Source organism: Nesoenas mayeri, assembly GCF_963082525.1.
Source record: "Nesoenas mayeri genome assembly, chromosome: 2".
Taxonomy (NCBI): domain Eukaryota; kingdom Metazoa; phylum Chordata; class Aves; order Columbiformes; family Columbidae; genus Nesoenas; species Nesoenas mayeri.
This window is the reverse complement of record NC_137543.1, coordinates 94,770,983-94,915,161: the sequence shown is the minus strand read 5'-3', so window position 1 is coordinate 94,915,161 and position 144,179 is coordinate 94,770,983. Positions and strand designations below refer to the sequence as shown.

Here is a 144,179-nt window from a genome sequence, read left to right as displayed (position 1 = left end):
CCCGCAACTTCATTAGTAGCTTGGAGGAGAGTGTATGCACATAATTTCTTCCCAAAATCTCTTGAGAATCTTCAGCTGTAAATCTTGGCCATCAGCATTTACTCTTCTTCTCAGAAGATAACTGAAGTTAAAATTAGACTACAGTATCAGACTTATTTTTTTGGCAAGACACGTCGATACATGTCAGATATGAACTGTGTTTTAGTAGAGTTCCCTTGGTTAATTATGACCAAATCATCTGAAGGTCTCTCCATCACAAATCAGGTCTAAGTAGTTAGGACCTACCTAACAGAACTCCATCTCTAGCCAGTTTTATTTTGAATGGCATAAATGACCTTGGACCACCTTATTGCCATGTTGGCTCATGCTCTGCTCCACCCAGCAGGAAGACAACTCAGGGACCCACTTGTCCCGGACCCACTTGTCCCAAACCAACTCATCATCTTTTTTAGATTCTTTCCTATTTCAAGTCTACCATAGCTGACCTATAGGCATGAAATCTACCCCAGGATACGACAAGCAACCATTTCTACAGTTTGTATTGTCATTACTATTTACATTAGCATTATGAACATTGTTAACAGCAGCAAAATATTTTAATTTACACTGCTAGCAAATTCAGTTTTCACATCTACAATCAACAGAATTATGCATACAAATAGACATTTACTCTCAAATGCTGAACTTGGAGACACAAAAAGAGGAAGTGTATTTTGTAGTTGGACCTATGGCATCTATACCTAGTACTGCAACCACAAAGTTAAGCAGAAGTCTGGGGTAACCCAGCCTATTTTTGGTTATCCAGTACTTTCCTAGTTCATAACTAGTTAAATTAAAAAAAAAAAAAAAAAAAAAAAAAGCTTGTGATACAAAATTTATATCTAGATTTCAAAGACCTGTGTTGCAAGGTACACATTAGTTTGTAAGTTGGAGTGTTTCATGCATAAGGATCAATAAAGACTTCTGGGTGCCTCCACCCAGGACTGTTTAACTTTTCGCATGGAGGGCTATCTCTAACAGCAAAAAAAAAAAAAGACTCCCTGCAACTAACATGTAAAAATGGAAGCTGATTGTTTGGGTTGAGAAGTGCAGTGATTTTGCACAGGAATTGCACACACCCCATCTACTGGCTTTTCTGAAGACTGAGAACTGTAACAGCAGCAAGGCAAGTTTACCTTTTCATTTTCATTGAAGTTTTTTACTGATCAATGCCCATGAGCTTAGTGCTTGATGAAAAGGGGGGGACAACCATCTATCTCAGGTGAGCCACAATGCAACCCAGAAGTGACAAACCAGTTCAGAGACTACAATGGTAAAAACACAGGTCACAGGCTTAAAAAAAAAGTGTCACCAGATCATCAGAGCATCTTGCATGTTACAACAGAAAGATAAGAGAGGAGTCAGAGGAAAAGAATATCCCAGCTGACAAAGGCCTTGGTTGTGCAGAATGCGTGCTGTGCGGCTTGCCTTGCTGCCCTTCCAGCAGATGTAGAGGTAATGTCCAGCACACAGACTCACAGAATGTTAGGGATTGGAAGGGACCTCGATAGATCATCTAGTCCAATCCCCCGAACAGATAAAGGCAGCAGAGATGCACCCACAGGAGAGACTTCGGTCAGTGTTGCTGCTGTGCCACCACTGCAGCGCTCAGGGAGCAGAGCCGCTGTAATTTTTAATTCAAGAAGGTTGCATGCCATTCCACTAGAAGAATTCATAAGAAACTTCAGTGACCAAGTCAAAAAGGGAACTCGAGCTAGGCTGTGGCAATCAGGATATTTGATCACAGCAAATCAAAGAATCCACTCAGCTCTTCTGAAAGTGACCCAAAGCCAGTGCCATCTCCCACTCCTCTAGTGTGCAATGCTTAATTAGCAGATGGCAAAAGTAACAAAACTAAATGCAGTGCTAACAGCAGCTGGGAACACTGATAGTTTTGCCACTGGAGTGCCTAATTGTGACACTTTTTGCCTGACAAATGAGTAAAGTTAATATATCCACATTGCAATGCCAAGGGTATCAGCCAGAGTTTGCCTGTTCTAAATACATTGAAATCTGTCAATACACTCTATCTTAATGTGAAAATTTTATAGCAGGTAGGCTGTTACTGACAGTTGTACTGAAATACATGGTGGACCATGATGTGGATTAGAGAGAGCCTCAACCCCTTTTCACTTGTGACCTACCCTAGATTTCAAATGAGTTTCTTTAGGAAGCACTTGGTATTAATATGCCAGAGCTTTGTCACACAGATGAACAAGACTTCCAGCAAAAGCTGAAATCACAGAAGTTTTATTTGCATTTAGGGTCGGAACTGTTTTGAAAACAGACTTTTCAGTCATCTCTTATGTTTGGAGGAACTCACTGTTGTAGAAAGAAAATAACGTTTTTCCTCCACTTGCTACTGTCCTCATCATGGACCAAAGTCTGTTCTTGTATTCAGTGCAACTTCAGTAGAGTGGCCTGGGGTAAGAGTGATGTAATGCATTAAATGTCCAATTTTCAAATAAAGGATCAAATTTCTTTTTTAGAATACTCAAAGCATTTTAAACCAACCATTTGATAGGAAGCTACTGTTGCTGTTGACCCCTTGTTTCCATTTTCTGTGCTAAAATTCTGGAGGTATAGTGCAGTTTTAAGCTGTACATCAGCCAAGGAGAGCACAGTGATGTGAAACTGGTATTTGAGTTTTGTCAGTACTGGCAAAGGTGTGTCTGCACAAAGCTGTGACAACTGTCAGCACCTCAAAGCAATTTAGATCTTCGCTCATCTATGTGCCAGGCAATCTCAAGAGTTGCAGATCTCTCGCTTCAAAGCGCTAATATCTCCATAACTTCAGCTATATAAGCTTCCCAAATTAAAACAGCATATTCATCAATTTCTAGGAATACACCACAGTCTGGATGGCACCCGATTCCAGTGCTCAATTCCTTCTGGACACAAAGGCATCCTAGAGGTCCTAAAACTCAGCCCTTCCTCAGCTCCAACTGGAGCTGGACCAAGTGTCCAGCCCTGGCACCAGACCCACTGCAGTGCCAGAGCATTTCAGAAACTAATCCAATAGCTGGGGAGGTGTTTTAGGAACCCTTTGCAGAAGACATCTCTGCCAAGAAAGTTCAATGAGGCTTCTGCTGGTGACTTGAGAAGACATATTAACTGTCAACTGTTATGTCTATCTTCTTTAAACACTGAACTTCCTTTCAAACACCACCTAATAGGGCAGATGACTGGTTTAATACTAATGGAAACTGATCAAAAGACCCTAGATTATTTGGCTGGCTCACCTTAAAACCTTTTCCTGCCTTAGTTTACATGCAGAATATACCAAAAGAGTATTCTTATCAATGGGCAGCCTATAAATTAAGCATTTAAGGAGATGGGGGAAACTACACTTAAAACTCGATTGTGCATTAAAATGCCACTAACACCCCAGACCAACTTAAAGACCACCTCCACAGATTTTCACAAGAGCTACTTTGGAAAATAAAATTAGGGAACCATGTTATATAAGGACATTTGGAAATGCTATTCCTTATCTACAAAGGGCAGTTTTTTCTCACTTAGCACTACGGTTCATTTGGCTAGGTACAAAGGCGGCTGGCAAACGCATGTAAAAAAGGAACAAGTAAATACTGGCACTTTAAGTAATGTCTCTAACTGAAGATAAACAACAACGGTCAAATGACAACCCGCCAGCTCTCTCTCTGTGCCTATTCGAAGGGACAATGGCTGGGAACCACCTGGACCAAAGCCGTCAATCTATTTAAGTGCAGAAATGCTTTCACGATTTCAATGCAGAACAAATATTTCTTTTTGTCTGCACACTTTTTGGAAAACATGAACAGTAACTACAGAACAGAACATAGATGCCTATTAACAAAGCCAACAACAATTACTGCTATGTCTAAGAATCGACAAAAAAACCCACATACCAGTGTATTCCAAAGGCATTCGCTCACAAAGCAAACTCACTCCATGCAAGCCCTAGCACAGAAACCTGATAGTATCTCATGATTTATGTTCTCTCAGCAGGTTGTACTGGGTCCTCCAGATTCCGAGCTTGCCTTTGAAAGCAATTAAGTTTCCAGCACTTCTGGGAGCGACAAAAGCTCTCACTATGAAAACCTGCATGCTGCGCCCTCGCTGAGTCTGCAGCCTGGCAGACTGAAACAACGGCACCGCGAGAGGTGTGAACTCCCCCCACTTAACTCATCTGGGAGCACTAGTACGTGAAGGGCCAACTTTGGAGCTATTTCCAAATTATGTCTTTGTCCAGCACCCGAACAGCCAGCTGCCGCTGTGACTTGCAGAACATTTGCAAAGCCCCCTCTCAGCCTGGAAAGAAAACTCCCTTTCCTCACCAGCCCACAGCCAGGAAACTCTGCAAGTTCAGCTAGTGTGAACTATTCTAATTACTCAGCAAGACGGAGTACCCTTCTTACATTACAGCGTGTCCAGAAACGGCAACAAAACCTGAGTCCTGCTGTGCTATGCACTATACAAACACACATTAGGAGACGGTGCCTGCTCCATGGAATTTACAACTTGCACAGGGTCAGCTGTACCTAATGGAAGGCAAGGGCAAGAGGCACAAGTACAGAAGTGAGCAACAGGCATTTTGCACAACTAGTGTGTGAATACTGCTTCTGAATTATTATAGTACAGGAATGCTATCTGATCAAAAAATAGATCTGTGATAAGCTCCTGGCTGAATAAAACAAATGGAACAGTAGCACAGCCAAACTACAGAACACCCCGGCCCCAGCAACAAACACCCCAACACTGTTCAAACATCAGACTGCCTGGACAAGGCACAGCATCTTTACCTCCTCGAGATAAAAAACAAAGCCAAAGCCGTTTCCCATCGCTGTGCTTATTCTAGCCATAATACAGACAGAAATGACCCAATGAGGCCAGAGCAAGAGCAGTGAGAGGGGCTGACAAACACGGCAGTGGGTGCACACCAGGGCATACCCTGGCAGGGCTCTGCAAGAGCTGCCCCAACACAGGATCTCAGCCCTGAGAAAAGGCAGAGATGGGGGCAACTCCTTCCAGGCCAGGGGGGCTGCTGCTCCACCTCTTGTTTACCACAATGCACCCCGGTGTAAGGGCTCGCACAAGGGCAGCTACCGAGGGGTCGCTCCTATGCAGGGAGCTCACACACAGTTTGCTCTGTGGCAAACACACTTGTTAAAACCAACGTTTTCTCACATGCCAAGTTGTTTCCGCGCCTTAGACTCTGCATGATTGCCTTTCAGAGTTGCTGAACACTCATAACTCTAAATGAAATCAGCTGGAGTGATGCACACTAAACACCGCGGAAAGTCACCGACAGGTATTCTGGTAATTTTATTTTTTTACTTACTGGTGTGTCTGCTTTCTCTGTTACACAGCAAGACACCCAACTCCTTGAACACAGTGCAAGTAAGAGACACAGATATTTTAAATAGTGTCATTTTCAAAATTATTTAAACCTAGTTAAGAGTGTTAACCCAGCTCTATTTCCTCACTGACAACATCTGTGGTTTCATAGCTGTATTTTTTGTGTACCTCTCACTCACCTGTTGCTATGCAAGGACTTACAAATACAGAGAAATAAATTGATTTATCAGAGAGACATGCAAAAAATGACCTGACATGATTTCTATCAGATTTAGAAGACATTAAGTTAGAAAAAACATTTATCTTCTTATCTCATTAAATTAAAGTTGCAATCATTTTCAACAACAAGAGATAAGCACTTTGGAGACAGACATGTGCTTAAAGAAGCATACTGGCAGAAGTGTAAGATGCTTTAATGGCCTTTAAGTTCTCTTTAAACTGCTTAACATCTTTGGACAGAAAGTACTGAGCAACTGCAAACTTGGTCACAAACAGTTCATTACACATACAAACATGTCAAAAAAGTGAAGTGAAGAAGTATGAGACAAGGAAATAGCAGAAATACAGCCAATTGTGCAACATTTCATCTTCTTTCTTAATTTTATAATCACATGGGGTTTTTTTCTACAGGAAATGATGCCATTCATGATATAGTAGAGCTGGTGTTACTGAATAAGCAACACTCAGTAGTTTGCTTCATTCTCACTATTAAAAATGGTCATAAACCTCATGCTTTCAAGACAGAAAAAGCTATTTCCTTATAGGTTATTTTCTGGCTGTCACCATATTACCTGATCTGCCTGATATACTAAAATTAGTGCATGTTTGCAACACCCCAGTGAGAAGGTTTTTTTTCCCCATCACACAGGCAGAACTGAGACCCAGAGACACTGAGGTTGTGGACAAAGGTCTCTTCCAAACCCAACTAGTCCACTTGACGAGTTTTCACTCCCACACACCTGCTTGGCACCAGCTGCCTCTCCTGTGATGACTGTCTCCCTTCAGAAGTGCTAGCAGTCTGGTGTCAAAGCGTTTTGTAATCCATTACGGTGAAAATAAACTGGAGTGGCTACAAACTACTCTTTACGCTCTTTTATGCTAACCCAGTTTTGCCTCCGACCAGCTGGGGAGTGCTCACTCCTCCCCAGAGCAGGCCGAAGAGGGTCATTTCCAAGGGGAGGTGCAGCAAGCAGATGAAAGCTTGTGCTGACACAGGCAGACCCAAAAGAGGACATCTGCACATAGCTACAGGTCAAAATCATTCCCGGGACTCAAACTTTTAAACGCAAACAAACCAACCTCTTCCATCGGAGCCACTGAGATAATTGCAAGCGGGAACGAATAACTGAACTTCAAGTGAACCAGAACTGCAAGTTTAAGACACAAAATTTGAACTCACAGATACATACCAACAGCACAGGGACAGCAAGACTAATGTATAGGAACAGGTGAAAATAAATGCGTCCACATGAGGTACTACCACCAGCAAGATACTTGTTGCATCCTCTTGTTAGAGATTGTTCCACCACCACAGAGCTGCTTGAACAAACTGCATGAATGCTCCTCACCCACTTCAGTGCAAACTTAAGACATTTCGTACAGACTTGGCAGCATTTTAAGCTAAAGTGTTTGGTTTCACACCAGGGTTTTTGCACTGAAGCAGAGGTACAGCACCTGCATAATTCAGTCTGCTGTCTCAGTTTGGCTCCAGGGCTGTATCGAGCACTTGGAGTATAACAAATAACTGGAGGTGGAACAGTCTTGTTATCTTCTCACCAGACAGGACAAGCAGCATCCAACTGCAGCCTCAGGAATCACAAACTCCATCCCAATGTACAGACTAGAGATTTCCCCCTGACCTTCTCTTCTGTGGTTTTCTTCCTGCTGCTTCCCTCCTCAGACTCTACCCCAGTTTGCTCCTGAGTCCTCATCTTAATCTCAGTCCCATTACACAATCTACCCCTGACAGTCACACCTGTTCCAAAGTGGTGTCCTCACACTTGGTGCTTGCAGCCATAACCACCCTCATCTCCTTGTTCAGACAGCCCCATGTTCTCCCATCACTTGTGTTCTCTCTTGATCCTGTTCTTCTGTTCCACCCTGTCTGGGAAACCAACAGTTTTGCTGAAAACATGGGAGGACAATCACCTTCCTTTTGCTTCCTGTGCCTAGGACCACATCACTTCTGGGGAGAGAGATGTAGCAATACCAAAAGAAATCCTTCAGCTTTAAAATACAGTATGCTCAGTGCAGTGCTACCTAACAAGCTCCTGCTGCGTAGATATAAAATGAGACATTTCAGAGTTTATAAACTGATTACAGACATTTTTTCCTGCAAATGAGAAGGGAGATCCTTAATACCAGGGCAACTCTACAGAAAAATTTCAAATATCCACCCCCAAAAGTGAAGGTGCTACACAGCTACTCAGTGAAACAGCTGGCTTATTTTTTAAAAAGGTATAAAAATGTGGAGGTTTGTAACTTGTTTTCAAGACAACCTGAATCATTCATGCCAAAATGTGAAAAGGAAGAAAAAAAAAAACAACAAACAAACCACAACATGAAACTGCCACTGAGTTTGGAAAAATGTCACTTTAAAAGGTTATCCTGGAAAAATACTAAATGTTGTGCAATGCTGATTGTAGGCAGTTCAACCAGCTTTTCTTACATTACTTGCTATTTCCTACGGTCATTACTGAGAAAGTCTCTTAAACAAATCCACGATGTGGAATAAAAATGAAAGAAGATTATAGGCTTCAGTGATGTCTGGACATATCTCAACAGGAGAAATACAGACTGCAATAAAGATGATGCCTATTAACGAGGCAATAGACAGTGAATGCAAAAGACAAGACATCTTTGTGTACAGAGATTTTTTGATTCAGATATGCAAGAGACAGGAAATCTAAGTGTCGCAGTCACAGCCTATTACAAAAATTAGGAGGAAGTGTTGATTGGTTTCTATAGACACAAACATTGATATTCACACTAGAATCAAACAATTGTTCTCATGACTGGAAGAAAGGTCAAATTCTGATCGTTGCAGTTCAGCAGACTCAGAAAGATAGCAAGAAAATCCTGTTGATACATAACCTTCAACATCTAAGAGTCAGATGATTCAGCTTCAAGTAAGCAAATAAAATTACTTTAAAACAAACATTTAGCTCTTTCTTCATAAAAATATGTAGCTTTTTAGCAGATGACTCAAATGTGAAAGTTTGTGGTCTTTGCTCTGGCAGGCGGGCATGCTGGGTTCTGATGTGCTATGCAAATGACTCGTGTTTTTCATTTTCTAGGGTGCCAGTTGCACTCCTGATCCCCCTGCAGAGGGGACCACTGCTGCTGCCAAGCCTCAGAAGAAGAGAGCAATGGGGCATGAAGCATTCTTCCCCCAAAGGTGACTACCATCTACTTTTATGGCCTAACGGAGAGGACTTGTAAAGTCACTTTCTCCTCACATACTGAAATAGAGGCAAAACGCCTAACTTTACAATTTTATTGAAAGAGATGTACACAGGTAGATCCATGTACACATGGATCATTCCAAATTTGTGCTTTGCAGATCATCCTTTCAAGACTGATTATAGACGTCTTAGATTACAAGAAATAAGTACAAGCAGAAGAAGGAAGAAAAACCTAAACCAAGTCCCACTTACATGGAATCTTTCCCTTTGCTGGATGGGACCTTCCTATCAGGACAAACTTCACTTACAAGCCTTAGTGCTTACTACATATTCTTTTCCCTGCAACAGGATGCAAAGCATGTTTAGTTGGAGTGATTTAAGAAGCAGAAGGAAAAGCCACGAAAACCAGCAGGCAAGCAACCTCCAAACACAGTGGTGGAGCTGAGCTACACATGGGCTGATCTCTCAGGCCCTCCAGGGGAAACTAGGGCGCTGGGAACAGGTCTTCAAAGGGACTTAAAATACTGCTGAGACTTTCCAAAAGCCTCTTAAGACAAAAGTCAGGGATCTAAGCCCCATTATACAATATGACACACATTTCTATGCTGTTCACATATTTTCAAACATCACAAAACCCACCTATTTCTAGTGGTAAGTGTAGAAATACCTGATTCTTACTGCCCTTAATAAGTGACATCTACACTGAGCAAGTATGAAGCATTACTGCCGTACCTGTGGAATCATGATGAGAAATCATCAGCCTATGTATTTTTTATCCCATCTAGACATGACACAGCTTTAAGTTGCTGACTACTGTATTGAGTTGGACTTCCTGGCTCTCACCTATCTGAATCAAACAAGCAAGTTCTGCAAACAATAATGTCTTCTATATTCACCCATTATATGGGTCTACTATGTGGACTAACCTGAACTTTTTCCTCCACTAGACAGGTAAATATACAGGGGAAGAACTAAAATGCATGTAGTGCATGTTACCAAGCTATCCTGGTAACTCTATAGAGTAAGACAAGACCAAAGACGGAGCAAGGAAAAAGGAAACCTTCCTCCAACTGGATATCAAACGAAACTAAGCCAAACCAGAGTGTTCTACCCTATAATTTCACAGTGAGGTCTCTAGCTGGAGAGCTGTATTACTCCACTTAGTGAACTTACACTGATTAGAAAAGAGTAATGAAGTACAAGGGAATATAGATGCAACTTGGCACCAGTGCCAGGCTGACTAACGGGCTCAACCCAAATCCTTTTGCTTCCAAGCCGAACTGCTGCAAGGAAGAGCAAACCAAGTAGAGAGATAAGCTTATTTCCTGAAAAAGAGTTAGTGTTCAGATCACAAGGCAAGACATAGACGTGTATGGCCTGACTTTCATTTCACGGGGCATACTTTCATTAGTTCTGACTCACATAAGTTTTGGATACCCTGCCTACATCCTCAGTGTCAGGCACTTACGACAACAGTTAAGGCAGGTAAGTAATAACAACTCACCCCTCCATGTCCTTAAAATCATCCTGATTTTCCTTTGAGTCTTCCAGGAAAATCAGATATACAGCTCCCTCATCCTGACAATTCATCAGTCTCTAGACTACGCAGCAAGTCCCTGCAATGTTCCACTTTGGCTAGCAGAGCAGCGAACAGATGTGGAAAAAACCTCACTGACTAGTGAAGAAATTCAGGGCAAGAAAATAATCCAGAACTGCCTGGACTGTGTCCAGGCCTCTTTACAGCTTTGTGAAGAAGGTTAGGAAGCAGAGGATACATGTTTCAATTTGAGAGACCCACCTTCCTAAGCTCAGTATGAAAGAAACAGAGACTATAAAGGGGTGCGAGGAAGATTTCCATCACCATAATTCACCAGACAGTGCTTTGGTACAAGCTCACATGAGTTTTCCTAAGTTGAGGAGCTATAGTAACTTACACTTCCCTGCATCTTACAAAACACAATGATTTAAGGTTCAGATGCCTACAGACTTGCCACAACAGATACCCTAAAACATTCGTAAATTTGGAATGCAAAGTCTCAAGGGACAGCCTACCCAGCATGCCTGAGACATATGCAGGGCAGGAGAGCAAAGGTCTCTGAAGAAAAGGGAGGTTTCTGAGAGTAGGAGTGAGCATTTGGGAAAAAGCATCCAAAAAAGCAAGCAAAGAGAGAGAAATGGTTAATGTAAAGGGTCATCTGAAGGTCTTGAGTCTCCTGACAAATGCTAACTAAAGTTGGAAGGTGAGGCAGTAGCTGACAGAGGAAGAAGGAGAAAATAAAAAGGAATTTGCCTAAGTGGAAGCTTCATGGACAAGTACTGTCATTCCATTTTGTTTTGAAACAACAAAGCAAATCAACCAAGTGCAGAAGTGAAATCCAGAGGGTGTGCTGCAAGTTAGCAGATTGGACTTCAAGAATTCATACACAGCCCTGGAGCAAATTTCACTCTCTAAAGCAGTACTCTAGAGGCAGAAAATGTTCAGTGACTTGCCACTGTCTCTGAATGCGTAAACCCTCCTAGTCATGGATGCCAGTTAGCTGAGGTAGCTGAGCTGTGACCAGGCTGGAAAAACAGGAGCAGAGCGAGCAACACTGGCACCAAACAGAAAAACACTAGGGAAGGATTCAAGCAAGAGTAACCTACAAGATAGAAAAGTTGCCCAGGATCTGGGAAACTAAAGAAGTCAAACCTCAACACCACAGAGGTTTTATGAGCATGTCCTTCAGTCTTTTTGTACCTCATCTGCAAAAGGGGTAAGAGCAGTAGCCTACCTCATACGAAGCTGTGCGAAGGAAATCAAGAAGGAGAGCAGAGCACTCAGGCGTCAGGCTCACAGCTCAGCGAAGAACAATTCCCCACACAACCAGAGTCTCCGCCTGCCAAAGAAACTTAATTTTTGAAGTGGTTGCACCCTGCTACAGAAGTTTGCTTAAAAATGAAGACACATGCTTAATCCCTGAGGCAGAGTGTGTGTGTGAGAGATTTTATGTTTCCTTCGGCATGACAGGATTAATTTCCTTGTTTTCATGATTTTCTCACAATTTCAATTATCTACATCTAGATTTATTGCACACTTAGAAAAGAAATACTGTAGAAGGACCACATCCATCAAAGTTCTTATTTCTTCCCCCTGAAACCTGAAATTCTCACTAAGGCACGGCATGAAGGATTTCCAAGCATAAGGCCCTTTGCACATAAAGAACTGAACAGACTTTAACATCTTAACTGCTTTTAACAGACTATAATATCTTACATGTTAGGAGTCCCTAGACATTAAGTAACATTACCCATAAGCAAATACTGTAGGAAAACAAGACCTGAAAAGTCCACAAAACAGGGAAATGTATTTCAACAATGCAAAGCACATGTTCATTGAACTCAGAAAAAATAAATACTTGCTCATAATATTAATTACTGTCAAACAAGCTCCTGGAGAAACTTCTGTGCCAAAGAAAACTGGAAAATACAGAATCCGACTGATCTATGTCTCTATGATTTCCCAAGATCAATTAATTTCAGTAATTAATTAGTCAAACTCTTAGTCATTCTTTTGTAGTCTTCTTCATTAGGTAACAAATTCGTGCAAATTATTAACTTCTTCCACTACTTTCTGTAAGGATCTTCTTGAAGAAAAGTCTCTTCCAGGTTCCTCAGTTTAATACCTATATTGCAAATGCACCAGTTTACCAAGTGAGAGAAACAAAAAATTCCAAAGAACTCTGACCTGAAACAGCAAATTCTAGGCCAGAAATGCATCAGTAGTTAAGAAAATACCAACACTAGAACCAAAAATAGATCTTCAACCATTTGTCTTTCCAAACCTCTCCGTTTCTTTTCAGGATCCATACTTCTCATAACTGAATGCTTCTTATGCTTTCACTAGGGTCTCTCAGAGCCTCTTTCCACTGAGATAAAAATATGTCTTTTTCTCAACCATTTTACTAACAATCACAGCAAGTAGGTTTATTTCTTTTTTTCTCCATGACCTTTCTTGAGTTCTGCCAACTGTTTACGTAAAAACAAAAGCTGGTCAATGCTTACCACTTTTTTCTTTTATTAGGTATTCAAATGAAATGTGATGATACCTGTTATTCAAATGTATATTCAAGCCATCTCACTGGCAAAACTGTGCCATATATTTTCCTCCCATCTACCAGAATTTCTCAGATCACATTCATCTCTACTTTACTTTTTTTTTTTTTTTTAAAAATGTGTGACTTATTACCAGAAACAAATGTTTTCCTTGGGCTCACAGAAGTCAGCTTTTATGCTACCCGAATATAAAATGAAATGATGGCCAAAGCAACAGAGCAGCAAACCCATCAAAATTCACCTGTCAAAACAAGAGTATGTAACTGCTGGTAAAAGTCAGTAAATGCTCTATCTTTTGCGACATGCTGGCATTTTGTTATAGTTATTCCTCCCCAATAATTAACAGATGACAGTTTAGTCTTAAAACAAGGGCACTTTCTAATAAGTGACCCATCTATGCTGCTCAACCATCTGACCTGTCTCAAGGTCACGGTCTTCAGTCATTGGGTAAGAATTACATCATCTGTCCTACTACAGGATGACAATTACATCATCGATCAATACCTGAGATCTGAGTGTTATCAACAAATTCACGTTAGGGATGAGTTACAACTGGGCACATACCACAAAATGAAACTCCTCTTTGCTTCAAGCCACATCCTCATTAAGACTACATTATAAAACTACCAACTCTATTACTATTATTTGTATCACAGTGCAAATGGAGAGCAAAGCAAAGACGGGGTGGAGAAGGTGCCACAGCAGCACGCCCTTTGCAAAGACAGAGAAGACGGTCTTTAGTTTGAAGAGCTCAGAGCAGCCTGAAGTGACAAAAGCACCGAAAGGTGGAGGAAAGAGGTGTAAGCAGATGGCAGCAGACCACATGTTATTTCTGTAAGCTTTTGGTGGCAGTGTAGTTTAAGGCAGTCACATGTTCACCTTCAACAGCAAGAAGTATTTTAAGCTATTTTAGTTTCCTCTGCCTTGAAACAGACCTGGAGCATGCAGGCAGCAAGCTACTGTGTCTCAGTGGAAGCTGCACAAATGGACAGCCTTTGGGTCTTCTGCTCCCCTGCAGCTGTTTGGGATGTGAAATGTGAGGCTCTGCACTCAGTGAGGAAAACATCAGCTGAATGGAAGGACAGTGAGTGAAGGTCTGACCAAAAGAGGATAAAGATGAGACAGTTAAAAGTGAAGTTGACCAAAAGAGGCTCAGAGAAGAGCAGAAAACTGGACCAAATAACAAATCAGGTTAAAGCAGAGTAGATCTATATGCAGTTTGGGTCCAGAGTATGTCTTCTGGCTGCTTTTGCCATTGTGCCCCTTCTGGTTCAAATCTTCAAGAGGGGGCAACTTCCTTGCCCCTGATGGGAAAGGCTCCCAGGCTCCCTTATAGGAACCTGTTAAACAGATGGAGCTTGCTCTACCACCTTTGCTCATCCAGGGCCCAAGCAGCCCTCTCAGGGCTAGCATAACCCAAGCAGAGCCCCAGCAAAATGTTTCAGCAAAAACACCTACATTAAAATTCAACAGAGGGTGATAACTCAGCCATGGGTGAATATATCATGTACGGTAGTACCTAAAGGCACCGACCTACTTGGCTTCTGTACTGGAATTCACTGAATGACAGCTTCTGTCTCAAACACAGAGAATACACAGAATGAGAGTTCCAGGGAGAGATAACACTAAGCCAACATTTTCAGCCCTGGACACACTACATTAGGTACCAATCCATACTCCAGTACTTACACAGCTGGCCTCCTGCATGGCAGTGCTGTGTGCACCCAGAGGCCCATTAAAATGAAGCGGAAGGTTGCAGGTGACCAGCCTGCTCTGGAAATCAGGCCAGGACTAACCAGATTTGATAGCTCTGACCTTAACAGATACGGTTGTGAAACGCAGACAAGACTTCAGCACCAGCGTGGGAATCACATGAGGTTTCTAAAGCATAAATTAGATGTTGAATCTTACAAATATGTACACTGCAGCTGCATGTCCTGAAATGCCTCTAAGGGCAAGAACTGATTTGGCCATTTAAAATGCTGGATTTTAAAGCACTTGATAATGCAGGCTGTAACTCCATAACCTGAATGACAAGCAACCTTCCCGTCTTAAGCAGACCTCTACTGTCAGACACAAATAGTGAACACTTACTGCACATCGCTCCTTCTCCCTTTTTACATACAGACAAAGAGTGGTCAGTAAAAGCATGGCATCAGAGAAGAGACCGCAATGAACTCATCTCAGACAATATGTTTTTTATTGCAGGTTAGGACAGGCTAGTTAATAATAACTGCGTTTTTCTGGTAGGGCCCACTCCTGTATACCTCTCACCAAGAGGCAGGCAAACTCACTGCCTTCTGATTAAACAGGAATGCAAGATTTGCCTCCGTGGGGCTCATTACAGGGTAAGGGCATTAGTTCCTTTTTCTTGTTACAAATTCTTGGTGTATTTGCAATAAGAAAAAATTGCTTTCAAAGTTTTAAGTAGTACTTGGAGTTCAAAGTGTTCAATGCCTCAGATCACATTTGCAGCAGATTTAATAGAGCAGAGCTGCTGGCCTCCAGAAGGTGCTTTTTACCCTTGCAGACTAGAGAATAATTACACACAGAGAGGCTAACTCTGCCATCCCCTGTGCCAGGTTTATGCTGAAATAACTCCACTGATTGATGAAATTAAGATGGAATGAGGCTGCAGTAATCTAATACTGAATCAGGCCATAAAAAATAAAATCTGCTTTGTCAAAAATGTAGTCCACTTGAGAGATTTCCTTCCTCATTCCCTACGCAGGAAAGCTCTCCTATTTTTTCACATGAGGAATTTTGAAAGAGCACGGCCTGTAGGATTCTGGGCTCTTTTTTTATTTGGACTGTAATGTTATGTTCCCTGGGGAAGCTCATCACAAATTTAAGTGCAAATTCCTCACAGGTAGCAGGAAATTAAAATACAATTGGAAAATAAGCTGTCCATACGGCTTACTATGTAGCTTAACAAGCAGATAAATATTAGGTTAAATAAAAAGTTAGATGCTGCTTCAGTTTCATGACTGCAAGCTCTTTATCCCTGTCGCTGAAACCAACTGTGTTCTGTGGAGGAGGAAACATGTCAGTGCAGCAAATTCCACCTGCAATGAAAAGCAATTTATTGTGCCTAACTGTGAAAAGCAAATTGATATCATCATCTACGAGTTTGTATCTCACAAGGGTTGTTTCTGTAATTTGCCTTTCTTTTGGAAAGAACTAAGAATAATAATGCAAAAGCTTGCAACTAAAATTAAATTAAGCTGGATTTCATTAAAAGTTGCTAGATGAGAAAGGTTGGAAGGACATGTATATATGGCACAAAAAACCCTACAATATCGCTATGAAATATAAACCTATTTAATTGCTAGTGAGATAACTTAGTCTCAGATATCACGAGAATTCCAAGAAAAATAACCTTTTCCTATCAAAATATGTTTCTAGCAAGATCGTTTGTTAATTTAAGAAAAAATAAGGAAAGGGCAAAAGAACTGGACATTAGTTCTTCTGCGTTGTCTGAAAAAGACAACCTGCACAAGCACAGCTGAGGAAGAGGGCGAGGAATAAACTGGAAATCTAAATAGCCAAACTAAAACTTAAATCTTTACCCTGAAGTGCCTTACCATTGGATTGCTTTAAAACACACTTCAAAATACCATCACTTTTCCCAGCAGCAAGGATGACAGTATTTGCATTTTGCCGCTGGAGCATTAGCTGGCTATGGTTAAGAAAACTCAAAAGCATGGGGTGGGACAAGGGTTAGGGCAGGAGCCTGTACATCTCTGAACATTCCGTTGCTTTACAACTCCTGTGACCGCGTAGGAGGGTCAGAAGACAAGACCTTTCCAACAACTGGCTTATGTGTGACCTTTCCAACAACTGGCTTATGTGTGCTGTGGCAGAATTCTCCACTCTGCAGCTGCTCTGCTCCCAGAGAGGTAAGATATAAAAGCCTGAGCTCTTATTAGCCCATGAAGAAGAATAAACTTCAGTCTTTTACACTGCTAAAGTATTATACACAACTAAGGACCCTCTTGGTCCTCAGCCCACTGCTAGCACCTTCTGATACGCTGGCTTTCCCCTCTCACTCCTTCCCATTTTCAGCTATCCCATACACACTTTACTGATGTTCTAGCTCCTACCTCCTGTATCTTCCTAACCCAACCATCAACCTGTAGCTTTTTCCCATGTTACTTGGCTTTTCCATTTCTTTTCCAGATGCTGGTTATCATCTTGCTGCTCCTTCTCCCAGATGATAATCTGTTAATAACAGATTATAACAGGCCCTGATTTTTTTTACCAACACCAAAAACTGAAAAAAAAAACCAAAACACCAGGAATCAATGGAGCTGATAACAGATTAAAGCATCGCCTTTGCCTTTACTTCCTTCAGAAGACAGGACATGAAAAACACCATCAAAGTCACAGATCAAAATTTATAGAAGTTAACTGGAATTGGTTTTCAGGACAGATGGCTTGACACCCCTGATAAGCAGTGGGTTCACAGCACCTGGCTGTTACTGATTTCAGGAAGAAGGCACCTTCTTCAGCATAAAACTAGCAGATCTTTAAGCTTCATTGCTCAGAATGGAGCATGAAAAGTGCCGCCCAGCTGACTCCCGCAAGAAGCCTTCCCCCATATAATGGGAGCGGATTTGAACCTCACAGCTTAAGAAAAAGAGGAAAAAAAGGCACAGAGCGATTAAATGTAAAGCCCCCAAATAAGACTGCAAGTTGGCAGCAACACCACAGCTACAGAGAATTCAGGGCTTCTTGGATCTTGGCAACATCAAGTTGCTAAGGTGAGAGCTTTTCTCTTTCCTTAGTTGTGAAGCATGACAAAGCTGCATAAGGCAGCTGTCCTTTGCGACTTAACTACACACCTTGGTTAAAGCCAAAGCCAGAAAACTGTCCTCTGGAGGCATTTTCTTCTACTGAGGCTGAGGAGCTGGGCTCTTCTGCTGCCACTTTTTGATGAGGGTTTCACGCTAGCACATCTCAACAAATTGCAATCTCCTCTCCCAAGTTAACCTTCATCACCGAATGCTGAACACGTTGATGAAGATGACAAACTGTAAAGTGGTGCAATAACTTAACTGATGGCTGATAAAGCAAGCGTGTTACATTCCATCAGTGACAGCAGCTTGCAGGGTGGAAATTACTCTTTTCACCCTTTGCTCCCTCCCTCCCTCCCTCAAAATGAGCACCTTCCACTTGCCAATATGGCAAGAGTAACTTTGGGAGGGAAGGACCCGGGAGAAGGCAGAACTGCACACTGGTAGCCACGAGCAAGAAAGCATTTGCCTTGTAAAATGTCCAGGTCCCCAAAGGCCCAAATGTGATGGGACACAGACAGAAATACTACTAATGTGTCCAAGGGCACAGAAAGGCATATTGTGCAGGCTGCCCTGAGGGCAATGGAAAACTCAAACATGGCCAAATAACACTGTGATAGCCTCTGGCATAACGGGTAGGGGACTGGAAAAGGCTTGTTTTTAAAGAGAACGCAGGGCAAAGAGCACTCCGCAGGGAAACGAAGGTGAACAAGGCAGAATCCTCCTTCAGAAAACAGACTTGTATGCTCTGCATTGCTGGGGAAGAAGAGCTGTACCTCTGTACCTGCGTTGTACACACAAGATGTCCAGTTTCAGAGTTTGGTCTGGTCTCCTCGAGAGCTCCTTCTCGCTGCCAGCAGCAGACTGCAGCACAACTACTGCTTGTGCTTTCTAGCAGGGAAAGCAGGACCAGGTGTAAATTCAAATACGTATTGATGCTACACGTACTCTCAGTTTTACTCTCCAACAGCAGAAAGCGGTGGCAGTCTGTAAAGACTTGTTAAGCATATTCAAATGAAGTCAGAGCATTTCTACATGCAATTAATCGTGATTTATTTGAAGGCACTCTCTTAGCACTCCCTTTTTCTGCTTCCTGAAACTCCAATTAATGAGGGCCAAGCCTCCATCTGAAACTGTTCTATGTCACGTGTTGAACAAAAATGATGGAGAAAAGGGGTTATTATCTAAACCAATGTGTTCTAGGGAAGAAAAAAAAGAGTCCTTTGCATCCTTGAAGAGAACAAATGTCTTAAAAAGAAAGGTTGGGCAAAATAGATTAAATAACTATAGCAACTTCGGAATTTGGAAGCAAACCAGTTTTTATTTAATAAGAAACTAAGTGGTGCTTCTGCCATCACTGCTATTAGTCCTCTACTTTCCACTGTTCTTTGTTTAGTGTCTACGTGTGTTATGGTCTCAGAAAACAAACTCGTTAACAGTGTCTCTGAAGCAAAGGAATGAGGAAATAAACATACCTTGTTTGTGACAGATTAGCTATACATGTTTTCAAATCTGTACTTTGCCTGCTTAAAAATTATTTCCAGTGGCTTTTTTACATTTAGGAGGGAGAAAACCCACTTTTGTTTTCCCTAATATTTCAAGTCAAGTGCTTAGGTATGAGAAAACCCAGGTTATTTCTTAAACATTTTCATCTGATTTAGCAGGAGATGAAGTTGGTGGCTGCATGGGTTTCACCTATCGCATCTCACATCTACTGAAACCCTTCACCTGTCTTCCCTGAAGAACTTCACCCCATTACTAAGGGTAGACCCTCTGCACCCAATCCATGGGAACAGACCTTACCCATGGACTGTCTTGTACTCCAACAACTACACAGAGCGAAAGCAACTGATCATACTGGCCTTCAGGTCACAGGTATCCCCTAAAACAGAACAGGGAGCTACTTTTATGGGTATATTCTCTCATGGTGAGATTTCTAAATGCTGTGTTTTGACACGGAGTAAAAATCTGTGAATTTTTTAAATACTTTCTGAATACCTCTTACTTATATCAGTCAAACAAAATAGCTAGCTATACATAACTTTTGCTGCATAAGCAAGTTCCTTTCAAAATATACTAAGTGCTTTGATATGATGCTGGTTGCCACTTCAGACCCTAAGCCAGGTTTGTTAAAATCTGTCCAAATACCACATACAAAAGACGAAGGAGCTGTGCTACAAATAGAGCAACTGCAGAGGCTACAGCCCTGCCCACGTTCACTCTCGTGTATTTTTACACAAAGCCTCGCACTGTGTGATGTGGGTGCCAGCTATAGCTTGTACCATGCTGCCAACAAAACAGGATCCAAAAACAGACAACAAGGAAAATTCTAGGGCAGCTTCTGTGTACTATGAGGAATAGAATTTGTTAGGGTTTTTTAAGAATCACTATTGTAAGATGTTTCACAGACACTGAAAATATGGATGCAAATAGCACAACGACCATCAGTCATAAATTATTTCAAACTCATCATCTCCTGCCCTAGACAGGAGATTTTTTGAATAAGGTTCTGCTTCAGCTTCTGCCCCCAGTACAGACAGTAACATATCATAATTCAACGATGTCATGACAGATTTATAAAGCAAATCAGACTTGACTATACGAACAAGGTCACTTTACAATCATGGACAGGCACTCTGTTCCAGCTCTGCTGGAATGCACAGTCCCAGCACACCCACCCTTAGCACAGTAAATTCAGCAGCACCAAAAAGCTCTTCAGGTTCATGGGCACTGGGGAAATGCTTTATGAGGTAATTTTCCAGCAACATTCTGCAGCAGCAAGTTTGACTTACTTCTTTCCTCCCTCCAGACTTTCTGAACCCAGAGAAACACCACCTGGTTGTTCTCCTCACAACAGGAACAAACCATGTTCTCTGTCACTCAGACTTACCACAGTAAATTTTAGATACTGACACTAAAAGACAGAAAACAAAACAAAAAATGCCACACAATCTTGTGGAAGAAAAACATCCAAACTGTTTGCAATTTAAAGCCTTGACTTTCTATTTCATTAAACAATAATCAGATTTTATGTTAGAACAGAAGTTTATAGCTTGAGCTGCACATCCCAACTGCAGACTTGTTCAATCATTTACTTCTGTAGGAGTTTGAAAGAACCTACAGTTTTGTGACCCTGTAAACATTTTTGCCTTTTATTTCTCTTTATTCTCACAGAATGACACTGCGCTCTAGCAACCTTCTGCTTGGCAGAGATATAGAAGCCCTACCAGTCTACTTGTGCTGCTCCACACATATGCAGAGGAAGCATCTCGAGAGCATTGCGACATCCCCCTCCCAGCTCCCCTGGGGTGAAGGTGCTGCCCCTGCAGCAGCCAGTGTCCCACTGAGCTCCTGCTGACCCAGGCCTCCTCCGCCTCCATCCTGCGGTGCCATGGCACCGGTTGGCACCTGACGGAACGTAGGAATGTGCAAAACCAACATGAGGGGTTGAGAGGAATATGCGACACTCATCAGCCTCTGAGCAAACTAAGGATCAGAGCACGGGGTCACAGAATCACAGAATGTCAGGGATTGGAAGGGACCTCGAAAAATCATCTAGTCCAATCCCCCCACTGGAGCAGGAACACCTAGATGAGGTTACACAGGAAGGCGTCCAGGCAGGTTTTGAATGTCTCCAGACAAGGAGACTCCACAGCCTCCCTGGGCAGCCTGTTCCAGTGCTCTGTCACCCTCACTGAGAAGAAATTTCTTCTCATATTTAAGTGGAACCTCCTGTGTTTCAGTTTGTACCCATTGCCCCTTGTCCTATCATTGGTTGTCACCGAGAAGAGCCTGGCTCCATCCTCGTGACACTCAACAGGGTCATGCTAGAGAAGGCCATCTCAGCAGCAAGAAGGGCGTCAGATGCAAAACTGTGTTATAAAGAACGCAGCAGGCCTCCGGAAAAAAGGATGCCCAAGCAAACTGCAGATTTTTACTATGTTATTTCTTTGCAGAGTCTTACCACATTATTTATGTGCGTGTTCATTAATATAAAGCAAATTACGACATGTCCAGGAGATTATTAATCCCCTCAATAACGTAGTGTAATGCTATAACCCTTCGAACCCTAAGTCCCACACTGCAGTACTACTTTTTGGGTTTCCACGTTGCAGTACAAAATGCAATATGGTGAACAGAAAGGAACATGCAGTACTTTCATAGCAGATTTTAATATTCTGGGTTACAGGCCAAAGAAACAGTTGGCAATACCTCTCCTCTCCCCGGCGTGCATCCAGAGCCATCACCAAGGAAACTTGTCGCCACTCTTCCCCGATGCCACTTCGATGGCACATAGGGCACGGATGGACACCTTCTTCACTATGGCCCAGCAAACAGCATCAGCTTTCAGGCCAAACAAAAGTAATGACCCCTCAGATGAGTCATATAACATATCACCATTTATTACCTAAGACAGTTGCTTTAATAGTACTACACTGGGAATTCATCTAACGCATCCCACAGACTGGCTTTCAATGATGTTTAAGTCTTTAAGTTGATGGCTTTTCCACCAAAGGTTTGAAAGACTTGGTAGTTTGTGGGGGTTTTGTTGTGTTGTTTGTTTGTTTTTCTTTTCTTTTTAATAGCCACATAAGAAATGTCACTATACAAAATTTATGGCTGGCCCAATGGCAAGTCTGGGGTTGGCTTCTAAGATTCCTGACCAGTCTGACTTCTTTAAAAATATAAATTTAAAGAAAAATTAAGACAACACAGAGTAAAAACATTCCTAGTAGAACAGAGAAATATCTTTCCTCTATCCAGAGATCAGGCTTACCATACTTCAAGGTGTACTGAGTTTTCTTAAATTGGAAAGATTTCAAACAAACCTCCTTGGTCCTTTGTTTTTTTTTTCTACTTTTGACAGATTTATTTTCTTTGTTCGGTTGGTTGGTTTTTTTTTTCATTTTTCTGCTTTCCACTGATTTTTAAAGACTGTGGCTGATAAATACTATCAATTTCAGTTAGTAGCTTAGTCCTAATCAGGTCATATCACAGTCCACCGCCTGGGGTTCTGCCCAGCAAGCAACACTGGCCCAGCAGAGCCATCCTCCATCCCTTGGTTGCCATAGATACTCCTCCGCGACCTCCTGACACGTTTACTTGGCTGGCAAACAGAAACTGTCATCGCGTCAAGTGCTGGTCCCTCTTCTTGCTGCTACTAATACCCCTCTTTTTTTTCCTAGTGGCACTGAGGAAATGGTTTGCCTTCACATTCACTCAGTGAAATCGCTGTACAGCCTCACGGCGAAGCGTGAGCCGCTTCAAGCACGACCCCTGCAACTCCGCTTCAGCAACTGAAACCGCTCACACCAACCCCAGAACACACACCGAACCCTTGTACAAGACATCGTGCCACTGGAAGGCTCCAAACTAGAAATTCAATGTCAAGATCAAACCACAATTACAAAGAGTTTTATTGCATTTGAGATTTATTAAGGAAGTCCCTCAAATTTCTGTTTTAAATTATTCCTCCCAGCAGGCTAGCTTTCTTTTTTAGACTGTCTTCATTTCCTTCTAAGGCATTTTAAGATCTTTATTTTTACTATAATCTGGAGAATAAAAGAGGTCACTAATACCTTTTACTTGGTTTGCAGAGTTGGAGAACATCTGGATCACAAATTGACAACAAAATAAGAGAAATTAAAAGAAGAAAAAAACCCAAACATCACAGTACCTGTACCCAGAAATCAAGGGTTTACTTTTCCTAAGAATATCCAAGTCACAAGAAAGGAAAACTACAGAATATCAGTCTTCCACAGAATAAGTGATTCAATTTTCAGTCATAGAAAATGAACTATATTTAGAAGGGCATAATACGCTTTTTCTTCTGGTAAATTCAGCGGAATTAAGAGAACCAGATGGTCAAATATCTATAGAGTATTCAGATCTATTACACTGATGCAGAAACATTAGAGAGGAAGAAATCCTACACGTCTTGAGAGTAGCCTGTGCAGACCACATAATAACAAATGAGATCATTATGCACAGCCTCGAAGCAAATGGTCTTTTGACTTTCAACAATTTATGTGCGCCATGGAATGTCAAGTTATTACCATTTTTTTCTAATAAAAAAAAAAAATTCCTGAAGCACTGTTCCTTCTGATTTGGCACAGAGATTACACAATGGAAATCCTCTACTCCCAATAAATAATCATTTGGTAACTTCAGTGATCACCGGATTTGAAAACACTGGTGTTACAAAACATTGGTTTACTATTTAAGTGCAAGTGAAAAATGAAAAGCACGGTTCTGAATCCCAGATTGAAAAAAACCAACACACCCACCACAGCATCACTGATGCACACAGCAAAAAAACCACATCCCAGCAAAGGGGAAACATTATCACCGCTTTAACACTCTCCAGCAAAGAAAGCTTCCCAGACAAGTTGTGTCAGCTGCTCATGGTGGAATGAGTTTTACTTGCGCAAGTCAAGAGCATTGAAGAAGCAGGTCTACGATCATTTGCACTCGGTATTGAACCCATCCCAGGTCTTTTAACTGCTGAGAGCCCTTGGGTGGACATGGGAGATGCAGATCCAGCTCCTGCCATCCCATCCTTCGGGCCATGGCACCAGCCCACCTCCAGGCTTGATTTGGACACCCAAGCAGTGAGTACATTTATATAGTCCTAAAATTACATTTGGCACTTTGAATGCAACCGCAAGGCTGATGTTGCCCCCAGTGAAAATGAGTTTGACATCCCTGCCCTAGATCGTTCCTGGAAAGTGAATCCTGCATTGCTGTTTTGTGCTCTTCACCAAACGGATAACTAAAACTGGAGGGGATGGAAGAAAGAAGTGAGTAACGTTGAATTCAACATATACAATGAAATTCTGCCAGCATTTCCACTTGAAAAAAAAAAAAATCACTGGTTTAGATACACTCCAAAAATAACAATAGTTCTAACTTTATGGCTATAGTTATGGTAACATTTTCAGTACCACTATGTCTCTGAAATACTATCAATGATTACTAGAAGTTTTTTATAAAAGAGTTTTGAGGTGAATTCTGATGTTCTGTTTTCTTAGGCTGCAAATAAATGTGACCAGTTGTGACATGAAAAGCATCTGGACTGTGCAACCACTATTTTCTTCTATACACACTAAAAAGAAAGCATCTACCAATGCAGCCATGACTCGGTCTAGCTGATTACAAACTATTTCAAGCCCTGTCTCTATACATTGTGTTAAAAATAATTCAATGTTCTGTTTTACAACAGGGAACTGAAAAACATGATGACAACTGAAGTACCATATGAAACACAGGCTCTGTTTTTAAGAGACATTCATGGCGTGAAGGATCACAAGCAGATTTTCTAATAGTAATTTCCTTTTCTCCCCCTAGAAATTTCAGTGTGAGAATGTCCTACAGTGACACATCCCTTGAAGGATTTCCCTCCTGCTTACCCACAAACTGTCCAGCCCCCACAAAACGGAACGGATTGCACATGTCAGCCTAACTAATTAATTCAAGCTTACAAATAGCTACCCATTCATTGAAGGATATGTACCTACACAGTGTTTTCCCACACACATTTTACTTGTGCATTTTATGTTTAGACAGCCTAATATATTAATCAGTGTGAAAAGGGCAAGAAGCCTAAATTTAATTAGACGATTTATACCTGGCTCAAGATCTCTTTACTTGCCTCAAGAGCGTGAAGTAGCCTTTATGCGTATAAAGATCAAGACCTGGGATTCGTACATTTTACATTACTGGTGGGAAAATCCCGTGCTATACTGGTGGGCTTGACTTCAGTGGTTACAGGCCTCAAGAAGGAACATATCTATCTTTACAGATGTATAGTCCCAAAGCCCACAAGGTTCTTCAGTCACTAGATATTTTATTCTAGAAGACACTGAATCTGCATTGAACCCTTTAAGTCCTGAATAATTCTCCCAAGAACACTACTCAACTGGAGCTTAAATGTGGAAACAGTCTGAGGATTAATTCAAACATGGTCTTTCTGTCCTGCCGCATGCCGCACCCCCCCATTTTTTTTTTTTTCTTTCTTTTCACAGTTCGCATATCTTTTCTCAATTCACTGAATTGAGGTTTGCAGCAAGAAAACAGAGTCATGAAATTCAATTGTGATTAACTGGTAGTAACATCACGATTATAGCCAGAAAAAAAAAAAAAAAATCAAACACTACTTAAAACTCACTATATTTTTATCTACACATATGTGATTACAAGCGACTTCTTTGACACCAGATTTGTCATGCATTCTGTGTACACCATGACAGCTTCAATCATGAACTTATCGTCACTCAACCCTTTCAAACAGAAGCAAACTGCTATACTAACAAATAAAACAAAACCAAAACCCAGAAATCAACCTCCTTGTGGTTTCCTTAACTAAACAACAGCATCTTGCCCCATGCAGGGGAAACCTCAGTGTTCACGTACCGTGAGTTACTTTTTACGCTTCTGCAGCTAATTCAAACACTTTCCTCATCCACATCAGCCAAGCTGCCAGGGATCAGCCGTGCCAATGGCTCACCCAGGGACAGCAGAGCGAGCATCTTGCCTACAACCCTACACACACCATGTGCAGCTGGGTTAACTAAGAGAGGCCTTTGGTACACATCTGCAGAAACCTCTGAATTCCTGTCTCCGTGATGCAGTAATGTGAAGTGCTTTATCACACACACTCTGTACACTTGGACACCAAAGCTGGCTGGAAAACAGCTGCCAGCACCACCCTTAGCTCCACGTTCCCATGGTCAGCAACCTCTTGTAGCCAAAGCCACATGTTCCTTCTCAGCAGCATGTGACACGTCACCCAAAATATCAGCCTGTAAGGGGAGGATCAGCATCAGCAAGACAGGTGGGTTTGGTTTTTTGGACTCTTTTTTTTTTTTTTTTGAGCCAGTTTTGACATGTAACGATGCTAAAGCAACACCATTGATGTTCGTGAGTCCACTGCAAGCCAGTGTGTCAGCTTTGGTGTTCTCCTTCTAGGAGAAAAATCCCTTAACTGAATATCCAACACACTAAACCTACTTTAAGTAATGTATTAGAAAATTATAGTTAACCAGAAGGCCCAGGAAACATCTCTGTATCTCAATCATAGGCACAGCAGAAGCAGCTGCAGCACATGGTGTCTGCAGCCTGTACCACCAGCAACTTGCAGGCCTGGAGAGGAGAGCTGAGGTGTCATTCCCACCCTCTCCCCTAGCAAATGTTAAGCTTGTCAACAGAAATATTCAGCTAGGAAATGAAGAGACAAACAACTCAATTCCATCAAATCCCTGGGCTATAATAAAAAGAGGTCCAATGCAGGAGGTCAGGATTCAGAGCTTACTTAAAAAAATCAGAAATTAGAGTAACACACATAATGTCAGAGGTGTTACAGACAGGGGAAATTTGTTGTTTAGCTATAATCAATGAAGATCAAACACAAACTTGCAGTTTGCCATGGAAAAGCCTCAGCCACTGGGGAAGGGATCACCAGTCAATTAGGCTGAGAAGGTGTCCATGTTTTGAATTGTCTTGTATGAAGGATAAATTTAACAGGTAGAGCAGACAGACAGCTATTAAAGTTCCATAAATAACCCTCTGGCAGTATCACCCACATAAAACACAGATATTGGAAAAGCTTCATAGTCCTGGAGCTCAGATACCATAATGCAGTTAAGATCCAAAGAATATGTTTTTAAAGTGGCACAGATGACTGTCCATTTATTTCACAAGAGAAGGCGAGCCACATCTGACAACACATTTCACGAACCATTAATGCAGTGGAATTCATTTATTGCTTCTTATTCTCAGTATACACAAAGAGAAGGAAATCATAAATATCATCAACTGGAGCAATACTAGCTTGCTAAATGGTGATCCATTTAATTTCAAAATGCTGCTCCTGCTAAAATTTACCAAAAACACTGTCCTTCCTGATCACTTCTCAAAACAGTCCCCATAACAGCACAAAGCAGGCTGAGGCAGCTGAACTGACCCAAGCTGTGATCTGCAGCATTATATGGTTTTTAGCAAGGCGTTTTGAACTCAGAACCAGAAAGAAACAATTCTGAAGCACAATTTCACTGAGCAGTTCGCACAAAAAAAGGTTGCAATCCCAGACTTTATTTATAGACATTTAAACCTTTACTCTATTGTTCTAAATGCTGAATAGACACCCTTCGCTCCACACGGACTTGCAGGCACGCACACGTGCACACTCACATGCACTCAGTGTCACACCGTGTACTTCACTTCTAATAGTAAACCCAGCAGAAAGGAATTTTATTTTTATGCTTTCACACCACCCACTCCTAATTAATGTCAATCAGTGTCTTCTGCATAGTACACACTGCAAATATACATGGCCTTATTTGCGCTGGGGTGGCTGGCAAAACTTTCCACTGTTTCTAAAAACCAACTGGGCTCTGCGTGATGGATTCACGCTGGAAGAACCTGGAGATGCACGACCCTCCTGAGGGGTCATCAAAATGCTCTGACTTTTGGGGAGAGGTTTCTGTTGGTTGGTTTGTGCTTTTTCCCTCCCCTTCCCAGATACAAATAAAAAGTAATTCTCTAGTTAAGAAGAGCTGCTGCAGCCTTCCTGAGGTGCAAGAGGGAGCAGGGACTTGCCAGTACATCTTGACAGCTGCCAGGAACAATGGCAGCAGTGGGCGGGACAGCAAGGGAATTTTGCTGGTAACTTCAGCGGAACCTGCATTTCAGTCCACGCTGTTTAGACAACCACGGATCAGAGCCAGACAACTAAAAACACTGTCAGCTACCGGGTATGTGCCTATACTTGCACTCTCCAGCTGTCCCAATAACCACCACAGCAGCAGAAGGGAGGGTGGGAAAATCTTGTCCCCCAAACCCAAAGCAGACAAACTTGGTTTCCCAGCACACACACCACTCCTTTTTATAGACTGCTCTTCTCTTGGATGCAAAAGTAAATCCAGCTCAGATGATTTCCCTGCTATAACTTTTGTATGAGAGGAAGACAGAAAGCTAAAAAAAGAAAATTAGACACTTCATGAAATCCATGATTAAGACACAGAAACTAACAAGACAGATGGGCTGAAACATTCAGGGAGCTTCAGTTCATCAGCCCATGTTTTTCCAAGATCTACTGTAAGCTATTGTCTTCCCCATTTAGAGTTTTTAAATCCCATTTTTCACTGCAATAATTTAACACCATTTCTAAACTTGGAGTCACCTTGTTGAGTAGCCCAAAATAAACCTCAATATTTACTCAACCAGCACATGGACCTAGAACATAGCTATGGGGTTTTTCCCCCCTTCCTTTGCCTTTTTTTTGGCTGCAGGTAAGAGCCACTGCTGCTGGCTCAGAGAAGGTGAGCTTGCTGGGGAGGCAGAGCAGGGCAGAGGTGGATGGGGGGACAAGGCAAGAGGCTGCACCTCACTCTGTTCTGCCGCACGCTTTGCTCTCTTGTGTGCGCCCGCGGGAGGAGCTGCTATCACTGGCATTAGTCGGGTTATTGCCGTGCAGACAGAAATACGAGGCCAGCTATGCAGCTAACTCCCTCCTACAAACGTTCATCTCCCGGGGGTAAGAAGCAGCAGTCAGTATTACGCACTCTGAAATGAAGAACAGTCTGCTCTGCTGCAAGCTCCTTGCTCACAACAAGGGCTCAGGCTGGTCTGCTCTCCCCCCGCCCCACCTCAATCTCTTCTTCCATGAGAAATTAAGTCCTCTTTTCTGCAGGGGTGCACAAAGCAGCCACTCACCCAGGGGAAAAAAAGGAGGGGGGCAGGGAGAAGAACAAGGAAAGAGGAGGAGGAAAAAATAAAATGAAATAAAATAAAATCTGTGACTCCGTGCTTGGCAAAAGCCAGCGATCAGCAGCAACTGCTGAATGCTGAGTCACTTCTTTCCCTTCCACCTGGCAGGCGGCTGCCCAGATCCATTCAGCAGAAAGCCTCTTTTCATCGAAACTGGCATAAATCTGGAGTAATTCCCTCCGTTTCAATGGAGCTGCTCAGGATTTACGGCAGCATGACACGACAAGCAGAATCCCAGCTGCTAAGAGCTCCAAGCCCGGGTTTTCCTGCAGAAGAGCGAGCCGCTCTGCTCCCGCGGGCTGCGATGCTAACCATGCGATGGCACGGATGCCGCGGCCGCTTCTGTTCTTCCTGATGCTGTCATCTCCAGCAGATGCTCTGCAAGCAGGACCTTTGGAGAAATCACCCTCTTTCACACATTTAAAGAGAATTTTGACAAACTACAAGCAGAAGAATGTTTAATAGTTTGAATTAATTATATTTTTTTCAGATTTAGCTCCTCCCCACCCTCCTCCGATTTCATTTAATGTTCTAATTTGGTTTTGCAAAGATTTATAAAATTATTATTTCTTTACATCTCACTGGACTGTGTGAAACAGAGTTCAGAAGACAGCAGAAAAATCTTCTGTGCAGCTGACGTGTTGAGCAAGGAATGAAATAAAGATTTAAGGAATATCAATCAGCTTTACCAGACAATTATCTACTCTATTTCTGTTCTCAGCTTAAGAAAAAGCATTGCTAGAGGATTTATTGCGTGCATTAGAAGGTTTCTATAAGCAGAGAAAGACCCTGAAAAACTACATATACTTCCTCCCAGCATGCAAAGCAGCAGCAACCAGAATAATAAATGGCAAACTAACACAAAACCAGCCCTTTGAAACGGGACTCTTTCAATAGAAGAGAGTTTCTGCTTTACTATAAACACTTATATATTAAAAAAATGCATTCGCACATATATTGAGGGACTGACAGGGTTTTCTTTTAAAAAGGCAATGATCCTTATCTGTCCTGGTTAAGTACATGTACAACATGCCAAGAAACAGCAGCTTTCATGTAGTCCTTCCAAGATGGGGAACACAGTGTGCTCTACAAATATTAATTTAGCCTGAACAACCAGTGAGGTATGCAAATACTACTCCCAGCCAGGGAAAGCTGGAATCTTGAAAATCTGCAAGTGCTTTCGATAGTCCCGCCCTGACCAACTTCCTAGACAAGCTGTAAGTCCAAGCCTGAAAATGAAGCCCTGCTGTTTCTCTTCAGGAGACCCAGATGAGCAAATGTTTTCTGTGTGCTGACTGGTTACACTGCCAACATCAACCAGGCGGTGTGTGCAGGCCTGGGTGCATCCCATGGCACCTCCCAGGTCCTGGCTGTCCCAACCAAGAGGCCTGGCTGGGACATATTGCCGTTCCTTTGCCATCCCCGTGCTGGAGCTCCCTCCCCATGGAAGCCCAGCGGTGGCAGCCAAGCATGCCAGTTTTGCCCAGAAGGGGAGGCCTGCAGACAACCAGAGATGGGACCTTGACTCATAACCTGGAAAGCAGAGGGAGGCCCACTACTTTTGACATGGTTCAAGAAAAGCCACCGCAGCCTTTTAGCCAGGCAAGAGGAACTGCAAACAGACCCCTGTTGGGTATCGCTGCTTCCACAATTGTCCAAAAAGCACTGATGGGTTAAAAGCAGAGCAAAGCAGCAGGGACTTCAGCAGCTGCCAGTGCCTTCTTGTTATTTTTTTGAGGAAGGACGATGCTGAAGAACTCCTGGAGTTCAAGTGATGAGGACAGGGCCAGGGCATGACAAAGCCCAATGGGCCCTGCTGTGTATTTTGCCTTTTCAAGTTCCACCTCTAATCCAAAGAGAGGATGTAAACATTTGTGAAGTCAAAGAAGCAGACAAGGGAAAGAGAGCTGAAACAATGCAGATCTAAGTGACCTGAAAAGAATGATCTCCTGAAACCATTTTTTCTACCACTCCACAGAACAGCAGCAAAGTGAAAGGCAGAAAAATACATATCTCGAGGATAGGGTATATAGTGCTGCAGCTGGTTCCACCTGAAGACACCACCTTTAGACCAGCAGCCCAAAGAAGGTAATTCTCAGAGCAACCATGGCACTTAAGACTATTCAACCCCCTCTGTGAAAAGCCTTGGGTTTAGCTTTTTACAACTCTGGCAAATATTTTAATTAACACCTTCCATGCTAACATCTACCTCAGACTGAGCTTTTGTGGGAAAGTTTGAGCAAAAAAACTTCAGACATTTTGGAGAGAGTATGAAAATGCATATGTAGCTCTGACTGCATTAATTTTACTTCTGCTGCTGCTGTTGTTGCAAATTTATTGCAATGTAAAAATGGTTTCAGGCTCTGCATTAAGCCAGAAAAAATGGCGAAATGGTTATGCTGATCAGATATATGTTTTTAGCTATTCCTGTTAAAAAATCACCTATATTTGGTTAAATTTTAAATCCCTGGGTGGGGGCAGGGGGACAGAAATCAGCAGCTAAAGTCTGCAGACCTCTCATCAGTGTAAGCCTCACACCCCAGGCTTCAACTCAGCACCATTCAGGCCACAGTATCTGTGAAAGGGTCTGTCCTCTTGGGCTTTGCTGCAGAACAGAAGACTGAGCTCTCAGCAGCTTTGGGACTTTGAAGTCAAGAAACCAGTCTTAGTAAAGAAAGACACAATTATTTCAATATACTATTCTTTACCTGAGTATATACAGAAACAAAGAAGAGATACGGAAAAGCAAAGAAACACTTGCAGCTTGTTAGTTTTGGTTTTTTGTTGGTAGTAGTTGTTTGTTTTGTTTGTTTGTCTTTTTAAAGCTAGTAAATCCATACAAGCAGTAAAGTGCAATCACTTAAAATTTCCCCAACACAGAACTCACCAGGGTAAACACTTTCTAGTAACCCAGCATGCCTGCATTGAAGATTTATGGTCCACTGTGCTCTAAAGTATTCTTCTCTTTCAGCAGCAATACTCAGAGAGGGTGACACTGCAATGCCAGGTTGCCCTCCCTGTACTCCAAGGCACCTCCACTCCAACACCCCCAAATGCCATTTCTCCCTTGACTGAAATATTTGTTAACAAATTTCCCTTTTGTGTGTGTGTGTGTGAACTGTGCTTTTCTTTTTTGTTTGTAAACAAAGAAACAAACAAAAAGCCAGAATGTAGGAAGGCTCTGCCAGAACTCAATTAATAAATAATGAGCATCGAGTGGTTTTGATCATTTCCTTCTGTCTGAGCCTCACAAAGTGACAGTAAAACAGTGTATGACCCTTTACAGAACAATTTTACTATCACATTACATCCTCACTGGAAATTAAGCAGCACAAATTAGATATTTTGAATGGGAATAGCTCATCCAATTTGGTGCAGTGTTACCCACTGGGAAGTCCGGAGAGAGACAGGCTGTGAGTCTGTATGGCACATTCGCGATGCATCTATCCAGTCACACAGCAAACCCTCGCGTGACCTACACCAAATTCTTCCCCCACTCTGCACTGCAGAAACGTAACTAACACTTCTCAACTCACAGAGCCGTACCATTTTAGCTGGGTTTTCTGCGTCATATGGATGAAGATGTAACTTCTGCTTGAGTTTGAGCAGTTCCTCAGGACGTGTGAATCCCGAGGGCTGGGTACAGAAGGGCAAGAAAGGAGTAAAGACACCTTGTCCTACTGCTGTAGCTGGAAATGTAGGGATGGGAGGAAGCTACTTTTGTATTCAAAATGGGAAAAAAAAAAAAAAAGGAAATAACAGGAGTTTAGTTTAGAGAAGGGGAAGATGGCGAGACCTGCTGGAAAAGCATGTTTGGTCACCTGGGGAAAAAAAAACAACATGACTAGAGGACAGCTTTTGCCACAGAGACAGTGTAAGAGAACAGAAAAAAGTAATATACAGAGACAACTACATAAGCAGTTTCCATTATTTTCTTCAAAAATAGTGGCCAGGAGGACAGATTGCCATTCTGCTTCTGTTGGCATAAATTTACTTTATGGAAATATGACTATTTACACCATACATACACCTGCCCCCTCCCTTTATAAGATGCAGGAGACAAAACCAGTGTTAATAACATCTTCTTATGTCCTGGTGTTCCGGAGCACATAATCTGTTTACATTTGGAAACTGCAATGAGTGAGATGCCCACCACACATGCTAAATTGCCAGGATTCATTAAGTCTGTGAAAAGGCAAGATTTCCATGACTTCAGCCCTAATTTGACTAACACCAGGACCAAATGATCTCTACCCAAACATAAAACACATTCCTTATAAACATCTTGAATACCAGTACTTTAAAGGCATAAGGGTTTGTGTGTCCTAATCTCTCTAAGGACTAAAATTCAATCACATCTACAAAGAAAACTGTTTGTTGGCACGTCACTGAAAGGAAGCAAATAATGGCTCACAATGATAAGAAGCCTGATGACAAATGTAAGGGAAATTACTCTTTGAAGAATTTGTGCATGACCCATAAGTTTTAGTGGGCTACAAGGAATACAAACTCAACAGTTTCATTTTGCTGTCATACCAACACTTTATATATATATATATATATATATATATATATATATATATATAATGCATACTTATCCTCTTTTTTTTAATTCTTTAAACTGGTTTAGGTGCAAGACAAAGACTGGATTTGACCTCCTGAATGAATTATGCACACAAGCTTTCTCAAAAAAAGCAAATGGAAAATAAAAAAAATAATTTTAAAAAAAGTTTCTTCCCCTGGTTGAGATACTGCTGCATTCAAATAACAGAACATGGATTTCTCCTAGTAACTGCAGCTATAATTGTAGCTACTACTTATACTGCTTTCATCCTATTAGTGTTAAAATTGTCCAAAGCATAACACTCAACTAAATTGTCGTAATTTCTGATAAATGTCTAATTTTTAAGGTAACAGAAAAAAAACCCACAAACCAACATCTCCAGAATGTTACTCCTTTCCTCTGTTACCTTATTCTCCTTCTTTGGCATCGAGAGCATTAGGAAGTGATCCTGCTTTCCGTGTCTGGCAGCCCTTTCTTAAACCAAAACACTGATTCAGTGGATGTTCTGCCCACTATCACAGAGAACATGCCTTTTTCAAACCCGAGTCTCTTAAGGACAACACAGAGTAACTGTCTTTTTAATAATTCACCAACTAGTAACCCATTTAGTATCTAGTAAGAATTGGCTTTTAGCATTTTCCTCTGCTGTATACAGTATTTGCATGCGGTTACTGAATATTACACAAAATAGCAATCAAGACAAATGGCCTGTGCCGTTGTATTTACTCACAGACAGAGTACATATCTCAGGCAAGCGCACATTTTGTCTCTCATGTAGTCTCATTATGACAAATAAGGCACAGGCATGAAGAGTTCATCCCTCTGCATGGAAATAGCATGTTGGGCAAGGCAGCAGCAACAAGAAACCCAGATTTACCAATTCTTTTCTCTCCCTATACCACCAAGAAGAAAAAACTCCTGCAGAGTCAAAATGCTAGACAAATCATATCATTTAATGCAATCAGTTACTCCTCTGAGGCTTCTGTCCATTTCACAGTAAAGCAACTTTTTAATCGCATTATTAGCACACCATGATTTAATCTTACTCACTGTTTCTCATCTAAAAGTATTTTTGCCTCTTGCCTTTCCTTTTTTGCTTAAAGGAAGGATGGTTCAACAAAAATTTAATGAGAACAAACAGCACAAAATACAACAAATCTGATTTATAGGGTCAGATGAAGAGAACAGAAACGTCCATTAAATCCAAATGCTACTTTCAGTCTTCCTTCTTAACCGGTTACTATTTTGCATATTTTGCTTTATACCCTTGCAATAACATATGGATAGGCCAACCATATCACACTTACTTGCTCTTTAAATAGCAGATTCCTGCTATATTATCATGCCATACTTCCATAGTTGTGTGTGTTCTTGTTACCCAACCACAAAAAACTGTCAGAACAAGGAAACAGACTTTGGTGTGCAGCTCTGTAGCATTTTGGCAAGTTTAAGAAAAACAGGAAAAGGAAAGAGGAGAAAAAAAAAGAGAGGAGGACAACAGGGGGAAAGAGAAGAGCAGCACTTATTTTTTGCATGGGAAGGTACATGAAGAAGACAACCACAGTGCTTCACAATAAAGCTCAAGAAATCTAAAAGCTCTGCACCAAGCAGCGTGCTGTGCACTGATTTGGGGTGCTGAGCACCTGCTGTTCCCACTGCGCACACAGAAAGCAGGTCTTTGCCTCACTTAGGATCGAGCTTTCTGGATCATGGGCCATCATATTCCCTGAAGTACCCAGCATCATGAGAGATACACCAGTTGTCATCCACAGGTGTTTCCAAGCCCCTTCCTCACCAGCACCACATGCAGACACTCACCTATGCCACACCATGTGGAGGTGACCACACAGACACTGTGGAAAATGTCGGTCAGCTCTTCCACCCTGGCACGCAGGTCAAACGCAGCAGCAATAGAGAAGCTGTTGTTTTAGGGACACAATGCTAAGAAACTCATAGAAAAAGCATAAACTTACCACCTAGTGGAACTAAACGCAAGTAAATCTTACCCCTCCACACACTGAGAGAGTAATAACTACCCTCAGTAACTTAACTGAAGCAAGCCCTTTACAAAGTTACCTAATACTTGCAAAATATCCCTGGAAGTTTCGTGAGCATCACGGGAACAGCTGAATGCAAGTGTTAACCTGCACATTGAGCACACCTGCTTCTTCTCTCATAGAAATCAGCTGTCCTCAATTTGAACCGTAGGAGACCTAGGCCTCTTCTACTGCTGTGTTCCTCATCAGAGCTCTATAAATGTCACACCTTTATTTTATTAGTGAAAGACGTATTTTATAAATTAACAATAAAAGCATTCTTGTATGTGAGGTTTTTTGGCCCCTGTTGCGACTCTGAATTCTTGAAGGTCAGATAAAGCAGTCTGTAGAAAGGAAGAGAAGAAAATGCTCTGCAATAGCCTTTTAAAGAGCCTCTGCAGTAAAAAGCCAATAAATAGCTGATTTGTTACATGGTTTTGAGGGCAGCCACGAATGCTAAGACCACAGCTAAATGAACCTGGCCATGAAAGGAGCAGCAGCTCATCCAGTACTGCATCTACATTAGTTAACTCTTTTTGTGATTCAAGACCAAGACTCTGTATTGTTCTATTTCTGCCTATTCCTCTGCTCTAGATTCCCTTTGTGACACTTTTATCAATGGAAAAATCGAGGGAGGGGTTTCCAGCTGAGAGCCCAACAAAAAAAACCAGGAGGTTCAGTCTGGTTTTCTCACTTGTGCTGCAAGAGCCATTTTAGCACCAGTAATAAAAGAAAAACTACACAAAGGAAAAAAAGACATGACCTGAAATTATTTTATCATCATAAATGAAATGCTGCACTGCTCTTTAGTCTCCAGTATGGTTAGTCTCACATATTGCCACAATAATTTGCTAGCTTAAACAGGGCTTCTTGCAAATCATGTAACAGGGGACAATGTCAGCTAGAATTCCAAGGAAATGCTAAGAAAAAGTTAACACCGCTATCAGTCAGATCTACTATTTGTCATGCCTTTGCAATCCTTATAGCTTGCTTGTGTCCGCTGTGAGAAGAGGGGAAAACACATAAACTCTAAAGGAAGGCAACTGGCACGCTGGGAGCTGTGCCAAATGGATTTTGCAGAGGCACATCTGCACGGCTACATGTGGGGGTGTCACTACAGCAGCCGTGGTGCAGGCACAGCCACAGCCAGTTGAGTGCTTGGAGTTGTAACCTTAGAAGGTGGTTTTGAAAATTAGATCGTCTGCCCTAAGAGGATTTTCAAGGTAAGTCAACGGATGGATTTTGGTCTCGTTTAAGATCAGAAAAGACTAAGAAGCATATGTTGGAACGTTACAGCAGCACAGACCATTCGTCTTGGGAGGCACTTTGTGCAGCAACAGAGCTCACATAAATGAATAGGAGCACCACACCCAAGCAACAGGCTCCTACAGAAGCTACCTACTGTACCTATTTTCACACACCACCAAGAAGCCCTGGCCACCACCATCATCTCAAGCAAAAGGATGGATGACTCAAAACCTTCACTAGGCAACTACAGCCTCTGCAAGTGTCCCAAAGACAACCAAAATCTCTTTATTGCACATACAATGCGTGAACGAGATGGCTGTTCAGGCCACTGTGCCTGTGATGGCTCTGCTGAGGAAAGCACCTTCAGATACAGGCAAAATCAAGGCTGCTCTCACCAGAAGGCAGCAGCTATCACCCCAATTGCCTAAGCCTGGCAAAGCCACAATAGGGCAAGAGCAAAGCTGAAAGGAAACTACAAGGGTGGACAATCAGATGCAAAGGCTGTCTGCTTAGACATGGAGAACACTTAAAAGTGTGTCTTATGATCAAAGAAAACTGCCAGTCAGGATCACAGAAGGCACCTGAGAGAGCCTGGTATGGTACCCAGACTCCCAGATAGTGTATTTTAGCCTGTTGGACAACTTTTAATAATATTTTTGTAAAGTCACATGGATCTCAGATACCTAAACCACAAAAAATAGTGAAACAGTAAACCTTGAGAACAGACTGCTAGCATTCACTGGATCCGTACCGCAGACCTGTTACAAGGAACAAGTGTAATGGGGGGGACTCAGGTATCAGATACCTGCCCCGTAGAGATCCCTACCAAGGGAACAACCCAAGCAAGAGGCGTTTTATAACGCTTGCAATGTTTGTGATGAAACTAGTGAGGAAGTGCCTTCATTCCTAATGCTACAAAACTCGAAGTTACTTAAATGGGCTGCTGTAAACCCAGCTCTGTTTTACACTGAGCTCTTTTACTGCTGGTTACGTCCTCCCTAAATAATTACATGAACTTAACCAGTGACTACAGCAAATGTATGGATCCAGGTTATGTCTCCAGCTCCAACCATTTACTTCATTGTCTTCCACAACATACAGAGCAATTCTCCTTAAGTAGTCAACTGTGAAGTAGCTCAGTAGAGAGACAAGGAAATGCCTAATCCAAAACTAATCTATGGGGCAAACTACGCATGGGAAAAATTACTTTAACTTGGGTGAAGTCACAGGAATTAACTGAAGGAAGCCTATATGGTCCTAGCAGACAGGACCTGTCCCATATCACAGACAAAAAGGACAGGGGGAAATATCCCTGAAAACATTTATTCTCAGCTTCAAATCTAGAAATCTGCACATGGGTACATCACATTAATCAAACGCATCAAAGAAATCTCTGTATCATTTCTGATCGCCACTTTGCCCTGTCTAGGGTCTCACCTTTCACTGTGGCCAATCTCTGAGAAAGACATCAGAAAAAAAATAAAATAAAATAAAATAAAATAAAATAAAATAAAATAAAATAAAATAAAATAAAATACCACCATACCCACAACTCAAACCTAATAATTGAAAAAATGAAGTGGGGGAAAAATTATTTTCTGTCCCTGCAGGTAAGGTTGAAGTCCTGAAGCACTAGACTTGAGAATAATTAATTAGAGATCGACAAGTTAAACATCCTAACAGGGCATTTTAAATTTATAAAATTTTTTTTGCTTAAATCACATTAATTTTTCAGAAATGTACAATAATCTTTGTGGTTTAAAATGACTTTGTATTCATTTTTAAATGGAGAGTATTTTTATTCATCTAATACATTATCCTTTCAAGAAAATTATCATACTTGACTACAAGTACTTAATGAGGCGCTAATTAATACTCCTATTTCTCCCCATTTAAAACTCCTTTGAGAAATGAGGTCAGAAACCTGGTCTTAACACACAAGATGCTTCTCAGAGGCTGAAGGGGGAGGGACCCAAAAGGCACCTGCCACTTTCTCCACAGAAGACATCCCCTCTTGAAAACTCAAGCCCAACAGGACGGCAATCCCTCTGGCAGGGCAGGCGGCTGACGTGGCGGGGACACACTGGCCCAGCAGCTTCTCCCCAGCTTGTGAATGACGAGAAGTCATTCTCAAAAGTTCTGTTTAACAGGCAGAGTTTTACTTTTCCCACTCCGGTCAGCTTGCAGCAGGCAACCTGCCCACCTCTCCCCAGGAACACAGCTGAAGGGCTTTTTTGTCCTACTACATCGTGCTCCTGGAGCCACTAATTCCCCCCGTCTTGCCTCTGCCAAGCGCAGCAACACAATGATGGGCAGTTCCACCTTTCCTCTGCGCAGAGGCCCAGGCTGAGCTGTGGCACCGTGCCAGCAGCTCCAGCCATCCCTGTGCCTTGCCAGGGGTGCGGTAGGCAAATTCAGGCTACAAACACCTCCCAGAGCAGGAGCGGACGTTTCAGACTCGAGGAACTGCAGGTTTAAAGAGCAAAAGCAAAGACCGAGCGACAAGTGTTTCTGTAGCTGTTGGGAAATTTGTAGACACCCGCGAACTTCACTTCGGGGTTTGCTCCGCATTGTATACTAGTTGCAATTATCTAAGAGTAGCTCCACGATGGGAGGAGGGGAGGAGAGGAAGGCTTCCTTTTGGCACAGCTTCTTCAGAGTTCAAAGGACACATATGGCCTGCAAACACAGCGCAGGGGATAATGTAAAATTAAAGGAGGGATAGGAGGAAAATGAGAACGCAGCAGGGACGAGCAGTGTTGTTCTGGATCTGCTTGACTGGAATTTTAAATAAAGGAATGGGGGGGAAGGGGTAATCAATCAAACCTCACCCTTATTTTAATTCCACAGCCAAAGAGAAGAAGGGATTGTGGGAGGGACCCCATCTGAAGGGAAGACCTCTGGGGAGCAGCACCCGAGCAATTTTGCTGGGCACAGAGACCCCCAAGCCCATAGCCTCAGCCGGGCAGCAGCACCCAGAGGACTCTGCCCAGAGAGCACGACTGGAAGCAGCCAGAGATACAAAGGCTTCAGGAATCGTACTGCTGACACCTCCAAAGAGACAGGAGGCATGCATTTCAGAAGAAACACATGTACAGTACCAAACCTGCAAGGAGGGACAGCATGCCTGCCCAGAGTGTAAAGCAAGCATAAAAAGGTATCTGAATAGCATAGGTCCTGAGTTGCCCTGCAGTATCCGTGTAGCCATGCAAAGGGAGCCACATAAAAATCAGCAGGTTGCGAGACAGTGCCTGTGCCCAAGCTGAACCCCTGCTCCTGCTTGTGGCCCTCTATTAGTTAGGGTAGATACCAAAACCCTGCTCCCTCTCACTTGCAGGGCATGTCAAGCACAAAAACAAATAAATAAACAAACAAAACAAAAAAGAAAACCATCCACAACACTCCTCGGTCGTAATTTCTACATAATTATTGCACAACGACTGCCCATAATGAGAGAATGAATTTATAACCACACACAAACTATATTTACCAGTGGACTGGTTACAAAGCAAAACAGCAGGAAACCACAGTGTGTGTCTACATATTAGCTTCTTGGTCATGGTGCAGAGCAGGGCTGCCCGGGCAGATGAAACCCAGGTATGCTGGCCAAAGCAGAGCACAGCCCTGTGCGAGAGAACCTGGACCCAGCAGGGCACAGAGATGTCACCAGGTGTTCAGGAGAAGCTACATGGAGATGGGGCTAGAAAGACCTGCTTGGCTTCAGAGTTAAATAATTGGGCATCCAAACAAAAACTGACGGGAGTCTCACCTCCCAACCTTCCCAGCTTCCACAAATTTCCATTCCTAGGGGGAATTACAAAACAAACAAACAACAACACAGAAAACAAACAGAAAAGCCACCTCACAACTGGAAATGTGGCCCCCTGGGCAGTCAGAACCCAGAAAGTTAACTGTTCCGGCCCCTTGGAATGAACAGTCCCTCCCAGAGGGCACTTTGTCCTCTTCCCTTGTCTGCTCTTCAACAGCTGACACCCAGCAAAATGGGCACCATTCAACCCAAACTGGGGCAGCGGCACTGCATCTCAAGAGGAGGCCTCGTGAGGTCAGCAGCTGAGCCACTGATGACAGCTTTCCAGCACTGGGGAGAAGTGATTTGGGTTTGTCTGCCAGCCACCATACACTGCTGAGCTTGGGGGGCCTTCACACCTTCAAATGCTGCTTTTCACGCAAATTTGGCCAAAATTGCCTCACAGCTTCGGAAGTTACTATAAATGTAACTGGACTGATGGACTCAGGTAAAGACAGGGTCATGAGAGCCACATTTCCTTGGGCAGACGCTGCATAAGCAGGCAGCATCCCTGCTGCCAGCAGCGCCCCTGACCACCTCACTCCATACCAGTATGAACCCTCGTGCTTTCCAAGCTGGTGTGAGAATGATGGTGAGCTAGATTCGGGAACAGATCCTGCTGAGAACATACCTTTTCTTTTTTTTTTTGGGGGGGGGAGGATTATTTTTGACTTGAATTCTTTCCCAGGCCTGGCTCAGAGCACAACTACACAATGCTTATGTCAGCACAAGGAAGCCATCTAATGAGCACCCAAGGGGCGGGGGGAGCAGGACTGCTGCCATTGCCATCCCAGCTACCTTAATGAGCTTGTAAAACAATGGTCTATGGACAGCGGGTTAAAAAGTCACAGAGCTTCAGTTAACCCAGAAAGGCAGATGAAAAAGAAAAAACAACAACCAAACCAAAAACCGTGCACACACAAGTTACTGACTTGCTGCAATGTCAGGCTGTCAAAACACAGCAAAAGCATGGGGCCTTTCCTCAGGGAAAAGAAACCCTACACTCAGGTCCACAGCAGCCCTGATGCAGAAGGGCTCCTGATAGACACACAGGGGAAATCTCGCTCTTTACTAGGTCCTAAGCAGGATACACAGCAAAAAAACGCATCTTGTAAAACACTGGTATCTCAAAATGACCCATCCTCTTATCTTTTTGGCTAAGCATGCTCTCCCTGTCCTGCTCTGTCCCTGGACAGACACCAAACAGCTCAGCCCCAACTCCAGGTGGAAGCATAAAAGTGAGAGAGGAAGGTAAATGGGGGAAACAGCTCTCCTTCCCCGTGAACTACAGGTACAAACCCATCGCAACAAACAGCATAACCCTAAACACATGTTACGATGGAGATGAGAATCCACGTTTACCATTTCTGCTGTTTATGCTGACCAGTGCGCTATTATTGCTCTGGTGGTAATCAGTGAATCTGCCACTAAAAGAAAGTATGCGTTGGGCTTGCTATCAATCCTTGAAATGCCTGTCTGAGTACAATCATATGGTCTTGAAATGCAGCCCAAAAGGGCACCGTTATTGCACAACTGAGTTGCTTTTGGAAGATGAGTCAAAAGCAGTTCCACATACTTAGATGTCTTGAGGTTGCTTACAATTTTTCCTGGCTTTACAGACACATGTTCTGATCCTTAATGCACTTTCTTTCCCCTGTTGCTGAAAGAGCCACACAAAAAGAAATTTGACTATGCCAGGAAATCAGGTAACTGACTATACACAGAGGGCTGTCAAATATGCACGAAGTAAACGAACTGAAATAATATTATTTTTTTCCCTCTAATACCCTTCATTTATAGTCACTGTAGGTGTTACATGTAACAACAGCAAGTGGAGCAATTTCATACAGCACTTTCCATATTGAGACAGCTATTCCACAGCCCCCTGTGCAGCAGACAGTTTCAATAGCTCACTCTATTATGGCAACGTAGTAAGGCAACTCAAATTAAACCCAGAACAGTAACCATTTACTAGAACCAGGGCTAAAACCTAGACTAATGAGTGGCTGTGTCTATAGCCAGACCAACTCTTCCTCCCCAGGGAAGCGTGGGCATCACCAGTAGCTGGTAGGCAGAAGCAGGTGCCTCTGACGGCACAACTCTTGCCCCTCAACACAGGCGGCCAACAGCACGAGCAACGCACATGCACATTGTATTGGGGTGGCACATTTGCAAGAGAGATACTAGATGCTACAAGGGGTGAGCTCCTGCTTGTAAAGCCTTGGAAAAATGCTAGGTGAGAAGTATGTATGTACTGCTATTAGCACAAGGCTCATGAGGGATGAGCAGAGGCCCTGACTGACAGCACTGCTCCCCTCCCATTTCTCATCAATGGGAAAGAAAAAACACTCAGCTGAAAAACAAACATGAAACACACCCAACTCAACACCATATCCAAACCAAACAACTAAAGGCAAAAAATAAATTAATCCCAAGCACCCACTGTATTTTATGTTTCTTTTGTCATCGATTACGATTCTCATGATGTTAATAATGTGTATTCATACAATTACAAATAGAGTGCGCAGCAAGACACACAAGGAAGGGAAGGTCGATGCCTGCCATCAGACACAACATGTCACAGACACTCAGAAGGTAACAGCACCCAACAGATTAAGTATCATTCAGTGTCAGTCATCATATTATTGCATCCAAAATTGGGCCCAAAAATACGTATGAAAACACACATTCCAAGCATGGCTAAAACAATAGTACGAAACAAAACATATGATACTAATTCAAGTGTTAGGACAAATTGCCCATTGTAGCTGGAAAACAGAGAAACACAGCCCTGAAAAAGGATCTTAACAACACCCACCTAACAATTGTTAGTTGTTCATATTTAACATACATTCTAGCATATTCCTAAACCAGGCACTTCGGAAGGAAGGAAAAAATATGAGAGAACAGGTTAATCAGTTAAACGTAAATAATAAAGAAAATCAAAGACATAAATGAGAAGAAATTCCAGCTAACAAATATGAAAAGATTTTATGTGCACATGCGTGTGAAATTCAATGTAAGTCCTACTTCAGGTCTCTTGGATCACAGCTGTGTTTTTCAGACATCAGTTTCAGAAGTTTATCATTTTTTTCACGCATGATTTCAGAAGGACTGCAGTCTCTAACAGCGACATTCTTGCCCTCCAGTTCACACAACATCTTCCCACTGACTCCAACCAGCTTAAGCTTAACTACAAATACAACAGAAAATCTGAGGTAGCTTGTTGCCTTTATTTTCCATTTTTTCCGATGTGCTATTAAGTTATTCATAATGAATAACAAATTGATATGTTTTTGAATTAACAATTAGTACAAACAAACACTCTAATATTTTACAAACCCATTTGATGCAAAATACTAGATATGTGTTCTAGGCCTCAGTTTTTCAGACTTCTATTACTGAATTCTGACTTCTTTTAATTCCATTAGCACTCTCAACAGCTTATTAATGTAAAGCAGAGCCTTGTTAATTTGCAATAATGTTCAAGACACCTACTCTAAATTGATGGAAGAAATCAATAAATTCATCAATCAACAAAAAGGAACAGAAAAGAAAGATGACAAAACGCATTCTGTTCTATTACTGTGGCAATCCTAAATGGTGTTTTAATTATTCATATAAATATCTCTAATGCACTAGTAAATGTGTTGAACAGCATATCTCCTTTAAAAAAAAAAAGTCTTAGGTCCCAGTTCAGGAATGTGGTTCCTTTGAGGAATACAAAGGAGGTGTCTGAATACTTTTTTGTATTTGATTCTACATGCTCACATGCTGTTCTGCTTTGGATCCAGAATACCGCAAGATTACTCACTCGCCAGCGGTCTCTGGAGAGAGCAGCCCCATACAGAAAGTCACACAATATGGCACAGCCTGTAACAGACCACACGACACAACCACGGGGCAGGAGCACCTCTCCATCGCTCCTGCCAGAGCCAACAAGCAAATTCCCAGAGCTGCAGCTTGACAGGGAAGGCAGCCAATACCCCACAACTTGACAGCCCACGGAGAAAATGAGGATAAAACAATAAGCTAGTGAATATCTTTGGGAAGAGAAGGCAGGGTCTAAGTTCTGGGCCTGCTTTGCCAAGCCACTCCTCCTTTTTCATCAACACATAAAACTCCATGCATCTTCTGTAGGCAGCTCCCTGGGCTGTGCCATTCTCACTCATTCACAGCCACGTTCAGGCTGCCCACCCAGCAGCTACGTGCAAGTAGTAACTATCATTCTTGTCCCAGAAGAGACACCAGTAGCACAAAGAAAGCTGCAAAACCCCGTGTAAAATTCTGGGTAGAAGTGGAGTTTCTCAAACTATGACAGTGAGCTTCAGAAGGGAGACTTTTAAGTGCACAGAGCTTCAAAAATGTGGGTCCTTTTCATGTCAGCAGGACACATGAAGGGTTAACAAACCACTACTGCTTACATTATTTATTAATCTCACCCTTCCCTTATTTAGCAATTTCTTCCTTAAGTTCTGGCATCGCTTCTGCGTTTCCCTTACAATTTTGGGTCCTTTTCCTCCTGAGATTATCATCTGCTGGAAGCTCCTCCTCCCCTCCGCTGCCCACATCCCAATCTTTGTCTTGGTTCCCTACAATGCTACATGTCTGGCCAAGCTCCATGCTCACTCCAAATTTATTGCTCTCCTCCTCTTCCAAGCTCACAAAGCAGGTTTTCACTCAGCTGCCCTCGCCTGCCAGGACGAGGAGCAGCACATGGAAGCTGGAAAGAAGAGCCGATGAGCACCAGCCACCAGGAGAGCGGGGCTTTGCCACGAGAAACCCACGGTGGGAACACACATCCTGTGTCTTATTTAGTCCCAAGCCGAAATGTTTCTGTCTAGGATGTCTGTTTGTATCTCAAGTCACAAAGAAGCCATTAGTACCAATAATGTGTCATTACGGGGGCGTCAGCACAGATTCTGTAGCTAAGGTTAATTTGAGACGCATAATTTAAAGCAGAACTACAATCCCTCCATTTCACACTTTAATAACTGAATTCAAATCATTCTTCAAATTTGACACAGAAGCTCTTAAGGGGACACTTGCACTTTTTCCTTTTCTCTATTTTTTTTTTGGCCAACTTTAAGTAAAACACAAGCTATCTATTGCAAAAGAAAAATGTACTGATCCTCCCTTTACGATCACTTTAACATTCTCCTCTCACATTTCTTTTCAGCAGCTTCATACAGCATCATGCTTCACACATTCATTCTGACATGTCAGAATATGCCTGATACAGGCCACTTCTGCAATTAAAAAAAAAATACTCAAAGTTAAAAATCACACTTATCATAACCCTAGTGATTTTGCCAAGAACAGCTGAGAACACTGCTTATCTTAAACACACCACATCACTTAGGTAACAGTAGCACCCGCACAATTCTCTGTCCTTAGTATTTCTACTCTTAACATCCTGCCAAAATACATAAGAAACATAATTCTTGTTTTTCCACACAGAAAAATGAGGCAAAGACAGAAGGATGCTGTGGTTCAACAAGTGCTTCAAGCTGGTCCAAGTCTCCCAAACCCACTGATAATTTGTTTTGTCAGGCAACTTCCCTGAGCACAGTTGATAAAACACAGAAAAAAATTAAGCAAATACTCATCACAACATAATGAAGCAGCATGACAGGGAGATCTCCATGCTGCGCAAGCAGAGATGCAACACCTTTCTATCAAGAGCCTCCTGCCTTTTACTGTGGATTCTTCAATGAAGCTCACGTAATATTACCAAAACGCATAGAAACATACAATAATTTTTGTCATCTGACACAAATTGATTTTGTTCTGAATTTTCAAGAAATCACAGTTCAAGCACACAGACATTCTTTGGAGGACTGCCCTTCATGCTAAAAATGGCAATGGAATTGCACAAGGCGGGTGGGTTGTGGGGAAGGGGGGAAAAAAAATTCCAAAAAATCTTTGACTCATCCATTGTTATTCATCAGTTTTCTGGAGCAGAGAATGGAATGCTGTCAAGCTAAAATTGACAGTGCTATTTTCTGATCTCTCAGTGATGTCAATCCTTCACAAAGCCACAAATGCTGAGAAAATTTTTCTCCGCAAAAGTCTAAGAATGACTCTTAAATTTTATTAGTTTGGGGGGAAAAAAACCTCCAGAGCTAGAAGAGGTACTTGATATTAAACTCCTACGTAGGTGTGCGTTTGAATACTGAGAGTATTAGGCTTCATAGCTTTGTGCCATCTGTGACTCAGACTTGCTGCCACAGGTGTCAAGAGACCTGGGACCTATCTCGAGCTCTGTAGAAACCTGCTGCTTTGTGATTTTACTTTTTTTTTTACTATAGAGTAAAAAATTCACCCTCAAAGATAGACAAAAAGCAGGCTTTTGCACTCAGTACAGACCTGAACCCTTTTAGTCGACATGTTTTACTGTCCAGCTAACTTCCATCTAGCAAAGCAGATTTTTCTGCTGTTTAATTCTCAAGTTTTTCAGAACAACACAATGTCAACTAAGTTTAACAGCCGAAATGGCTTTGATAAAGTTCTGAGAATAAGATATCTATTTTGGCATGCCAACACATTATTTTTAATTGTAGCTCATTAAAGATGTAATAGAAGAAGAACCATATTCACTTCCAGCACTGTTCTGTCAATGCAGTGAGATAATCATGCTGTTGTATCGTACATAAAGCAATATTTATGCATAGTGGCTTAGGTAATCTAATGGAAAGGCAGAAAGCAGTGATTCACTCCTTGTTCAATCTGTTGCTACAACATGGTTTTTACCTATCATAAGGGTCTAAGCAGGCATAGAGCGATTGGTTTCAAATGTTAGTAAAACAGAGACCTGGAAAACCAAAAAAAGACAAGTCAGTTGAAATGTCAAACAAAAAACAAAACAAAACAAAGACAACTGGACTGTAGAGGGGAAGTACTTTACAGAGCAGTGTACAAATGCAGGCCTCTGAGGTAATTTAAACCAAATGCAGACTGAAACTGAAGTAGTTTGGTGAGTCAGCACAGTAAAAGGACACTAAAATCACACACGAGAGAAGTGCAGTCCTTTTTGTATACACACTATATCTTATTCCAAATTTACCAGAAAACAAATTAATTGTCTCCTTTATGTTGTACCTTCTTTGCCTCCTTCTGGACCCGACCTCTACCTTCCAGAAACAAATTGTCTACAGGCCGACTAGCTGTAAATTCTGATGTCTAGGACTCCAATTTCCCTTTCACAAAAATTTCATCTCCAGACCATGACAACGTCAATAAACAATTGTTGGCACGAATGATGCTGACCATCTTCCAAGCTACAATTACTTTCCTCTGGAAACAAAATTTTAAAAAAAATGAATACTTAAAATGAAAACTGTGGAGAATCATTACAGCCTCTGACAATTTTAAGTGCCTCTCAGATTCTGCCATCGCAGAGGTTTCAGCCACCTATGACTTGGTACATACCAAGACTTAGCACTAAATACATTTATCACCAATCAAAGAAAGGCTTAGCCTTCTATCTGCCTCAAACATTTTTAAAACCACTATCATTTTTAAACTTACAAAGCAATTTTCATCTTCATTCTCATCTTATTCTTGCTTCATACTTGCACAAGAACGTAATTCTGTGAAAGCCGCAACAATTGCTTGTTCAACAGAGACTGCCACTCTCTGAAATGCTTTCTGAGATAGATTTGTACGGATAGACGTGGGTAGAAATGAATAATCCAAAAATATCCACAATAGATAATGAGCACAGTCTAGAAAAAAAAAAAAAATACCACGTACTGCAAATGCAGCCCAAATTGGAACGAATGCCTACAGTAGCAACAGCACAGTAAGAGCAAAATGTTATTGAACATTACTGGCGTGCAGCCCGCAATTACAAAAAAATACTGCAGTATTCCACAGTAACAGTGTAAAATATTATCATTTCAAACAAAGCAGCTGCAGCACCTGGCCCACAGCAACCACGGCAGAGAGAACCCGGGGAGGAGAGGGCGGACAGCTGCCGAAGGGCTCCCTTGCTGCTGAGGGCGGGTGGGCCATGGGGTCCAGGAGCCCTCGGGACGGCTTCTCCTGGCAGCCACAGCTTTCCCCAAAGCCAGGGCACGAAGAACTGTGGCTCAGCGGTGAAGGGCTCCCACATGGGCTCCAGCTGCCAAGCCCTCCTGCAGAGGGGAAGCACACTGACCGCTCTGTCTTGGGGCTTTTGCCTCTAGTCAGCTTTCGGATGAATTTGTGTTTTCACAGCGTCATGGATTCAATAAAATCTTCCCTATTCCAGCACCCCTGCACTAACCCCTGTGTTACCCAGACACCTCTAACACTGCCAACATGTTTTAACTGGGCTAGCAAGGGGCTCCCAAGCATCAAGTAACATACACGGCTGTTAAAACGGCTATTATTCACTTCCCTAGGGTTGCTCCACTACGTATCAGCAAAACAGAAGATGATGTGCACACGATTTTATTGGCAATGCTCTTCTCAGCCTCTTTATCCAAGGACCACCAGCACAGAGCATAGTCTCATCAGGGCAAACAGAAAAACATGGGAAATTACAATTAAGTTCTCCTGCTCGCTGTCATGCACCACACACAAATCAGTAGTCCTAGCTCATCATTTGTAGAAATAACATTTATCACATTTGGTTTCTATGCTGGATCATGAAAAAAGACCAGCTAAGGAGTCACATGTTTTTGCCAAATTTTATGCGCCTGCAGAACTAGCAACCAGAGGAAAAGGAAGGCAGAACCTTGAACAGTGAGGTTAGTGGAGAAGGAAACTGTTCAAATGAAAGATGATGATGGCAAAGGAGTGGATGTGGTCTATCTTGATTTCAAGCATTTGACACAGTCTCCCACAGCATCCTTGCTGCTAAACTGAGGAAGTGTGGACTGGACAATTGGGTAGTGAGATGAACTGTGAACTGGCTGAAGGAAAGAACCCAGAGAGTTGTGGTCAATGGGGCGGAGTCCAGTTGGAAGCCTGTATCTAGTGGAGTGCCTCAGGGGTTGGTACTGGGACCAGTACTATTTAATATATTCATCAACAACTTGGATGAGGGAATAGAGTGACTGTCAGCAAGTTTGCTGATGACACGAAGCTGGAAGGAGTGTCTGACACGCCAGAAGGCTGTGCTGCCATCCAGCGAGACCTGGACAGGCTGGAGAGTTGGGCGGGGAAAAATTTAATGAAGTATAGCAAGGGCAAGTGTAGAGTCTTACATCTGGGCAGGAACAACCCCAGGGTCCAGTATAAGTTGGGGAACGATCTGTTGGAGAGCAGTGTAGGGGAAAGGGACCTGGGGGTCCTGGTGGACAGCAGGATGACCATGAGCCAGCACTGTGCCCTTGTGGCCGGGAAGGCCAATCGCATCCTGGGGTGTATTACAAGGGGGGTGGTTAGTAGGTCGAGAGAGGTTCTCCTTCCCCTCTACTCTGCCCTGGTGAGACCCCATCTGGAATATTGTGTCCAGTTCTGGGCCCCTCAGTTCAAGAAGGACAGGGAACTGCTGGAGAGAGTCCAGCGCAGAGCAACAAAGATGATGAAGGGAGTGGAACATCTCCCTTATGAGGAAAGGCTGAGGGAGCTGGGTCCCTTTAGCTTGGAGGAGACTGAGGGGTGACCTCATTAATGTTTATAAATATGTAAAGGGTGAGTGTCACGAGGATGGAGCCAGGCTCTTCTCAGTGACAAGCAATTATAAGACAATGGGCAATGGCTACAAACCGGAACACAGGAGGTTCCACTTAAATACAAGAAGAAACTTCTTCACAGTGAGGGTAACAGAACACGGGAACAGGCTGCATATTTACTGCCATACTAAACACTTCCCAGTTCACTAGCACTTTGCATCTTTCCCATACCGGCTTTTCTCTACCAAACATAAAGGGGACTGTAGTATTTTTATGCAATATATATGCAATAAACTGCAGTAATACATGCAGTAGATTGAAATACTGCATTTTTGTATCCTCATAAGCCATTCATTGGCTTATGGATTCAAAGTCCAACAAAGAGTGCTGCAAATCCACATAAAGTCTCTGGGTGCTGGATTTGACGTATCTAACAGATGTGCAAAGTAACACGTAACCAGATGCCTCACAGCTAGAGACCAAAAAGTCCTAAAAATGTTGTGTCCAAGGGCAAAGGAGAAGGGTGAGAATAAGAACAGAGTCCCCTATGCAGCAAGGAAAGGTTAGGCTTTATTAATTTATTGTCTACAATGCTGTAATTTTTCACATCTGTAATTCAGCTACGGTATCATGAGAGAAGGCTTTAGAGGAGGTGGTGAGTTCCAGCCACTGTGGCCTGGTTTGCTCCATGCCAACTGTTTCTTGGTGTCTGTGAATCTTTAAGGTCCTACCTCCAAAGAACTTCATCCAGAAGGAACCAGAGGTCTAACTCCTCAAAAGAAAAACTCTGGGAAAAAAGCATATGGCTGTATAACAGTAATCACTTCAGAAGCCCCTCTCCACTCCTTAAGTTGGTGTGTCCTGGCCACAGTGACTTGGAGAAAATGGCTGGTGTGCTTTTACCGTAATCTTCTAAAGCAGAGGTGAACAGTGGGTGGGAAAATGGCAAGAACTTGTTTAAAAGCCTCAATTTAAAACTTCTGGCTACTCCCATTTTATGGAGTAAGTCAAAACCACTCTCTACTAGAAACTGTGTGAACCACTGACTTCAGATCTGGATCCTGCCTTTTGCAAAGCTGCTGGTGGGCTTGGATCCAAGGCTTTAGTTCACGCTCTTTATCTACTCCATAGTAAAATGATTTACACCATACGTCCTTTATAATAAATAGCCTCACAGTGAGGAAGCACAGTATTGGCATGGTTCATATTTACATCACTCTTTTGAAAGCCAATGCACATGGTTTAAGGAAAGTGTTGGATATATTACATCTTTCCAATATTTTGCCTTATGCGCTTTACAGCCAGCATAATCAACGGTCACCTAAGCTTCACTCATTTTTACATGATGTGCTAAGCAGCAGACGCCCCAGGTAATGCCCATCAGCGCTGAGCAGAGTGGGCACAGCCACATGTCACCACAACGGTGCCCCAGGCTGTGCCACTGCACGCTCCCGGCTCCCTGCAGCGCAGGTCTCCACTCGCTGCCCCCACCGCCTCCTCTTTACAAAGGCTCACACATACTTACAGAAACAAATGAACAATTCCATTATGTGCCTGGCAGCCCGTGCACTTTCTTTCTGATTCACAATAGAGGCGCCCCACTGAAAAGATCCATATACTGGGCAGGGGGGGGAAGAAAAAAATCTAAGCGAGTCTCCAGCGAGCAAACATATTATCAAAGCCTCATTTCCACTTAACACAAGTTGCTTTGGGAACTAATGCAGCTGACTTGAGGAGAAAACACAAACAAACAAACAACCTCTTTTTCCATTAGCCAGAGGGAAGAAAGGAAAAAAAAACCAAACAAAAAAAAAAGAAAAAGAAACATTCGAACTAGTGCCATCTTTGTTGAAGAACTCCACTAAACTAATGCTTTAGAAGAGCTGAAGAGCATGGACGAGGGACAATTTGTGACTGATCACTGCTGTCTGAACATGGCATGCTGACAGCTGAAAGAAGAGCAGAGAAAGGCAAAATATAACAGGCATGTGTTTAACCGGGCAGGCTCAGTCCCCCGTATTCACTCCCTGCGAAAAATACAAGGCAAGAGAAAGTCGGTCCCTCTGTCCGCTCAGCTCAGCGCCCGTGTAACTCCCTGGCACACACCACAGGACCTTTTCCAGGCACATAAAAAGGGGCATTAAATAAAAGAATCAAGAAAGGGCAGGAGTAGTGGTACAATTTAACAGATATTAAAAAGCTTCTCTTGTCACCAAGGAAATCTCCCTTTCTTTAATGATCAGCCAATGAGCTCCTGCACCCTCCAATACAAAGAAAACTAAACAAGATTAAACAATTTTGTGACTACAGAGAGCTGATCGAATGATTATAAAGGCCATAGAGATGCTACAAAGATACCTTCCCCTGAACTTCAACATGTACCTCCTCTGAGAGCAACAAGAAGGCAGCTGTGAAAGGAACGTTATCCTTGTCTGACGTCAATGAAAAAAGACAGGAATAAAAGTATTTTGATTTATGCTCTGCAGAGCTGAAAAGGAATGCGTGCCACCAGGAGAGTGGGATGGAGAGAAAGCAGAGGTGGGCTGAGCGCGATCACACGTGGGTCACTGCGGGGCACCTCTCTCTCTCCCACCCCTTTGGCCAGGACTGTCACCCTACACCTGGACGAGGGCTTGCTCCAGAAAGGAAAGTAAGTCCCCACCTGAACCACAGGGGTGGGTGCAGAGAGGGGAGGGTAAGGACCAGAGCCCCTGAAGGCTGTAGAGCAGCAGTTTCAAACAGATTTGCATTAATACCTCATTACACAACTACAGAAATCGCCTCAGATTCCTACTGAAAGAGTCTTGTATTCCTGTTTGGGCTCACAGTCCCTAGAACAAGACCTGCACAGGCAAAGGAGTTGGCTACGCTGATTTGTAAAAGTTTGGAACTTTTAGGATAAATCAGTACAAATGCCTACAGGACTATTATAATTTCCCAAGCAATGGCTCTTGTCCACTGACCAGAAAGGAAATATTTAGCTCCCTGCAGCGAGCCTGTTGATTTCAAAAGAAACTTAATAGCTCTGTTCCTACAAAGCAAATACAGAGCAGTCACCAGGGGCCAGCTATGCTCTCCTCTCTTCTGAAACCTGGTAAGCAACAAACGTCTGCAAATGCCACCAGCCCAGGGTTTTGATATTCTGCAGGTTTGTGGGACTGTATCCCCTGCTTCTTCCATGTTATGTGGGTCTTTTTGATTCTGCAAGTTTCTTACAATAATTTTGTCTACTTCAGCACACTTATGGGACAGAACAGAGTAAATAGGTTGATTTTTTTATTTAAGAAAGAGACTGGTGGTTTTTAGGTTTCATTTATGCAGCAACTTCAGTGGTTCTCAGTTTTACAACTATAACGTATTGTCTTTACTAGACAAAAGAGACTTGGAGGTCATTCTTTCCTAATGAGCGATGAAAACAAGAAAAAGAAGACTAGAGGGAAAAGGTGAGCTTTTCCCTGCAACTCACTATTGCCTTTATTTAAAACAAACAAAGTCAGGACAACACAATTTGGCCTCAGTCAAGGAACTCTTAGTTCGGCTGCTATTCAAATATCCAAGCGTAATTTGCAACTCTTGTTATGAAAGGGGTCATTACTTTCTTTATACATTTAATTCTACTTATTCAAGACACACTGATGAAGCAATTAAGACAGACGTATTACTAAAGCTGCTGTAGAATTTACAGGCTCTGTTAAGCACTTTGGTATTTCAATGAGGTGCTTAAACATAAAAATGAGAACTGTGTATTTAATACAAAAATATCAGTTAAGAATGCTGTAAAATCAGATTACTCATGACATTATCACCAACAGTAACAGAATTGTATATGCATTTTTGTGGTTGTGTGTTGTACATTCTTCAATAGCTTTCTTCTGCAGAGTTCTCATATGATAGAGATTCCAAATTTGGAAATATTCAGGCACATACCTAACTTTCAAGGAGAACAGCCTCATTAATTTAAACAGGGTTTAACCCTTATAAATGTTAGAATGATTGCCTGTTTTCAGAATTGGACCTCATGGGGCCCATTTTCAAAAGGTAAGTGCATTACATATTTTTACTGCTGTTTCTGGGTTTGCTATTAAAGTTCTCTCCTTCCATCTCCCATCTGCTTTTATTGCTTTTGACAGAAATATCGTGACAGTCTGAGGTAAATAATGATTAATTTAATTACAAACTGCCTGTAACTTATGACGAGACCCTCCAATCACTTACCTCAAATCATATGAGTGTTCCAACATGCAATTGTAAATCTTTTTCCCCCTCTCTCACAGGAGATGCTGCAGCCTTTTTCTGATGTTTTGCATTAAAACTCTTTCCCTGTGCTCCAGGATCTTAAACAAAAACAAAACAAGAAAACACTCAGAATGAAAATGTCAGTTCAAGTGATTGGTGGGTGGCTCAGGGGAAATCCCTGACCTTTCTGCAATGTATATTTCATTATTTAAAGCAAGTGTGATAACTCTCCCCAGCAGAAGCAGCATGAACATGCTTCTGTGGGTTGTACTTAAAACACACAAAAAACCTACAACAAAAACAAACACCAAATCCCAACTATTTTAGACCACTCAAAAACATGTTATTTTTAAAATCTGCATGACAGCACACCACAAAGTATTCATTTAAAAGCACAATCCAGTATATACTAGATTCTACAAATTTATGAAGGTGAGAAGTGAAGAAAGCCCTGAGATACAAATCAGAAGAAAAATCATTGTGTAAAGTATCAAACTGTTAAACGGGGGAGCAATCGTCGGTTTGATTATTATTACTACCACCGTTATTACCACTAATAATATGTATACGGCCAACTCCCTAAATCTTCACTGAGTTACTGTAGTATTTCTGTAGTAGCAGCATGGGGGAAGTAGTAGCCATGCTGGAGCAGCAACGCAGCGTTAGCACCACAAAACCCAGCCCAGCTGAGGAGAGAGGAAGGAAGGGAGGAGGAGCGACCAGGCCAATGAGTAAGAGAAACTGGCAGGCCTCTAACACAATCAATTTTGACATTCTCCACCATCGCCAAAAAAGGTCTGAAGGGTTTCAAATTTTCAGCGAGTGCTGCCACCACACCGCTTTCTCACCACCCCCTGTTTCGCCCTCCTCCCTCTCCCGTACCTGCAGCAAGGCAGGCCAGGAGCTGGTCAGGCACAGAAGCCTCCAAAATCAGGCTCTAGCAGCAGGAAAATCCCCTGGCTACCAGAAGCAAACGCTGCCAGCCAGCGCAGAGTTCACTTTCCCTCTGAGAGAGCGGTCTGGCATTTGCGCGGCCCCTCCGGATTACAGGCATCCCAGTTATTTCTCTACAAGCAATTTTGAGGATCAACAACTATATTCATTCCTGCACTGTAAAAAGCCTGAAAGGCAAATCGTTCCCGGGGCTACACCTGTGACTATCGCCACTGAAGCCAACAAACTTTGACAACACGGCAAAGAGCAAGATTTGACCTTGCGTACATGTAAGCCAGACTACTTTGGTTTTCTTCCTCGGTTAGGACAGACAGACAGCTCTGAATAACATGTTCCATTGCTTTCAAGAAGTAGAGACATTATCCACAGCCTTCTGTGGCTGTAGGTACTTCAGAAAATACAACTTTTCCAAAAGCAGTCAGAAATTCAGAAAGTACAGCTTTCTACATCACAGTTTATTCCTACACACCCCGCTGGAGAAAACACAATGCAAAACTCAGAGCAAAGACCAACACACAAATAAAGGGGAAAATGGGCTTCCCTTGACATGTGCACAGAGGCTGCGCCTACGTCGTCACTCCCCAAAGCTGCTCACAGTAGAAACAAATCCAAAATGCTCCATTTAAACGACCCTGTTCCCCCACTCCACCGTGCTTGTTCTCACTTACGTGGTGTTGCTGCCTGCTTGGAGGAGCCTGCTCTCACTCCACGTGAGTAAAGGTTGCAACAGCCAAGCCTGCAGACTTGCAGGAAGAGGGCACAGCCCTCTGAAGCAGTGACACAAATCCACAGAAGGCTGGAAGTTCAGCGTGAAATGAGGACACTCCATCCATGACTCATGCCACCTAGGAACCATTCTTAATTTAAGCAAAAGTGTTAAAGGGATTATTTTATGGAGTGTCACCCTGCTGAATCAACTAGGTTCTGCCTCTCATTTTTTTCCCTGACTCAAATACAAGGTGCCCAGGGATTCTATTTTAAAATCAAAATCAGCATAAATTCCTCCTGTTCTCACATACTTAGATTTTTAATGCTCTGTTTAAAGAGACAAACAATGTTGTTTGAGGGACAGATTCCCAGCTATTCTCTAGGCTTTTTGCATGACCTATGGGCAAATGCGACAGGACACTTCCCGAAGGGCTGAAATAGCTCTGAATGACACTCAAGCTTCTACGGTGCAACTAAAGTATAAGAGTTTGGCTACTAATGCACATTGTCACTTAACTCAAATTTTCCTGTGCCTCAGTTTCCCTTTCCTCTACAGCAAAAATAACAGTATTCCCCCATCTCGGAGGGCTGACGTGAGGAATGCAACACCCACGCTGATTTAATGGATAATCTGGTAACGTGGACAAAGTTAAAGATCTCTAAACTCATGTGGGGCTGAAACATCACATCCGCAGAAAAAGACCCTGTGAAACAAAACAAGGAGTGAGTCATCAGCATGTCCCTCAGATTGTTTTGCTGGATAGTCATTTCACTAGTACGGCTCCCTTCTCCTGGGTGCTCTCAGCAAGCGTGGGGGAGACTGAATGGATTCACTGTAGTGACATAACAGCTTTACAGCTGCTGAAAAAAGGCCTATTGTAGCCCTGCATTTTACTATCTCGAGTAGCATACATTAATTTGCTGTACAGCTTCCATTACCCATCTGATCCTTATAGAAACAGGAGCAGCAAACCAAGGTTTGCCAAATGAAAATATATTTAACTGTGATGAAGGAAATGTTTGGTTTTCTAAAAAAAAAAGGTAGCAATTTATACAGCAGATGATAAAACACTAAAGATCCAGTGTAACGAACATACTTCAAACAAAACTGGTTCTGCTTTTTTTTTTTTCCTACCATGAGCCAAATTTCACGATCAGAAAGCAGTGGCAGGTCTGCCATATGCACGTGTGCTCTTCCTGCAGACCCTATCTACTCGTGGCTTGCACCTCTGTGCATTTCTGGTATTTGCTCAGTAACCTGAATGGTTTCAAAAAGAACTGTGAACTCAATACAGAACTACTCAGTCACACATACAAAGCCTCATTCAACTGTCAAATATGCTGGACTTGGCAAAATCACATATGAGTAGATTTGACAGCCCATTTCTAAATGTCTTGGTTTTTCTCTGTAGTGTCTGGACTCAAGTCAGGGAGGAAGGACAGTCCTGAATTAGACACATTCCTCCCAGCATCCAACTACTCCACTCTCCCCCTTCTGGAGAAATGAATGCAACTTCAAACAAATTACAGGAGCATTTTGTTAGCTCTTTCATTTTTCCCAGCGCCATAAATGAGGCGGTGCTTGGCTTTTCTAGCCCCCAGCAGAGCTAAATGAAATAAAAATCTCCCTTCCTCCTCCCATACAAGTAACGTTAACCCTGCCAGCTGCAAAGCAGCTGAATTCAGCCAAGGTCCCTTGAAAACAGCAGCACATCACACCTCACACATGCTGTACTGCTAACCCCTAAGAATTAAATGATGCTTGACCAGCACGTCTCCTCAAAATGTAGTACTTCCCTCAAAAGCTACAAGACTGGACAAAAATCACGAGGTCTTTTTCTCTGCCTGCTGGCTTCGGAGCCATAGGAATGCAACAGGTGTTGTGCTGGTATGCACTCAGAAGGCAGAAATAATCTGCTTTTTAAGAAAAGAAAACCTCAAATATCACGACAATAGCAACCTGAGAAAATGTCACCAGTGGAACCCCTCCTTCCCCCCAGTCTTCCTTCATTTCACAGTGGTGCCTCTCTCAAACTGCTAATGGAGCTGAACACACTGAACTGATTTTCCATTCTAGTCAACTTCTATGTTCATTATGTTATTGTGACTTGACTCCAGTCAAAGCCCATGAAAAAGCCCAGTGGAAACAAAGAATCAAGTAAAGAAGAAAATAAAACCCCCAGACAAACTACATCGAAAGACTCTGCTTATATTGTTGGATTTGGGGCAGGTTTGCCCACCTCCAAGCCTGGGCAGCTGGTGGGGCTGCCAGTCTCCCTCGCCATCCCCAGGGCAAGTAGTTCTCGGGTGGCCCTGGACAAAACCACCGTGGTACTACCACATGTGACAAGACAGGGCCAAGACCAGATCAAAGTGGAGTGCTAAAATGCAATCTCATTTTGAGACTAGCTAGGAAGGACATAGAAACAGCAGCACTGGGTTCTCTGCACAGCAGCCTGTCATGGGGACAGGGACTGATTTCCCCAGTCGTGCAGAAATGGGCCTGCTGCCCTCCCTTGCCCCTGCCAAGGATCTGGCAGGCTCAGGCACATGTTCCCACTCGGTATTTACTCTTTTTCTTGCCTTCTGCTCATAAGCACGAACACCATAAACTCCCCTCTTTTCTTAATAGCCAAGAGTGACTTCATCGAACAATTTTTGGAGCAAGGACTGCCGGCACTCACCCCCTACCCCCATGGCTCGTGTCAGCCTGTTTATCATTAAAAGGTGATGCAGAGCCACACTCTCCCGCTTGCCCAGAGGGGTGTTAGGTCTTTCCAAGTCGTAATCACCCCGGCCTCACCATGCGCTGACCTCAGACTCACCTGGCACCCTCTTAAGTGCCTCCATATCCCAGCATCTGAGCACAGCACACAGGTCTGAGAGAGACTGACCGCAGTGCAAGCCAGCAGCTCCCTCCCATGGCAGGTGACCCTGCCATACAGCCACCTGCCCTCACCGTGGCACAACCCTCCTCAGCTTCCCAGGAGAACCAAGAGTCCCAAGAGATGAAGAGCTGAATACCCTCCACCCAGACTCTCAATGGCCAAGCCAGTCTGGACAGTAACTTCCTTCTGTAAAACTTCAGTGTTCTGCCCAGGAAAAGCAGCAGCTGTGAGTGTCTCTCTGCTAAAGGGCTTGTATAGTTTAGAAAGAGATGTTAAGAAAATGAAGTATGGCATGATTTGCAATGTGCAGATACATCCTGGGTTCTTCAAATGAAGGGCTCTAGAAAAAGAAGAAATTTCATGTCTTTTGGGAGAGATGAGTCTGCTATTTTTTTCCTGTTACCTTCTGCTTTACTTACTCAGCTCAACTACCTTCTAGCTATAAAAGGTTGCACTTTGAAATGTAGTTGTTTGCTGCTATAAGGAATGAACAATCAATATTCCTCGTACTTATCTCCAGCACCACATAGTACAGGACACTTCAGCAAAAACCTGTGGTGACCTTTGTTGCAGGAAACTTTGGAGGCCTTACCATAAGCTTTTTTCAGAACAAAAATCTGACTAAGTCACAACCAGCTCAGCACCACTGTAATTTGGTTTTACTTTTTGAGATCAGCAGGACTATGCCAGCAGCTTGGCCAGCAACCATAATCTCCCAGGCAGCAGAAGAAATGTTGTCCTCTGCCTGGATCCAGTGAATTGGTTGGCTAGAAAAGCTATTTAACTTTTGTAGCCAAATTTACTCTTCCAATCAAGGAGACAGGACACTGAGAAAGATGAAGCTTTTGTGTAAAATCTACTTCTCCAGACTTTTTTTTTTTTTAAAAGTTGTACCACTGATTCTATTGTCTCTACTCTTACTTCTTCAGCACAAATCATAACATGAGCATTTCGGCAAATATGAGGTTTGGTAGTAGGCTCTCTGGGCTGTCAGCTGTCAGATCCAGAAAGCAAGGCTGTCACATCTGCCAGACTGGCTCTCACACCTACTCTCTAAGGTAACATCGTATATTTTTCAAGTCATGCTAGCAATAATATGACACTGCATCTCACCATACCATATGTTCCTTCTCTGCCTCAGGACATATACCAAAAAGAGCCTACACACCTTGAAATAAAGGATGCCTAGCCAGTGTCTCACAATAACCAACTGCCTCAATTCACTGCTCACCCTCTTGAACTCAAGGGCATAAGCACTGTCTCCAGTCAGCAAGTCGAGCACAAACAGCTACACATGGGTCATTACCGGTTAAGCATCTAACGTACACTTAGCATTATATAAGCTCCTTAAAGAAGATACGATCCTTCTTTCGGTAGAAGATTTCTTTCTAACTTCTCAAAACAGCCTTCCTTCTCTGATGCGTACTCACACCAACCTTCCCCTTTCAGCAATAACTACAAAGAAAAAGGGAAGAAAGAACATTAAGAAAGAAAAATTATGAAATGTGTTTTACTAACAGATACAACTACAAGATGAGATCGCTGAAATTTGCCTTTCTTTCCATCCCTTCATCCTACAAGGTCCCTATAGGCCATGGCTACCTTAGCACTTTTGTTCACATCAGGGATGCAGCTTTTGAAGCAAGTCTCCAGATAATCCACCTTGCCTGGGCTTTTAATTGCGCTGTGGGATGGTCCTGAAGCAAGTGAACTGAATCCCCCTTGGGAGGAACTAAACTAGAACCATTATGTTCTCCAGAGCGGGCACTCAGTGGCACCAGGCTGCTCAGAAGGAAAGAACCCTGAAATGTGCCTGGTGTGAACCTCAGGATCCCAGCACTACGTTTTTCACTATACAAATACTCTACAGGTGGTACACACTACTTGCTAATGTGGGCATAATCATTAAAAAAAAAAACAAACCTGCTGTTATTCATCATTATTCCACCAAATAATAATATTATTATATTCTGTTGTAATATTGCAACAGTGTAATAGTGACAGCAGCAAGGGCATCTTGAGGTGAATAGAGAGAATAGATCAAAGTAGTTTCAGCTACAATAACTAACCTAATTTCTGTAGTTTTACAATGAGTTCTTCTGCTCTCTAAAATACTTGCTCTTCGTCTTGCACCAAAATAGTAAAGAATGGTTATAGAAGGGAAAAAGTAAAACAAACTGGATAAAAAGACATAAAAAGTACTACCTTTCCCCCACTAAACCCCATGAAAAATAACAAACTTTAGGCATTAGTCATAAAAACAGCCAGCAGAAAATTTTAGGCAGTACTTTTTTAAGGTGACTGTGCTGTCATCTGAGCTTATCAAATATCCTCTGGTATTTTTTCTCACAGTAGGTCTTATGTTCTCTTTCCAAATATCATTAAAAAGACCAAAAATCTGGAAATTTCTCATAACTCATTCACGTAATGACAGTCATCACACATTTTTTCAGTGCATGAAAAGCTAAGAATTGTATGACATGATGTCTAAATTTCTCAGTTATGATTTGCCACCTATTAAGAAATACCTGCTGAGCCTATGGAGGTTTGCAGGCCACACAGAGGTCTGTAGGCCACTGGCTAGAAGCCATCTGCCTATACAATCCATCACATTTGTTGAAAACATTATCAGGAAGGGGAAAAGGATCTTTTCCTCATAAGCTGTTTGTATTCAGCAGTAACAAGAGTGTAACACTCAAAGAGCTTCACTGGAAGTTGCTACAAAATACCCCATGATGGAAACCTCCCTGTGCTCCAGGTGTAGGAAATCAACTGTTCAACTTTCATTAAACAGTTCTGGACCTGGCAGCACATTTTTGAGCAAGAATGACATTGACCACTGCACTGAGGACCTGGCCAAGGCCAAGTGAAATGCCTTCCTAGTACTCAAATACTTCCTGAAAACTTCTCTCTTCCTTCATGTGCCTTCCACTGGCCCTCCACGCAGGAGAGGACTGCAAGCTCACTGCGAGCAGGACACCCAAGGGCAAAGGAAGTATGTGTAAAATCCAGTCTCACTTTACCACCACTGCCCATCCATTTTCATGAATGAAAAAGGCAAAGTCTCTAGGAGAAGCTGGCCCCTGTCACAACTGCTACCATGCTGTTTGTCCTCTGTCTTCAAAGCATCGTGGATCTGTGTTCGTTTCCTTCAAAGACAATTGTTTCTATGCATTTAACCAGCCACAGGCATGGTTTGTAATGCGGTTAATTTTTAAGACAGTGCACTTCTTGTCTTGCATTTCTGAAAGCCATCTGAGAAGGTCTAGGACCTGTAATACCTGATATGTGCATTCAAATTGCATTTACTAGTGATTCTACAACACACAGGACAGAAAAGGCAAGTGGTACCGCAGGCTGGGCTCTAACCTCCCAGCTCAGCTGCACAGGCCAGGACCACATTATGCCTCCCACACAGCCCCGGTCACATCACTTTGTCAGGCTGCATTTGCCTTCCGCACAACATGGGAAACAAGAGTGAACGTGCTGCTGGTTTAGAGCAGAGGGAAGCTGAAAACATAAAAATACTACATTTATTAGGAAAGTGTGGGAGAAGTAAAAGGAGTTCGTATTTTCTCCCTCTTTAAAAGACCAAGTAGTCCCCTAGGCAGGGGAGTCCACAAAGGCTGGTTTCTGGTGGCTTTGCCTCTTGCAGGTAGGTGACCCCATGCACAGCGAGCAGCACAGTAAGTGACCACAACCAGACCTTTGCTGGGAGCACTCGCAACTGCTCACACCCCAATGAGCTGTCACATCTGTGATAACATGGGTAAGCCTTTCCTTTAGAGAGGTCACTAATTTCTGTCTTTGTCCTATATCCAACTGCCTGTTTGATAAACCTGCTAGGAGTTCAAGGACTTCATGATCTCAATCCGTCTGTTCAATTTAGCTGGAGCTGGCCAGTGGATTCCATTGTTACTGAGGGGAGACTGAAAGAGATAGCATGCTCCAGAAAGAACACAAACTAAAATATCCACCTTGGCCCATGAAAATTACGTGGAACTGGCAAGATAGATAAACAAATGGATCTGATGTTAAAACTCAGAACTGCAGTGCCAGGTCTGCAAGATTCATTAGTATCAAATCCAAGCATAGTCTTACCCGGGGAGGTTTATTTCACTTACGCTGGTTTGAAATATAGCTTTACTTTTACTTACTGTGAATCGCATTCTGCTTATAAATAATATTAGGTATGATTTTCTAAGGAATTAAACTGTAATCTTTCCTCTGTTCCATTTCTTTAACATATTCAGTTTACTACTAACTTGTTTGTGATATTACTAAATTGCAACTACAGAAACTGGGACAACATTTTGTTCCTAAGCAAGACAGGAAAAGTGTATCTGTAGATTTAAGTACAGATAACAGACTCAAATTTGCTTCAGATGACACAGGACAAGTAGGTGTCTGGGGTTTTTGGGCAGAAGTGAGATAGAGAAAGGGGTTTTCCCCTGGAGGATTGAAACAAGGTTATTTTTCCTTACTATGATTCACAATATAAGATAGATAATGACAACATCAGGAACAAAGTTAAGTTCGAACTAAGTTAGGTTTATGGAACATTCACAATGTTGCATATGGCCACATATATCTTATTAACTTTGGTGAACAGAGTCCGTAAAGAGAGAAAAAATTAAATAAGAAACCCTCTAGTTTATTTTGGGTATTGTGCCTCTCTACGTACACACACATGAAGTAAACACAGGCTACAGTGCAGTCTTATCTCTCCAGCATTTATTCAAACCTAGGATAAAACTGCTTTCAACCTGCAAATATTTGTCATGACAAAGCTAGCACTCAGTTTCATTTTCCAGCACCAACCAGTTTCAATTTTAATATTATTCCATCTTTTCCAACATTCCTCAATCTTACACTCGGAGTTTCCCTTCAGTGTCTACAGCTAGTGAATGCAACACCACCTAACTTTCCTATCACCACCGTCCTGCAGAAAAGCCAAGTAACGCTTCAGCAAGGCTCTGCAGGATGACTGAGGTTTGCAAGGAAACCAACTGCACAGCTTTCTTGCAAATGGGCAAAACAGACAACATCCCACTTTCAGTAACCGGTGTATTATCAAAAAAAAGCCAGCGATCATTACATAATTGCTTTAAAAGAAGCAATGTCTAAAATGCTACGAACACAAGCCCCTTGTACTAGTCCATGGACTTGCATTTTATGCTAAAATGCATGTGCCTCAACATACAGGTATGTATTTTAATATAATATAAAGCAGATGAATCAACTTAAGGTTTTAAGCAAAAATTAAGATATTTTGAAAGTCAGCAAGGGCCTTTATGCTCCTTTAGTCTTATGCTAATCTATATGACAAGTCATACAATTTCAGCCTAGAATCCCCTCCGCAATGGGAATCACCCTTCGATTGCCTACAAGTGAGCAGCATCACGCCCAAAGATTTGCAGTACAGCATTTTCAAAAATACATCCAAACTCTATAGAAAGATTTCATCCACCCATGACTGTACTGCTTTCCTAGGCCTTTGCAGTTATCACTGGGATCTTCTCATTATCATTAAAAACAAACTATTCTTCATGGTGAAAGACTGAACTGTTCCTCCTGTTCTCCCAAGTTTCAATGAGTGTGATTTTCACCAAGCACTGACATGTTTTTACTATAGAAAAATCTTTAATTAGAAAAGAAAAATCTTTCACTCCCATTTGAGTGTTCTTTTCAGCACATTTGAGTGCTTTCCATGTATCTTAAAAACTTCCTTAAATTAATATTTGCCATTAATGACAGCTGATCTGCACATAGAAACATGAGATATTTTAATTTGATGCATCTTTGAAGATATTACTGGCATACATGAACAAATGGACATGGAGTCTCTCCACATCCCATTGACATCATAAGCCCACCCGCTGCAGGCAGGAAAAGACTTGTAATTTGGGGCTCTTCTTGCTTTGTGAGGTTTTACTGCAAACTCTAAAGAATGAGCCAAGGAGGCTCTTTCAGGCCCCAAACCATTTACGTGTTTAACTGCAGGGGCTTCAGGAAGTGAGCAGGACTGCTCAGATTTGCGAATTAAACACAGCCAGAACTGCCTGAAGGACCTGAACGTGCCCCCTCTGTTCCCCCAGTTCACACTCTCTTTGTATTTCCAGGAGCAAGAAGAAAGGATAAACGGGCCTTCTATTAATACTATTTGTACTAATCACCTGTTAGTCACAGTAGTCTGAAAGGCAAACTGACACATCCACTCATTTTACTGTTTCTAGTATTTATAGTATTATTTCTCCAGGACTGTGAAGTAGCTGCCAATTATTACTAGAATTTGGCATGCAGAAGCTCATGTATATGAAAAAACATGATCAAACAATATGCAGCTCATTAAAGGAAATTTATAACTCTGTTCCCTGCCCTAATGCTTTGTTTTTATCTCCTGGAAATATTTACCGCACCACCTGATTAGTTTGAGATGCTTATGTATTTTGAAAATACAAATTATGCCATCAGTCATTCGTTGTATGACAGTAAACTTGCAATTACACAACTCCACAAGCTCACGCAGTAGACCAAGGCAGGCACAACCCAGCCCCAAGTGTCGGCACAGCACAATGAGACTACTCAATTTTTACTGATCTTATAAGAAAACTTGGACGATAAAGCAGGTCACGGTCTGCAGAACAAAGCTTGGACCTGGCTCTAACCCTGCACCAGTGAGCAGAGTCATGTCTCTCCAGCTTCCCACTGCAGGCAAGGTGAGCGGGAAGCGCTTGCATAGGAAGGAGCGGCTGGCACATTTTCCCCGGTGTATAACAGCGCTACCTTCAGACTCATTTCCCAGAGCTGAGCATCTATGCCAAAATGGTATCGGGTCCCAAACATGTTAAAAACCTACTGTCGTTCTTTCTCTTCCCTCTCCTCCAGTTTGCTTTTGAGCTTACGAACCTCACACAGAGGAGCACTGAGGATATGGTCCTTCGCATGTGTGCAGAAATGTACATCCAGTGTGTCACCCTTGGCTGCCAGGAGCAAGATGCAACTCTTTTGGACGGCAAGGGTTCAATATAATTTGCCCTACAACCACCAGGAGAGACAAGCAACTTACAGACCTTGAGAAACGTACCCTTAAACTTGTACATTCATCCTCATTTCTCTCTCTCCTATCACACTTTGAGTGAAGCCCCTCCCTACACAAAACTGGCAAGCAGAAACGTACAAAACTACAGTGTGCGTACAAAATTCACACAGCTCAGTATTTCAGTCTCATGTATCTACCATAACACAATTAAACAGTTCCCCCGATGCTAAACAGCTGGCTTCCTCTCTGCTGATGTGATACGCTATCTTGACTCACATGACACTGGATTCGCCCAAGGCTGCAACTCATTCAGAAAGCTAGCACAAATGCCATGTCAGATCTAAACAAGGCTTTAAAACATTAGCCTAAATGTGCACAGCTCTCACGCCAGACTCCTCCAGAGCAGAGAGCATCATCTGAACAAGCCTTTTTGCCCCCAGAAGTCCCAATCTAACCGGTCCATATGAGAGGCATGGGAGAGGTAGCCGCAGAGGACTGCTCTTCTGCATCTCCTCGTGATGCAGAAGGGAACAGCGATTGGTCCCGCACAGATCTGCATGGTGCCAGCGATCTATTTATACAGCTCTAGTGGGCTGAAATTCTGCACAGAAACTGCAGCCATCTCTTCAGCTCTCAAACTGAAGAGGGGTGGATGTCTCTAACTCTGATTCCCATGGTGTGTTCCCTGCAAAAATGACAATCATTTTAATTTTGCGTGGGGGAGAGCTGCCGGCATGTTTTGTATGTCTTCCTCTATACCAGCTTCAAGATTCTTACACCTCAAGTATTATCAGCTTTGTCATGGGGTTTTAGATTCCATGTCTGCAATTTATAATATGGTCACTCAAATTAAAACCAGGCTAATGCTTCTCCACCAGGTCCATTTAGTCAGTAGGTACTGTGATGTTCTCTATTCTCTGTTTTCTTAAACATACAACAATAATAAAACAACAAAAAGAAGTCACTTAAGTCATATGGTATCCAACTGTCTTTTATAAGACTTTACTGTATCATTAGTCAGAGTTTCTGGTGACAATATAACCCACAGGACTGAAACTTGAGTGGTTTATACATGTCATCAGACCCTTAGATAAAAATCCCACCTCAGAAAGTGGGAGTATTTAATTTTTTGTAATACTTTTGTGCTAGTATAAAGCATTCACTTAATTTACATCAGTGACTTGTTTTCTTAAGATATGTGTATCTGTTTGATCTTTTACAAATACCTAGTTCTTTTCTTCGGACCTAATAGTGCTGAGTACTTCCAAGACATTTTGCTAAGGCTTATTATTTAGAATTTCTATGAACCTTTAGGGTTTGAACTTTTTTGTCTTTTTTTTTTTTTCCAAACCAAGGCATGGCATTGCAAATGCAAAATTGCAACCCCTCACCCCCAAATACCAAATTATTCTTATGAAAAGGCATGAATTAGTTATGTTAGTTGGTAACAGCTGCATGGTGTAGTGGCTGGTACTAGGTATCTGTACAAACACATGTCCACAGGCTGTAAAACAAAACCAGACAAATTCTCCATTCCTGTAGAAAGGCTAAATCCCATTGAAAACTGGCTGTGAAGGAATGCTGTGACTCAAATTCATCACAGCCGTAACTGTGGACATTACAACTAGTTACACAGTACTAGCAATTACACACCAGAACTTGATTGCTGACTTTCCTAGTATTCAAAATGCTTATAAAAATTGAATAATATCAGGGCAAAACCCACTAAAAAAAAAAAAAAAAAAAAAGCAGCACCACTGGAATGAAAACTGCAAGAGCCAGTTCATTTTATAGCAGTTTCCCATTAGCTTGTGTTGCTCCAGTGTAGCTTTGCTGCATTCATGGATGCATCCATGCACATATATGCACACACAATTCTGGGAAGAGGAGGACAAAGAAAGAAATAGGTTTTGTGAACAGCCAAAGAAGTAGGAATTAAAGAACTGATTCAGCAGACCAATTAAGCACATAATTAATTTCTGTTATCTTCAGTGGAGCTTGACTCTGGTTAAAGTGCTTTGCTGGATCAGGGTCCTCAAAACACAGTGCTCTTCAACCCGTTTATCTGATCATGGCTTTAGGTGAAATGAAACACTTGAAAGGGATGAAAGGTAAGGAAATGCTCAGGTTTAGCAACTGAAGCCTTGTAGGAATTCTACTAGTTCGGAAAAACCCCACAGTGGCTTCATAAATTTTCATCACCTCTAGCAGTTTTTGAATAATGCAATGGTCCTTTTGGCAGCTTCACGAAGCTGTAATCCGCACAAGAAGTTCTACAATGTCTCAGCACTTCCTGAGGACTCGGAGCAGTAGGATAGCCTTGCAACACAAGCAGAGATTAATCATTTTCTAATGCACAGTAATAAATAATGTATCCCCCATAGTACATAAATTAAAGCTGTAATTCCATCCCAGTTCTGTGATGACACCAGAAACCCAAGATGGAATTTCAGCCTCATTATGACCAGTCAGGATACGCATTATTCCTTAAATTATGTTCTGAGAGTTGATAATGAACTGAGAAGTTCTGAAGACATTACCAGAAAGACTAATGTATAATTACAAGCCGAAAACAAAATTATTAAGTCAGATATTGTTTGCAGAACTTGCTGAAGTAAGCAGTAAATCTCATCCCTGAAAAACCCACTCAGCAGATTTGTAGCAAGGCAAGCAACGATCACTACTACTATCAAAAAACTGAAAGTTGTTTTAGTACCAGAGAGCAATGCTCCCATCACGATAAACAGAAAGGAACTACATGTTAGAGATTGGGCTTGTACATTACAGAGTCCTTAAAACACTGAACATAACACCTCCTACAACAATACATGGTATTTCACTCAAGTCAAAGAGTCCTACAGGTATACAATGACAAGCAATAGAGAATATCACCAGGAAGTCACAGCATGTCCCAAATCCACATTCCTACTTGACAAGAAATCTGCTGAACAAAGCAAAATACTCTGAATGAGTAGTGTTCTGTCTTTCTGATGAAAATATATACACACAGTTTATGTACTGTAAACATTCTAAACCATTTTCATGAATAATATGATCCTAATATTGTCCTACACACAATTTCAAGAAACCTTATGAAGATTCTAAAGACATTTTACAAGTCTAACAAGACACATTTTAATGGAATTAAGTTGAGAAGTATGAAGACAGAGAGCCACAATAATCTACCTACAGTTAACCACCGTATTCACGCTGGACTTTTGTTACCAATTCCCAGGATTTTTAGCAAATCACACAAGACTTCAAGTAGGTCTGGAGTCAGCTTTCTTTCAGAGACAAGGAAAAAAATAACCTTCTGACCATCTTCCACAAACAAGGCATGAAACTTTACAGGATCTCCTGTGGCCTGGAGTGGTTCCAGTTTTGGAACTTTTTTCATGGTATTATTCACAATTTTTTCTCCCCCCATTCCCCCTCCCACCACATTCTTGACAATGTGAGACTAAGTGAGGCTCACTCTCTCTTCTTCTCCCCGCTTAGGTGTCTAGCTTACAGAACTGTAAAGAAGGGGTAGCCTGAAGACCATGACAAAAGGTGAAAATGCTGCAGGAAGCTGATATTTTAAAAAGCTGAATATGTTTAAGCCTAGAGCAACTGGTTTTGAATACCTGAGGCTACCCTACAAACCACCATATTATTTGTTCCTTACCTCCCAACTCTTCCTCTTTCCACTTCCCCTTTTTATAAAGTTAGATATAAAGTGTTCAAACCTGAATACCTGGACTTACATTTCTTACTTTTGTATATGAGCACTTTAACAGGAATAGTCTCATATTCAAGAGACCGCTCACCAGGAGATACCTAGTGATTTTTCCATTCTCTTTCAAGCACTTGGATAAGGATCAAAATCTAAAATCTGAATATAACTATTTTTGAGTCTACATCTGCATTTAAGGACACATATTTTCCAAGAACCCATTTCCTCCCCTCTTGTCTTGCATGACTATTGATACAAAGATGTACCAAAAACCATGAGGAAAGGTCAAAGCAAGCAAGACAATCAATGCCCAAAGCTCCTTGACTTCATAGTATCTCCCCAAGAAACATATCATCACCTCTAAATAGCAACCTGAGACCTACTCAAGAGACTTATGTAAGTCATGACTCAAGAACTAAAGCAACGAGTGTCAAAACATTCAAAGACACAGTACCCTCTGTTCCTAGTAGTAAAGGAGTAACTACTGAGGATATGCAGAGGAGATCCTTGCACTGGAGAAAAAGAGCAGTAAAAACATTTTACAAATCCACAGAATCACAGAACGTTATGGGCTAGAAGGAACATTTAAAGACCATCTATTCCAACCCCTCCCCTGCTGTGGGCAGGGACATCTTTCAGCAGATCAGGTTGCTCAAGGGCATCCATTCAAAACCACCCACACAAGCTAAGCTACACACTTCAGCAACAGTAGTAGACTACTAGATTACTTCAACCAGATACAGTCTTGGAGGTTTCTTACGTCTCAAATAACTGACATAAGCTCCAGAAAAGGTGATAACCTAAGACCCAATGGATGCCTCCATCTGTCTTTTATTAATACTAGGGACTCAGAGAAAGAGAAGGTTTTATCCCAGATCTCTTAGCTAGTAGGTTATGCTGCTTGTGAGATGTTTTTCATAAGGGATGGCAATCTAACACAGAGACTGAAAGGTGACTCTGTAAATATATGTCAGCTACAAAATCGAATACCTCTCCTGGTCTGAGCTGAACAAACACTGCTATATTGACAATGTAAGCAAAATGCTGAGAAGAGAAATACATCTGCAATGAAAAAGAAATAAGAAAAAAAATCCTCTAGAATTAAGCAAGAGCAAACATGAAAGGGAAAGGCCACATGGCGAACTCACGCTAGCGCAACTCTGACCAATTCAGGCTCTTCCCATGCTCATCACCACACCATCTAAATATAAATTAGAAGGGGTCCCTATCACATTTTCTTTCTTTGTGCAAATATCATATTCGTATTCACATATTCTGAGGACTATGTGACTTATTGATTCAGATTTGAATCTAAAATGATGCTTATATAATACCCACCATATGGATTCACAATCTCATTGCACTGGACATACAAATGCTACTAGGAATTGTTCAGAATGTTCTTCTGATCTGGGAATTACACTACAACACTTGCACTCTAAATTTAAAGATATCATGTACACCAAAGACCAAGCACTAGTCTGGTTAATGGGTTTTCTTTCCTTGCTCATTAGCTGAATACACAAGACGTAGATGAGGGCTCACACCAGCAGCAGTGAAAACTTCAGGGCCTTCAACCCAAGGAGAGGAGCAGGACTTCAGAACTGTGTAATTACAAGAAGGAAGAAAAACTATGACTAAAGAGTCCCCATTTCTGACGCAGCACAACTCAGAAGAAACACCAGCCCTTGCCACAACAAACTGTGTGGCATGGACTTCCCCAGCGTTACCATACCAAGAGATCTGGGCTTTTTAACACTGATAATTCAAATTTCCCTCCTGGTAAAATGAAGAAGGAGGAAAGATGTATTTTTTCACAACATTTTAAAATTATTTAACTCTACTAACTTAAAAAGACTCATTGCCAGTGAGTTACTGGGTTGTTCCAATACAGGCATTAAGAGTCCAAAAGCAGAAGCTCTTGCTGCCCTTGAGATTACTTACTGATGGTGATTTCTTCCTGACAGAATATAGCACAAATGAACATGCTGCTAATGCATACTGTGTTAATTATTCTGCAGTGCCATGTAGCAACCTTGATGGAAGTTCAAACGAATTGTGACAGATACAGATAGAAACAGTATTATACACAGTTTAAATTTGTCCTCTGGCAAGTCTGCAGCTATAGCAAGCAAGGAGTGCCCTGTGAGGCTGCACTACTGCCTCAAATAATCTCGCATTATACTATTAAATACTTCTATGAGCTAAAACACTGTAGAGAGGTGAAGTTCAGAAAATCGATTTCAATGCTGTTTTGTCAACTTCAGTATAGCTCCAATTGTCTACTATTGATACCAATTCAATGAACCACATATACATTGTAAGCACACAGCAGGCTTGGAAAGTCAACGGGTTAGTGCACAGCCCCAAGAGCACCATAGGGAGGGCAGGCACTTCAGACAACATGCTGCCAAAACAAAGCTTTAATTTAGAGGAAAAAAATTCTGGCCTCTGGAGGTGTAAGAATCTCCCCGAAATAGGAACTGGGAGTACGTGGGTACACAGAAGCAATGCCATGAGTCTACACAGAGCGATTTCCAAAACTCACCCTCCCGTGGCTTCACCAAAAAGCAGCTTGGTGAGCTGAGCAGCCCCTGCAGGGCCCTGAAACTGGGCAAAACCCTGCTCGCTGCTCAGCCCAGACACTCCCAGCCTACAGTCTGTGGGCCACAACGCTGACCTCCAAAACACTGGATCCAGCCAGCCGACTGCTCACACCCACCCATCCACCCTCCAGCATCCTTTACCTCCAGGGAAACACAGCAGGGGCTGCGGGGCCCTGGGGCAGCTCTGCATCAGCTCCTGCAAGCCCACAGCAAGTCATGGGGTGGGGTTCAAGTGGGGTGTGATACAGAGCCTCTCTGAACACAGCAAACACCACAGCAAGCTTCCCACATCAGAGAAGAGTCAGGGTCAAACCACTGCAGCTCACGCTCCCAAAGGTGACACAACAAACAGTAAAACACATAAATATACATATAAGTGCTCTCAATAGAAACACATTTGCATGCATTTACAACATACAGTCTTATTTTTTGACATTGAAATTTTGTTGCCTCCTCCATGCTCACTGAAAAAAAAACAAACAACGAAAGAACCCATCTTTGTTTGCTTTCCTCAATCATTAATCATATTAAACTATTAAACATTCTGGCACCAACAGTGTTTAAACAGCCTTCTCTCCACCCAAAATCTACTGGCAAACGTTTTCACATCTAAGATGACCATCCCACAACCCTGCTTTTGAATGCTAATCTAAACTGAGTTCTCCACGCCAGCAGGATTACTCTTTGGGAGGGGGAGTGCAGAAAAGAAATGGGAAAGGGGCCTTTAAGATGGAATAGAAATAGACTCCCTCGATCCCACCATGACACGGCCCAGACATTCTGCCTGTGGGGGGAAGAAAATGTTTCTTACTGCAGTGAGAGTTTTTATAACATTTTCTTCTTTTTCTTTTTCTTATTTTTTTTTTCCCCTGTGCAACTTTGCTTCCTGAAGAATGTTTTATATAAAAGACATGACATTTGGCAACCCAGCTCTGCTGCTTTGTGAAATTCTTCTGGCATGTGCCCTACGTGCTGACTGCATTAAGCACATCAGTTTATTTATTTATTTATTTATTTAGGCAGAAGTCAGAGGGAGCAAGCCATATCATTAACGCACAGAACGGCACCGCTTAATCCAAAAAAAAGTGGGAGAGGAGCTGAGGAGGGAGGAGCCGGACGGAGCCTCTCCTTTTGGGAAACCTCATCACAGGAGAGGAGATGGTTCCCCAACCTCAAAGTGTTGCTGCTGCTCTGGGGCATACGTGGCGATTCTTGGATCTCTAGGCATTTAGCGAACATCAATTAATTAATTAATTAAGCCTCAATTCCACAACAGAGCCGGGTATCATTACACATCTATTTTGCATATGGGTAAAACGAGCCGCGGAATAAAGCTAAGCCTGTGCCGACCTTGCCCGGCATCCCCAGGCAGCAGGTGAACTACCTGGCTCTGGCCGGGGCGAGAGCCGCCCAGCAGCCCCCGGCAGGAGGGCACGGCGCCAGTCACCCGCACACCCACGCTTCCTCCTTCACGCCCCCAGTGAAACCAGAAAATGGAGAAGTCTCCACACGCCACCGTCTTCCCAAGGGTACAGCCATGGTGTGTGACTACAAGGCACATAGACCTCTGCCGATAAGCACCCGTGTCCTCTGCACCACGTTGTATGCCCGTGACAAACCTCAGCAACATCTGCAGCAAGTCAGGGACAGCACCATGTAGACATAAACACACATATCATCCGTGGTCACCTTCTTGCAAAGGCAAATCCTGCAAGGGTCAAGCACTCAAATGAGCAATCTCCATTTCCTACGCGGATGCCACACGTTGGGCGAGAGGGCTGTACATCTGTGGTCTGGAGTTATTACTTTAGGCTTACAAGAAAACAAGATGCTTCTCAGAAGCAATGGAATATTTTGCTTACGATCATGATTAGCGCCATCTATTTACACCAGCACCAAGAAAGCCTGGCAGCACACCGCCCGGGACACCCAGCAATAGCAGTTCACACAGCCATGGAGTTTTCAAGCTGAATAGAGAGGAGAGCTGGGAACGAGAGAGGACATGACACACCTGCCCAGAGACTGAAGCCAATGGCTGGCCAGTCCCACAGGCCTGGAAGGGTAAAGCCCCTGCGCTCACTGCATATCCCCTGATATCTTCAGGACAAGCTGCTAGCAGCAAAGGGCCAAATCCATCCAAGTCATTGTTCAGGCACACACACCACCACAGAAATGCTCACAGTCTGGTGCCCCACACAGGAGGGAGCTGCCAAGTCTCTCACCAACGGGTCCCCCTGCAGATCAGGTACCAAAAGGACTTTTCTGCATCTCAGAGAGCTGAGACCTGACAGGACAGTCTGCTCCACCAGCTGATGCTGCTTCTAAAGCTACACCTGAGGGCACAGATAAACCTGCAAGGCAGCTATCCTTTGGAAAAGTTTTACGCAGCCTGGCCCAAAAAGATGTTACATGTTTAACATTAGAAAGGGTTTTCTACACACAAGTTGAAAAGATATAGATGTGTATTCTCACCATTTGTATGCACCCCAATAAAAAAGAAAATAAAATTCCTAGAAAACTGACACAGCAATCTAAACCTGTCTAATGTTTTCTTAGAAGAATATGAGAAAAACTATTTTTTTGAATTAAAAAAATCTGGCATTATCCCCTTTTCCTGTTCTAAAACTTTTTCCTAGAACTTCTTCATTTCCAGGCCAATTTCTATTATATCAAACTAGTTATCACAGTAGTAACATACAAGTCCAGTTTGACAAGGTTTATTCAAGGCAAACGGATTTCAACTAGACTGTCAGTCTTAGCAGAAGTTTGACGTGACCAAGGTTCAGGACAGTAAGATACAAAAATCAGCAGCACTTTAATCACGTGTACTAAGTGGAGCATAGACAGGCTCTCCGAAAAGGATTTAGGGATCTCAGCACTGCAAAGGGCCAAAGGGATACAAATCTCTCCACACAGAGATCACTGGCAAAATTCCCCTCACCAGAAGCAAGGAAATACCAAGCCTTCAGAAGCACAACACAATCGTTCTCTTCAACCTGAAAACAACACACTAGAACTTCCAGCAGGGATTTTAAGCTCAGTGTACTGAGTTACCGACTGCCCACACAGGATTCGCACCTTGGTCTATGAGCTGATTCTGGAAGTACAGGCCAAGAGCAACCAAGGAAAACCTCACCACAAGTTTTCTGAAGCTGTGGTCTCACCAGTCCAACGCACATGCAAATATGAAGTCAAAAGAGCCTTTGGATCTGTGTGCATATATCAAATACGAAAATATGAAAGATGCACGTGTCCCAATGCAAAATTTCACAGCAAAACATTAATTAACACACCTTTTCTTTAAATAGAGAGAAAAAAAAAATTAAAAAAAACTCCACCAAACACATCTGTGAAGGCAAGTAAGAGCAATTAACATAGTTTAGGACAAGCCTGACAAGCACAGGCCTCAGGCGAACAGTACAGAGATACTATGAAAGACAAAATTACACAGCTTAAAACTTTGTTACATGTGGTTTACTTGAGCAGAAGGACAAGATTATTACAGAGGGACAAGACTTGGGGGTAAAGGGTAAGATAGGACAGAACACATGAGAGGGGCAAGACTGGGTTGGTTTTGACTTGACACTTGCCAAGTGAAAAAACAAGCGTGAGTCATAGTAAAGGTAATTCAAAGTGTGATGTGACTGTAATGGGAGAGCTGAGCAGACCACACTGCATGAGTCAGCAGCGCAGATAAAAAGGGTGATAAGAAACAGCAGATGGGGCATGTCTTTACTAAAACAACCCTGCAGGACACAGGCCTCCTTTGCTTTAATGAAATGGTCATGCCAAGCTGCTGCGCGCTGGCTCGCACGCTTGCGATCCTCTGAATCAAAGAACGCCGTGCATGGAAGTTAGAAAAGCAGCAGGCAAACAGGCGCAGACAGACCCACGTGCAAAAAAGCACAGAAAAAGCAAAGCAACAGCACCCCCCCTGCACCCCAACACACACACACACACCCTGACGAGCACCCTGAGACACCACCCTCCAAACCGCTCAGGCAGCCGGGTGGAGAGGAAGAGAGGGGGGAAGGAAGCTGTCGCTGGGATCCTGGCATTCAACCTGGCCAACAGCCAGCTTCTCCTGTTCCTGCTAGGCAGAGTCTGCCTTCCTGGTGGACACCAAGGGCAGGAGACTGCAGTCCCCACAGCCCCTTTCTTCCTCCCCAGCACACACCTGCAGAGCCGGGAGGCAGCCGCAGCCCCACAGCTCGTCCCTGTCTCAGGAAGCCAAAAGGGCAGCTGGGGACTATTTGGGAACCAGTATACCTGCAGCTCAAATGGTTTTGCAAAACTCAAGTTTGAAGTGCCATCTTTCTGTTCAGGATCGTAAACCCCGTTCTACTTCAAGAGCAGCACATTTAGCCCCAAGAGACCAAGCACCATGTTCTTGGGTAGCAGAAACCACACAGTCATACCCAAGGCCACATTACCTGCAAAATGCAGCTGCTGCCCAGATCATAGAAATGACCTGCAATGGTGGGTTTTCACTGACAGGATCCCTACTCGCTGCGCTTTTGAACCTGGTCAGGAAAAACGAGGGTCCTCTGTCACCAGCTCAAAAGGGGACAGAGACATGAGCCAAAGCTCAAATTGCCTTTGATCTCACTTCTTGGCTGAGAGAAGATTATACTCTGCCTGCAAGGGGCAAGATGGAAAGTAAAATGCTCTATTTTTAGACACAAGATCCTGCTTCATCAGGTGCAGCTAATTTCTAAGAAACAAAGCTTGGCAAAGGTCTGCATTTGAAGGGGATGAAAGATGACTTGTTTCATTTTCTTTTAGTGCAGCTCATAGCATGACTAGCATAAATCTAAGCAAATCTGCTTTAGTCACATACACATGCCAGCTGTTCTATTCAGGAGAGATAGTCCCCTGTATTCTGGCAAAATATATACGTATATTTCATTTTTCCCAATTTGCCCTGCCAAAATAAGCATGTTGTGTCCAAGTATTTCAATGGAGTTAGAAGGTGTATCTATTCACCCTGCTCCAAACATCCTTATTTATAGATTTCAAAAGTTGGCAGGTATGCCGAGGAAGAGTAGTGGCTGAGCCTAACACACCCTGCACAGCAACAGCTCTGTCGTAGCATATTAACAGGCACAGAGACAGAGACAGGAAAGAGCCGTACTTTCCTTCTTTATACACGTCCTTGCTTTCAAATGCAGGCTTTACGGAGATAATGGCAGTAACTGCATGTCTAAAATAAAGCTGGCCCGGGCGCCAAGGCTCATGCAACCACACTGACAGTAGAGCTTGGCTCTGCACTTTGGTCATGCACTTTTCTAACCCGAGCGTGTGCCTTCCAAGAAGCAGGTAGAGGAACTGCTCTCCTACGGACATGGCGAGCATTAGCAAAGGGGGAGGGCGGTCAGTGTGTAACAAAAACAGTGAAGTTTTCATTTCCTGTCAGTTTTAATCTTGTCTAGAGGCTTTGCTAGCTGCTACTTCCATTTTCTGGCCTGCCTGCAGAGGAACTGCTTTCTTTACTCGTTCGGAGAAGGTCCCTCTCAACTGCCTGCAGTCAGCGTCTCTGGTGCTCCTGAAATCCACCCCACCCTCCCCACCATTCACTGGCTGCAGAAGCAGCGAATCAGTCTGCAACCACAAATCACTGTGTTGGCCTCCCCCTTGTAGCTCTACAAACAAACACACTCCTGATTACAGCTTCCACTGTTTAGAAAAAAAAACATAAATGCACAGGACCCATGGAAGCTGATGCACAGCTCTTTTTTTTTTTTCCCACAATCTAATCTTTCCATTACCTCTGGAAGGGTCCGGGCCATGCAGAAACACCCTGACATGCATTTCACTGCTGGTTTTCACCAGCACCTGCTCTTTTCTTTTCTTTGAACACTTGATGCAAGTCCTTCTATACATTCTGCACGCAATTCGTGAAATGCACTTCACAATTTGCATGTGGACACAGAGTGCCTGCTAACCTAAAGACAATTAGCAACAAATTAGGATCAAAACTCAGACACAAGCTCAGCAAGGACTCCCTTGTACTCAGCCTGGAGAAACTGCTGCATCTACATAGCTCCCATCATGGGACTCTCAGGCCCTCAACGCTGAGGCTGCTGAATGGTGACAAATCGATGACAAACTATTACTGATAGTTCTGCAAAACGGTTCCTACATCTCTCAGTCACAGCCTCCTGGCAATATACACACTTCTGCACATCTGTTTGCAAAGGGAGCCATCAGATGCACTCATCCTTCTGACCCAAGACAAAAGGGTCTAAGTGACAGAGCGCAGAGTTCATGTTGCTGAGAGTTAACCAGCACGGTATGTGCCAGGAGAAATAACTTCTCCTGTGACCAGGAGCAATGCCAGCAAGTGTGTGCATCAAAAGAAGTCACGGCTAAGGGAGACGGAAGAGGGGAAATTGCCTGACCCTCCACCCGTACACATCTCTGAAGATTTATCTGAGCACCACATCCTTAATTCCTTCCCAGGTTTCCAAGAGCCTTGGAAATCTGTGTGTCTTTCATACACACGCTAGAGAAATAAAAAGGCATTTGTCTAGTATCTTTACATTCAGCTCATGTCTGCAAAGCTTCCAGAGAAGAAAACCACCAGACTCCTCAAGTGATCAGTGTTATCGTACCCGACCCACATGTGCCTCCAGCTCGCTGCCCCTCACGGCACCCACAGCCACCGCTGCAGTCATTAAGGGACAGTGGCACGAGACGGTAAAGCAGCATTTCGCCTGCCATTTCCTGGGAGAGATGATATAGGTGTACTACACACTGGAAGGCAAAATCACTAACTTTATTCCTAAAATCTCTAAACAGTGCTCAGTCTCACTTCCTCGTTTACAACAAGATAAATTTGAACAACAGGAGTTGCTTCTGCAGGATCGCAGGTGACTGAGAACACAAGAGCAAAGCCCCAAATACTGTTCCTCTCCTCAGTCTGCCATACAACTCTCTTCTTTCCCTCTGGGCATAGTGGAGCTGGGTCACTATCTCTCACATACAGACTAATAAATGACTTTTCTCTCATGTATTTCTGTACATAAATTAAGATCGATTTTAGACTAGGTTGTCACAATCCACACTACATTCAAACACTGTATCTACTGAAATAGTTTGAATTAATTATTTTTTAAAGTAACATTTCAAGAACAATGTGGTTTTGCTGCTGAAGTCTCAAAGAAAATCAAACCTTGGAACTGACAGCAGTTACTGACTGCACTTCTTAAACCAGGCCTGGCTGACATACTATATCAGCTGGCAGTACCAGCCTCTTCTGCCAGGCCAGAGAGGGCATCTTCTTCATTTCAGTGCAGTCAGGAGGCTGAGTTAAATACTTGGCTCAAACAGGAGAAAGGAACTGGAAGATGTAAAAGTAAGAAAACAGGAGAACAAATGATTTCTTAAGAGAAGTGATGTGCAAGAGTCCGGGATATATGATTTCTAAAAGCCCTCTAATGTAACGACAAAAAAATTACTTTAAAACTACAATGAACTTTTTTTTTTTTTTTTTTTTAAAAAAAAAAAAAAAGGGCAAAAAAAAAAGCTTTATTTTAATGCCAAACAAGATTGGGTTTTGTTGTGGTTTCGGGTTTTTTGTTGTTTGTTTTGTTTTTTTGGTGGTGGTGGTTTTGCTTGGGGAGTGGTTCTTTTTTTTGGGGGGGGGGGTGGGCAGGGGAAGTGGGGTCTTTTATTTGTTTTCTTTTTCCTCCTCCTATTTCCCAGCTCCTATGTTAAGGAAGCATTTAGTTACATAACATAAATGTTTCAAAATCTCCTTTTTGTATTTTTTCTGGACTTTTTTTTCATGTGAACATAACCTGATACAAGTCATGTGCAAAAATATTATCTAGTAAACAGTGGACAGAAAATGCACAATTGATTTGAAAAAAATAGTAAAATTAGATGCCCACAGAAATCTATGTTGGACCAGATAACTGGTGGAACATCTGTAGAAACACAACGTAGTCTAAGTTTAAAAAATTATATATAAAATTATTTCAAGTACTGAAAGCATTCCCTTCTTTAAAGACAGTAACTAAAACCAGTAAATGCAACATGAGATTTAGAAGCTGATTACTTTAATAAAGTCTTCCTGCTTGTTGATTTTAGTCACAATCGAAATCTGCTATTTCAATCCCCCTGAAGAACCCTCCACAGGAGAAGCAGTGCTGATTCATTTCTCGCGAGATGGGACACTCAAGATCAACAAAAAGAATGTCAGTTTGCCGATGCACGGCAGGTACACTGGGAGAGAGACAAATGCATGCTAGTATTTCAAATTTTAAAAAAGGCAAGAGGACAAAAAATGTGCACATGTGAATGCACACCCTCATTTTTTTTTATCATGTTCTATCAGGACACAGACCTGCCCAGTAGCGCACTAGGAGGAATCTTTTGCAAAGAGGTAATGGTCAGCAACTCTCAAGTGCTCAGGGCAGTTCTTCCAGATGCAGAAGCACCAGGGCTTGCTCAGCAGTGGGTTTCTTGGTGTAAGCACAGCTCTGTGGGGCCAGAGCTGCAGGGCCGGGGACACTAACGCGTGGTGATGTCTGACTGCTCAGGGGTAGCATGGATCCTGCCAGGATCATGGGAAACCTTGCTAAATCTGTGCTGCGCATACGGTGACTCTGCACCATCCTCTGCCAATGCTCCTAGTCGCAGGATGACAGCGACAAAATGCCCCTCAAGGCTGTCAAGGAGTGAGCTGTGCTGAGCAGGAGACAAGAGCTGGGCTGTTCTCACCAGACCCAAACTGCCTGGCCCTACCTACTCAGGAGACTCTCCTACAGGGGTCCTGTAGCACCTTCCCATCACCCAGGTTGTTCCCAAGGGCTACAGCAGCACAGACCTCCTCCTCCTCCCTGCCCTGCACAGCAATAAGGACAGGGGAAGCTGTGTTTCATAAAGAAAAATACTTTTGTGCTCTAGCAGAAACTGAGTTACAAGGCTTCAGGGGACCTGCAGAAACTGGTGAAGTCACAGGCGCAATTCTCCAGCAAGAGTGAAAGGAGGAAGAAAGTATCTGTGTGGACTTTACAAGCCATGTCTCAAGGCAGAAGGTTACTCTGTGGGGAAGAACCTCTCCTTTTTCCCCATGCCATCCCCATATGCTGAACGGCAAACCCACAGGGAGATGCAATCACGGTGGCTACAGGTGCTGCCAAAGCGGTTTTTGGCTTAAGACGGAAAGGACAAGTTTGAGACTTGTTCTTGAACTGCTGCCTCATGCATTTAACAGGATAATGGAGAAGAATAACCCATGTATATGGATAGCAATGAGGTAATTAAAGCCTTGGTCTTCTCAGCCTGCCCCCTGACTCAACATAAAAGAAGTACACAAGTGCACGAACATCTAGGTTGAACATGCAACATCGGACTCTAGAGTAAAACTCCCGTGCCCCATGAAGTACTGCTGGCTTTACTACAGCCACGCTGTGTATTAGTGGGTACTGATTCTGTTCACAATATTTCAATAAGCAGAGCCAACTAACATGACTTCCTCTATTTCTGTATAGAGTAATATATTTACAAGAAAAGGCTTTTGAAACATTCCAGTAAAATTAGCTTACTCACAGATTTTTTTTTTTTTTTTAACTAGAACAGAGAGCAGAAGGATAATATAATCATCGGGTCTTGTGCATAAATCAGCTGTTTACCACTGATATGTTCTGACAATGAATTACCACTATCTTCTGAGTCATTTGTTGGGTTATTAGAGATTACCTAAGTTCACAGGATCACACACACACACACAAAAAATCTTAGTTATTTCCTGGGAAACGGCCTTCAGAAGCATGCCTTCCACCTCCTTCCCCAAAGCAATTCCGAAAATATTCCTGGAGGAGGTTTGTCTGTTTGATATAAACCTCTAGTGACGATGCTTTCACAGCTTTCTCAAAGGCAAATGACTGTAGCACCAAAATACCCTTATCACTTGAAAGCTTTATAAATGTTTACCTAAGTCTTGCCACCTTCAAATGAAGCCCATTTCTTCTTAGCCTAACCCAAGCAACTGTGCAGCACAGTTTATTCCCTTCCTCCCTGTAGTAACCTTCCACATAGTTGAACATTGCTATCACATCTGTTACTGGCCTTCTCTCCTGTAGACTAAACAATCCCAATTCTTTCATCTTCTTTCCCAGGTCATGTTTTCCAAATCTTTGATCATTTTCACTGCCTTCTCCCTGGACACCATCCAGCTGGCTCTGGACCACCTTCTGCCCCAAACTAGATGTTGAGCTATTTCCAACTCCAACTGAGTGGAGTGGATGGGTTATTTTGTGTCTTTTCTTCACATGCCACAAAACCAGGGCTTGTCTGAGGGGCAGGGACGGGGAAATTTTGTTCCTTGCATGATGCCTGCGGTCTCAGGTCTACGATCCCCTTCACCCTGCGCACACAGATCAAGCCTGGGAGAAGCTGAGCTGAGGCTCTTCTCCGATGGAGCTGCCAAGTCTCCAGCTCCAGGGTGGGAGCCGAGGCAGGCAGGGGAGGGAAGGAAAAGCTGCCTACTCAGCAGAGCGCTGGCAGCCCAGCTCCCAGGGGACAGGAGAGCAGGACATGCTGCAGGCTGCTTTGTGCTGGTGGTCTGGGAACCAGCTGTGATTTTTTTAATACCCTATTCAACTAAACCAGGCCAAACTGCCTCCAGCACAGCCCAACTCCAGCTCACAGACCTTCTTCTGTAGGACCACTATTGAGTCAGTCATTCCCCTTCCTGTATCATGCAACTGGGTATTTCTATCTCTGCATGGTGCTTCTAAGCTTGTATCCTGGTTTTTTTTCCCCCCAAACCATTCCTCCAGTTAGCCAGGGCCACTCTGAACTTCAATCCTACCTTCCTACACACTTCTACCTTCCAACGAGTCTGCAGCCCCCCCTCCATGCTTCTTACCCTATGTAAATTTAATAATTGCTCTCTCTGCTCCATCAATCATTTCAATAATGAAAACAATGAGTATTACCAAAGCCAGGACAAACCCCTGGGGAATCTCACTCACTCCAGTCTTGCAGTTTAACAGCAAACCATGAATAACTACTTCAAATAGTGCTTGGTGAAAATCTGCACACCCACATTACGGACCGGCTGACCAGACACTTAGCCTGCTTCAAAGAAAGCCATGTTAGAAAGCATACAGAGCCCCCCATTAAAGAGGGAGTAATTTCTGTCAGAGAAGTCCAATTACATTGTCACAGGCACTGCTGGAAAGTCTTTGCTAAACCCTGCCATAAAAATGTAATGCATGCTGACAAGAGGAATAGGAGGGTTGACAACCAGGCTTTAGGATGACAGGAAGAACTTCAGCTGAACAGGAACCTGACTTTGCTTCCAGCAAGAGAGAGGCTTAGAAGAAGTACACTGAAACACAGTATGAAAATGACAGGAATTTTGTACCTGCCATCAATGGCTGCTAACTTATTGAGTTGTAATTTATCAGGTCAAGATGATAATATCACAGATGTGTGGTTTGGGCTTTTTTTGTTTGTTTGGGGTTTTGGTGGTGGTTGTTTTTTAATAAAACAAACATTTTCTTAGGTCTTCTGGATGTTTTTAGAATTGCATTTCTTACCTCTCCTCAACAGCATATCCTGCACAGGGATCACAAGCAAGTCAGACAGACAGCAAACACCATGGCTCCCAGAACCCTGACTTAATGGTTTAATCAACCACTGAAAGCATCCTCAGGCCCACACCAGCACTAGGAGAAGCAAGTGGCAGCGGCTGGTGCCTGAAACAGGGAGAAAGGGTAAGTTCCATGGAAAGTGAAAGGTGAGGCAGCTTTCCAAGGCTGGCTCCCTCTGCTTGCCAAAATAGCAATGCCCTGCCCACGCCTCACGACGACTTGTGCGGAAGATGCGCTTGCTTCCCAAGAGAGTTTATTCTCGCAATGCAGATGTGCTTCACTGAGGCAATCGCCTGCTCTTGCATAATGCAACCCGGAATTAAACAGTATATGCTATTTGTTGCATTTTTAAAATGTAAACCAGAAGTTACTGCGGAGCTCACGGATGCTGCCAAGAATGTTAACACTATGATTTTAGCAGGGAAGAATACAGCATCTCCTCCCTCCTCCCACAGCTTACTCTTGAGTTGTAATTTTGCTAAATCCTTTTTGTACTTGTTGGTAAAACCCAAAGTCACGCATTTGCGTGACTTCCATTTTGATCTTCGGTGGCTGTGGGTGCCATCACCTCAGGACCTAACGTGGCCACACCAGTGGCAGACACAAGGCAGCTCTGGGAAGAGCCGGGGAGGTAACTGCACTGAGGTTCACGGGGTTGAACCAATAACCTCATGTCCTACAGAACTGGGGTTAAAAAAAAGAAAAAGAAAGCAATGGAACCCACAACCAACCATTTCCAGACCACTACATGAACCAGGAGGAACAACACTGCAGATGCTAAGGCATACTTTGAATATAAATACACATACATTTAGATTCTTCTTATAGTTTCCAGCAGTTGCACCATGCTATCCCTCTTCAGAGGAACACAGGTCTTTTCTAAAATATATTATGAATAACTCAGTTTTCCACAGTGGAAGACTCACCAAGGGAATACTGTCTGCTCATACCAGAAATGTACCCCAAAATTACAGTAATTTACAGCTTCATTTTAATTGACAAAACAAATAATATCATTCTCTTCTGACAAATATCATTACACTGAAAAAGTAATAAATGCCTATGAACAAGCATCAAATAAAGAAACTATCAATCACTGCAACAAAATTTTAATTAAAATCATACATTAAGTAGAAAAAGACTGAAGTAAAAACAAGCCATATAATCTGAAATCAAAATAAAAATCTTTCTACCATGTCAAAGCAGCAAAGCACAATTCAGAGCTAAAATACCACCACCTGTAAAAAGACAGGTCATCTAATTGTTATTTGTAAAGCTCCGAGTACGCTAAACAAAGCCGAACATAGAGATTCAGCAAAGTACTTAGGCATGTGCCAAAGTACAGCTGTATTTTAAAAGCATTTTTTATTTAACAGAGAGCTTAAAACTCTGGAGCTGTTCATGTACACCTCTACAACGATTTCTTGTTAAGAGACAGAAAACACTCAGAAAGCAATCTGCACTGTCCACATTTTAGTATTACAAATCAAATCAGCATTCAGCCTAAGCTGAATACACATTTCTGGAGACACATCAGAAAGAACCCTGAGGATTAATCCTAACACAAAAGGATGAGGGAGTTGCCTGCTGTCATTCTGCCAATTTTGTGGAACAGAAGAGCTAGCAAATGAGGCATGAAAAGATGTGAGCAAAGGAACTCATACCTGCAAAAAATGCAGCAGTATCAGGTGTGCAAGAAAACGACAGTAAGTAGTATCAGGCCAAATCACAAGAATTGCTGACCAGCTGAAAGTCCTTTTGGCATCAGGTGGAAATACTTAGCACCCTTAAGGCTAGTTAAACTTATAAGCCATCCTAATTTAATGCTGTAAGGGAAATTTGAATATTCAGCACTTAACTTTTTAAAGCTCTGATCTTCAATTTGGATCAACGGTAAGGCACCAGCACTAACTGAAGCTCTGGCTACATCAAGAAAATCTTCCTGTGCACCTTTTTTTAATTCCTTATAGTGACAGTGATAGCAATAGCAAATATACGTATCCTACTGCTTTAGGGAAATAGGGAAAGCCCTGGTTTGAGCTTTGAAAATCTCTCGTTAATGCAGCTGGTGGCTTTCAGAGTGCAATGACAAAGGGAGAGCATTATTCAGGTGTGTGGGTGCATGCACACACATGTGCAGGGAAAGTGAAAGAGGGCACACACTCTATATTGTAATTCTACAAACCTCAATACAGTAACCACGCACATTGCGTGCAGATGGACAGTCATATTATGAAAATACACAGCTGACTCAATGCTACCACATCTAGCACGGTGGGCTGACAGGTTTCAAGTGGCAAAGGTTACCTCTGGGTGAGGGGAAAAGCTGAGGTGGGGATGAGGAGTTCCACACCTGCCTGGAGATACCTTAAAAGTGGCTTTAACTAAACTCATACACAAGATTCATTAAAAAAAAAAAAAAAGAAAAAAAAGAAAAAGCAATTAACTGCAAGAACAAAAGGCTTAACTTACTGAATAAGACACCGCTTCAAGAGCTTTCCCCACTTTCCCTGCTGTAATGCACTTCTGAAAAATTCAGTCACTGAGCTACTGCTTTTTTTGACCTTTTCGCTGAAAGAGAGCAGAGTAAAAACAGGAAAGAACTAAAATGATCTGCAATAAAGATGCTTCGTGTTAGGAAAGTCTTTTGAGTCACTGTTGCAAATTAATTCCATGTCAGATTTGCCACTATAATGCTGGCTAAAGACTATCTATTAACGGCACCAGCAGTCAAAGCGAGCATATCGTCTCTCAGCTGTTGCAGCAACACCATCCACACCATACGATGCGGCTATGTAGTGTTTGCATCTGTTGCTAGTTTTTCACACCCAAAAGCTCACTTCATGTCTTATCATTAATTTATAGTACCCTGAGGCACAAGGAGATTTGCTTTTCTCATTGCCTTTTTCTTAACAATAAAGCAAATAAACATGGAAATAAATCTATTGTCTGATGAACCCTTCCACTAATTTTGTTCTTTGATGGTTTGGTTGATCTAGTAGAACTAGGAATCAAGAGTAAAGTGGATTGTAGCTTAATATAGAGTGTGGTTAATCTTCACTTTGCATAATGCCGGTACACTATGGCCCAAATACCAGAGTTTTATTTGATGTGTACATGCTTTCAAGCATTAGTAAACAAGTTGCAGCCCATTATGAAAGAAGGGCAGATTTAAAGAGTTATGAAGCTCTTTATATACTAGATTGACACTGGAAGTGCAATATACTTACACCTGCATGTGTACTAGCTTTATAATTTTGGAGACTATTTTACCAAGAAGTATAATTTTTCAGAATATGACTAAAAATATGGCTGAGATCATTTCCCATGTCTTGATGCACTATTGTGTGAAGCATGACAGAACTGTCAGAGAGAGGCAAGGTCTTTCTTTAATTTATTTTATTCCTCATAACATAGCTAAAACGAGCGAAAACCTATACTAGAGCCTCACAAATTTATAGACACATTAATTCCCATTAAAAAAAGCTGCTCTCACGTCTCATTTCTTATTTTTCCATTACTTTAAAGAATATACTACTGAACATACAGAAGCAATCTACCAAATATCACAGATTTTTTTATTTGATCTATCAAATAAGTTATTAGCCTACATCCTGTAACGAAAACATTTTCATTGTTGTTCATGTACAAATTAAAACAAATTGGTATTTTAGAAGGTAGTCGTAAGAGCAAAATATTAACTTAATATTTTTTAATAATGAAGTTTCAAGCAACTGTACAGTGGAAGCACTAAAGTTATTTACGTGTGGCTGTGCTCCCCAGATAACAGACCTAGTGTGAGCCTACAGTATTTTACAACACTCAGGCAAAGCCACCCAAACTGGACTGTTGGGTATTAATAAGCCATTCTCACAATACAGCACAATTTTCTACCTAATAGAAAAAAAAACCAAACCAACATGATCCCACGCTCAGGCACTCGCTTTAGACAACAGCACCTAACTCCTTGCCCTCTCACACATATACGTGATTTTCAGCAATTCTCCCAGTGTTTATACTACACTCGCTGACCTCCCATAGAGGCCACAATTGGGCACTATCAGCCATTTGCTGTCTCGAGGCCTAGGGTTTATCCTGTTCCATACTGAACACTAACTTGAGATGACTCAGGAACAGTTGCCTCTGTTTTTTTCCCCCCATAATAAACGAAGAAGCCACGACAGTAGTAGAGAGAAAGTGAGGGCTGGAGGGGGAAGGACCTATCAGATAGCAATTCCGCTACAGAGGTATAGAAAACTCCTGGAGTGGGCTCTTCAGATGAAATCTCAAATCTTGGTGGCAACTACCAAAATGGAGGTGAAAGTGCATGCCTGTGAACAAGGTGCTGTGAGAACAAACATATCAGTGGCTGAGAGACACCAGGATACCACAAAAAAGTAACACCGTAAGAAGAGAGGATGCCAGTGTCTCAGATAAGCACTTATGGCCATGTTTACTTAAACTGCTCTGCCGAGTTGTTCCCATTTCAGGCAGAAAACTTTGATTTAAGGAAGAGACTTGCAGTTCGGTCTTCATATTTTTTTTTCCTTCAAAGCATGAAACAGCTTCCTTTTTCAAAACCAAACAAACAAAGTTTCCAAACTCTCTCGCTCTGAAAAATCTCAAATTTGAACTCTACTAAAAGCAGCAGTTAGTGCAGCCAAATGCTCCAACAATATATTAAATAGCCTGTAATATTTCTAATGCCCTACTGCCTGAAGTCTATGATCTGGAAAACCAGCCAAGCACACCCACCCAAGAGCCATGAGTGCTACAGGGAAGACTCCCTGATCTCTCTGGGCTACAGCCTCTTCCATCAGAACTTCCATGGCCAGACCAGGGACCCTCCAGCTGCAGAGGGCAGGCACACAGAGCACAGTTCTGGCAGCAGGAAGCCTGAAGCCAGGAGGCCGATTAAAAATGAAAAGTTGTGCCAAGAATGTAAGCATGGAGCTACTCTTTCAAACTTAAGGTCCTGCAGCTTTATGGGTGTGTTTTATTATTTGATTTTATTGGACCTTCCTTCTCCTAGCTTTCTGCTTCCCTCATATCACTTAGGGTTCCTCCCATCCGTTCCTACTTCACATCCTTAAGGCTGCAGGATTTCTGAGATCACTTCCCCAGTTTGACTGCTAATAAACTCAATGGAAAAATTTCCTTGATGCCAGTGAGGACCAGAGTCAGCATTTGCCCCAAGCTCGGGAATGAGCACCCTGTGCACCCAGTGGTACTTTTCCCTAGTCAGCCTAAAAGACGCTTGGGAAAAGCATTTTGATGCAGATTTCACACTTGCTGGTCGTGACACTGGAAAACACAGTTCACGCTGTCTCCTGACAAAAAGCCTCACCACATGTTCTTCTATACAAGGTGTACATGTAGGAAAGTAAAACTACATTTTCTAGTAAGTTATGCAAAGCAGAAACAGCCTCCCAGTACTATTACAGCTGACTGGAAGCTAAAATAATACTAATGAGGCAGTTCACTTGAACTCCAGCAAGGCTCCTTGAGTCCCAATGGGAAGAATGCTGCCTGAGTGAACCCCTGGAGAGCACCTCCCTGTCACCATGTGTGGGCAAGGCCCACCAAAGCACCAGGGGAGCAGAGCAAGAAAGGGTAGGCAGGCATGGGACAGGAGCAAGGTCATCCCCATCTGAGCCAGAATTTACCCCCCCTATGCTCCATCTCAGATTTTACTAATCATCAAACCTCTCACTGGAGAGCATTTTCCACCCTACTGCCAGCCTGACTTCTCAAGGTTAAGCAAAGTTGGGGATGAATCTGCAGCTTGTTCCACATTCTCATGCCCGTGGGTTGCTGTGAATTCACGCCGAGGCAAGAGAGGCACACGCTCAGATAGGAACCAGGCTGAACTTTCAGGACTGGTTTCTTCTCTTTTGGGCACATCTACTTGGGGGTGTAGTGGAATCTTTAAAAAGCTGCCTGAAATAGCTCAAAAAAAAAAAAAAAAAAAAGGAAAAAAACCCTATTATTTACATTTATCTAAATAACTAAATGAGGGTTTTATTCACTTCCACACTTCAGTATCTCAAAAATTGCCAGGGGAGTATTATAATTTACTACAAGGTGTGACAAATGGATGGATTCCCACAAACACTGACAGTAACAGTTTATTCCCTTTCATAATGAACACAAGCAGAAAATATTTTACTCCAAAAAACTATTTTTCCTGCAAAGTCTCAAGTTCTCTGAAAACAGCCATAACTACAACACTGCTCACAGAATGTTTGGTAACTTAGAAGATGTTGTACCTTAGACATTAATTTTTAAATAAATTCACTAACCTACCGTACCATGTGTTCAGAGACACGCGGTTTAATTACTTTATTAGATCAATAAAGAATTCTGACATATTAAAAAAACACACACATATTCAAAGAGAAAGACAGAGATATCCATCAACTGAAAATGTACAGGAAAGAAGTATGAGAAATGACATTAAAATAATAAAATTAATAATCTACAAAACAATCAGCACACCAAAAAGATAACTTCATGACCTCCACCTGTGGAAAGGCCGAGCAAGCTTCAGCTTGCTTCTCTCAACAAATGCTCTTCAGGCTGTCAGCTGGTTCACAGACCACAGTCACTGGTCACTATAGCCACCACAAACTATAAACCACCGTTACACTGCAAACCAATTAACCAATGTAACCAAGAAGGCTCTGCAGGATGGAAGCCCCAGTGAAGACTGCAACAATACTTTCCCACAGTTTGGCACCGTTTTATCCACCATGCCACACTGTATCCAGTTACTCCAAAGGGGCAACATTCCTCAAGGACAGAAAAAATTGGGTTATAGACATAATGCAACATTCGGAGTGTATTTAAACAAAATCCATGCTTGGCAGTTAGTTGGCTTCAATATTTTCTGGGCATCCTAAATCTTTACAGAAGGTGTGCAGGCCTGCAGGCAGCCCCCATGTGCCTCATACCTTTTTCTGCCCCATGCCCCAGCTGCGCCACTGGCATTGGGCACCCACAAGCATGCAATTGGGTTAAATCTGACCATGAAGCAGCAAGGAGCAGTGGAAAAAGCCCCGTGAAGAGCAGCCGCTGCTCCAATGCAGCGTGAACACCCAGCATGGGCTGGTCCCACAAGCAGGGAGCACCTTGCCATAGGCCCAGGTAGCACCTCTCCAGGAGATATGGCCCCCCAGACAATCCTTCAGGAGAGGCTTGGACGGCCCTGCCACCAGCATCTCCCCCACCTGGGAAAGAGGGAGACAACAGAAAAGCCAAGGGTATCATTTGAGGGCTCATGGGAGCTCACTGAACACATGGTGCTGCTCACTCAAAGGTGGAGCAAGGGCAGGAAATACCCCTGCCCTGCAGTCACCTGGGAAACTCAAATGCCCAAAATGTGAAGGACTTGCTTAAGGTGGGGGATGGATTAATCTCTAAAGCTGGTGGGATACCTACATGAGTAAGCTACAGGTATATGTATGCAGTTCTATTTAGTGCTGCTCTTTATCACACGAAAAACCCACAAGCACCATACAAAAAATTAGTCAGCCTCACCAAAACGCAACAGCAAAGGCTGGGCAGGGGCAGACGGGAAAAAGGAAAATCTGGTTGCCTACCCCCAGGCAGTTCCCCATCCCCCAACAGCACAGAGCCTGGGGAAGACCCAGCTTTCAGAGACTCATGCACAAGACCCCCATGTATTCCCATAACCCACCCCTCAAGTCTCTGAAACATCCCCCTGGGAAGGACAGACATCCATCTACACTTGCAGGTTTGAACTCCTGCTGCCAAGGGTTTGCTCGTGCAATATGCTCACAAGAGGCATAAAGAACTTTTCTCCCCTTGGACAACTGACTACAGGTGAAATATCCCCAGATTACACTAAATTAGGCTGTGATTTTGCAAGCACCCCTCCCTAGCTATCACTGTTTCTAAAGGGCTGAGTACTAAACTGCACTCAGGAAGGCGGGCATTTGGCTAACAGTATTCAGTACTTCACATATATCAAAGAACAGGACAGCAATAATGGAAGGAAACTTTCTGGGTCACAGTCCTGACTGCAAAGTTTTAAACTCACTAGCTGGGAAACCCACTCCCCAACTAGCGAATTATTCAGCTTTGAAAGCAAATGTTTAATAATTACTGAGTAGAGGGAAGTTGTGGACAGTTACACCGCGGGGTATTTCCAGAAATGACAAGTATTTTAAAATGCAAATTCATAAATTCTGCAAATTCTGCAGCATACGTAATCTGAATATCTAGTACACATCCGTGTCATATACCGTATTGCTAGCAAATACCACAGTGCAGTTTTTCCAAGACTACATATGTCCCCAGTGACATATTAGAATGCAGTTTTAAACAATAATACAAAGACAAAAGCATGTTGTATATGGCATAGTGTGGAGCAGTTACCATACGCTCTGTCAATAATCTATGGATTAATAGGGCCCTGATGTACTATAACACGTTGGCCACTCAGAGCTCCATGGAAGATTATGCCATTCACCATGGAAATTAGCTGAGGATTAGATGTATGTCAAATTTTTTCACTTACATTTTTAACTTGGTCAGCTCGAAGATACTATGGTTGGGGTTTAGGGGTTTTTTATTATCCTTGTTCTTTAAAGGTCTGATCCTAATTCCATTAATTTGCACTAACATCAAGGGAGCAGGTTCAGGCACTAAATCAGAAGATTAATGCTATCTTAACAATTTACTGCTGTGTCCCTAAGAGCAGCTATACTAGAGCATAAAAAAAAAAAAAAAGATTCATCTAATCTATTATCCTACCACTGACAACAGATGCAGCTGATACTTTGGGAAACACTTGAAGAAATCAAGCATGTACAGGATGTAAAAAAAGTAATTTGTTTCAGTATGACTACTCCCAGTTTGCGCTGTGTTTCTGGGTAGTTCAGTATCAAGATGCTTTTCTAAATCTTCGTGTTAGGAATAGGCAGTCAAATAGATGTATATAATCATCTGCAATAGCAACCCATCTTGTGACAGGCCAAAGTCTCCTGAGTATTTTATTTTCTTGGTTTTTATTTAGAACAGAGATCTGCATAGTCAGGTGAAGAGCTGGCCACAAAATAAAATGTCATTTACTAGTTACAACCTAACCTCAGGTGTGGGAAAGTCACCTTCCATTCTTTGTAGCTCCAGAGGCTCCTCACACAATCATCAGCATTTGTGCCTGGGCAAAATGACTTCAAAATAATAACAAACTGGAACGCTTCCAGGACAACATTTGCCATTCACTCTATACATGCTGTGAATCACCTCACAAACAGCACAGCCCTAGAGAGTAAAATCTTCACCTGTTACCATCTTGTCCAGGTCTCTTCGGTGAAAATGAGATGGTCCCTAATGATTCAACAACTCTGATGCACTAAAACACCATTGGCATCACCTGGGGGTCAGGAGTTTTGCTCAGTTTCTACAGTCACAGTGGCAGCAGAGGTTTTGCATTACTTAATAAACGTGTTGCTGTTTCACCCTTTGGACAAGAATGCTGATGACTGCCAGGGATCTGGGATTCCCCAATATCCCCCTGCAAAAGGTACGTCAGAGGGGTTGTTGCTTAGTAGTCATCACACCGAGACACAAAGGCACTGCAATGGTTCCAGTGACCTGCCCAATTTCTCCTCCTACTTACAGCAGGTAACACACGGATAAAGGGAGCTGCTCACACTTCACAAAGCAGAATGGTGCAACTTTTGCACAAATATCTCGCAGCACCTACAACTATGAATATATAAATATTTCAAAAGGTAAACTGTATTTTGTGTTCGTTTGTTTTTTAAATACATACCTATCTTTTTAAACTGTCTCGTAAGCAGTTTGAGCAAAGAGGAGTATTATACAGTGCAAAAGTAAGCTAAAAATTAATCTGTATTCTAAAGATAAAAGCTACCATTAATCACATCTGAAAATAAGAAAGTCTGAAAGGGCACAATACACTTTAGAAGAGAAAAAGAAGTCACAACCACCAAAACACTTTCAGAAAGAGGCTGACAAATTTTTCCTTCCTGTCCTCCAAAACCAGAAAACTCCTTAACTAGCTTGCACAAAGCTAAACAGCTAGAATCAAACTGGCACAACCTATGCCAGCAGTACAATGCCAAAAATGTGCTCTACATGCTCCGTGATAAGGAATTTTGGAAAGCACTGTACCTATCAGTGCTATCATCAGCTAAGTGATTTACCAAATCATCTACATAACAACATAATTGCCAAAAGCTATCAAGAGATTCATCGACAGTGGGGCACCATCCACAACAGCACTGCACTGCACAGAGTGACAGAACAGAAACATTATTAATATATCCCTGTTCATCACATGGGCTTGGCTTTGGCTGGCCTCTTCTGTTTGCAAAGTACCATTAGTGATTTTCACCAGTCTCCATCTTTATTTTGCATCCTCTTTGGGGGAGGTTTGTTACACTGTGAATACAGAGGCAATGGTCCTTGAGTTCCATCATGTAGGTAGGCTGCAAGTTACTGTATGCTTTTTGTGAAGTGCTGTATTACTCTGATCTCACCACACATTTTTGTAAGAATCTGCAGCCAAACATTGATGTTACAGAAAATAACCTACATGTCAAGCGAGTTTGAGAATTGATAGACAAGACTATACATCCCTAACCATCTTTTCTTGAACTCACATAACATTCATGTATTTGTACAAGTGAATCCAAAACACTTTGTAGCCCTGTGCTATTAACCTTTTTGAGACAGTCTTTATCAAATGGCAAATGGGGGAAGAGAAGGGAAAACAGAAATGACAGAAAAATATCTCTCTGCTTCCAACTTTACCTGTATACGGACATTCCCAAAATGGATATAAAATGTCCAATCCAGAAAAGTAATCTTGTGCCAGTTTTCATATGGCATTTTTTCAACCTATGCTTTAAAACTTATCTGATCAAAATGCTGTCTTTCCTCCTGCAGCCCTGGCATTCTTTGTGGTAAGACTGTTTCAGTATCAATATTAATATTCAAATGTCAAGTTTGTGAAACTACATTTCCTGTGCTATTTAAAGCATTCAGAACAATTATTATCTATGAAATATTAAACAGTAAATTTTTGCTACCTGCTTAAAATTTAAGCAACCCTAGCTGTGACAGAACAGCACTTACACCAGTCACATGCAATTTTACATAGAGATGTATTGTTCAGCTTTTCTTGCAGTACTCATACATTTCTCCAAATTGGCTTTTGTTGTTTTTAGCAAAGCTACACATTTTTTCTTTTTCTGGAGCACAACTGAGCACTGAAAATCAATTGAATTTATAATATTTAGTATTTCAGACTTTAGTTCCATACACATTCCCTATCTGATAGCAACTTTAACATACAGTGAACCGCCACCACTGAGCACTTCTTTTTAATATATTTCTGGAATAGTAATTCTTTCATCATTTCTACTGCTTTAAAAAAATCTTCCATTTTTGCCTTTTTTTTTTTCCCCCTGTTTCAGTACTTAGTTGAGTCTCTTTCTTTTGTAATTAACTAGGCTGTGGTTACATATCTTTAGCTAAGAGGGGTATTTTTATTATAAGATGCAGATATCTAAGAGCAAGCTGTATCAGAGCTGCACAGCTGAGAACGCGCTGAACTGCCACTCTGTCCTACCAAGCTGCCAAAGTTTTGGGGAAGCTTTCATATAACAGTACAAACTGAAAATAACAAATGGCTATTCCCATGTTCAGAAAGGTGCACACTAATTAGGAGGGTATGTTTTTCTCCTTGCAAAGGAATAGCTTGATGAGGAATGCACAAAAGCTTATCAAGCTTTCCACTAACAGACAACACTACAAGCTATAGATCAAAATTAAATATCCCAAATACCTCAAGGAAAGCTTTATTTTCAGTGTATGGCCTGATCATTACATAAAGTACTTCAGTATCATTGTACCGGTCAGTTATTTCTGTTCTCCCCTCTGAAACTGGAGGCTGATTTCAGAACGTGCACGCTTCTTTCAGTCTTAATTAACTTCATTCCAAATTTGAGCCAACGGGGTCTGACCCGAACCTTCCAAAAGTCGACAGGAGGAACGCCAGTGGGAGCAGGGCCTAAAACAACATGTCTACAGTAGTCAACAACTCTGAGTTGCATAAATACTTGCTAATATCTCTATACTGACTGGTCATCAAACTTTCCATTAGAATCCTTGTACTTGGGGACGCCTGCATATTGGATGTTACTCATACTTCTCTCCAGCCAGCTGTAAGGAATTGTTTGTGAGTGATAGAATGCACTCCTTCTCCCTCAGGAGGCCTAGGGACACCTGAAAGAACTCTCATTTTTCACACAAATCAACAGTATCCTACCATCTTAGGCTGAAACTTGCTTTGCAACAATGTGTTTTTGCAGGTTCACAAATGGAAGCTTTGGTTTTGTTTCAGGAAACCAAGGGCTACAAGCTTTTTCATGTAGTATGTCATGATGTGAAATAGTCACGGCTAGAAATGCAACAATGAGGTTTAAACAAAAGCTCATGAATAACATGCCCTGCAACTCCTCATCACTCTGTTTACACTGCATTGAGAGTTATAAATGAAGTCATAAACAGCAAAATCAAGCCTGCCAAAATAAGAAGACTGTCACAGATGCTTTTTAAAAAAATAGCAGGGGTAATACTAACATCACAAACAGCGTTCTTCCCAATCTAATCAGGAGAACCATCCTTGAATTTGATCTCCCAGAAGGACAGCTATGTTTGTCTACAGAGCCACAGCACTATTACAGCACAACTCATTATTTTAAAGTGTTTGAAGAACCTCGACCATGACAGAAGACACAGAAAAACAAATTCCATTGGACAATATGCAATTCATACTAATGTTAATTAATTCACATTCACAACACAAGCTGAAGCTGTTCCAAAAAATCCATTATGGTATATTCTGAGAACAAGTACTAGGAGCAAAACACAAAACTTGGCTTAGTTTAAGCAACCTACCAGCGCAGCTTTATACATCTGTCTAAAATGAGCCTGAATCTTCCTTCCTGTTCCTTGAGGGATACTAGTTATCAGGCACACCAAACTGGATTGATAAAGAATCAGCTCTAAAAGTAATTTTATTTCTTTCTGCAGAAATCAGTTTTTAAGGGCACCAATATTAATAGGTTTTAGAAGCAATGCACGTAAAATGTGAGTGGAACTGCTTCGTGCCCTAGTTGAGAGGCCTAGCTGAAGGAACGAGCATACGTGTTACCCTGAGCTTATACAGTAAAATATGACCATTCCTTCTATTGCCCCTCCAGGGCTCTGCCGCATCTACTCGTTCACCTTCAGGCCTCCCTGGGTGTCTGGAAGCTGAACCATGTGACGGACTGGCATTTGCAAAATGGTCCTACCGCTGCTCCTCCCTGAATTTCCAACCACTCGCCCAGGTGAGAGAGAATCCGGCTGAGGAGAATTTGCTCTGAGACTCCAGAGCTGTCCGCTCTACAGAAACCGGGCCAGAAACAGCACGATGGACACAGCACTAGCTAGGTGAGGTGAGCCCCACGTGGAGGCTGGTAGCAGGGTCTTTCTCCATGGACAAAGCTTCTCAGTGTTCTGTCTGAGGTATGAACATGTTGAGTTCATACACTTACGCTGACAGGTGAGAGACCTTTGCTCTCAGTAGTAACCACAATTTCTTCTGAAGTCCAGAACTGAAGCTAAGAGATGACCCAGGTCAGTATTCACAGATGACAGCCTTTCTCAAACATGAGAAGGAAAAAAACCCAAACCCAACGAAAAGCCCAGCTACAGAGTAAAAACCCACTTACACACGCCACAAAAGCTCTTATTTTCCATGTCCATCCAAGAACACAAATTGTCCAGAGACTGAATACCAGCTCTCCACAAAGGACCTCTGAGCCCATCAGAGCATCTCAGCTCCCTGCCAGCTCCCAACAACTGGGCACTTGGCCCATTACAAAAGTGCCCTCAGCCAGCCACAGCATCGCACTCAGCATCCAGGCAGCAGCTCCTTTTTGTTGCACACCTACTTGCTCAGCAATCTGTAAAACACACACACAAAAACTTTACTAGTACGAAGGGAAAGCAGTGGCTACAACCGCAAAGCGCTGTGCTGCTAGCCAGAGACGAAAAGCATGCAATCCCACGCTGAACGACTGCCAGCAAGGAGGAGTCTCCCAGTTTAAAGCCTCAAAACCAGTTGGAAAGCCGTCGCCTGGCTGATTACGTCCCTGCTGAGAGGGTAAGGCTTCAGTGTGTGCAGCACATGAGGCGCACAGCTCCTGTGCAGGGCCAGCAGAACCTGCCCATCCAAGCTGCCACACGTCCCCTGCAAATACAGCCCGGCGTGTACTCGTACGGCGATGCGCCTCTGAGCTCCAGGGTTGTAAAAATAACAGCCCCATCAGTGAAACCATAGTCCATTGGCAGTGACCACAGTACGTGCTAAACTCCCTCTGAAATGAAATTTTTTTTAAAAAAAAAAAGAAGTGAAGGATATGGTAAAGCTCCTATCAAAAAAAACTAAGGGCAGCGTCTCTTTGTAAAAAAAGGGACAATTTGGCATTTGCAGTGTGTACAAGATGTCTTCATACACTTTCCTGATTCCTTGCCAGTAACTATTCAAAAAAGACCACTTAACAAGCAAACAGGTCTTCAGCACAACAAATAATAAAAAAGAGAGCAAAGCTTGTGCTATTTAAATATCATGAAACATTCTGCTAATCATGCACAGATGGAAGTACAGACGCTTCTGCCAGACGCCTTGTTCAGAAACTTTGCTCTATTTTTAATTATTTGATGCACAGAGGACCTGTTTGCTGATTAAAAGGGCACTGCCTTTAAAAGGACTCCATCAATATGGAGTCTGGTCTTGTTTTTAATGGAGAATTTTAAAAGTAGCAACTCATACCTCTGAGCTCCCTGCACCAATTTTTATAATCTTACAAGCACGTGGTTGGGTTTTTTTTCAGATGCATCTCTCACCTTTGGAAATTATCTACGTAAGGGAAAAGTGAAACTAACTCTCTGCAAGCTATTGTTAAATACACTGAGTAAATCCATTTGGAAAATGTGTGTGTCCCTCTAACATGCTCTAGTTTGTATGTTTTTTGGTGTTACCTATAATAAGAAGAGGTATCAATTTTCAGATAAAAGCATTATTTTTGGCAATTTCCTTTCAATCAAAAGCCTAGTTTTTTGAGAAAACATATAGCCTCCAAAATTATCAACGAAAATACTTATTAAGTTGGAGATTTTTAAATCTACTATAACCACATTATCATTCCAATAATCAGCTCTTGGCAAAAACACAGTGATACAAAAACAAACACATAAAAAAAACAGAAGACAACACCACAACTCTCAAGTTTTTTCACTTTATACCTTCTGTGAACATCACTCATTCAGTGGTACTGTGCTCCATTCCTGTACTTCCCCACAGCAGTCCAAGAATTTTTTCCCTCACTGAAGAGCCTCACTCAAAATGCATACCATGTTTGATTTCTTTGCTTTTTTTGAATGAAGTGCTTTTCAAACATTCCTTTTTGGTTTAGTTTACATTTTATCTTGAAAGTTTTGCAACCTGCTTGTACAGAACTTCACCACTGGGACAGAGTCACAGTATGAAAATGACTGGAAACCCAAGGAAAACTGCCCAAGCTGTTACTTTTGTCCCACCACTATGACATGTGAAAACTACATTACATTTTTAAAGCTTACTAGCGTTAACAATTTGCAGTGCTGCTATTAACACACTAAAAGAATCCTTTGATTAGCAGATCACATGATATGATAATAAAGTAACAGTGACTCTCTCATTATATTATGAACAAATGACCCAGGGGGGTGGCTCTCAGCTCATGCTCAGGTTAACAGAGAAAAGAATGGTTCGGTCTTTTTAAAAAAAACATTGACAGTATGTAGTATTATACAAACAAATATATGCAACTGATTTGTTAGAGACCAGCTGACAAGCCTGAAAAGCAAGATGCCTGCTGAAGAGACTCTGCATCTGGAAACCAGGGAAAACTGGCAGAGGCATGTGGGACTGAAAATCCAATGTTCAGCCATGGAAATGGGCACCCACAGTGAAGCTGCAGAGAAGAAATAAAGGGTTTTTCCCATAAGGAGAAGGGGAAGGCTGTGTAGAGTGAAAGGCTTGTCCAGGCAGATCATCTCAGGGTTGCAAAGCTCAGAACCCAGCTATGACTAACGAGGAAGGAAGAGAGGTAGATGAAACAACATTCAAATTTGCAGTTCCGCAGAAAATTAGTGAGGTACTGAAACCCTCTGAGCAGAAATGGATTTTAGACATAGAGCAACATCCACAAAAATCAAGCTGAAGAAAGGGCCAACACACAATCAAAGTATCAAGCAGGTAACGAACCTGGTGAGGGAGCCGTACAAGTAGGTCAGATATGCAGCAGTGAGAACAGCTGAGCATGGGAGAAACTCAGCAGAGAACAGGCAAGGAGAAAAATTAATTGGCCAGCAACAAAAGAATAAAGTCTGGAAAAGGTTAAAATGGGACAAAAGGATGAAAGAGTAAGATACTGATTGGTCTATACAGAGAAAGATTAGTCCATTTTACCAACACATCCACACGAGGCACAGAAAGGAAAGAAGACTGATAACCTTTGACTGAGGAGTAGTTTTCATTCCCTCTTTGCTTGGAGGAAAAGCCAAGCTAAAGCTCAACTGCAGCAGCACCAAACAAGCAGCATCTGATCAGCAACGCTGACCTGCCAACAACATCTCCCAGCCCAGAGGGCCCTGACATCCCCTGGAGACCCCAGGCCAGATCACATACTCTGTCACACCACGTTTACACCTGTGTGGCTCCATTTAGACCATCCAAGTAAGTAACGGAGGTGCGAACCAGACCCCTTATTCCACCACTACCTTGGGGTGAGCCCCTTGGTGTGACACACAACATGCAAAGTTCACATTAAACAAAGTAAGGAGCATAACCTGACCAACCTAGTGGCCTTCTATGATGGAGTAACTAAATCAGTGGACAAAGGAAGGGCTATAGATGTCATCTATCTGGACTTCTGCAAAGCCTTTGACATGGTCCCCCCACAACATCCCTCTCTCTAAATTGGAGAGGTATGGATTTGATGGGTGGACTGTTTGGTGGATGAGGAAATGACTGGACAGTTGTACCCAGAGAGTAGTGCATGGACAACGGTGACCTCAGGGGTCCATACTGGCACCAATACTGTTTAATATCTTCATCAATTACATACACAGTGGGATTGAGTTGCACCCTCAGCAAGTTTGCAGATGGCACCAAGCTGAGTGGTGCAGCTCCACACCTGAAGGACAGGATGCCATCCAGAGGGACCTGGACCAGCTCAAGAAGTGAGCCCATGTGAACCTCACGAGGTTAAACAAGGCCAAGTGCAAGGTCCTGTACCTGGGTCAGGGCAGCCCCCAGTATCAATACAGGCTGGGGGATGAAGGGCTTGAGAGCAGCCCTGCAGAGAAGGACTTGGGGATACTGGTGGATGGAAGACTGGACATGAGCCAGCAATGCACTTGCAGCCCAGAAAGCCAACCGTACCCTGGGCTGCACCAAAAAGAGTGTGGTCAGCAAGTCAAAGGAGGTGATTCTGCCCCTCTGCTCTGCTCTGGTGAGACCCCATCTGGAGTCCTGTGTCCAGATCTAGAGCCCTGAGCACAGGAAAGACATGAAACTGTTGGAAAGAGGCCAGAGGAGGCCACCAAGATGATCAGAGGGCTGGAACACCTCTCCTGTGAGGACAGGCTGAGAGAGTTGGGGTTGTTCAGCCTGGAGAAGGGAAGGTTCCAGGGAGACTTTATTGTGGCCTTTCAGTACTTAAAAGGGGCCTACAAGAAAGATAGGGACAGCCTTTTTAGCAGAATCTGTTCCAACAGGACAAGGGGTAATGGTTTTAAACTAAAGGAAGGGATATTCACACTAGACATGAGGAAGAAATGTTTTACAATGAGGGTAGTAAAACACTGGCCCAGGTTGCCCAGAGAGGTGTTAGATGCCCCATCCCTGGAGACATTCCAGGCCAGGCTGGATGGGGTTCTGAGCAACCTGATCTAGTTGAAGATGGCCCTGCTCATTACAGGGGGGTTGGACTGGATGACCTTTGAAGGTCCCTTCCAACCCAAACTATGCTATGACAACAACCTGGTTGCTGCAGCAGAGGCTGCACAGCAATAGTGGTTTCACAGAGACACTCTGGCTCAGCTGTACAAACAGCACCAAACGCCACAGCCAGCCAGCTGACAGCTCAGATGAACGCGCTTCGGAGCAGAGCTGCACACGTAGCAGAAGCGTGTCTTAGTTTGCATTTCTTCCATTCCATACAGCCAACGTGACATTCAACAAGCTTGACTCCTTAGGTAACAGGGGTGTACTTGACTGCTGCTGTTTAATGTATTTCAGATGCTTACTATAAACCTTCTACCCACCTCAATTTTCCTTAGGGCCCTTTCTGGCTGTACTCTAACAGATAATAACACCTGGATTGTAGTGTCATGTAACAAATGTCATACTTCCACTCAGGAATTACTTTAATTCACTCAGTCCCTACACACTGTATTCCCCCTGAAGCTGCTGCTGAGCTGCAATCAAAATAAACTGGCCAACAAGCAGTAGGACGTACTCATACTGGTTTGTGTCATTCTCATAGATGAAGACCAGGCACCGGGACTGAGTTACTCTGTCACCTTCTGCAAATATGGAACAATATACAGATTTTTACTCCTTCTTCATTCCTTCCAGTATTGTAGTATCACATATATTTTAAGTCAATATTTAACACATCTATCCAAACAAACACATAGTGCAATTTTAAACTATAGATTATTGGTCCATAAGATCCATCATCATCCTCTTTCCCCATAAAATAGAATGCAGACCCCAAAACATGTTACAGACACTGCAATGCTATGTCACTTATCTCCCCACAATTTAATTCATCAGCTGTCAAGCTCACAAAGGAAATCACAAGTGATTTCCAAGGCTGTATCATTAATAAGAAAAATATCAGGCCAGATCACAGCAGAGATCCAAGAAAATTTAGGAAGACTGGTAACAGGAAATCTGAAAATCATCCCTGATTCAAAAAGGAGATAGACAAGACCTAACCAAAGAGGTGAAACAGCTTCACAGTTCTACAAACCAGGAGATGCAAAGGAAAAAGCATTTGCCCAGATCTACCAGTTCATCTTTGACTACTTCACCATCAAGTGTTGCTCACAACAGAGTCAGGCTAACATGCATCAGGGTAGCTGGTGAAGAAAAAGGGAAAGAGAATCCAGAGGAAAGAAATACAAAATCTAGGATGTCAGTTCTCTTATTTGTAATAAAGTACGGGGTAAGGTACAGTTTCATTTGGGTGTCAGGGAGACAACAGCAGTTATCAGCAATCTCTACCATATGTTGATGAGTTGGTTTTAAACTAGATGTTCAAATCTTAAGCCATTAGTATGAAGTTAAAGTCTTGTATTAACTGAATGATCACGCTCACAATATTCATACGGTACTCTTTTACTTGCACAAATATTGATAGAAATATCTGTATCAGCATCTCTGGGCCCAAACATTTTACTCAAAAGTTCAATCTCAATTACTAAGAAGAACATTGCCTCCCTTTGTTGAGGCAAGAAAAAGTCCTGAGCCAAATCGGTAGTCCTGGGGCACAATCTCTTCTGAAGTCATAGGCAATGCTACCTGAGCCAGTCTTTGGGGAAATGCTACTAGGTCTGAAGAGGAAGGTGGACAGAAGGTGGTTTGGGCAATTCACAGGCAGACACACCACCTCTGGGCAGGTGGGTGAAGACCAGGCCGATTCACCATCTAGCAGCAATTTGGCTGCCTCTGTAAAACAAATCTGACACCGCTGCTCAGGATACAGGTCCCTGCACAACAGCTACGATGATCTGTAGAATGATCTGTCAAGGGACAACCCCCAGGTGTGTAAGTGAACCTTTCAGATGGCAGGTGGGGCATTCTGCTCACAGTCATATTCCTTCACTGATTCTTATGCAAGATTTGTTTTCAGCAACGCATATAACAGCACAACCTGAGATATCTTGAGTCATTAAAAAAAATAAACAGGACCAAAAATAAATTTAAGAAAAACCCACAAAAAAAACAGAAAAATGGTTCAATAACCTTCTGTTTGGTTTGGGTTTATTTTACTATCCTCCTTACTTAACTGTATTTTATAAAAAAAATCAAAATTTTATCTTTTACCTTCTTGTATCTTTGCTTTTAAAACATGACACATTCTGTAGAGAGAAAAACAAAATCCAAAAATCAAAATACAACTTATTTTTGTATTAAAAAAAAATTAAAAGCAATCACCCAAGCTACAGCAAAAATACAGGCAGATAGAAAGCAACTGTGTTCATATTCAAATTCTGTACTTTAAGCCATCTTTGATCAACTTGATTAATATTCTTTTCAAAAGATTTTATAGCTGGTGTACTTCATGAACGCAATTAAAGCAGATTAATCTGTTCTGAATTCTGTGTTTCATAAATTACTGTTCCTCTGATTAATTTTACAAAAAAACACATGTAACTATGTAAAAATGCGTTTTTCTCATTGATAAAACAAGCCTGTGACACAGCTTCAGTACTGGCCAAAAGATATCACTGTAAATATCTAATAAATCAGCAAGCCTGATGATGCAATGTCATGTGAGCTAATACACAAAATACTACCACTTCTTACTCAAGTAGAAGAAAGCCCAATTCTCAGCTTACAGCACCAGCTTGGCTAAAATGCAATTCTTCAGGTAGCAGCACCTATGGGCTAATGCCACCAGCTAGTCAAAGGGACTGCAGCTGATCCACAAACCTTCCTCTACTGAAGCAAATAAGAAGATTGTAATCAAATTCAAACAGCACGGTTTCACACAGCTGAATTTCAGAGGTGCTGGGTCCGAATGGGACCCATCTGACTCCTGATCTGCAGGAGAGACTGAGTTTGACCTCTCCCCAGGACTGCCATGAGCAGCCCGAGGTCACTTCACCCCATAAATCCCCTCGGCTGGCGCTGCAGCTGAGCGTCGCTGAACGCAGGTACCCTCTGGGAACACTGGGATGTTGTAATTAGCAGCGAGACTTGTAATGCATTCCCTGGCTAGAAACAAGGGTTGCTGTGGCCACTAGAGTAAAAGAATGTGAAAAGGGACTGGGGAAGAATTAAAAAACAAAACAAAACAAACCAAACAGGTAACAGTAGAGAAAACACAGTGATAATCTATTTAAGTATAATAACTCATATGAAAACAACAACTATCAGTATCAGCTGAACTGTCAAACAGGTATTACAAGAAACAGTGGGGTTTTTTTTAAAGAATAACATTTCCTTTAAATTATTATTTCAGTGGAGAGGAGAACTGATACACAGGAGATATCCCTGACACAAGCTTCTGCTTCTTGATGTCTAAATTATGCTAGGGTTTGGGCTGGGGTTTTTTTGGAGAAATGAAGTATTTAACATGCTGTTTGCAGTGCAACACTAATCTAAACCCCTCTTTTATTTTTTGTCAAATGCTGCATCACTCACGTTAAGCTTACCATTAACTGTGAGCTGTTAACATGTCTTAGTGTGGTTTCAGTGTTCCTATGGCAAGGCTAAACAGCATTTAGAATACAATGATATCCCCAGGCCTGCACTGTAGTTTCTGAAGCACAGATTAAGCACGGTATTCTGCTCAACAAGCTCATCACTGTTAAGTAACTCATCAGAAAATAAAGAGGGAATTATCAAATGGGAATTGCCAAGTAATTAGTTCTCTGAAGCAGATGACATACAACTGTTAAAGGGAGGGGCTTCCCTGTTAGTCATATGTCAGAGTAGAGCCTACTAATCTGTAAATAAAAATGTATTACATATGATTAGTGCTATGGGTTTTTAACCACTAGTGGTACATGGAGAATAAACTTACAACTTCTTCTAGTGCATTTATCTACTAGGGGTTTTTTTCCCTCTTGTATACACTGAATTTTCAAACCATTCTGGATCTACTTGCTGTCAAGAGTATCTGGGGAAAGCTCTTAACATGACACAGTAACAGGAAGGGGATGAGCTCAGGGGCTAAGGAAGAGGAGAAACACTTTTACTATCATACTAGCTTGAAAAATCACTCTCTACTCAGTTCCTACACTTAGCACTGAAAAGGAACAGCACCAATGAGAAAATGTTCACTAGCATAAAAATTCCCAGAACGGGAAAGGAGGATTAAGGCCAGCTTTTTGAAATTATTCTTCTCTGTTAAAGCCTAACTTTCTCTAAGTAGCTGGCCTCACAGAAATGCTACATTTACAAAACTACAAGGGCCTTCACGCGTGGGTACCTGACAAACAAAAATGTGGTAACAGTCACAACCACGCTCCAATATGAGTGAGAAACATTTCAACATTTGCACTTTTTATAGAGCAAAGAGTGACTCAATAAATCCTTAAGTCAGGTTTGCAGCTAGTCCCAAAATGGGTTGATCGCTGCTAAGTAACTGATCAGAAAATAAAGAAGGATTTTTCAGACTTGGGGGTTGCCTCCATCGCAGCATCTCACCAGGAGGAACTCTTCAGCTAACACACTTAAAGCCAGACGCTGCCACTCGGGCTAACTTTCAACCAAAACCATACCCCTGGTACTGAGGGCTAACTGTGACCCAAAACCATACCTCTGGTAGCAAGGCATGGCAAAACCCACCGGTACAACCCTGCTCAACACACATAGCTGAGGGGAGGGCGGGAGGAGGGTGCACACGGATGCTGAGGCTCATACACAGCCAAATGTCGCAGCGAGTCATCTCACCGCCTTCAGCCCCCAGCACCTAGAATTTCTCCGTCTCTCTGATATACTACTCTAATATCCGAAAGACCATGCTTTAAAGTAACACCAACAAGTTACAGCACGTGGGACAGCAAGTCTCTTATTCCACTTGCAGATATATATTTTTAAAACAGAAGCGGGAAGGTGAATCAAACCTCAGATCTTGGCTTATATTGTTAGAAACACACGCCTCGTGTTTTTATGTAGAAAGAACACTACACCCAACTCCATTTACACTTTAAACTGTTACAAAACTGCCAATCAGTCAGACATCAGATCTCTAGCATCTGCTGAAGGAACAACAGAGCAAAAATGTGAAAGATCAGGGCTGAGGTGATGTAGTAGGGCTGAGGGGATGGCAAAGCCTCATTTCTAACATGTCAGTCTGCACTCACATCACTTCATGTAATTTACCTTACAGTTATTCACCTACATACAAAACAAACAATTTAAAAAAAAAAAAAATCTAATTGCTATCCAATTATACCTCGTTCATATCACTTGTGCTACTAATACATTCAAAATCTCCATAATGTACCTTCTTTTAGCCCTACAGCCATTGTAGTAGGCCTTAGTGAACAGTATGAGAAGGAAGAAATAAAACCAGCTTGGATAAAAGGACATCAATGTTGCAGTCAAAAAGCCACCACCGGACACACTAATATAGAGATGGATTAGCTCTTTTTATGTTCACTACAAAGTATTTTAAAAGGACAGGTTGTTGTCCATTTACAGGGAGTAGTAGCCAGAAGTCTGCAGGAAAGAGAAATTATGTCTTACATAAAAAATCAGTCACATTAAGTAGTGTACAAACTTACTTACGGAAAATTCAGAAAAAAAAAAAAAGTTCTTACAAATGGGCTGCAGCTGTAAATTCAACCCAATACTATAGTATGATTAACAGATACCAAGTGACTCAACAGTGGAAAAGATTAATAAGAACTTTTTAGTTGTTAAAATATCCAGTGTCTCACACAAAATCCTGTCAACATAACTGTTTAAAAGAAAGCATTGAGTCCTTTGCCTACGTGGAAGGAGGAAGTGCACGCTCTGAACAAATAAAAATAACTCTATGTTTCATAGAGCAGGCTAAAATCAGCTAAAGTCATGATTAAAAAAAAAAAAACAATAAAGCCATATATCTATTTATTTAATTAATTTTACTTTTACTGATCCTTATTCAGGCAAGATGCTTAGAAGGCTCTGCAAGGAGGCTGGCTGAACTGGAAGGGTGACCACACCAACACACCTGGAGTTTGCATGCAACAGCAACGTTACTCCCCGAAGCCATGCGAGTCCTCATGCGAGTAAAGCCATGAACACACATGTAGGGCCATCAGGCCCTAAGTAAGGTTTCTGAGATCTGATTTTGCATGAGTTCAAACGCGTCTCACGTTTGGTCCCTCAGACAGACTCTGTGGCAATAACCTAGGTCTGCCTGAAAAGGAGAGGGGCTGTCATGACCTTTACCCTGAAACAAATGCAAAAGCGGGAAGTACAATGGATCTGAGTGTGGGATGCTCCATCTCCAGCTGCAGGACCTCCCCATGGCTGCACGGCACCTGGTCACGTTTCTTTCACATGTCAATACTGTGAACTCCCACCTGGTACACCCAGTGATGGAGAGATTTATAAGCAGGCAGTCTCTACCCCAATAACTTTTATTTCACTTATTTGGCTGTACAGTGTGCCTTGATCATTCTCTATAGAAAATGAGAACTAACTAACGAGGCCAACAGAGGTACCCCAAACTCAGTGACTAAAATGTCCAACAAGAAAAAAAAGAAGCCAAAACAAATCTTATCTAAGGTCCTAAAACACAACACTGTACTTCAAGCTGCACTGGTACAAAAAAAGGTGGTATAGTACTATGCACTTGTCATGCCTCTGCACCCGATTTAAATAGGTTATATTTTTATCCAAAATATTTGCTTAACATCTACTACACTCTTTTTCAGGCAATCACAAGAAATGCTAGATGCTAAAACACTCGAGGTGACTTCACAGTACATTGTGGATAACACGATTTGATTATTCATAGGATTTGACCACTACACTATAAACTATTGCTTCTTCTAATTAATACATATAAGCCTTTCCTGTAGTAATCACTTCTGCAGATAAATACAATTTCATACAAGGCACGAGCTAATTCTGAAAAAAATGAAACGCTTTGGGGCAATCATAATGTCATAACAAAAAGCTTTCTTCGATTCAATCTCCCAAGTCAATAGCTGCTACCAAGTCAGTTTTCTTCTAAAATGGAAAGACGAAACGTGTCAGCGTACGGGCACTTTGTCTGGTTTTTCACTCTCAAGAAATTCTTATTGCTCCGAAGAGATATAGTGGTTACAATCCACCCCTACCGTCCAAGCTCATTTGTAAACCGTAACAGGCATGACTTTGCATGTAACTACTTGCTCAGGCAACTTCCCTTTAAAGCACAGCACCCTTCCCCACAGCCACAATAAAACGTAATTTATGTGCCGTATACTTTTCTATGACATGCTGTATACATTAAAAAGTCATTCTGCAATGGAGACCTTCTGATCAGCCCCTCATAAACAGAATGCTATAGTAATTAAGTTTTCTGGCTGTAAGTTGAAAAAAAAATCCTTTGATTTTCTGCAAGTAAGCACTACATTTCATTTTCTTTTATTTAAAGACACAGGCAATTTTCTTATGACCTTTATCTTTTTTTTTTTTTTTTTAAGCATTAGCAGTATTGCCAATCCCAAGCACTCAAAAATCGTGTAACAGGTCCAAAAATCCAGGCTGGCTTAATGACAATCAGATTAAAGAAATAAAATAAAAATTTATGTTCTTTTTATTGGCAGTATGATCACTGAGCCTTTAGACTTGTTCTTTTCAAGGTATTCTCCACAACCACACGGGAGGGAGAGAGAGAGGAGAAAGAGAGCAGATTGATATATGTGCACTATTGCATCCTGTCTGGCTACGGCATTTAGGGGGAAAAAAAAACCGGAAGAATTGAAAACATTTCTCAAACCAGAGTAAAAAGACATCCAGGCACGTCAGTATGACTAGTTATCCTGGGAAGTAACCTTATGCCAGAAAAGGTTTAGTGCACAGGAGGAACTCAGGACACTAGAATAGTCAAGAAGGCTGCAAGCAACAAGAATCACGGAAAAGTAACATAAAAGTGCAGGGAGGATTTATACAATTTTACGCGTGGCATTTCACAACAAAAATCAAAGCCTGTAAACTTTCTCATTCATACTATCATCTTTTAGTAACTGAATATGCTCTGACCTGAGGTGAGCATTAAAATCACTCATCTGGAACCCACTGTCCTGTAAGTCACCGAACTGAGTCACCAGAGTTAATGGAATTTTTCTGAGGAGAGTTTCTCAAGGACCTCTACTGTCAGGCAAGGGAAGTACAAATCACGGGTAGGTAACTGTACAGACACCGGTAAGGTGTCCACGCTGATTAAAGCCCAGAGTAGAAAGTGTACGCTTCTTCGAGGAAACAAAAAAGCATCATTTTCTCACCTTATTGGCAGTGCATATCTGCGTGGTGAAGACAAAAAGGAAGGTGGTCACTGTCCGGCAGGGGTCAAGAATAAATTCACAGCTTGTATTGCTTGCCCATCTGGCTTGGCCTGCAATGTGGCTGTTGATCCAGGAGTTGAGGAGATGGAAACCAAAATAAAAAGAAACAAAAACACAGTTAAGCGTCAAACAATTTACAACATGCTAAGACAGCCCAATGAAGACTGACAGAGACTGCTTTTGCTATTACTCAAGCACAAATAAGCTATAGATTTAATCCTGCAGACAGAGCACATAGAGAGCAGAGCCCATTTATTCAAACTGAGTGCTCTTTTTCTAAATGTGATCTTAATGAGGTGAAGAATCATAAGCGGGTTTAGATGACTGTCTTCACTGCCAACAGAACATGTTTTATTTAAGGAGGGGCATCATCCAGAAAACATATTGCTGCAGCTACTACTATTAGGTGAAAAATAATCAGCTTTGGGAACATGACATTACCTTGTGCACTATTCTGTCATTAATAGTGGCATCGTAGAGTTAATGCATATTACTGCAAATCCCCAAATAATATAAACAAAGGAAAACTCTACCAATGTTATGGGTTATTTTTTCTGTTTCTATATTTTCGCTCAGTAAAATTACACAGAGCCAGCACCGAATTTCTGCTGACATCACATATTAAACAACATACATTTTGGTTTTTCACTTGGAATCTCACCAAATATCATTATCACTCTTGGGACAATAAAAGGATTTAGTAGGACCATTTCGCCCTCGCCAAGAAGCATTTTTGCTGTTTTAGTTCATAAGCATACTTACTCGTTCCTATTTATGGAAGGATTTACACACACACTTAACTCTAGATAGCTTCTTTAATCAATCCTCATTCAGCAAAACCCTCACTGGGACACGTACTAAACTAACTTTGCAGACTGGGACCAATACACACATACAGATTTGCCTGTGCCTGTGTTGCACAACCACCTCAGACTACAGCTTCAAGGGAAAGGGAAAAAAAAAAAGCAGCATTATGTTCTCAACACATGCACTGGGATCAAAAAGGAAATATGGTCATCGATGAGGTTTTTATCTTTTTGCAAAAGTCAGGAGTCAGCAAAGTTCCTGACATTTTAAAACATTAGTCATGTATCAGCTCAGCCAGAACCAAGTAAAAACCTTCAATTTCTTTAAACACAGAACGAGACTCCAAAATACAGTGCCTTTGTCCAAATACCTATTTATTTATTTATCACACTTAGAGTCTTGCATAAAAGTAAAATGAAAGGATGAGGCCAGGATTTTCAGTTTGCAAAGCTCAGGCTACTGAAGTCACTGGAACACAGCACATCATTTCTTTGCAATGAAATATTTACCCGTGCCGAGCCTGTCACACTTCTGCTTCTCACGCTAATTATATTCTTTATATCTTAAAGCAGAGCTGGTTACAGCCGTCTCAGAAGTGCCCTACAACTAAACCTGTTACCTGTGCCCTGAGAACGGTGCTCGCGGTACCCACACCATCCTCCAAAGCCGCCAAATCATGCACAACCCCGAGTCTGTCACGCAGCCCCACAGCTCCCGAGCGGCACCGGCGTGAGCTGCCTCTCTTCAGACCATCCGTGCAGGTCTGACAGGCCTTTCCTTCAGAGCCTGCCACGCTGCTTCGGCGCGTTCGCCCTCCAATTAGCGCACCACAACAAAAGCAGCACACCGTATGAACGGCGACAGTGATAACCCTGCCTGCCACCTGCCAAGATGTGCTGCTAAACTTCACCGAGGGGAAAAATCAGGCCTTGATTTTGTTCCACTGGCTACATTACTAAAACGATTCTTTTTAAATTCTGAGGTTTAAATCCTTAGCTGCTTTTCAGGTGGCTGCATTTAAGTGTCTATTTTCTTAATTAACAGGAAACTAGGCCACTGGATCTATTACATAAAATTTTTTCTTAAGTGAAATTCCAGGTCTTTTGTAAATGCTTTTGAAAACAAGGGTAGTTTTTTCAACTTTTCCAAATAAATTCAATCAAGCCAGAAGGGCAAGGGAGAAAAGACGCACTGCTTATTTTCAAAAAGTCTTTTAACTATGTATATATGGCCTTTTTGAAAATAATTACTTTCTAACGCTCTTAGTCACACAGGTAATTTGTCTTAAAATAAAATATGCATAAGCAGCATGCGGCACACAAGGGCTCACTCTACAGGAGTCGTCCTGCGTACGATTATTCCACACTCTCCAGCCCATCCTCCTAACAGGCTCTTCTATTTCAAGCCACCTCCTCGGTACAGAGGCCCAAAACGGAGGCGGCTGTGCTGAGCAGAGGATCTTCTCTCCTAAGAAAAAGGGCCGAGTTAGTCGAGGCACTGAAAAGCTGCACTTCAGGTGTAGGAAACTAACCCAAAACTCCCCGTGCCCTTGCCCCTGTGAGGAGAAATGCCTCTGCTGGGCAGGGGGGCTGAGACCTGCAAACTCGTCACACCGAACCCGAGACCACCAGCTGCCTGGCACCACGAGAGCTGAACCACGGACAGGCGTTTCTCATTACCTCCTCCAGCTCCGGTGCTCTTACCATCAGAGCGATTAAATATATCTGGTTTACTGAGATATTTCTGGATTGCATTATGTTCCACCCTGGTACTACAAACGCTCGGGAGCTGTGGGTGCTGATGATTTCTCATCACTGAGACACGAAATCCTCTGGGCCAAGTTCAATATTAGTGTAAGTGCATGCAAGATTAGTGACTGGAATAGGGGTGTTAACCTCTTCTGCAGACACTTAACGCAGCTCCCTAATCAGGAAAAAATCCTATTTAAGCCCACAATGCTTTTTGGCGTAAAAAAGATATAGAGAAAATAATGGTGATACGCAGCAGATCACTTTCTGAGCTCTGTTACTCTACTACATGCCTGGATTAAGTCCAACAAATGGAGTTATTCTAGATATACAACCATGTAAGTGGCTCACAGTCCTGTCCCCTGGAGTCACTCCAGATTTATGACATTACAACAGAGTGCCAAATTTGGTGCCTTTAAAACATTATACCTACGTCTGTGAAAAACCGGCTCAAAAGAGAGGTGTCCAAACACCGTGAATGAAGACAAATATACATTCCTCAGTTAAATATATTTTTAAGAGCAGCATGCAGTTTGAAGCTAATCAGATTGCATTTTTTTTTCAAGGTATTACTAACTTTGTGGTAGAAAGTCTCTAATCTATGGCTATAATATTTTGATGAGCACAAACGAAAAAAAAAACAAAACAGAAACTAGTTAATGATGAGAAAATGTTTTTAATAGTATATACTTATTTTTTCATCAATAGAAAATCAAGTCAGCTCTCACTTAAAACAAAAAAGGGCCTAGACCTTGCTAATAACTACAGAGAGACTTAACAAATCTAAGTGACGATAGTGATATCGGGTATCACTGTTTTTAATTTTACTGGCCGGATGGTGTAAAGTACAGTACATGGGTGGAGAATAACAAGCTTGTGGCCTAAACTATGAACGCTGGAATGGGAACTGTTACAAACTCACAAACACCGTTACAGCCACCAAACAGTTAAATGAGCCAGGCAGAAAAAAAAAAAAAAAAGGAAAGAAAAAAGAAAACTCCAAAGAAACTTTTATGCTTTTATAAGCCAAAAGCATTTTTACAATGTACCACACCTTCGCTAATTTGCTAGTAAGACACGCAAGTGGCACTGACGATTTGGCTAACCTGCTAAGCGTGCCACGTACCGTCCCATCCGCCTGACACTAGAGTAGGCACACAACACCCTCCACGAGCAGCTCAGCCATGAGGAGGCCAGCGCCGGCCCTCCAATTTTCGGCGAGCCCGTGGTGGCCGCAGCCGTACCCCAGCGCGGCGGCACGGCACTGCACGGCGCGGGCAGGGCTGGCGGGAGCCCGGTGGGTCGCTGCCAGCCGCACGCACACCTGACTGGACGGTGAATATCGTCTGTTACCATGGCAGCCTGATCTAATTACATGACTGATCAAGGCTGGAGTAAGCGGCGCTGAAAGCCTACACCGCTGACATGTCGCTACACGATGGGAGAGACAGACAGACAGGCAGGCGAGTGCGGAGGAAAATCTATCGACCTCTGCCTTATGTAAAAAGTGAGGAGATTACAGCCACCCTTTAAAAAAAACTGCTGCCCGTAAAATACCCAGATGGTTTTATGAACAAATTAGGTGCAATAACGTGCAATTACAACTTACTATTATCTCGCAGCATCACAAAAATAACTACGGCGTAATATTTTCCCCAGCCATTCTCAATTTCCCTCTCCCTCATTCATAACCCTTGCTCCGTAGCATAAAACTGAACTGTGTCCATCACCCGAACCGAAATAGATTAACACGAAGCTGGGATTTTCCTTCAGGGGAAGGCTTCGTTCGAAACTGAAATTAAAAGTCCTTGACTTCTCAGTGCGGAAGCAGAGTAACTCACTATGCCTAACCACATCTGACACGTAAAGTAACCATTACTGCATAAAATACATAACCATGAGCGTTAAAGGTTAAAGTGTAACCTGCATTATAGAATATGAATTTTTTTTTTACCATATGAAAGGGAAAAGGTCTCCGGCAAAGGTCATCTACCTGCACCCTTGCAGATCCGTACACAGAAAACATTTGTAAGGATGACGGTTTTACAAACCCGGATTTCTTCGTCTGGGCATAACAGGAATGCTTAAAATGTTTCCCCCAATTCTATCTGGAGTTCAGGCTCTCAAGGGAGAGATGCTGCTCTGAGGAGTCCCTATTACACAGCATACGGTAAACAAAATAAAAATAGCCTGTCGCTCTTGTTATCTACACAGTGCATTATATAACGGGCTTCCGAGTTGTTTTCTTTTCTATTATTACTCTTCAGTAATTCCTCCTCTTCAATAACATGTAAATCGCTCCCAATTCTGTCATTTTATTATTATCACTATTACTATTACAGTAGGAGCTAACGTTTACCAGCACGCTTTAATTTAGACTTTAATATCCTTTGGAATCGCATTGATGGATTCAGCACCCACAAACGTACAAGGGGTTATTTATTTGTTTTTCTGCCGGTAGATTACGATGCCTTCGGCAAAATAAAAGCAACAAATAAATAAAAAATAAATAAATAAATAGAAATAACCCCACAACCCAAACCACCCAGCCCGACCGAAGCCAACCCCGAGGCGGAGGGGGGAAGGGGAGGGCGAACGGCAGGAGGGCAGCGGCCGCCGCTGGACGCGAGCGGAGCCCCGGGGCGGCGGCGGGGAACCCCGGCCCCGCTCCCCGCGGCCGCCCCGGGACGCCGCCGGCCGGACGCCGCGGGCAGCGGCCCCGCCGGAGCAACCCCCCCGCACCGCCGGGCCTCCCGCCCCGTCCCTCCGCCGGCGCTGCCCCTCCCGCCCCCGCTCCCCGGCCGGCAGTACCGGGTGGCGTCTGCAGCCGGCCTGGGCCCTGAGAGAAGCGGAGCGGGGCCGCTGCCGGGCACATCCCAGCGCCGCCTCCTCCTCCACCGCCGCCTCCTCCTCCTCGCTTCATTCACCCTCCGGCTGCCGCCCAGCCCCGTACTACATACGCCGTGCGGCGGCGACCGGCCCCGCCGGCACCCGGCCCCGCGCTGCGCCCCGCCGGGCCCGCCCGGCGCACACGCTCCGCACAGCCCCCCCGCACCGCGCAGCCACACGCACGCACAGGCACACACACACACATACACACACATACACCCCGTGTCGCCACACGCACGGCGCACAACACACACACACAGGCGCAGTCTCACACCCCAAGACCGCCGCACGGGGGGCAGCCGCGGCTCGCAAAATGTCCACCGGCCCCGCGGCCACCAACACCCCGCCCGGGCCGAGGAGGGGGGTGGGGGGGTAAGGAAGGAGGAAGGAGCCGGGAAGAGGTGGGGGGGCAGCGCTGTACAAGCGGCTCCCGCTGCGGGGCCGCCCCGGCCCCAGTGCCTGTCCCCAGCCCCCCTGCTCCCGCGGCGGGGCTCGCCGTGCGTCCGCACCTCCCGCTCCGCTCCCTGAGCCGGCGCTCTCGGCCATTTCGCGGCCGCTCCCCCCACCCTCCTTCCCCCGGGGCCGAGCCCGGCGCGGCAGCGCCTGCGGGCCGGGCCGGGCCCTGGCGAGCCGGGGGCGGCCGCAGCGAGGCGGACCGTAGCCCCGCGGCGGGGTGGGCAGTGCGCTGCCCTCCCTCCCCGCGACCCCGTGTTTTTCCAGCTGGAAATTGCCGGCGGTTTGCAGTCTAAACAAGGGAAGAAGCCGGGGGACGGGGGGAGACGCAGAAAGCAGAGGAGGAAGAAAAAGCCACTTACTGTAAAGTGTCAGTGGAGGTGCGGTTGGCGGGGGAGGGGGGGGTCAGAGGGAGACTCACATACAAATGTCTTCCTAGCTGATCACGGGGCTTGGGTCTGCTTTTTTGTTTGTTTGGTTTTTTTCCTTCCCCCTGCAGTGACACAGGTCCGGGATGTCTCCACCACTCTAGTAGAAATGATGTCTGCGGTACAGCGCTCGCTCCCTCTCCTCTCTCCAGCATGTAAATGGGTAATAGAAGCCAAATATGGAGCAGTTGGCTGCCTCTGCAACAGCTCAAGGATCCTACTTCATGCAAAAAAGGGGGGGGGGGGGAAGAGAGAAGGGAGGAGGAGGAGGAGGAGGCAAGGCAACACTGGCAGGCGGCCAAGAGAGCCACACAGATTATTGCATACGCACAGCACCGCCGGGCCAAGGCGGCCTTAACCCTTTGCGGGGCCGCCGCACGCTGCCCGGGGGCGGTGGCGGCGACGGGCCCGGGGCCGCGAGCGGTTGGAGGAGGGGGCGGGAAACGACGACTCGACTCTCCACTTACCTTCCCCCTGTAACACTTCAAAGGCCAGGGTGGCTCTCTACGGCGGGATTAATCCTTGCGAACGCCGCTGTTCCACAGAAGTCCCTGCTCCTGTGGCAGGCTGCGTCGCCGGGTTCTCAAAAGCACTTTGCAGGCAGGCAGAAATGAGCTGGGGAAGGAGAAAAACCCCAAACCCAAACCCGTGTTGTTTAAACGGGAAAAAGAGACAGCTAGCGAAGCGTGCTGTCCTTCAGAAATGGCAGGGAATGCTGGTTTAAGGGATGCATGAAAATCAGTTGCTCAGTCAAGGCTGGTCTGCCTCTCTAAGGGAGGAAATAAAACTGTGCTGGAAGCCAGGGAATGCTCTCCAGCAGCCTCTGCAAGAGTCAGAAGTGGGTGATTTTATTTAAGATGCCATATTGCATTTCGCTGTGGAGAACTGTGAAGTGATTTAGAGCAAAAGCCTGCATCCCACTCCCTTTTTCTGAATTAGTTTTATTTATCCGGATCCTTGGCATATGCTTGAGTTGCTTTGTAGAAAGTACCTTCCACTTCATTCAGACCAAAGAGGCTCTGACTCATACCGTCACTGAACTACAAGACAGGCAGGGCTGAACCACGCATGTTTGGGTACTAACTCCCTCTGGATTCCTCAGTACGCATCTCATCAAAGATCCCCTCGCATCTCTCCCAGCTGTACATAGTCCACTGTCAGCCTCTCCCAAACTCCCCCTCAACTAAAGCAACTTCCACTTCCCCAGCGCTCCAGCATCAGCTCATTACTCTCTTTACCTTTCTCAACACGGGTCTCTGCAGTGCCATAAACTGCAGTGATGGGCAAATAACAAGCACAGATGCAAATGGGAGACAGGAGACAGTACCCTTCTTCTGGACTGGCTCACTCTGTTCTTCCAACTCTTAGAAGAAAAGACAAAACACCAAATTACCAAGCTAGGTACAATTTAGGGAAATAAAACAAATTACGGAAGAAATGAATGGGAGGAATACGGCCAAAGGACAGCAGGCTCCCAGGCTTGCATGCAACCTGACAGTGGTCTATAGAGCGCCATTCACTCTCTGCTTTGGCATCAGGAAGGGAGGTGCAGCACAGAGAAAGCCTCTCCCCAACCCAAAGACGTTGCAAAAACTGTTGCATAAATACCAAAGGACATTATGTACCAGCTCCATAGAGCAGATGTGCATTCCCTGCATGGCCATCCAGACCAGGCTGTTTATTGCAGCTTGTACCAATTCACCATAACAATAAGCTCCAAGGTACTGGGTTTCTAGTGCAGGTATAAACCCTATGTGTCCCTTATGTATCAGCATTAAATCTAGCATTAGAGTCTAGATGCAAAGTACCCTAGGACTCAGCTTGTCGTTATGCAGATCAGCAGTAGTCCCTTCTATAAATGACTGTACTAGTTCACCGTAATTGCTAAAGAATGTAATAATAACATTATGAACTGCAGCGCTCTTGATTTAGAGTTGATACCGTAATATAGACTAGCTTTCAGAAACATAAGGATCTTTTACCACAGCACCATCTTTAGTTCAGGTTCACTATGAAATACAATGTCATTTATCATTTTAGGAGTGGTCTGGGGACAGAAGCAGGAACAGGCCAAGATGCCTGGACAAACGTGCCACTCAGCTTTACGACACGGTTAATCTAGAGCTGCAAAGCAGACAGCAAAATTACCTTCAGCCCAGCTAATACAAGGTTCAGTGATTCAATAAAAGGAATCGAGGGAGAGAGATAGAGACTGGAGATGCCTGAAAATCAAGTGAAAGCCCTGGAGAAGCTGCAACCCCATCATCAGGGTTCAATTCTGAGTGCGCGGCATTCTCCCATCTGCCACCTTTTTCATTGCAGTTGTACAGAATGTTACCTCAGGAGAAAGGAATCTTTCCTTCTCAAAAGTTCACCTTGCCAAGAGGTGTGGCACGCACAGAGAAAGAGAAGCCACATTCATGCTGAAGCAAGCTTTGGGCAACTTTCCCTTCTGCAGCAGGCTCATGTAAGAGGTTGTGTATTCCTCCACTCTGTGGCTGTGGTATTTGCCACAGGACCCGCATTTTTTTGCCATGCTCCAGGCTCTAGGCTTTTAAGTCTTCATCTATGTTTCTGTTTCAGAGTTGAAAAGAGATTCCTAAAGTCTAAGTCTATTGTAAGTTGAAGCAATACTGTTTTCCTCAGGCATCAGGCAGCCTTAACCCATGGCTTTGGGAAGTGCCACAGCTGCCACCAGCCATGTCAGGTTCATAAGCCATTCCTCACCTCTGTTTTAACTTGCTATATGTTGATTGCATTAACAGATGAGAGATGAGGGGACTACTCCTCCATAGACATTGCCTGACACACAGGATATACTACCATGTCACAAGATGCCCATGTGCCTCTGCAGCTCCCCTGCTCATGGCCTATGCCCGTGCTCAATATATTCCCTCCACAAACAATACCACAAAATATGGAGGTGCTGGTGAAGGCAGAGGGAGTGGGAAACAGCACCTGAATGTGAGCTTTGCTGAATGGCCAGGACAAAGGTCCCTTTGTACCTATTAAAGCAGTGCAGCCTATTGACCCAGAAATGCAGACCTAAGCCAGAAGAGAAGGTAATTTGCTGTGGAAAGTAGACGTTATTTTACCTGCCACCAGGACAATTCATACAACGGGAATGGAGAGAGGCAACTCAGCCCTGAAGTGGTCATATCCTGCTTGAGGGCTACTCCAGATACCTGCAGCACACTCTCACAGCAAAGAGCCACCCTAAACCCCATCACCTTGCCCCTCTGGGGAGGGCATACAGCAAGGGATGCAAACATAAAAGTAGCAGCCAACTTCCAAAACAAAAGCTGTTCCACTGCAGACCTACCTGCCCCTGGGGAATGACGGAGAGCAGAGATACATGACAGATGCCAGGCAGGTGGCTGAGTGCGGTATGGACAGGGGTCCAACACCCCAGTGGCGAGTGGGACACAAGAACGCACATCAACTCCAGTATTTTTATTTGCTGCTGGTGATGTGCTGAAACTGATACGGCTCCCAGCTGAATACAGTCTTGACCAAAAGATATTAATCAATTTGACATGCAAGACGCACACTGTCTAGAAGAAACTTTCAATCCACTAGTTGTACAGTATCATCTGCAGTGCGTATTTTTTACAATTAATAGTATCTACAAAAAGTGGGAAAATAAGAGGCCTAAGCAGTTGTTGGTTTGGGGGTTGGTTTGTTTGGGGGTTTTTGGGCGGTTTGTTTTGTTTTGTTTTTTTAAACATTAACATTCAGGGAAATCCACTGATTAACAATGTATTGAGTGTGAAAAGTAAATTAATAATTATTGATCATATGGTCTAAGTCTTCAGTTTGTCATAAAATGACATTGTTGGTCTCATTACAGCCTCTAGTGGACAGTAGTAATCCACTTCACAGATCTGTCATACAATTTGCTCAAATAACAAGCGTTACCAAGGTGGAGGTTACTCCCAGAGAGCATGAACACACAGTCATTCTTATCTGCTGGCAAAAAGGATTTTTGAATGCAAGCAAAGGTTTGTTGTCTTTACTTGTAAGGTGCCTTGCTTTACGTTTCAGGTATTAACACTGACGTGTAAATAAACAGAGAACTTCTGCTATTCATTTCAGTTTCAGACAGCTTTCCTGAAAACTAAATTAATCTCAAATATTTTTATAACAGAAAATATTGGATGCCATGTTTTTGGCTTAAGTAAGATGTTTTTATTCCAACTCAGAATCTGCCGACTGTCCAATCCACCTCCTATCTATTTATAGCCCTCTCGCATTCAGATAATTTTTGCTAATGCAGTTATTTTCATTATTATTTCAGACATATGCAGCTGATTTAAGGCATTTTAACAGCTCTAACAAATGAGAAACTATAATTTGGATTACAGCTGGCTAATTAAGGTATGCCTTCCTCAGGGAAGTTAAAAATGTACAGAATCGAAACAATAATGTATTTGGAATGTATTCTTTAACTTGAAGTGCCACTTGTGTGAGCATAATAAAATATGACTAACATCTTTACTTTTTGTGCATTCACTTAGAAATGAATCTATCTGCTGTCAGAACAGGGATGTTGATGATGTTCTCCAGAACTCAGTGATAATTTTCAGATGGAAGGAAATTAGATGGGTAGACATAGAGAGCCAATGCTGTCTCTTTAAAGCCTCAAGTATCTCATGCAAATTAACATTTAGTGAAATGAGAGCAAAGCATTCATGAAAACTAAGCAAGTATGTAGTACTACACTGTGACTCAAAGAGAAAAATCTTATGGTCTAAAATACTGAGGTCCTTTGGAACTGAATTCAAAGGAATGGCTGCCATTAATTTGCTTCATTTTCCACACTGTGGTTAGGTATCAGTTGTAGGGTCACTGAAAAAATCAGCATTTGTCATGCCTTATTATACAGGCAATGTGATACTTAGGTTAAAATAATGTTTACCTTATAATTCTTTAGCTTTTTCAAAAGAAACCATCAAGTTCCTCTTTGAATAACAATAGCTTCGATAGTTTTAAAGTAACAACAGGTCCTTAGAAAGATGCAGATCTGAAATAAGATGCTTTTGTTGTTATTGTTTTTTTAAACAGGGAAAGCAATTCATTAAGGGATTAAGAAAACTGATGAATCCTCTGAAGCCTTAAAATCAAGACTGATTTAGTCTTTTGAATAAGCTGTCAGTCAGTTACAGGTTATTGATCTGGAAGGAAGACCAGCTAACCTGCCAGTGGCTACACCAGGGTGGACCACAGCCACAGGTAGCTCCATAAGCTGTTCCAGCAGTGACCAGCAGAAAATAAAAGTGCTAGGCCCTTCTCTAGAGGTGCTTAAGTAGCCTAGGTGCCTCTCAAGTAATAACTGCTGTGACCTGTTAGGTGCTTCATGGCCTGTGGTCTTAAGCTGTCAGAGGTCTCCATCCATGTCCTGGTCTTCGTGTATCACCTCTGACCCTGCAGTTATCCCAACAGCTGGTGTAAGCAGAGCGGCCAAGCACGAATGGGAGCTAAAACTGATGTCTTATTCCTAGAACTGATCACTTATACTGGGGTCAAAGTATGCCAGCAGGGAAGCTTGGTGGAGAACGCCTTGTTTCTAGGGATGTCAAGGTAGTGCCCTTAGCAAGGATTAACATTCAACCAAAATGATGGTGCAGACCTCAGGAGAGTTCACCAGTTGCTTTCTGGGAGAGGGCTCTCAGCTGCTAACAGGGAGCAATCGGAGGCCACAAGCCCTTGTAAGAGACACGTGTTGTCCCTTTAAATCATACGTGGTACAGAGACTTATCTGGGAGTTCACTTGCCACGTTTTTTTCTGTCTGTTAAGGGCGTTATGGTCTAGACAGATTAGATTAGCATCTATATTGCAAACATTTAGGGTTGGGAAATAACTCTTGACCTTTCTTAAAGCGTCTTACCCGTATATAAGGCAGTGTGGTTTCTAAAGTCTGTTACAGTCTCTCTGATCAATGCTATACATATTTTGATAAGTGAAATGAGCATTTATGGGAGGAGGGGAATGGCCTAGAGTGGGATGCTTACCTGTTTGAAGAGATCTAGGAACTGAAAACATGGATTTTTGACTCCTAAGTCCTTTAATGGCCCCAACTGAGCTATTCTGGTCTATTGAACAAACCTTTCCTACCTCATGGATCATTGACCTGTCAGACCTTCAGAGCCAATGTGCTCAATTCTGCTGCCAAATCTGCACTTTTTGTCCATGCACTGAAAATCTTTATCTTTTATTGAGAAAAGGTGCCATATATGAATAACAGATATTTTCTACCCTCACTGCCTCTACATCTTCACAAAATATGACACACATGAGCCTTGGTCCCAAATGTCTCATGTGAATTCAGAACTGAAGTTTACGCAATTCAGCCAATACTGGTAGATCTGGGCTCCTGCCTTGGCTTCAAGACAGGGATATGTGCAAGTTGCTTTATGCCCAAGACCAGAGTTATTTTGTATCTACATTTTTACCAGCAAAAAGAAAACTAATAACTAATACAGTAATAATCAGAAATACAGTGATACTCCCAAAATATAGACATCTTTCACACAGAAAAGAGCTCTCATTTTTGTTTTCAAAAGTTACCATATGCAACAAACTGCAGTCACATGCAGCACAGGAATGGCAACTTTGAATGGTGCATAAAAATCAATCAGAATTTTAATTTGGATAATTTCAGTACAAAGCAATTGCTATATCCCCTTGGATTTGATCCATTGTCATGGTCAATTGGAAAATCCTCAGACAGAGATGGACTGCAGGTGTGACAGTGAATTACCTGGAGAGTTAGAAGTCCTCAGCCTGCAAAGCTTTGACCAAGAGCCTAGGTGAGCAGGGGAAATATTTACCTTTCATCCAACTACAAGCTGAAGTGGTATTTTTCCTGTTTCTTCTGCAAGGTCACAGGGATGTGTCCAAAGAACCCTGAAACTCTGTAGTTTAGAAAAATGTCCTTGGAAAAAGCAGTAGGAAGCCTGAGGTAGGATATTACTTTAAACTAGAATTATTTCAGCTTGTGCAGACCATTTCGTAAACAGACTGGCATTGCTTTGACTTCTTACTGCACAGAGGAAGCATCTTTCCCTCAGAGATTTTTCCAGATCTTCTCATTCCCTCTTTACTCCCTTCTTTGTTTACTCTTTGTTCCCCTATTGGCTAAAATGTCATATCATGTCTCTCTCTTTCACCCCACCAACTTTATTCCACAGGGGAGTTCCCATTTATATGTGTCTTCCTACTGCTCTCCTATCATCCTCATATGATGTTATTAACTTATTTATACTTAAGGTAATGAAAGATACCTGTTCAAAGCTCTAAAAGCCCTGGCACATAGCAATTACAAGAAAAAGACAACAGTGTGAAAGCAGTTTTCTCAAAAATAACTTAGGCAGGCACCCAGGTACACCAGAAACACCAGCCCACTGAAAGTACATCTTCATCCTTCTCCTAAATGTGTGTCTTTTGCCACAGGGCCTCTCCAAAAATCATAAAATTGAACCCTTGTGAAGTGTAGGCTCTATCACAGGGCTAGACTCACTCGTGCATAATTTTTCTGCCATGGGGTCAAATATAGCCAAGACAGTGGAGTGGACACCTGGGGGCAGGACCACCTCATGGCAAGCTGTTCCTACACAAGAGGTGCTAGTTCTGAAATGGTTCCTCGCTATACATTTTGCACAGTTTCTATTCTAATTTTCTTTGCACAATAGGACATAAGAATGGCCAGACAGTGGCCAAAGCACAACAGTGGGCATAAGCAGATGCTTAAGGAGACATGGGCATTATATTACTTGCTCCATGTACTCTCCAGCCTCCCACTATTTTCAGCTCAAAGGACTTCCTGAGCAGGATGTGGTTTCTGCCTATTTAGTAACCCTCAGTGGATTTACCTCCGGAGACTTGACCAGTCTTCCCCTCAGCATGTGTGAACTTTAAGCATCCACAGTCTCCTAAATCATACTGCATAGGTCAAGTCCCTGATGCAAGAAGTATCACCTCATCCTGCCTGCTTCATTCCATGCTCCCAGCTCTTACACTGAGACAGAGAGTTGGCTAGTCCCTACTCCTACTCTCCATCCTACCCAGAACTTTGCAGACATCTATTCTTTATGAATTATCCTTCTTCCAAGCTGGAAAGGTTGTTACACAAACCACTCTACTGAAGACTTCACTGCTTCTGCCCCAGTTCTAACCTGGTTTTGAGTCTCTTTGTCTTGGTTTTAGTTCTGTGTCATCCTCACTCCCTCCCTTCTTCTGCCGGTAGAGTAGGAATAGTCAAAGTTATTCTTTCATCTTGCAGAACAGTGGTGACACAGTGAAGTACAAGTATTATTCCTATTAAAGCAATACAGAATACTCTCCTTCCCAAGGCTTTGCCAAGGACTCAGAAAAGCAACAATTTCACATATCAAGGACAAGAGAAAACAGTATTAATATAAACAAAAATAAACCCATGATTTTATCTACATTTTTCTCATACTTGTTTGGCAACGCTGACTGACTAAAACACTTCCCATTTCATAAACTACCTCTGTCAACCAACCTACTCTGGTGTTAAAAATATGAAGTGATGGGACATCTCCCACCAACCTCAGGAGATTATTTCACACACTTACATGCATAGCAGGTCTGAAAAATACGACATGTTACTAAAGTGGTTTTCCTGCCATTTCATCTGTCTCTCCCCTTTCTATGACACAACTCATTTCTTAGGACATAAATATTAAGTCATTTCTCACCTTTATTTGGCCTATCTTCAGCTAGGTATGTAAGCTTGGTGTCTGATTTAAGGTGTACAAGTTGTCCTGTTGTCTTAATGATTCTGAATCATACATTTAAAGTTAGGTGTGTGCTTGAGGGTATGTCTTTGTGAACAAGTTACGGTGAGGCAGTCAAGGGTGTGGATTTACAGGAAACCAGCTACTCTGCAATAACTGCAGGGATGAACATCCCGTGCCTGCTGGTGAGTGCAAAGCGGGTTAGCCCAGAGAGAAACCCTGCCAAGATCATCCCTGCCTTCCCACCATCACTTTTGGGCCGTTCTCTGAATACTGCCCCTTTTGCCAGTCTCTCCCCAGAAGAAATACTATACCTAGAAGTAAACATGATAGTTGCATATAGAGGGACTACCACCTCTCTCACCTCCACACAGCTCAAATCATAAGGTTATTTTAATGTACCCCTACAACCTAGGAAACTGAAATCATATCTGTGAGACCTTGTCTCGCTCGTGGCATTAGAGCTTTAGCCCTTTTTTAAAGTTTATATAGTACAATATATTCTTTGCAGTCTTCATTGGTTATGATACACAAGTCCGCAAATTCTTGAAGCCCTTCTGTTTCCCTCTGTTGGTTAAAAATATATAGCGGGGGGGGACATGAAGGGTGGGAAACAGTAATTCCTCAAATAATGATCATAGTCAAACCATGTGCCCAGAGTGGGAGGAGGAGGCAGAGGGCACAGAATTCATGAGTACTGTATACCAGTACTTGCTGCCCCAAAGATAATTCTGAGAGCCTGTAGGTGTTCTTACAAGATGCATATTACTTCGCAGGGTCCTGCGCAGAGTTGATGAGCTGTACAGAAATTCTGCATAGTTTATAATCTGGGCAAGCATCCCAGCCCGTGTTGTCTCTCGCTAGAGTTTCTTCAAAGCATCAGATGTTCCCAGGACTGCTCCCAGAGGCTTTTAGCTCTGTGCCAGTCACTGCCAAGTTGAACTGTTTCTGCAAGTCCCTTGTAGTGACCGTCGTGAAACTGCAGATGAGGAGCTTGCAGGATCTGCGAGAGCCCCTAAAAGCCTCAACTTGTACAGGAGTCATGGAGTGGCCTCCAAAAACATTTATCTGAACCAAGGCACATTTATCTCAACCTTGTGCATGTTTAAGGTCTCTCCAATGCGATCACAAAATCTGCGTGATGTAGCTTGAAATGGAAGTCTTCTCATGAAAGTTATCCCTTTGGTGATTTCCTAAAACTGGTGCTTATATCCTAACAATTCCTCAGATCCCTAAATGAGGATCAACGCCCCTTTCCTGTTTGAACTTGATGCTCAAGTCAGTTAGATGAGGCCAAATTTCCTCCCAGGCAGTTTACACCATAAGCACACAGGTTATGTTGTCCACAGTAAATGATGCAAATACCTCATTATTCAACATATCTCTCAGAAAAGTTTCCTCCTGAGAAAAGACTGCATTTTTGAGACCAGCTGATTTTTCAGAAATAGCAAACTGTCAGTGGGGCAAAAAGGTAGATTTCTTCAAAGGTGAAATAACATTTTATTTTAACCTACAAAAACAATTTCACAAAAAGAAAATGAAAGAAGAAATTCCAAAAACTTTTTATTCTGTAACTTGCTATTGCTTACTTGCTGTGTTTCCTGAAGATTCACATCTCTTCTTACATGTTAGCATTTTTAATGATTCTTACCAGCCAAAATGTTCATTTGGTTTCTTAAGTTTCAGTACGTTGCCTCCCCTGAATCTGCTACTCTTGTATTAGCGCTTTCCCCACAATAGAATGTTGAATTCAGGTAGTTTACGGTCACCAGTTCCTGGATTCCTTATAGTGGTCAAATCTTCAGTGAGCAGAAAGATAAGCTGTGAGCATTTACCAGCTTGAAATCTCTGCTCTCTAAACAACAGACAAAAAAAATGTTTTTTTAACTTATTTTAGGACTTCAAACTCTGGATATCTGGCTGTATAATTAAAATCTGGATAGTTAAAATGTACTGAAAATACATTTACCATGGAAATGTTTCACCTATTAAGTTATTCCACTTCAAACTCTTCAACTCTGTGGTGTTACTATTTTGTTTTGGTTTGACGTTTGTTCCTTTTAAGCTAACCCCAAAGAATTTCACTCTCACCCATTGTGGTTTATCAAGCTGTAATTTGTCAGCACTGTAAGTATTTGTCATATACACCTCTCTACTGCTCTTCCCAGCTTTTTATTCTATGTGTTAATTAATAGCCCTTCTGTATTGATATTCTTTTCAGGAGAATTAGGAATGCCCACCAGATACTCATCTCCATCACTTGGTAACACTTCTGGTCTGTTGTATAACTCTTGTATAGGGACGCTTGGTATGTAAATACTCTCCTTAATCTTCGCCTTTTGTTTCAAGGCTAAACCAAACCAAAACAATAACAAAACCTCCTTTATTTTGCAAGCTGGGAGCACATGCCATTAATATTAATTAATTTATTTATTTAAAGTTGGTAAAAGAATTTGCTCTTAGGCTGGGAATGTGACTGCCAAGTTTCCTGCCTGCAATTTGTTACGGCTCAGTAGTAAACTCCTGAAAATAGGAATTTGAAATGGAAATAGTGACAGGCCTTTTAACTACGCTATAATAAGCAGGGTGTTTTATCCTGCATACTGTATGTCGTTACACAATGGCAGCCTATCATAATGTGCACAGAAAACAAACAGGGTCTCTTTAGATCGTTCTCCTGGCTCAAACCGGGCAGACAGAGGAAGTAAAACAGGCTGAAAAGACAAAAGACTAAAAGGTCAAGAACACCACACCCAGACCTAAGCCCTTCTGTTATGCAGCGGAGCACAGGGATCTTAGAGAACTTGCGCTTGAATAATTTGACTTTGATCAGCTTGCCATTAAAAAAAAATTAAAAAAGGTGTAGTCTGCTACATTGCTGAAGGGAGTAGTGAAGGAGACTTTCCCTTAAGTCTTAGGCTGCAAGTTAATGTATCCAGGCTTGCCCTGTTATGCACAACAAAGCTCCAAAAAGTATCTTTCTTGCAAATGTTTCTTACCTGCTTATAATAGTACACTCTGTGTAATTCTGCACAGGTAAAACACATGAACATTAAAGCTGGTTCACATATTACCTTTCAAGTGTCAGTTGAAAAATGTAATTTTTCAGAGTTGCTGAACATCCAGAGTCCTAACAAGTCAGCTGAGTTTCTCCAGATTTCCACCTGTATAAATGACAGCACTACTGCATCTTTGTGAAAACGATATACTACTATTGTTTTTTACAAGGTATTTGGCAACCAGGAAAATAACTGAATTATATGTACAAAACAGATTCTCTGGGACTTCAACCGAGCACTTCTGGTTTGTAGCACACATGCTTAAATGCCATATATTGAACTGCCACATCATGTCTATTTTTACTAATTGAGTTTACTTACTCGTGTTTGGGCACTGTACCAGCTACTCAGCAAGTCCAGGAGATTAATGTAAAAGCCTCTCTCCATTTAGAAAGTATAGGCACTCAAGATTTACAGCTGCTTATTTTGAGGGTGGCTGACTGCTGATCCTGATTCTTTGAGTAACAGATGGTTTTGTGAGCTGCACTGATAATGAAAATGATATAATTTGCCTCTTTAAAATAAAGCAGAGAGGCAGAACAGAAGAAAAAGCAATGTATTCACCTTCTACAAGTAGCATACCTGAGTATAGGGCGGGGAAAAATGCTCAGGCAAAACTGAAGGCTATCAATAGTCTTGAACATTCCCGAGGAAAAATTGGAGTAAAATAACCCAACCTGATCTGTACTGTGAAAGCATTGGCCCCTGTAATGTTAGAATTTATAGCTTTAATCTTCTTAAGAGCTGCATGGCTCTTCTCACATGCGGGGAAAACAGATTTGATGTTTCTGAGATTAAAACTACTGAGCTGAACTTTGCTTGTTATTGGCCAGAAGCATTTGGAAACCTAATAAAGCATTCCATTAAAATCTCGGCATTTTAGTAACACAAAAGAAATAGACTTCTCAAAATGCGAGTCCAAGGCAAAAAGACACTTTTGGGAGTGGGGGGAGATTGTGGAATTTGGATTTTAACAAAGTTTGCAATGAATTAAAAATAGATCAAAGGAAATGTGAGGTAGAATGGAACAATAAATGCTTGATGTAACTAGCTATGTGCAATTCTTTGTTATTTAAACTTTATGACATTTGAAGACATTTTTTCATGTTCTTTTAAACCTCATACTTTAGCAAGTTGATGAGTAGCTGGAAAAAGTACGCTTGCCACCGACTAGCTGTGCGGTCTCTAGCAGGTAACATAAGGCCCGATTGCTTAAGATTATGAGGATCCACAACCACGGCTGAGATCCACATGAGCTACTAGTATACTGGGCTGCAGATTATCAGCTTTAGTCAAAAAAAAAAAAAAGCCCTGTTAAGGCTGGCTAGGCTATGATTTTAGTGGCACAGGATGCCCATGCTGAACAGTTACGCACCTATAGTCAGTATATGATTTAATTTGATCTATGAGGACGCGACTAATACTTCCATAAATAGGAGCATAATACTTGTAGTGATGGTATGATCTATGAGTTCAGAGCTGCAGCGGGACTGAACAAGGGTGATGATCTTGCCAGTAGGGGTAAAATCTTGTACAGCACCACTTGGACTAATGAGATGAGAGCTGCTTGGTGCCCTTGCTTGTCTTCTCCACCAAAGTGCAGTGAAAAGGAGCCTCATAAACTATTGCTTTTACTGTGCTCTGCAGGCAAACAAACAAACAAACAGAAATAAAGACTTATAATCAAACATAAAAGAAGTAAAGCTTTATAACCAACACTAAATATGACAGGTCTCTTGCTAGGTTCATTGAAGGGGTTTAGGGTTTTGTCACAAGATAAACAACATTAATTCCAATGTGCTTTGAAATGGCTTGGTCCTGTCTGTACCGGCAAAGTCAACCATGAAAGCTATCTGACAGTTTGCCAACAAACTTGGTTACACCTAATTCAGATCTTGTAATTACAGTCTTCTTATAAGTTGCCATATAGGAGCAGAAAGTACATGGGCTGTCTTCTGGAAAGCTTGTGGTAAAAACCCTGGGATGCCTGTAGTGGTAATCAGGTTATAATCGAATGCCTACAAACAAATTTTATACCTGGATTTTACTTCATCCAGAGAAGCAGAGTGTTGAATCTGGATCACGTAGCTGGTGTGAATGTGTCCTACACAAGTAACACAAGCTCATCCCACTGTAGATGACCCCATGGAGTTCACTTATGCAATTTTCTGCCCTTTCTAAAAGAAATTCACCTTTACTCAATTGAACATTGCAGGGTGCTCATAAACTGGCTGATGTGCCTTATTTTTTGTGGCGCTAACATACGAAGAGCTATCTACTGTAACAGATGCTCTTTGACAGTGCAAAATAATAGCACTCAGACTTAAACTGTAAATTATGAACAATCCCTCTCTAACTACAAAATGAGTACACAGAATGGGCAGTCTTGTCAACTAACATATTAGTAAATCAAGTTGAGGAAGACAAATTATTCACTAAAGCTAAAGTAACTAAAATTTTACTCAGTTAACACTACTGTCATTAGAGTTCTCTGGTTCTTTGCCACAATTAGTAGATACAAACAAGAGTGATTATAAGCAACACATAGTAAAATCAGTTACATGTTTCTTTGCTATGTAAAAGCAACATAAAGTGTATCTATTCTTCCTTTGTATTAATTTCTATCAGTAGCAAAGATGTGATACAAATACTTACTACTAGTAAGATGCCTGGCCACATCAAGACAGCCCTTTCCCAAGGGATTTCATAATTATGTTTTCCCCACCAAACCACAGACGGGGCCATGAATTGAAAGTGACCTTGTTGACTCACTGATGCGGCTGTCATGTATTTGATTACAAACTTGCTAGTGCCAAGGAGGGGAGTTACAACATCAGCTGAAAATTAGTTCAAATGTAGCTTTCTGCACAGAACGCCCCTGGTAACCTGGCTGCAAAGTGCATTTAACACGCAAAGATTCTTTTTTTAACTTCTAAACAAAATGCATTCCTCTTGTCCTCCCTCTCTCTTCATGAAATCCTGATGCAAAGTTCTCCCAAAGGATGGACTGTGGGCAAACAGCCTAGATTACAAGATCTGCAGCAACACCTGGACTATATGTGACATCTCAAGTTTAACACTTTTTCAGAAAGGACAAGGAAGACTTGAGGGGACCAGGGGCAAAGGGCTGTACACTGTGTTATGGTGGTTCTTGCCTCACAATGGCCACCTTTTGGGCTCTCAGGGATTCCTGAACATCATGGCAGGGATAGTGAGGACAAAGCTGGCCTTACAAAATACATGCCACTGCCCATGCAGCTGCATGAGGGATAAAATGAGTTTGCAGTTCATTGTTTCCTTCAGCATGCACTAGGAGACATTTCTGTGTCACTCACTTCAGGATCAGGCTTGCAAGACCTGATTCTTATCGAGACTCCAGGAAGATTTAATACTCTTGCATTTCATGGTGCTCCTGGTGGGACTCAAACTCATCTGCATGACAAATGCAGCCAAGTTTTAGCGCATGCATTTTCACTGCCTACATCTCCTGCAGTACCTGGCGCTACATCTCAAATGCCAGAGCTAAACAAAAGTACACCAGGACTCATCTAGGTCTTCATGCATTAAGGAAGCAAGACTAACCCAATGGCTCTCATCTGAGAGCTGAATTTACCTTCTTTCTCCTTCCCAGATTAGGCAGTGAAGCAAGCACCAACCCCATCAGTTTTGCCAGTGCAGGTTCAGGGCATGCCTGGAGGCATAGTTTGGGTGCTCAAAGAACTTCATAGCACTGGAAGACTTAGCTCAGGAAATGCAGGGGGTCCATGCCTGCCCTTCAGAGCCTGCCAAAAAGGGTGTGTAGGTACCCTAAGGAGTCTCCTGCCATTGAATAGAGCAAGCTACCTGGCTTTTTCCCATTTCCCTGGTGATCCAAGGTATTTGTATGCAAGTTACGAGGAAAACACCAGATCAGTCAGGGGTCCTGGTGGTCTCAGTCAAGATTGCTTTAGGGAGCACAGTAAAAGGACCACTTCCCTCGGCCCCCCAGGGCACAAGCTGCCTACCTAGGATCCAACTCAGACACAGGTCGGGTGGTGGAAAGGGCCCCTTAGTCCCCACTAAGAACCAGGCTAACAAATGAAATGAACCCATTAGTCTCATTTCAATGCACACAGCAAAACCACCATGCAAATCTGCCACAATGGGCAGTTTGTGCCCATGATGCAAGTTAAACCCAAAACAGCAGAAGGATCATAAAGTAAGGGTTAAAGTTCAACAAGGAAGCTGATAATGAAGAAGCCTACCCAGACTATGCCCTATTCTAGCCAGCACTACGTTATCTTCTAATTTTAGAATAGCTGAAAATTTTTCCCAGACCAGAAGCTGACAAGAGGCTGAGCAATGCCAATGTCGTTAAATCTTTGTTTTCAGGCACAGTGTTGTCTCCACACTGCAAGAAGTTGTTTCAGCATGTGAAATTTTACAGGAAGGCACACACTGTCAGTGGATGCCCATACAGGGAGCTATGTAATATGTTGAAACCATCTGGCATTTTGCGGTTTTGCAGTATCAGTCAGACGCACTGTCTGGAAACACAGGGCTCAAACCCAGAGTCCTTGATTCAGGTCAGATACCTACAGATGCCTGCGGACATTTGGCCGGACTGAGAGCTGTAGAATAAAGCACTTAATTAGGCAGCTGAAGTTTATGATTGATTTCAAGGCCAGCTGAGCTAGAAGCCTATTACTGCTTAGGAACTTTCAGTAAATGTAATTATTAAGGTGTGTTTGATATAATACACGGTCTTCAGGAAATGCTCCAAAATATCATTGTAAAGACTCATTCTGTTGCTGTTATGCTTTGTACCTTCTAACTATGGAACAGGCCAGATGAAGTGAATCCTGATGTGAAGCTTACTGAAAACTACCACTAAAATTAATAGAGCATAGTTACAGAAGAGTATTTTGTATAGAATTACCTTCTCTGGAGTGTGAACAATGCTGCTGAAAGCAGACTCTGGGTTACATTATTCCTGTGATCCAAATTTTTTTAACCAGCTGATGTCACTAGGGAGATTTGAAGTCTTTATAATTACTGTTCAAGGCCTGGAGGAAGAGGGGAGAAAAGACAATGAAATTATGTTTCATATGTTGATTCAGAGAGTAACCTGCAGTGGCCTGTTAACTTGTTTTGTCTATCAGAACAGGCAAATTAATTCTGTATCCAGTCGGTTTTATGAGTGGCAGCTCAATTTGCTTTCCCAGTTAAGCAGAGAAAAAAGTGGCCTTTTGTCACAAACAATTGCTTCCTGCAATGCTGCAGAATAAGATGTAAAATAGGCAAAGAGTTTTGGATACAGCTTCCAACGTCCTACTAAGAAGTAAAATTTCTTTCTTTCATCTTCCCTCAGAGAAGGAATTCAGGTTATGCTCTGCACTAAATTAAAGTGTTCTGCTCAGTTATGTACATGTACAGCTTTGAAAACCGTTCCTGCTTCTAGGTCAAGGGCTCTCCCTGTGGCCGGGTGCCAACTTTATCCCTGGACTCCCATAATCCCTTGAAATAAATCAACTTTCCATTGAAATCCTCTGCCAGTTCCACTTCAGACTAAAATGTGCTGTCTGTAGCATGATGATCTTTTATACTTTTGTGGAAAGAGAAAAAAAGAAAGAAAAAAAGAAAAAAAAAATAAAGCACAGAAGAGAAACAATGTTGTCATTGTATACTGGATATAGTTGGACGTAACCCGCATTGTGTATATTAAAGGCTATCTTTGTATGTTGTACTAACCCTAGATTTCAGCGTTTATTATTAGAACTAGGAAAAATACCTTTGACTGAAGGAATAATATGACTGGTTGGAAGGGATCCCAGCTTGTGTGTGTGCATGTGTGTGCATGTGTACCTCATTACTACTCTGCTCACGTGGACTGAAGTGCCTGGATGCATTCTACTACTTCCCGGCCTGGGCAGATGAAGCCTCCAAAGATTTTTTTCTCTTTTGTCCTTTCCCCTCCCATTTCAAATACCATTTTTTTTCCCTCTGTGTGTTATAAATGAACCTGAATACATTCACACCTTCCTGTGGAAGACTAAAAGCTGTCACTTCATTTCTGGGAACCAGGCAGCTTTAAACTCAGCTGCAAGAAAGCCCAGATGCTACTACATCCCTGGGGGAAACTTATCTATTCAGAAAGGGGGAAACATCTGAACAATAATAACAAAATATAGCTTAAAGATGCTGCTGCTGTTCTCCTGTTGGTGCTGAGGTCAGTACTTTGGAGAGTGCGTGCCAGTCAGAAACGGCAGCGCTCTCCTCAGAAGACTGACATTTCTGAAAAGCTCTGCTTCTCCCCAAATCTCAGTAACTTTAAATGGTCTGCCAGTTAAATCAGAACAGCCTGGTATAAAGCCTCCAATTTTCTGACAACCTTTATATTCTCTTGGCTCCTACAAGGCCCTAAAGCTGATCATGTAAAATCCTGAACTGAATGCAAAATAAATACGAAAACCTGTCATGATTTTATAGTTTTCCAAAGGATATTTCACTAAATAAAAAGAGCCGTATTCTTGGCATGCAAACTCTCCATATAAAAATCACAGTTAGTTCTTTAAATTAAAGTTACACAGCGCAGTGCCAGACTCTGCCCTCCGACGACCCCCCCCAGAGCACTAGGGAGCAGCTGGCCTCATCCCCATGAGCCGGCGGCCCTAAAGGCCCCATGCTCCTTTCCCCTGCACAGCCCCTGTGCAAATTGGGGTGATGGCTCTGGTCTGGGCCAGGCCAGCCCCCGAGGGTCCCTCCAGCATGGATGTGGGGGGGTCTCCCCCGGGCTGGGAAACAGCCCATGGTGGCTAGCTAAATCCAGCGCTGGCAATTGATTCCGTGCTTTGTGGTGCAGACACAGCCTGAGCAAACTGTGGCCCAGCGCTCACCCAGCCTTCATGCCCTTGGAATCTGTTGCCTAAGAAAATAAAAACTGTTTGCAGAAACCTCTTCCCCTAAGCCTGCGTTATTTAGCTATCGACATTAACTGTCTGTCAAGGCATGGGCTGTAAGCTGGAGTGTTCACAGAATCACAGAATGTTAGGAATTGGAAGGGACCTCGAAAAATCATCTAGTCCCATCCCCCTGCCGGAGCAGGAACACCCAGATGAGGTTACACAGGAAGGCACCCAGGTGAGTCTTGAATATCTCCAGAGTAGGAAACTCCACAACCTCCCTGGGCAGCCTGTTCCAGTGCTCTGTCACTCTCACTGAGAAGAAGTTTCTTCTCAAATGTAAGTGGAACCTCTTGTGTTCCAATTTGAACCCATTACCCCTTGTTCACAGGACTAAAGCACGGAAATGAATTTAAATCACTGACAAACTAGAGCTGATTTCAGGCTCTGCTGGCTTTTCAGACCTGAAAAAGATCTGCAGGTCCCAAGCACAGCTACAAGGCCAGAGACACGTTGGTCTAGCAAAGCAGGACCCAAGCTCAGTAACCTGGACAAGAGGAGGTGAATTTCAACCAAGGCAATGACCAGACTAATGAAGTATCTAATTGCCATCTGGCAGGAAATCTAAAAGGGCAGTGCTGCATATCCTGAGGTAGCTCACAGTTGAAGTCACTACAAGTTTCATTTACACAGTGCTGTTTGGATGGTTGGGAAGGAAGAACAGCAAGGAAATTCAAAAAGGGAAAATCTGCATTGTCACTCACAGTGTTTGCAGGCTTGTGTGCAGAGATCTTCCTTCCAAGACATCTTACGGGTTTTTAGTGTTACACACCTGCCTCTCATATTCTCGTCCTGGAACTGGGTACAGGCAATTGCACTGAATATAAAAACCACGGTAAACCATGCACCTAAGGCTTTAATTTTAAATCAGACTGAGTGAAACCATCTGGTTTTCCCCTAGAAGCCCTCAGTGGACAGTTTCTTGAGTTAGCTTCACCACCTCCAGGTCTTCTCTTGAAGTGAGGAGTGCCGCTGAACCCAAAAATTCAAAGCAAAACTCAGCTGAAACCATTATGTTTCATCTGGTTACATGTCAAAACCTCAAACCTCATGTACACAGGGCTCAAATTATAAACCCATCAGGCTCAACCCCAGAGCTGGACCCAGGTTTGCCCAGAGAGCCCACAAATCTTTTAGAGAAGCTGATACAAGTTTCAAGTTCATAATGAATCACAAACCCGAAGCGGCCAGGGGACTTTTCCAAGGTTAAACAGTGAGTTAGATGGGGAGCTAAGAAGAGAACCACAGCCCTGGCCACTTCACACACTTTGCTACCAACAGAGCTAGAAACTCACTGTGCTTGAACTTCATTCTGTGTAGCCTTCCCCAAAGCACCCAAAATAACCACTTTTTTTGCCTGTTAATTGTTTTAATAAGTCACATGGCAATGAATGACTAAAAACTACATCATCTCTCTAAGGATTCAGCTGTGGAAAAAAGCATCCATTTAGCTGCAGGGTAGTTATTACCACATAGCTTTGATTTTGCTACACAATGCACACCCTGTTTATTGAAATGCTGACATGCTGGTTTGGGTGAAATCATCATCACTTACAGGTATACTCTGAAGCTAAAGGAATGAGCTCAGATCCACCCATCTGGACTCCAAGTGTGCCCTATCCACTTATCTGGAACCCCACAACACTCTCAGATATTGGTTAATGCCCCTTTGGACATTTTTAACACAAAATCTCTGCATCTAAAATACAAAAAATTCAAGGTGAGAAAACACAATTGCAGTTAGAATACTTGCCTCTCCCAATAATTCTGATGACTGCCATGGCACAAGGTTCCCTGGAGAGCACTGGCACGACTTCAAGTTCACAACATAACATGATGTAGTCTCTTTTGAATCTCAGCCATCATAGAATGGTCACTTATTTGCTTGTTTCATATCAATACTACCAAAGCTGTAATCTCCAAGACTTTGGGCAATACAGCAAGCAATTGTTTTGGGATATAAGCTTAATGCTTATATACTATTGCTATATACTTAATGCTATATACTATTGCTATATACTGCTTTCTAATAGTCCCCACTGTATGACACCTGGAACGGCATTAAGGAGCTCTGGTGCTGTATCCAGAGCTGCTTTAGCAATAATTGAAAGCACTTCTACAAGATGGGAAGAAGAGAAGGGGGATCAGCATTCAAGGACTGAGACTATTTAAGGTATTGAAAACATTCTTGTTGGGTGAAGGGTCAGCATTTGAAAAGTAAGGTATGGCTCATATATACACAGTAAAAAACAATACATACCCTTTCCCCATTCAGGTTAATTAGGAGTTTGCTGTACTCCCAGCTAGTTTTGCTTGCAGGCAAATTTTTTTTGAGCTCAGCAGCCAGGATTGTATCTAGGGCTAAGCTTTCCCACCATATCACTCCAATATTAAGGATTTTTTCTGGCTTCCTGTTGAACCACGCACTGATTACAAAATTCTTTTGCTTATTTAGGGCCAGACTCCATAAAAATTCTGTCCAGCTTCCACATCATGGAAGGCCACAAAAGCCCTGAAATATTTTGGTTTCGAAGCCTGTGTGGGCTTCCATGGCTTGGATGCAGGGTAACTATTCCAGTGAATGTGGTCCTCATAAAGCTTTTCAAGGTCCTGCTCCATATGGACGTAGTGATTTCTCTTTATTCTTTCCAGTGTGGATTACAATCCACTTCAGAGAATCTCCGATTTATGCCTCTAGCTACAAGCTAAATCCTAGAGGAATAGGTAGTTTTCACATCAGGTCACATCCTCTGCAGAACACTGACAGAGAAATTAGTGTTTCTGAAAAGAAAGAAGTACCACTTACAAAAATCTGGTATGTTTTGCATGGAAAGGCTTTATACGAATATAAGCGAATGGTAAAATCAAAAAGGAAATTCAATAAACTACTCATTATCTATATTCATATGACTAAGCTACACATGGAACATAGCTTTTATCCTCCATAAAAAATGTACAGATGTTCTATAGAAAACTGTATGAACAAACTTTAACCTCACGACTGCTATTATTTTGTAATAAAAGGCTTACAGCATAATGTGAGCTTTTTTTAGAATGTAAGTTCCATGTGAGTAGTGTGTTGTTAATTTAATATTAATGCAATGCACCAGGAAGAAGTCTGCACAGAATCTCAAAGAGAGAGAATCACAGTGATGCAGACAGGAGGACTGTGGCATGGGTTTTTTTTGTTTCAGCACTCAGCACAAAATTCATTGACCAGGATTCCCATTGCCACGGGGCAGCAGAAGCTCCTACAGGCATTTTCACACACCTTGGTGTGAGGGTTTTGCTGCAGCATTCCCACTGCTGTTCCTGGGAATCATGTGGTTAAGTCACCTTGCACTGCACTGAAAATTTACCTCTCACTGTCAAGTGCATATGAATGAGCTTCTTTTTTTGGGAACAGCAAAAGAAAAAAAAAGAATCCACTGAATAAACTTTTGAATTTCTTTTGCTGAACCATCCTTCAGGTAGCAGGTGCAAATGCTTTCACCAAACTTGCAGATTGCAAATGCGGTGCTGGCTTTGCTTGCACCACAAACAAATTAAAGCTGGGAAGGAAAACAGAAATCCAGTTACATCCATAGAGTCTCCCTTTCCCAGTGACTGAGCCCTCTCCTCTGCAGCACCTGCCGTTCAGAATACCTATCCTGTATTTCTCCAAGGAGTCAGTTCACTGCCTCATCTCCAAATGCATTGGTAAAGTAATTTATGACTCCCATCATTTTAATCGCTTAGCAGCTCCCAAGCATGTAAAAATAGCAACAATAATCTCTCCCACTTTTCCTTCCTTAGCACCCCATAGGAGAAAGAGCTTGATGAATCCTGTAGGGATTACACATGCACTTGTGTGTTTCTATAACTTACAGAAGGAGTTTGACATTTTCTGAAAGTGACGATGTCTACAGACATCTTATTCATTGCAGAAATAACTTCCTCAGTCTAGATACAGCTCCTGGGAAAGTCCTGCGTCCAGAAGCTTCCTTGTATGGCTTGACAGTGTCATTGCTTCTGTGAAATGCACTTGCATGCTATCATGATCATAAAGGAAGGCCCTATCTCAGAAACAGTGATGGCCATTTCCTTGGAAGCCTTCCAGGATCAAATTTGAAAACCTACCCAGGACTCCATGCACTGAAGCAGAACTTCCATGCACAGCAGAGAGAAAAAAATAGGGAGACATTTATGAACAACAGGCCTGTGGCAATGCGTGCCTGCTAAACTGACAGACTGCTCCCATTTGTTCCAGTTTTCTGAGCATGTGATTTCAAATGCAGTTATCATTTTATGTGGACCATCACGGCTGCACTGCACCCAACAGAGTGAAGACAACAGGCTGGTCCTTGTGAAATGAAGACGGAGCTTTCTGGTTTTATGCACGTTCTGTGGGCAAGTACTAAGCCCCAAAGTTCACAGAGGTGCAACAAATGTCAAAGGCCCTCAGCACCTGCAATAGTTACAGAAAGAAGAATTTCAAAGCACTCCTTTGCTTCTAGAGTCATCATCTAGGTCTAAACTGCTAGGAAAATTTAAATTAGTTTCTCTAAAGGTGTAATTTAAAATCCGTTTTAGTTAAACTGATGTAGAAGACAGAATGGACATTCTCATACTTCAGTGTTAAACCATGTCTGTTTTGGTTTAAGCTCAAATCTATTTAGGAGCTGATTTGGTATTTGCAAATATGATGGTCTTAAGCTAGCACAATCAGTTTGTTTTACATGTGATTTTAAGTAACAGTGATGCAGCTATTTAATACAATTGTGATCTTGAGACTCATCTGGTTCACTTCTGTCCATTTGCTCTACAGTGCAATGCCAACTGCAGGTAGTCACTAAGATAATTAGGGGAAGGCAGTAATTAAGCTTGCAATAAGGAATATGAAAACCTAGATAACACCTACAGAAAAGCAGGCACTTCAGCTCACCATGTGATCTCCCCAGTTCTTCAGTGGTTTCACCTGTGTACGGAAGAAGCTTTGTCAGCTTCCAGAGAAGAGGATACAGGAAAATAGCTGCTGCTTGTGACTCTTCTGGCTCCACCTTAGGAGAAGGAACAGAATGATTTCATGGAGCTTCTACTGATACACACAGCTTCTCCACACAGGTTAGCAGCACTTGATGATCAACAGTATCAAATATCAAGAGTGATCCAACAAATATTTATGCACTACGATTTTTCACTGGCCAAAGTTACAAGCACAGTCTCAGTACCCTGTGCTACCTTGAAACCTCAGTGACAGGGATCAAATTACTGGCTGCCTCACAGCTGATGTTAGAGATTAATTTTTGTTAGCCTGATTAGCAGAGGACAGTTAAGGTTTGGGTGTTAGCTTGTAGGATCTCTCTCTTTGAGAGATAGATCCATGGATGAATATTACCAGACCATATGTTACCTGTGAAGGAAGATTCAAATCAAAGGGGGAAATCATAACCTCCACTTACTTAGGCCCAAAATACCCTGTTTCCATACCCATTTGCTCAAACCTGGAAAGACAGTGTTAGATTTCTTCTCCTGACTTAGCCTGAGTGCCTGAGACGTTTCAGCAGAGGCTGTGAAACAAGATACCTCATGCAAGAGACGTGACAAGGTGAGTAGTGTCAGCTGAGGCTTATAATGCAACATGAGGCTCCTTCTGTAATGTCAGAGAAGTAGGCATCTAGCAGTGGCAAGGTATGTTGCAGCTCTTTGTGTCCATGTCTGTGTCAGGTGACGCTTTTGCCACTGCTCACAGGCTGTCTTTTCAGTTCTTTTGCTCAAGCCTTCCCTCATTTCTGGGAGGGACTGGGGTCAGGCAGAAGAACAGGAGATGAAGGCTGAGCATGCCTGGCAGCAGTTGCATCTCTTGTCTCCTCGATCTGTTTGGTTACTCCAAAATGTTTTTTAAACCCATAAGCAACATAGGTTGGCCTACTCTGTACTGCTCCAACCATCTTCTCTTTTCGCGACTCAACAGACTGGCTGGTTGCCTAGAGAGGAGAACATCACAAACTGGTGCATCAGATCTTTCAGTCAGACTAACAGGACTTAACAGGGGTGGGAAGGATTTGCCTCCTCCCTGCATCAGTGACCATTTATTCCTTTGCAATTAACTGGAAAAACACCTTGATGAAAAGTATCTCCTGTGCAGTTGATGCTCCCATCTGCAGTAACCTGGGTCTGCCTATGTATAACCCAGTCCCCTGTGAGGTCAGCTGAGAACTCTTCTCCTTAGCCAGCAGCCCCATAACAGGGACCAGAACTGAACCCCCACCTTTGGCCCCAGTTGCCATCACACCTCTCATGGTCACACAGAATGATGCAAGTGACAAGTACACCACACGTTTTTCAGAGTCCTGCCCATGCCTTTTAGGTGAGGAGCACTGCCACATCCCCCAGAAAGCGCCGCATAAGCTATTAAAAGAAAACAACCACCGCTAAAAACAACTCAGTGCCTTCTATGCTAGAAGTAACAACTCATGGGCAAACTATTCATCTATTAACATTTTTCATTAAAACAATCACTCCCAGCTGAGACTTATGAAAGACCCTGCCAGGCCAAAATGTCAGCCCAGTTACGATATTTATTATGACAACTGTCAGACCCGAAGGGTTTGCTGCAGAGGGCCCAGCAGGCATGCTCAGACTGGACCTCCTGCCTATGGGCCAGCTGCTTCACAAATGGGACTGGCAAATGTCACGGGTCAAGTTCTTGTTTCAGGCCCTGCCCCCTTACTCCTTTGACCACCATGGATCTTTTTAGCTGCTTACAACTGGCAAAGACCACATCAGGCAGGGTAAGCATCAGTATTGTCCTGCTTTCAGAGCTGACAAAACTCTTTGTCTCAGCTTTCCCTATTTTTAAACTACTATAGTATGGCTTCAATGGCTCATGACTGTCAATCAGCAGGAGAGAAACAAGCTGGAGGATGATATGTACTTTCCTCAGGGTGGTGGCTGCTCCCATAGCCATGTGCTTTGGGAGAGGTGGCTGAGGGTATCCATAAGCTGCAGGTCCATGTTCATGAGTCACGGGCTGGTCCCGATGCAAAGGGAGGCTTGTACTTGGGTTTCATAATGGAGTTCATGGAAGTCAGTGGAAATTGAACTGCAGCCAAGGTGGAGAGCCATGTAGAACAGATGTCTTTACAGAGGATAAAACAAACAAAAAAAGAAATACTCAGACCCCAAGTTGAAACTCTTGGCCCATGCTAAATCTGTAAAAAAGCCCCAAAGTGCTCTAGAGGGAGGCTGTCTGACAAACTTGAATTCCACATGTATAAAGTAAAACACATTTGCATTGCTAATTTAATAAAGGACTTCTTGACCCAAAGTCAAATCCTAGCGCAAGCCTTCTGCATGGAAAAGCTCTGACAAGAGCACTCTTTAACTCTCTCTGAACCTTCAGTAATGTTCCTTTTTAAAAGTATGTATGCTTCTCCTAATGTCTGATGCTAATTATCTTACCAGATAATAGGCAGCCCTGTGCTGAGTAGGTATGTAATATATTAGCCTTGGGGAGGGGAAAAAAAAAAGCCTTATCTTTCAACTAGATTTGAAACTGCATATGATCTGAGTCTGTGGAAACTTTCCTCTGCTGCACAGAGCTTATACAAGGAAGAGAAAGAAGTAAAAAAAAAAAAAAAGAGAAAAATAAACCCCAAACCTGTACAGCTTTCAGGCTGCAATTCTCCAGACTTGTTCCTTTCTGTTGAATTTTCCCCTCTATCAGTATTTTGAAATGACATACAGGTTAAACCGTTCATCTGGCATGGAAAGCAGCTTTGGTAATTGCGAGTTTACATTACACTATAAATGAGCACATTATAGTAAACAGATGAACCATGTAAATAGAATATCACCGCTTTGCTCTCCTTTGTGACTTGTATTCTGATACCAATACTGCTGCTTTTACTACAACTACTACTACTACTGCTAGGCTTCAGCTGACAGCTCAGCCTGAAGCCCTTTATTCATCTTTATTACTACTTCAGCTGTTTTGAGAGCAAAAAGGCATGGAGGACTTATTGGCCAGAGGCTCTCTAAGCTAGCAGGCCTGCCTGGGAAATCAATATGCTGCACTCCAGAGCACAAAGATGGATTGTGAAGCCGGGGCTGGCGAAGGAACACGTGCTGCATCTGGAAGGACACGGAGACGGCCAGTTCTGTTCCGCCAGAAGCCTCCCAGACCGCGCGTGTTTGCACACCAGCCTCGTGGCATCCTTCCAAGGCAATTTGTGAACCTCGGTTCACACCATTTTCAAAGTAGGTCATACGCCGTAATCT

General features: G+C 42.7%; 1 long non-coding RNA gene across 1 annotated transcript; it reads right to left on the bottom strand.

The window, feature by feature from the left end:
* Window positions 1-29,708: 29,708 nt before the first annotated feature.
* On the bottom strand, window positions 29,709-117,291 carry LOC308037270. The gene is made up of 4 exons (XR_013921776.1): window positions 117,092-117,291; window positions 110,773-110,893; window positions 54,914-55,032; window positions 29,709-29,828 (listed from the first exon to the last, which is right to left on the bottom strand). It is a non-coding gene; the product is annotated as an uncharacterized lncRNA (long non-coding RNA).
* Window positions 117,292-144,179: the final 26,888 nt, after the last annotated feature.